This window comes from Lepisosteus platostomus, assembly GCF_059453375.1.
Source record: "Lepisosteus platostomus isolate fLepPlt1 chromosome 5 unlocalized genomic scaffold, fLepPlt1.hap1 SUPER_5_unloc_4, whole genome shotgun sequence".
Lineage (NCBI taxonomy): Eukaryota > Metazoa > Chordata > Actinopteri > Semionotiformes > Lepisosteidae > Lepisosteus > Lepisosteus platostomus.
Window position 1 is genome coordinate 321,832 of NW_028291474.1, and position 129,203 is coordinate 451,034.

The 129,203-nt window shown below is 45.2% G+C and overlaps 1 protein-coding gene, 17 non-coding genes and 5 pseudogenes across 18 annotated transcripts; 13 read left to right on the forward strand and 10 right to left on the reverse strand.

Moving 5' to 3' along the window:
- Window positions 1–1,088: 1,088 nt before the first annotated feature.
- Window positions 1,089–1,160, reverse strand: trnad-guc (transfer RNA aspartic acid (anticodon GUC)). Its single transcript has one exon. It is a non-coding gene; the product is annotated as a tRNA-Asp (tRNA).
- Window positions 1,161–5,442: 4,282 nt separating this feature from the next.
- trnav-cac (transfer RNA valine (anticodon CAC)) lies at window positions 5,443–5,515 on the reverse strand. Its single transcript has one exon. It is a non-coding gene; the product is annotated as a tRNA-Val (tRNA).
- Window positions 5,516–6,855: 1,340 nt separating this feature from the next.
- trnav-aac (transfer RNA valine (anticodon AAC)) lies at window positions 6,856–6,928 on the reverse strand. Its single transcript has one exon. It is a non-coding gene; the product is annotated as a tRNA-Val (tRNA).
- Window positions 6,929–7,037: 109 nt separating this feature from the next.
- Window positions 7,038–7,110, reverse strand: trnaf-gaa (transfer RNA phenylalanine (anticodon GAA)). The gene has a single exon. It is a non-coding gene; the product is annotated as a tRNA-Phe (tRNA).
- Window positions 7,111–19,803: 12,693 nt separating this feature from the next.
- trnaf-gaa (transfer RNA phenylalanine (anticodon GAA)) lies at window positions 19,804–19,876 on the forward strand. The gene has a single exon. It is a non-coding gene; the product is annotated as a tRNA-Phe (tRNA).
- A 1,522-nt stretch (window positions 19,877–21,398) lies between these two features.
- On the forward strand, window positions 21,399–21,471 carry trnav-cac (transfer RNA valine (anticodon CAC)). Its single transcript has one exon. It is a non-coding gene; the product is annotated as a tRNA-Val (tRNA).
- A 621-nt stretch (window positions 21,472–22,092) lies between these two features.
- trnad-guc (transfer RNA aspartic acid (anticodon GUC)) lies at window positions 22,093–22,164 on the reverse strand. The gene has a single exon. It is a non-coding gene; the product is annotated as a tRNA-Asp (tRNA).
- Window positions 22,165–23,257: 1,093 nt separating this feature from the next.
- On the forward strand, window positions 23,258–23,330 carry trnav-cac (transfer RNA valine (anticodon CAC)). Its single transcript has one exon. It is a non-coding gene; the product is annotated as a tRNA-Val (tRNA).
- Window positions 23,331–25,047: 1,717 nt separating this feature from the next.
- Window positions 25,048–25,120, forward strand: trnaf-gaa (transfer RNA phenylalanine (anticodon GAA)). The gene has a single exon. It is a non-coding gene; the product is annotated as a tRNA-Phe (tRNA).
- A 10,119-nt stretch (window positions 25,121–35,239) lies between these two features.
- On the reverse strand, window positions 35,240–36,230 carry LOC148638082 (histone H4-like). The gene has a single exon (XM_088623396.1). The coding sequence runs from the start codon at window positions 36,227–36,229 to the stop codon at window positions 35,918–35,920; it is 312 nt and encodes a 103-aa protein (XP_088479522.1). The 5' UTR covers window position 36,230; the 3' UTR covers window positions 35,240–35,917.
- On the forward strand, window positions 35,552–35,607 carry LOC148638083 (U7 small nuclear RNA). The gene has a single exon (XR_015931122.1). It is a non-coding gene; the product is annotated as a U7 small nuclear RNA (small nuclear RNA).
- Window positions 36,231–36,983: 753 nt separating the features above from the next.
- Window positions 36,984–37,071, forward strand: trnay-gua (transfer RNA tyrosine (anticodon GUA)). The gene is given in 2 exon segments: window positions 36,984–37,020; window positions 37,036–37,071. It is a non-coding gene; the product is annotated as a tRNA-Tyr (tRNA).
- Window positions 37,072–42,180: 5,109 nt separating this feature from the next.
- Window positions 42,181–42,262, forward strand: trnal-uag (transfer RNA leucine (anticodon UAG)). Its single transcript has one exon. It is a non-coding gene; the product is annotated as a tRNA-Leu (tRNA).
- Window positions 42,263–46,759: 4,497 nt separating this feature from the next.
- On the forward strand, window positions 46,760–46,831 carry trnaw-cca (transfer RNA tryptophan (anticodon CCA)). Its single transcript has one exon. It is a non-coding gene; the product is annotated as a tRNA-Trp (tRNA).
- A 1,559-nt stretch (window positions 46,832–48,390) lies between these two features.
- Window positions 48,391–48,464, forward strand: trnan-guu (transfer RNA asparagine (anticodon GUU)). Its single transcript has one exon. It is a non-coding gene; the product is annotated as a tRNA-Asn (tRNA).
- A 2,500-nt stretch (window positions 48,465–50,964) lies between these two features.
- On the reverse strand, window positions 50,965–51,037 carry trnaf-aaa (transfer RNA phenylalanine (anticodon AAA)). Its single transcript has one exon. It is a non-coding gene; the product is annotated as a tRNA-Phe (tRNA).
- Window positions 51,038–52,782: 1,745 nt separating this feature from the next.
- On the reverse strand, window positions 52,783–52,901 carry LOC148638089 (5S ribosomal RNA; annotated as a pseudogene).
- An 11,101-nt stretch (window positions 52,902–64,002) lies between these two features.
- Window positions 64,003–64,121, forward strand: LOC148638090 (5S ribosomal RNA; annotated as a pseudogene).
- Window positions 64,122–64,657: 536 nt separating this feature from the next.
- Window positions 64,658–64,776, forward strand: LOC148638091 (5S ribosomal RNA; annotated as a pseudogene).
- A 3,502-nt stretch (window positions 64,777–68,278) lies between these two features.
- On the forward strand, window positions 68,279–68,387 carry LOC148638092 (5S ribosomal RNA; annotated as a pseudogene).
- Window positions 68,388–91,066: 22,679 nt separating this feature from the next.
- On the forward strand, window positions 91,067–91,148 carry trnal-aag (transfer RNA leucine (anticodon AAG)). Its single transcript has one exon. It is a non-coding gene; the product is annotated as a tRNA-Leu (tRNA).
- Window positions 91,149–92,161: 1,013 nt separating this feature from the next.
- On the reverse strand, window positions 92,162–92,235 carry trnat-agu (transfer RNA threonine (anticodon AGU)). The gene has a single exon. It is a non-coding gene; the product is annotated as a tRNA-Thr (tRNA).
- A 4,925-nt stretch (window positions 92,236–97,160) lies between these two features.
- LOC148638095 (uncharacterized) lies at window positions 97,161–110,141 on the reverse strand (annotated as a pseudogene).
- Between the last annotated feature and the right edge of the window lie 19,062 nt (window positions 110,142–129,203).

The window sequence follows — 129,203 nt, forward strand, 5'->3', positions numbered from 1 at the left end:
CCCCGGCATCGTGAAAAGGTGCACGACCATAGTGCCTTTAGTGTAAATAATGTTCAATCTGAAATTAAAGAATTATTATTCAAATGATTGTTTAGGAATTGTATGCTAGAGCTTAAAAAGTATGTTCCAAGGTGCTAAATTTGTGAAGGTAACAGTTTAAATGCATTTTTCCACTGTTTACAAATCATCAGTATGGTAACCACAGCAACAGGCGCCACGTCACTGTCCACGGCTAGGTGTCTCGCCTTCGTCACAATGAGCGGTGTGACGTCACCGACAGCAACTAATACTAATATTAGTGTCTTCATGTTAATATTAGTGTGAGTGCAATCGGTAGTTTTAATATTAATGATAGTTTTCATGTGAGTATTAATGATGATAGTGCTATTGATTGTTTTAATGCTAGTATTCCTGTTAATATTAGTGATAATTACAGAGAAAAGGTTAGATTATTTACACTAGTAGTCATGTTAGTTTTAGTAATAGCATTACTGTTATTATTAGTATTATTAGTGTAGTAGTATTTTGTGTCAGTGTTAGGATGATAGTGTAAGTCTTAGTGATAGTGTTACTGTTGCAATATTAGTGGTATTTGTATTAGTGTTATTTATAGTGTATTTGTAGTTATGAGTGTATGTGTCTGTTTGTGTGTGGTGTTTGTGAGGAGTGTGTGGTGTCCGTCAGTGTGTGAGTGTGTGTTTGTGGATGTGTGTCTATAAGTATTCGTAGTGTCTATGTGTGTGTCTGTGAGTGTGTGTAGTGTCTGTGTGTGAATATTTGGATGTGGGTCTTTCAGTGTGTGATAATGTGTGAGTGTGTGTGCATATATCTGTCAGTGTGTGTGAGTATGTGTATAGGTGGGCTTGGGCTCCACTGCTGTGTCTGACAAAGGTGACCCATCAACAGGTGTTGAGGTCCAGAGTCACTTGTGAGGGTTTCCTGCTTTCACTTCAATGCGTGTCCTTATGTCGAGTCGTGTGGCGTGCAGAGGCTCTGAAAGCGAGAGCAATGAAAAGGTGCACGACGCTGTGAAAGAAAACAGAGAAGTGAAAGGCAGTCATTTCTCTAAGGAGGTGAAAGAAAAGCTACTCCCCGTCGGGGAATCGAACCCCGGTCTCCCGCGTGACAGGCGGGGATACTTGCCACTATACTAACGAGGAAGACATCGCTCTCTCCAACCCCCGGCATCGTGTCCCGACCCAGCATGCTGGAAGCCGACGCGTGCTGTGATCCCTTTACGGAGCAGAAATGACAACCGAGGAGCCGAGAGATCATGTCAGCATTTCGCGTCTGAACGGAAAACACAAACGACCAACTCGGAATGACTTGCTTTTGACGCTTTTCAAAGCGTTCTTTATGCACGACGACTGCGCCGCCTAGCAGATACAAATGGGTTGTACAACTTTGAAGTAGCAAATGGAAGAGGGCTAAGTCCCCTCTCTTTTAGCCCAGGTTCGATCTGTCTCCCAGAATCACCAGGGCACACACACACACTGTCTTGTTTCTCGTACACGTATAGTGTAAAAATTAAGAACCCAGGACGAAGATGTGACACTCGAACAAACTCTTTATTATTTAACCTGTAACTCCGAACCAGTTAGCTCCTAAATTCACTATGGCCTGTGACCCTGAGCAACCGTTATTCCCCGCTCAGCCCTCCATCAATCAACATGCAGTTTCACTGCTGACGCACACAAATATTACACCTTCTCCAGCTGTTATGAATCCCCTCTCTTCAAAGCCTGGTGTGTTTTTTTTTTGGAGATGTTATATATTTTAGAAAGAGCACTGTGACGTCAGAGACACCAGCCGGAGCGCCGGGATCAGAGAGCGAGACCGCGGGAGGCGCGCGGAGCGCACTGCGGAGAGTTATTGATCACTTATCTATCGACAACCTATTATTTCAACTGAAGAACTGTAGAATTAACGATTAACTTCACCGATTGGTGAGTACTGATTCTTTTCCCATTCTTGACCCTTTCCTATTATTTAGGAATTTAATCCTAGAGCTAGATAATTATATTCCAAGTTGATAAATGTGTTTGAGTAACAGTTGAAATGCATTTTCCATTTGTTTACAAATCATAAGTATGGTAACCACGGCAACACGCGCCACGTCACTATGCCCGGCTAGGCGTCTCGCCTTTGTCACAAAGAGCGGCGTGATGTCACGGACAGCTACTAATACAAGGGACATTTAGCCTCTGACTGTTCAATGCTGCCAAAGTGCAATTTATGTGGCTCGGAAGGACACGTTTTTAAGAACTGCCCTCACGCCTACGCCAATAAACTCAAAATGAGAAAGGATGAGGCAGTGCTTGTTTCAGCCAAACCGGCCCGAAAAGCCAAAGCAAACAACAAGTCAAACAAAGAACCCTTGTTGGACAAAGACTCTCAGCCTCCAGCCAGGATCAGTCCTGCTGTGGCTCCGGGGCCGGTGGAAGAGAAATCCACTACGCCCCCACAACTGCAGACTGCACCAGACAAGCACGAGGGTTTGAAAACCCCCGAGAACAGCGAGGACCCCTCCCCCACTCCTGCTCCTCAGAACAAGGGCCAGTGTGGGGCCCCCCGGTGGAGCGGGTCCAGCGAGGATACCCAGGATTCAGCGGAGCTGCTTTTCTCAGACTCTGCAAGTCCTACAGATGCCCTCCTCTCCTCCATCCAGTCCATCACGGAGGATCTGCAGCAGCTGGTGGGTGAGGGGGAAGAGGAGACTGGTGCATCGGCTGCACCCCTTTCCCCCAGGAGCTGGACTTGAGGAAAAGGAAAAATGACTCTGTTTTCTCCCCGAGCGAGGAGGAAGGAGAGCATGGCGATGGGGACAGCTGGAACCCCTCCACCCCTCCCTCTACCCCCTTCCTTGAAATGGACTCCGTGAACGCTTTTACTGCTGCCACCCTGATGAAGGCTCATTCAGAGGATGGCTGGCAGGAAATTGGTAAGAAGAAAAAGAAAAAGAAGAAGGTAACAGGTGAGACAGAAGAGAAATGTGTTTTGTAAAGACTGGTTCCACTTTCTTATGTAATATGGCTCTAAACATAATTTCTCTTAACACCAGAGGTATCAATGACAGAGTTAAATGCCAGTCTGTCTTTGATCACCTCCAGCAGAGAGAGGGAGATGTGTTGATGTTGCAGGAGTGTGCTTTGGCCTATCAAGAGAGGTATAAAAGCTTTGAAGATAGGTGGGATAAAGGGCCTTCTGATTGGTCAGGGGACAATAACAACAGAACCTCTGGCGTGGCAATTCTTTTCAAAGGATGGGCATTCAAATTGAAAAGTATTCAGAGGGTCATAGATGGCAGGTTGCTGTGTGTGGATGTCGAATGGGGGACCGTTAACCTGCGTCTAATCAATGTGTATTGTCCTACTGACGTGGGAGGAAGGGTGGAGCTACTCAAAGCACTCTCTTCCCTATTGTTATGTAGCACTGACGTGATAGTGGGAGGGGATTTTAATTGTATCTTAGAGCACACAGACAGGCAGTCTAGCTCTCCGATAAAATTGGATTCCAGCTCACTAGCCCTGCAAAACTTAGTTCAAGACTTTAAACTCTCAGACACATATAGATGTATATATCCCACAACAGCAGGATATACATGGTCAGGGAGGAATCAGAATTGACTATTGCTTTGTCTCAGAGAGAGTGAAAGTTGTAGGGGTCACTCTTCAGCCTGTCTTCTTCTCAGATCATCAGGCTTTAGGGTGTAGAGTGGAACTCCGGGGCGGGACTGTCTTTGTCCCAGGCCTCTGGAAACTCAACACAAAGCTGCTAGAGAACGAGGGGGTAGTATCCCCCTCTACAAGGAGAAACTATCACAGTGGCTGTCCTTGCAGTGTCTGTACGGGTCAGTAGGAGAGTGGTGGGAGGAGGTGAAGGTGAGGACAAAGGCCTTTTTCATGGCTGAGGGAAGGAAGGCTGCTGCCAGACGGAGAAGAGTGCTAGCCAGGAAACAGAGGCAGCTGCAGCGTCTCTACACGATGCTGCACAGTGGCTTCGATGTGCTTGAGGATATCACCCTTTTAAAAAAGGACATCCGGAGCATAGCCGAAGAAAGCAGTCGAGGAGTGCTGTTAAGAAGCAGAGTGCAGTTCTTGGAAGAAAATGAGAAGTGTACCTGCTTCTTTTTCAGGAAAGTGGTAGGCTCCAAGTCTGTCATGGAAAGTGTAGTTGATGAGGAGGCAAGAGAGAGAACAGAGCTGAGTGCTATCCTCTCCTGCATCGAGGCCTTCTTGTCACGGACGTCCAAAGGGACTAACTGTGGGGAGCAGGAGTGCGGAAAAAGACCCATATGCGTAGCGGCGAGACGGGAAAAAGGCCCGGGCTCATTAGTGCAAAGAGTTCAGGAATGCCGTATAGAAACCTGTGCCCTCAGGGAGCGGACGTGGGGCGCCCTGGTGCTAGGCGGGTCTCAGGACATCCGAACGTCAGTGCTGAGCGAGGACAGAGTGCAAGACCCGGAAATATATAGCCCAAGGGAAAGAGAGGGAAAGGAAGGACAGCAGACCAGGAACTAGGGACAGGACAGAGAAGGACCGCCCTCTGGCTGCAGAGCGCGTGACACTTCTACTCAAGACTGTACAGCTCTACAGAGGTAAAGGATGAAGAAATTCATTTTTTTACCTCAAAGCTAGAAAACGTTTTGAGTGAAGAAGATAGGGAAGTACTTGAGGGGGATTTGACAGTAGAAGAGCTGAGAGGCTATGGAGAGCTTACAGAAGGGGAAAACTCCGGGTGCTGACAGGCTCCCTAAAGGGGCGTCTGCTTTTACTACTTGCACGAATGAAGGCAAAAAAAAGCAAATTCCCCGACGGGGAGTAGCTTTTCTTTCACCTCCTTAGAGAAATGACTGCCTTTCACTTCTCTGTTTTCTTTCACAGCGTCGTGCACCTTTTCATTGCTCTCGCTTTCAGAGCCTCCGCACGGCACACGACTCGACATCAGGAAGCACATTGAAGTGAAAGCAGGAAGCGCTGCGACATGCACTGTGCAGATCCCGCCACACTAAGAGGTGAGTGGGTCTGTTCGATGCACAAAGAACGCTTTGAGAAGCGTCAAAGGCAAGTCATTCCGAGTTGGTCGTTTGTGTTTTCCGTTCAGACGCGAAATGCTGAAATGATCTCTCGGCTCCTCGGTTGTCATTTCTGCTCCGTAAAGGAATCACAGCACGCGTCGGCTTCCAGCATGCTGGGTCGGGACACGATGCCGGGGGTTGGCGAGAGCGATGTCTTCCTCGTTAGTATAGGACCTGTCACCTGTCCCCACCTGTCACGCGGGAGACTGGGGTGCATCAGGACGCGCCTTGAAGTGAAAGCAGGATGCGGTGTGACATGCACTGTGCAGATCCCGCCACACTAAGAGGTGGGTCCAGTGGGTCTGTTCGATCACAGCGCTAGGCGAATCCCCAATCCCCTTTTGTGCCTGGCGACAAAAGATGTCTGTTTCCGCCCGGTTTCGAACCGGGGACCTTTCGCGTGTGAGGCGAACGTGATAACCACTACACTACGGAAACGGTGGTAAGACGTGCCCAGCGGCCCAGCGCTGAGCTTCGCCAATGCGATTTAGCTGCTTCCAGTGCCTTTATTGGAGTGCGCTGATGGACCGTGCTCTCTCTCCAGAGACCAGCACGCCTGTCATGGACGGAGCAGGAAAGGCGGCGCCACATTCTACAGCCCTCTCCACGCAATCGACGAAATCGGGCTACTGAAGTGGAGAAAATCGCCTCTCCAGAAAGTGCAAATATCATCTTGGAGACTATAAATCCTATTGCCGAAGGTCAGCCCTGTCTACCAGAGTAACCCTCCCACAGCGATGATCAGCTCGTCTCACACGCGAGAAGTTTCGGTTGGAAACAAGCGCCCCCTCTTCTCGCACGTTTTGCACGTTCGAGTAGTTTTAATGCGGCTCTTTCGTACACGGTGCTGATCTTTTGGAAAGCAGGAGGCAAAACCGAGTCGAACCGCCTGGGTGAAAACCAGGAACCCTAACCGCTAGACTATATGGCAGCGAACAACCATGCTGTTCCCGGCATCATGCAAGCAAACTACATAAATATGAGAAAACACGCAAGAGAGTTGTCACTCAGAGTGTCGAAGGGTCGATGTATACTGGGGCTCAGTTGAAATGCAACGTCAGGACTTTTCCGAATTATGTCACACGAAGAGAGCACAGCCCTTTCCGCCCTGCCGCGTGTGTCTCAGTAACTCGCTGTGATCGTATAGTGGTCAGTACTTTGCGTTGTGGCCGCAACAACCCCGGTTCGAATCCGGGTCACGGCAGAATAGGGGCGTCTGCTTTTACTACTCGCACGAATGAAGGCAACAAAAAGCCAATCGACGTGAACGAACGGCGCTTTACAGAGGAGTACTGCCTGACTGGATCGTTGATGAACGACAGAGGCCACTCCGACCTCTTCTCGGTTTTCTTCAATGACTTACTAAGGATCTTCTTCACATTCGCCCATGCAGGGGAAGCCAGTTACACCAAAGCAAACGCAGGAAAGTGCATTTCAAGCAGAGACCAGGAGGGACTTGTTTACACCGAGAGTGGGCGGAGAATGGAACAATGCGCCCAGCCCTGTTGCTGGAGCCGATTCTTGATGAGCTCTTGGGCTCACTAAGAGGCCCCCGCTGGATGCTAATCTTTCTGTTGTTCTTGCAGGTCCTGCGCTGCTTTTGAGCCGACAGAGCTCGTCCTGGTCTGTCGGCACAGCCCAATTGCAAATGATCGGCTCCGCGTACAGAAGGAACGTGCGTTTGGTACAAGAGTGCACGAAGGCACCGGAAATACATTGGGAACAAATGAGCTGTCGCTCAAGACCTCTGTGAAGTACAGGAGCGTGCAAAACGAGGCTGTTTCCGCCCGGTCTCGAACCGGGGACCTTTCGCGTGTTAGGCGAACGTGATAGCCGCTACACTACGGAAACCTGCAGGGACCGCTGCTGGTGTCTCGCTTGCGTTTCGGGCTGAGAAAGGGACGCGTCACTTTAGGAAGGGGGCGCTGGAGAGAGGAACAAAGGGCGCGATGAAACAAAATGCCGAAACCCGAGATCGAACCAGGGACCTTTAGATCTTCAGTCTAACGCTCTCCCAACTGAGCTATTTCGGCGGTGCGCAAAGCCCACAGCCACCTGCTCCAGCCTTCCTGTGTTGTGGCATGAGCGCACCAAGAGTAGCGGGAGAGTGTTGCAAGAACGTCACTCAGAAGGAAAGCCACCCAGCTGCGCCCTCTGAGCTCTGTCCAGCGCATCTTCCTCGCATGGACTCCTGCCTGCGACGGGCAGGAAACAATTAGCAAGAACAGAACGACACCCCATGGGTGTCTCATGACCGCACCTTAGGTTGTGACACGTGCAGGTGTGAGGGGTTGCCGGGCTACTTTGGAGCAGAGCTTGGGCGGAGGGGGGGCGGGAAAGCAGACAAAGAGGTGACACCTCAAGGTCTGCACGATCACAGCTCTCCGCCGCCCCAGGCTTCCGCTCGATAAGCTACTGGACACACCCGCCCCTCCTCACACAGACCGTGGAAAAGCCCCCGAGTGGGAGGGCTCTCTCTTCCTCCCAGGAGCTCTTGGACACGACGCACAGACAGGGCGCGGGGAGCCGCCGCCTGCAAACACGGCTCCAGGCAGGACTCCGCTCCGCAGGAGCCGCAGAGCAGAGGAGATGGGGGCAGCTTAGCTCCTGTGCAGAGACCTGAGCTGTTGTTGCTGTGGATGCTGTCTTTTCTGCACTCGGGGTAGGACATCAGGAAGCACATTGAAGCGCTGCGACATGCACTGTACAGATCCCGCCACTACTGGGCCCGATTTCCCCGGATCGAAACCGGGCGGAAACAGGCCCGTTTCGTTTGTTGCCACCCACACTGTTTGGGGATTCGCCTAGCGCTGCGATCGAACAGACCCACTCACCTCTGAGTGTGGCGGGATCTGCACAGTGGATGTCGCAGCGGATCCTGCTTTCACTTCAATGCGCGTCCTGATGTACCCTGGTCTCCCGCGTGACAGGTGGGGATACTTGCCACTATACTAACGAGGAAGACATCGCTCTCTGCTTAGTGTGTAAAACACTTACTTGCAGCATTGTGGGTGCTGTGGTTTAAATGCTATTGGTTTGTGAACAGAATACCCCTATCCCAGTGCATTGTGCCACATTAAATAAAAGCACGAGAAAAAGAGATTCAGAACGCAAAGCTGTGTCAGTGTTCTATGTAAAAAATCGGTTTGAACATCATGGGAGCTGTTTTTAATAAGCTGCTGAGTAAAGAATATTTTAATCTTCCTGCTGTCAATAGTATTGTGCATATAGTTGACTCTTACCTGAATGAAAACAGGACGTAAAGGAAGGGTTTCAGAATTCAGACAAAGCTTTATTCCCGTGCTTACAGTCTGAGTAATTGGAGACTGCGCTGTTATGCTTCCTATGGTCATATATGGGTTTTTCGCATGAAGCCGTATTGAACAGTATTTCTCGCGTTGTGAACTTGTGTATACAGCGGTCCCCCGGGTTCCAGTTAGTGCGTAATTACGCATCGATGAAAAACCGGAGGTTTAAAAAAAGATAATTAGCTCACTGATACTTTGATGTAGAGGCTGTGGAAAGACCACGTCGTTTGGTTTGAAGGCGTTCTGTGCTTCCGTTGCGAAGATATGGACAAAAGAATATTCGTGCTTGGTCCAAAAAATGTAATATAAACGAAAAAGTAAAGGCTGAGAAAGCATTCACAATGTATTTTATGCACAAAGCAAGTATTCTCGCGATTCTAAGAGGTTTCGTGTAAACGCTACAGGCGTGGCAAAATCGTTTTCGAACTTCAAGCTAACTTTACCCAGGTCAGACAGCGAGAGCAATGAAAAGGTGCACGACGCTGTGAAAGAAAACAGAGAAGTGAAAGGCAGTCCTTTCTCTAAGGAGGTGAAAGAAAAGCTACTCTCCGTCGGGGAATCGAACCCCGGTCTCCCGCGTGACAGGCGGGGATACTTGCCACTATACTAACGAGGAAGACATCGCACGCGCCGACCCCCGGCATCGTGTCCCGACCCACCGTGCTGGAAGCCGACGCGTACTGTGATCCCTTTACGGAGCAGAAATGACAACCGAGGAGCCGAGAGATCATTTCAGCATTTCGCGTCTGAACGGAAAACTCAAACGACCAACTCGGAATGACTTGCCTTTGACGCTTTTCAAAGCATTCTTTGTGCACGACGACTGCGCCGCCTAGCAGATACAAATGGGTTGTACAACTTTGAATCACCAGGGAGCACACACACACACACCCGTGCCGTTGAAGTGCTCTGCTTCATTTCTAAGGGCAACTTAACATTCACTCCTACCCCGTGAAAAGAAAAGACAGCGTCCGCAGCAACAACAGCTCAAGTCTCTGCACAGGGGCTAAGCAGCCCCCATCTCCTCCGCTCTGCGGCTCCTGCGGAGCGGAGTCCTGCCTGGAGCCGTGTTTGCAGGCGGCGGCTCCCCGCGCTCTGTCTGTGCATCGTGTCCAAGAGGTCCTGGGAGGAAGAGAGAGCCCTCCCACTCGGGGGCTTTTCCACGGTCTGTGTGAGGAGGGGCAGGTGTGTCCAGTAGCTTATCGAGCGGAAGCCTGGGGCGGCGGAGAGCTGGAGGGTGGGTGTCAGGGACATATGACACTTCTTTACGCAGGGAGTGGCAGGGGTGGGATGTCAGGGCCTGACGATACTGCTTTACGCAGAGAGTGGAGGGTGGGTGTCAGCGCCATACGACACTGCTTTACACAGTGAGTGGCGAGGGTGGGATGTCAGGGCCATACGACACTTCTTTACGCAGAGAGTGGAGGGGTGGGATGTCAGGGCTTGATGACACTGCTTTATGCAGAGAATGGAGGGGTGGATGTCAGGGCCATACGACACTTCTTTACGCAGAGAGTGGCAGGGGTGGGATGTCAGGGCCTGACGATACTGCTTTACGCAGAGAGTGGCGGGGTGGGATGTCGGCGCCATACGATACTTCTTTACACAGAGAGTGGTGGGGGTAGGATGTCAGGGCCTGATGATACTGCTTTATGCAGAGAGTGGCAGGGGTGGGATGTCAGGGCCAGAAGATACTGCTTTTCGCAGAGAGTGGTGAGGGTGGGATGTCAGAGGCTGTTGACAGTGCTTTACGCAGAGAGCGTAGGAGGCGGGATGTCAGGGCCATACGACTGCTTTACACATAGAGTGGCGGGGCTGGGATGTCATGGCCTGAATGTACTGCATTACGTAGAGAGTGGCGGGGGTCGGATTTCAGGGCCTGACGATACTGCTTTACGCAGAGAGTGGCGGGGTTGGATGTCAGGGCCATACGACACTGTTTACGCAGAGAGCAGAGGAGGTGGGATGTCGGCGCCATACAACACTTCTTTACGCAGAGAGTGGTGGGGGTAGGATGTCAGGGCCTGATGATACTGCTTTACGCAAAGAGTGGCGGGGGGTGGGATGTCAGGGCCTGACGATACTGCTTTACGCAGAAATTAGCAGGGGTGGGATGTTAGGGCCTGACGATACTGCTTTACGCTGAGAGTGGCAGGGGTTGGATGTCAGGGCAGTAAGACACCGCTTTATGCAGAGAGTGGAGGGGGTGGGATGTCAGGGCCGTAAGACACTGCTTTTTGCAGAGAGTGGAGGGGGTGGGATGTCAGGGCCATACGACACTTCTTTACGCAGAGAGTGGCAGGGGTGGGATGTTAGGGCCTGACGATACTGCCTTACGCAGAGAGTGATAAGGGGGGGGTGTCAGGGCCTGACGAGACTGCATTATGCTGAGAGTGGAGGGGTGGGTCTCAGGGCTATACGACACTGCTTTACACAGTGAGTGGCGAGGGTGGGATGTCAGGGCCTGACAACACAGCTTAACGCAGAGAGTGGAGGGTGGGTGTCAGGGCCATACGACACTTCTTTACGTAGAGAGTGGCGGGGGTGGGATGTCAGGGCTTGACGACACTGCTTTATGCAGAGAGTGGAGGGGTGGGTGTCAGGGCCATACCACACTTCTTTACGCAGAGAGTGGCAGGGGTGGGATGTAAGGGCCTGACGATACTGCTTTACGCTGAGAGTGGCAGGGGTTGGATGTCAGGGCAGTAAGACACCGCTTTATGCAGAGAGTGGAGGGGGTGGGATGTCAGGGCCGTAAGACACTGCTTTACGCAGAGAGTGGCGGGGGTGGGATGTCAGGGCCTGACGACACTGCTTTATGCAGAGAGTGGAGGGGTGGGTGTCAGGGCCATACGACAATTCTTTACCCAGAGAGTGGCAAGGGTGGGATGTCAGGGTCTGACGACACTGCATTATGCAGAGAATGGAGGGGTGTGGATGTCAGGCCAGTAAGACACCGCTTTATTCAGAGAGTGGAGAGGGTGGGATTTCAGGGCAGTAAGACACCACTTTATGCAGAGAGTGGTGGGGGTGGGATGTCAGAGGCTGACGACAGTGGTTTACGCAGAGAGGAGGCAGGATTTCAGGGCCATACGACAGTGCTTTACGCAGAGAGTGGAGGGGAAGGGATGTCAGGGCCTGACAACACTGCTTAACGCTGAGAGTGGAGGGGTGGGTGTCAGGGCCATACGAAACTTCTTTACGCAGAGAGTGGCAGGGGTGGGATGTCAGCCTGACGATACTGCTTTACGCAGAGAGTGATAAGGGTGGGATGTCAGGGCCTGACGAGACTGCATTATGCTGAGAGTGGAGGGGTGGGTCTCAGGGTTATACGACAGTGCTTTACGCAGAGAGTGGTGGAGGTGTGATGTCAGGGCCATACGACAGTGCTTTACACAGAGAGTGGTGGGGGTGGGATGTCAGGGCTTGACGACACTGCTTTATGCAGAGTGTGGAGGGGTGGGTCTCAGGGTTATACGACAGTGCTTTACGCAGAGAGTGGTGGGGGTGTGATGTCAGGGCCATACGACAGCGCTTTACACAGAGAGTGGCGGGGGAGGGATGTCAGGGTTGTACGACACTGCTTTATGCAGAGAGCGGATGAGGTGGGATGTCAGGGCCATACGACACTTCTTTACGTAGAGAGTGGTGGGGGTGTGATGTCAGGGCCATACGGCACTTCTTTACGTAGAGAGTGGCAGGGGTGGGATGTCAGGGCTAGACAACACTGCTTTCCGCAGAGAGTGGTGGGGGTGTGATGTCAGGGCCATACGACATTTCTTTACACAGAGAGTGGTGGGGGTGTGATGTCAGGGCCATACAACAGTGCTTTACACAGAGAGTGGCGGGGGTGGGATGTCAGGGCCTGACAACAGAGCTTAACGCAGAGTGTGGAGGGGTGGGTGTCAGGGCCATACGACACTTCTTTACGTAGAGAGTGGCGGGGGTGGGATGTCAGGGCTTAACGACACTGCTTTAAGCAGAGAGTGGAGGGGTGGGTGTCAGGGGTATATGACAGTGCTTTACGCAGAGAGTGGTGGGGGTGTGATGTCAGGGCCATACGACAGTGCTTTACACAGAGAGTGGCGGGGAAGGGATGTTAGGGCTTGAAGACACTTCTTTATGTAGAGAGTGGAGGGGAGGGTTTCAGGGCCATAAGACACTGGTTTTTACAGAGAGTGGAGGGATTGGTGTCAGGGCCATATGACACTGCTTTACACAGAGAGTTGCGGGTGTGGGATGTCAGGGCCTGACAACACAGCTTAACGCAGAGAGTGGAGGGGTGGGTGTCAGGGCCATACGACACTTCTTTACGGAGACAGTGGCGGGAGTGTGATGTCAGGGCCTGACGATACTACTTTACCCAGTTAGTGGTGGGGGTGGGATGTCAGGGCCATACGACACTTCTTTACGTAGAGAGTGGCGGGGGTGGGATGTCAGGGCTAGACGACACTGCTTTATTCAAAGAGTGGAGGGGTGGGTGTCAGGGCTATATGACTGTGCTTTCCGCAGAGACTGGTGGGGGTGTGATGTCAGGTCCTTATGACAGTGTTTTACACAGAGAGTGGTGGGGGTGGGATGTCAGGGCCATATGACACTGCTTTACACAGAGAGTGGCGGGATTGGGATGTCAGGGCCATATGACACTGCTTTACACAGAAAGTGGCGGGGGTGGGATGTCAGGGCCTGACAACACAGCTTAACACAGAGAGTGAAGGGGTGGGTGTCAGTGCCATACGACACTTCTTTACGTAGAGAGTGGCGGGGGTGGGATGTCAGGGCCTGACGATTCTTCTTTACGCAGAGAGTGGCGGGGATGGGATGTCAGGGCCTGAAGATACTGCTTTTCGCAGAGAGCGGAGGAGGTGGGTTACGACAGTGCTTTCCACTGAGAGTGGTGGGGGTGGGATTTCATGGCCATAAGACACTGCTTTATGCAGAGAGTTGAGGGATTGATGTCAGGGCCATACGACAGTGCTCCAGTCAGGCTTCTGCTTGAATTTGTACTCCTCCTCTCTCTCCCTACCTCTACCTCTCCCTCTCTCTACCTCTCTCCCTACCTCTCCCTTTTCCCCTCCCTACCTCTCTCCCTACCTCTATTTCAATTCAACGTGCTTTATTAGCATGACCGATGGGTACAATCAGTGTTGCCAAAGCAAATAAAAATAATAAAATTAACGAGGAACAAAACAAGAAATAGAAGTAAAATAAAATCTACAGACATGTTACAGACATTTACAACAAAGACATATTATAAAATATTGACATATACTGTAGGCGGCTGGAGCATTATTGGGAGACAGACTCACTGTTCCTCAGGCTGTGACAGGAGATCACACACTGGGCTGCCAGATCAACTGAGTTCCCTCCTCCCTCTCCCAGTAGGATTGGGACCTGTTGTGGTTTTGGCAGGTGTGGGAACTCTGGGATTAGATTTCTGAATTTCGGGAAGAATGTTTCTCTAATCCCAGAGTATCTGTCACAGTGCAGTAGGAAGTGCACCTCTGTCTCTATTTCTTCCCGCTGGCAGTGGGAGCACAGCCTGTGCTCTCTGGGCAGCCAGGTCTGCCTGTGTCGCCCAGTTTCTATGGCCAGGTTGTGGTCACTGAGCCTGTACTTCGTCAGGGTCTGTTTCTGTTTGTTATTTTTTATTTTGGTCAAATATTCAGCTAGTGTGTATTGTCTGTTTAAGGTTCTGTAGCATTCCAGTTTATGTTGTGTTTGTGTGTGTCCCAGTGTGTGAGATATTGCTGTTTGATCTGTGCTGTGATGTGGTTGAGTCTGGGTTGTGGTGCTCTACCTCTCCCTCTCTGTGGGGCCAGCAGGGGGTGCTCACCCTGTGGTCTGTGTGGGTCCTAATGCACCAGTATAGTGACGGGGGACACGATCTGGCCCACCAGCGACGAGCAGGTTACCAGATCTTGACAAAGGGGGCAACTCTTAGTCGTATGAGCTTAGTCACACATCGCAGCGATTAAAAAAACAAAACAAACATATTATGTCTGTTACTAACGACTTTTTTTTCCTACATTGAAAGTCTCTTTCCCAGGTGATTTTCTAGGGCTCTTCATTTCTCCTCAGTGTCTCATCGCGGGCGGATTTGAAACAGACCACAGAACCTGCCGCTGCAGTGCTCTCGGTTAGGGGCTCTCATCCTACATCACCAATCTTCCACAGGAGGGACGGAGCTGGATTTCTGTCTGGAAAATAAACTCCAGAGTGAGAGAGAGAGAGAGCAGAGAGGGGTAGGGAGAGGTAGAGAGAGGTAGAGCGGTAGAGAGAGGGAGAGAGGTGGAGGGCGAGGGAGAGGGAGAGAGGTGGAGAGAGAGGGGGTTAGGGAGAGAGGGAGAAGTAGAGAGAGGGAGAGATAGAGGTAGGGAGAGAGGTAGGGAGGGGAAAAGGGAGAGGTAGAGAGCGGGAGAGGTAGAGGTAGGTAGAGAGAGGGAGGAGGAGTACTAATTCAAGAAGGAGAAAATCCACAACACAACACAGGCGTCGGCATGCATAGGCTACAAAAGGAACAAGTAAAATGTTTCTTCCGGGCTGAAAAGAGAAGGAAGGAAAACACACCGTTGCGGCGCTATGCCACAAAGATGCCGAGCCAGTTGAGCACAGCAAACCCAACCTGTTCTCACAAGTTGCTTGTGCTTCAGGCGAAATAAAAGCTGCTGAGCTAAATCAGGAAAGCGGTAACTATTAGGACTGCTCACTGTCCCTCAGGCTGGGACAGGAGATCACACTGTATTATTATTATTGAGAGTCTGGCTCACTGTTCCCGAGGCTGGGACAGGAGATCCCACACTGTATTATTATTATTGAGAGACAGACTCACTGTCTTTTCCTCAGTCTGGGACAGGAAGTCACACACTGTATTATAATTATTGAGAGACAGACTCACTGTCTTTTCCTCAGTCTGGGACAGGTGGTCACACACTATATTATTATTGAGAGACAGGCTCACTGTCTGTACCTCAGGCTGGGACAGTAGATCACACTGTATTATTATTATTATTAATATTATTGAGAGTCTGGCTCACTGTTCCCCAGGCTGTGACAGGATATCCCAAACTGTATTATTATTATTTCAAGACAGGCTCACTGTTTGTTCCTCAGGCTGGGACAGGAGATCCCACACTGAATTATTATTATTGAGAGACAGGCTTACTCTCTGTTCCTCAAGCTGAGACAGGACATCACATACTGTATTATTATTGATTGACAGGCTCACTGTTCCTCAGGCTGGGACAGGAGATCACAAACTGTATTATTATTATTGAGAGACAGGCTCACTGTCTGTTCCTCAGAGTTGGACAGGAGATCCCACACTGAATTATTATTATAGAGAGACAGGCTCACTGTATGTTCCCCAGGCTGGGTCAGGAGCTCACACACTGTATTATTATTATTGAGAGACAGGCTCACTGTCTGTTCCCCAGGCTGGGACAGGAGATAACACTGTATTATTATTGAGAGACAAACTCACTGTCTGTTCCTCAGGCTGGGACAGTAGATCACACTGTATTATTATTATTATTATTATTGAGAGTCTGGTTCACTGTTCCCCAGGCTGAGACAGGAGATCCCACACTGTAATATTATTATTTAGAGACAAACTCACTGTCTTTTCCTCAGTCTGGGACAGGTGGTCACACACTGTATTATTATTGAGACAGGCTCACTGTCTGTTCCTCAGGCTGGAAGAGTAGATCACAGTATATTAGTATTATTATTGAGAGTCTGGCTCACTGTTCCCCAGGCTGGGACAGGAGATCCCACACTATATTATTATTATTGAGAGACATGCTCACTGTTTGTTCCTCAGGCTGGGACAGTAGATCACACTGTATTATTATTATTATTATTGAGAGTCTGGCTCACTGTTCCCCAGGCTGGGACAGGAGATCCCACACTGTATTATTATTATTTAGAGACAACTCACTGTCTTTTCCTCAGTCTGGGACAGGTGGTCACACACTGTATTATTATTGAGACAGGCTCAATGTCTGTTCCTCAGGCTGGGACAGGAGATCACACACTGTATTATTATTATTGTGAGATAGGCTCACGGTCTTTTCCCCAGGCTGGGAGAGAAGATCACACTGTATTATTATTATTATTGAGAGTCTGGCTCACTGTTCCCCAGGCTGGGACAGGAGATCCAACACTGTATTATTATTATTGAGAGACAGGCTCACTGTCTGTTCCTAAGGCTGGAAGAGTAGATCACAGTATATTAGTATTATTATTGAGAGTCTGGCTCACTGTTCCCCAGGCTGGGACAGGAGATCCCACACTATATTATTATTATTGAGAGACATGCTCACTGTTTGTTCCTCAGACTGGGACAGGACATCCCACACTGGATTGTTATTATTGAGAGACAGGATCACTGTCTGTTCCTCAGGCTAAGACAGGAGATCACATACTGTATTATTATTATTGAGAAAGGCTTACTGTCTGTTCCCCAGGCTGGAACAGGTGATCACACACTGTATTATTATTATTTAGAGACAGGCTCACTGTTCCTCAGGCTGGGACAGGAGATCAGACTGTATTATTAATATTGAGAGACAAGCTCACTGTTCCTCAGGCTGGGACAGGAGATGACACACTGTATTATTATTATTGAGAGACAGGCTCACTGTCTGTTCCTCAGGTTAGGGTAGGATATCACACACTGTATTATTAGTATTGAGAGACAGCCTCAGTGTTCCCCAGGCTGGGATAGGAGATCACACTCTGTATTATTATTATTGAGAGACATGCTCACTGTCTGTTCCTCAGGCTGGGACAGGAGATCACAAACTGTATTATTATTATAGAAAGACCTTCTCTTTCCTGACTGTTACTTAGGCTGGGACAGCAGATCATAATCTGCTTTATTATTATTGAGAAACTGGCTCACTCCTGTCTGTTCCTCAAGTTGGGAAAGGAGATCACACACTGTATTATTATTATTGAGAGAGGCTTACTGTCTGTTCCCCAGGCTGGAACAGGTGATCATACACTGTATTATTATTATTTAGAGACAGGCTCACTGTTCCTCAGGCTGGGACAGGAGATCAGACTGTATTATTAATATTGAGAGACAAGCTCACTGTTCCTCAGGCACGGGACAGGAGATGACACACTGTATTATTATTGAGAGACAGGTTCACTGTCTGTTCCTCAGGCTGGGACAGGAGATCATACTGTATTATTATTATTGAGAAACAAGCTCACTGTTCCTCATGCTGGGACAGGAGATCACTTTATTATTATTATTGACAAATAAACTCACTGTTCCTCAGGCTGAGACAGTAGATCACACTGTATTATTATTATTGAGAGTCTGGTTCACTGTCCCCCAAGCTGGGACAGGAGGTCACACACTGTATTATTATTATTGAGAGACAGGCTCACTGTGTGTTCCTCAGACTGGGACAGTAGATCACACTGTATTATAATTATTGAGAGGCTGACTCACTGTTTCCCAGGCTGGGAAAGGAGATCACACACTGTATTATTATTATTGAGAGACAGGCTCACTGTCTGTTCCTCTGGCTGGGGCAGGGAATCACACACTGTATTATTAGTATTATTGAGAGACAGGCTCGCTGTCTGCTCCTCAGGCTGGGAGAGGAGATCACACACTGTTGTAGTGTGCTCTCACGAGGCACCAGTTCTGTAGGGGTTTGGGCATTTACTGGGACAATTATTAATTGTAGCAATAAATCACAAAATTGATTCTTTTAATGGTATTAGAATCCAACCATGCGATATAACTCAAACAAAGCACACACAGGTACTAATACACGAGGATACATTTATTAAGATATAAAATATGCATGCAAACCTAACAGATCTTATCGTAAGGGTTATCAGAATACAAAAGATATAAATTCATTCAGTTACAAAGAGTTACACATATCAAGAGGACATAAGTTCGGTATATCATTCATTTAGACCGTTTCGTAATTGAACTTGTTTACAACTTCTACATTAGATACTCAAAACGAGTACATAACCCTTAAGAATTAAATTGATATCAACTGGTTGGGAGCAGTAATGCCTTCATGCACTCTTGTACCAAAGATACAAATGGGTTGTACAACTTTGAACTAGCAAATGGAAGAGGGCTAAGCCCCCTCTCTTTTAGCCCAGGTTCGATCTGTCTCCCGGAATCACCAGGGCGCACGCACAAACACACACCTGTGCCGTTGAAGTGCTCTGCTTCATTTCTAAGGGCAACTCAACATTCAGTCCTACCCCGAGTGCAGAAAAGACAGCATCCACAGCAACAACAGCTCAGGTCTCTGCACAGGAGCTAAGCTGCCCTCATCTCCTCTGCTTTGTGGCTCCTGCGGAGTGGAGTCCTGCCTGGAGCCGTGTTTGCAGGCAGCGGCTCCCCGCGCCCTGTCTGTGCGCCGTGTCCAAGAGCTCCTGGGAGGAAGAGAGATACTTGCCACTATTCTAACGAGGAAGACGTCGCTCTCTCCAACCCCCGGCATCGTGTCCCGACCCAGCATGCTGGAAGCCGACGCGTGCTGTGATCCCTTTACGGAGCAGAAATGACAACCGAGGAGCCGAGAGATCATTTCAGCATTTCGCGTCTGAACGGAAAACGCAAACGACCAACTCGGAATGACTTGCCTTTGACGCTTTTCAAAGCATTCTTTGTGCACGACGACTGCGCCGCCTAGCAGATACAAATGGGTTGTACAACTTTGAATCACCAGGGAGCACACACACACACACCCGTGCCGTTGAAGTGCTCTGCTTCATTTCTAAGGGCAACTCAACATTCACTCCTACCCCGAGTGCAGAAAAGACAGCATCCACAGCAACAACAGCTCAGGTCTCTGCACAGGAGCTAAGCTGCCCTCATCTCCTCTGCGGCTCCTGCGGAGTGGAGTCCTGCCTGCAGCCGTGTTTGCAGGCGGCGGCTCCCCGCGCCCTGTCTGTGCGTCGTGTCCAAGAGCTCCTGGGAAGAAGAGAGAGCCCTCCCACTCGGGGGCTTTTCCACCGTCTGTGTGAGGAGGGGCGGGTGTGTCCAGTAGCTTATCGAGCGGAAGCCTGGGGCGACGGAGAGCTGTGATCGTGCAGACCTTGAGGTGTCACCTCTTTGTCTGCTTTCCCGCCCCCCCTCCGCCCAAGCTCTGCTCCAAAGTAGCCCGGCAACCCCTCACACCTGTACGTGTCACAACCTAAGGTGCGGTCATGAGACACCCATGGGGTGTCGTTCTGTTCTTGCTAATTGTTTCCTGCCCGTCGCAGGCAGGAGTCCATGCGAGGAAGATGCGCTGGACAGAGCTCAGAGGGCGCAGCTGGGTGGCTTTCCTTCTGAGTGACGTTCCTGCAACACTCTCCCGCTACTCTTGGTGCGCTCATGCCACAACACAGGAAGGCTGGAGCAGGTGGCTGTGGGCTTTGCGCACCGCCGAAATAGCTCAGTTGGGAGAGCGTTAGACTGAAGATCTAAAGGTCCCTGGTTCGATCCCGGGTTTCGGCATTTTGTTTCATCGCGCCCTTTGTTCCTTTCTCCAGCGCCACCTGCCTAAAGTGACGCGTCCCTTTCTCAGCCCGAAACGCAAGCGAGACACCAGCAGCGGTCCCTGTAGGTTTCCGTAGTGTAGCGGCTATCACGTTCGCCTAACACGCGAAAGGTCCCCGGTTCGAGACCTGGCGGAAACAGCCTTGTTTTGCACGCTCCTGTACTTCACAGAGGTCTTGAGCGACCGGTCATTTGTTGCCAATGTATTTCCGGTGCCTTCATGCACTCTTGTACCAAACGCACGTTCCTTCTGTACACGGAGCAGATCATTCGCAATTGGGCTGTGCCGACAGACCAGGACGAGCTCTGTTGGCTCAAATGCAGTGCAGGACCTGCAAGAACAACAGAAAGATTAGCATCCAGCGGGGGCTTCTTAGTGAGCCCAAGATCTCATCAAGAATCGGCTCCAGCAACAGGGCTGGGCGCATTGTTCCATTCTCCGCCCACTCTCGGTGTAAACAAGTCTCTCCTGGTCTCTGCTTGAAGTGCACTTTCCTGCGTTTGCTTTGGTGTAACTGGCTTCCCCTGCATGGGCGAATGTGAAGAAGATCCTTAGTAAGTCATTGAAGAAAACCGAGAAGAGGTCGGAGTGGCCTCTGTCGTTCATCAAAGATCCAGTCAGGCAGTACTCCTCTGTAGAGCGCCGTTCGTTCACATCGATTGGCTTTTTTTTGCCTTCATTCGTGCGAGTAGTAAAAGCAGAAGCCCCTATTCTGCCGTGACCCGGATTCGAACCGGGGTTGTTGCGGCCACAACGCAAAGTACTGACCACTATACGATCACAGCGAGTTACCGAGACACACGCGGCAGGGCGGAAAGGGCTGTGCTCTCTTCGTGTGACATAATTCGGAAAAGTCCTGACGTTGCATTTCAACTGAGCCCCAGTATACATCGACCCTTCGACACTCTGAGTGACAACTCTCTTGCGTGTTTTCTCATATTTATGTAGTTTGCTTGCATGATGCCGGGAACAGCATGGTTGTTCGCTGCCATATAGTCTAGCGGTTAGGGTTCCTGGTTTTCACCCAGGCGGTTCGACTCGGTTTTGCCTCCTGCTTTCCAAAAGATCAGCACCGTGTACGAAAGAGCCGCATTAAAACTACTCGAACGTGCAAAACGTGCGAGAAGAGGGAGCGCTTGTTTCCAACCGAAACTTCTCGCGTGTGAGACGAGCTGATCATCGCTGTGGGAGGGTTACTCTGGTAGACAGGGCTGACCTTCGGCAATAGGACTTATAGTCTCCAAGATGATATTTGCACTTTCTGGAGAGGCGATTTTCTCCACTTCAGTAGCCCGATTTCGTCGATTGCGTGGAGAGGGCTGTAGAATGTGGCGCCGCCTTTCCTGCTCCGTCCATGACAGGCGTGCTGGTCTCTGGAGAGAGAGCACGGTCCATCAGCGCACTCCAATAAAGGCACTGGAAGCAGCTAAATCGCATTGGCGAAGCTCAGCGCTGGGCCGCTGGGCACGTCTTACCACCGTTTCCGTAGTGTAGTGGTTATCACGTTCGCCTCACACGCGAAAGGTCCCCGGTTCGAAACCGGGCGGAAACAGACATCTTTTGTCGCCAGGCACAAAAGGGGATTGGGGATTCGCCTAGCGCTGTGATCGAACAGACCCACTGGACCCACCTCTTAGTGTGGCGGGATCTGCACAGTGCATGTCACAGCGCATCCTGCTTTCACTTCAAGGCGCGTCCTGATGCACCCCAGTCTCCCGCGTGACAGGTGGGGACAGGTGACAGGTCCTATACTAACGAGGAAGACATCGCTCTCTCCGACCCCCGGCATCGTGTCCCGACCCACCGTGCTGGAAGCCGACGCGTGCTGTGATTCCTTTACGGAGCAGAAATGACAACCGAGGAGCCGAGAGATCATTTCAGCATTTCGCGTCTGAACGGAAAACACAAACGACCAACTCGGAATGACTTGCCTTTGACGCTTCTCAAAGCGTTCTTTGTGCATCGAACAGACCCACTCACCTCTTAGTGTGGCGGGATCTGCACAGTGCATGTCGCAGCGCTTCCTGCTTTCCCTTCAATGTGCTTCCTGATGTCGAGTCGACTGCCGTGCGGAGGCTCTGAAAGCGAGAGCAATGAAAAGGTGCACGACGCTGTGAAAGAAAACAGAGAAGTGAAAGGCAGTCATTTCTCTAAGGAGGTGAAAGAAAAGCTACTCCCCGTCGGGGAATCGAACCCCGGTCTCCCGCGTGACAGGCGGGGATACTTGCCACTATACTAACGAGGAAGACATCGCTTTCGCCAACCCCCGGCATCGTGTCCCGACCCAGCATGCTGGAAGCCGACGCGTGCTGTGATCCCTTTACGGAGCAGAAATGACAACCGAGGAGCCGTGAGATCATGTCAGCATTTCGCGTCTGAACGGAAAACACAAACGACCAACTCGGAATGACTTGCCTTTGACGCTTTTCAAAGTGTTCTTTGTGCACGACGACTGCGCCGCCTAGCAGATACAAAGGGGTTGTACAACTTTGAACTAGCAAATGGAAGAGGGCTAAGCCCCCTCTCTTTTAGCCCAGGTTCGATCTGTCTCCCAGAATCACCAGGGCGCGCACACACACACACACCCGTGCCGTTGAAGTGCTCTGCTTCATTTCTAAGGGCAACTCAACATTCACTCCTACCCCGAGTGCAGAAAAGACAGCATCCACAGCAACAACAGCTCAGGTCTCTGCACAGGAGCTAAGCTGCCCTCATCTCCTCTGCTCTTTCAACTGAACCCCAGTATACATCGACCCTTCGACACTCTGAGTGACAACTCTCTTGCGTGTTTTCTCATATTTATGTAGTTTGCTTGCATGATGCCGGGAACAGCATGGTTGTTCGCTGCCATATAGTCTAGCGGTTAGGGTTCCTGGTTTTCACCCAGGCGGTTCGACTCGGTTTTGCCTCCTGCTTTCCAAAAGATCAGCACCGTGTACGAAAGAGCCGCATTAAAACTACTCGAACGTGCAAAACGTGCGAGAAGAAGGAGCGCTTGTTTCCAACCGAAACTTCTCGCGTGTGAGACGAGCTGATCATCGCTGTGGGAGGGTTACTCTGGTAGACAGGGCTGACCTTCGGCAATAGGACTTATAGTCTCCAAGATGATATTTGCACTTTCTGGAGAGGCGATTTTCTCCACTTCAGTAGCCCGATTTCGTCGATTGCGTGGAGAGGGCTGTAGAATGTGGCGCCGCCTTTCCTGCTCCGTCCATGACAGGCGTGCTGGTCTCTGGAGAGAGAGCACGGTCCATCAGCGCACTCCAATAAAGGCACTGGAAGCAGCTAAATCGCATTGGCGAAGCTCAGCGCTGGGCCGCTGGGCACGTCTTACCACCGTTTCCGTAGTGTAGTGGTTATCACGTTCGCCTCACACGCGAAAGGTCCCCGGTTCGAAACCGGGCGGAAACAGACATCTTTTGTCGCCAGGCACAAAAGGGGATTGGGGATTCGCCTAGCGCTGTGATCGAACAGACCCACTGGACCCACCTCTTAGTGTGGCGGGATCTGCACAGTGCATGTCACAGCGCATCCTGCTTTCACTTCAAGGCGCGTCCTGATGCACCCCAGTCTCCCGCGTGACAGGTGGGGACAGGTGACAGGTCCTATACTAACGAGGAAGACATCGCTCTCTCCGACCCCCGGCATCGTGTCCCGACCCACCGTGCTGGAAGCCGACGCGTGCTGTGATTCCTTTACGGAGCAGAAATGACACCCGAGGAGCCGAGAGATCATTTCAGCATTTCGCGTCTGAACGGAAAACACAAACGACCAACTCGGAATGACTTGCCTTTGACGCTTCTCAAAGCGTTCTTTGTGCATCGAACAGACCCACTCACCTCTTAGTGTGGCGGGATCTGCACAGTGCATGTCGCAGCGCTTCCTGCTTTCCCTTCAATGTGCTTCCTGATGTCGAGTCGACTGCCGTGCGGAGGCTCTGAAAGCGAGAGCAATGAAAAGGTGCACGACGCTGTGAAAGAAAACAGAGAAGTGAAAGGCAGTCATTTCTCTAAGGAGGTGAAAGAAAAGCTACTCCCCGTCGGGGATTCGAACCCCGGTCTCCCACGTGACAGGCGGGGACACTGGCCACTATACTAACGAGGAAGACATCGCTCTCTCCAACCCCCGGCATCGTGTCCCGACCCAGCATGCTGGAAGCCGACGCGTGCTGTGATCCCTTTACGGAGCAGAAATGACAACCGAGGAGCCGAGAGATCATGTCAGCATTTCGCGTCTGAACGGAAAACACAAACGACCAACTCGGAATGACTTGCCTTTGACGCTTTTCAAAGTGTTCTTTGTGCACGACGACTGCGCCGCCTAGCAGATACAAAGGGGTTGTACAACTTTGAACTAGCAAATGGAAGAGGGCTAAGCCCCCTCTCTTTTAGCCCAAGTTCGATCTGTCTCCCAGAATCACCAGGGCGCGCACACACACACACCCGTGCCGTTGAAGTGCTCTGCTTCATTTCTAAGGGCAACTCAACATTCACTCCTACCCCGAGTGCAGAAAAGACAGCATCCACAGCAACAACAGCTCAGGTCTCTGCACAGGAGCTAAGCTGCCCTCATCTCCTCTGCTCTGCGGCTCCTGCGGAGTGGAGTCCTGCCTGGAGCCGTGTTTGCAGGCGGCGGCTCCCCGCGCCCTGTCTGGGCGTCGTGTCCAAGAGCTCCTGGGAGGAAGAGCGAGCCCTCCCACTCGGGGGCTTTTCCACGGTCTGTGTGAGGAGGGGCGGGTGTGTCCAGTAGCTTATCGAGCGGAAGCCTGGGGCGGCGGAGAGCTGTGATCGTGCAGACCTTGAGGTGTCACCTCTTTGTCTGCTTTCCTGCCCCCCCTCCGCCCAAGCTCTGCTCCAAAGTAGCCCGGCAACCCCTCACACCTGCACGTGTCACAACCTAAGGTGCGGTCATGAGACACCCATGGGGTGTCGTTCTGTTCTTGCTAATTGTTTCCTGCCCGTCGCAGGCAGGAGTCCATGCGAGGAAGATGCGCTGGACAGAGCTCAGAGGGCGCAGCTGGGTGGCTTTCCTTCTGAGTGACGTTCCTGCAACACTCTCCCGCTACTCTTGGTGCGCTCATGCCACAACACAGGAAGGCTGGAGCAGGTGGCTGTGGGCTTTGCGCACTGCCGAAATAGCTCAGTTGGGAGAGCGTTAGACTGAAGATCTAAAGGTCCCTGGTTCGATCCCGGGTTTCGGCATTTTGTTTCATCGCGCCCTTTGTTCCTCTCTCCAGCGCCACCTGCCTAAAGTGACGCGTCCCTTTCTCAGCCCGAAACGCAAGCGAGACACCAGCAGCAGTCCCTACAGGTTTCCGTAGTGTAGCGGCTATCACGTTCGCCTAACACGCGAAAGGTCCCCGGTTCGAGACCGGGCGAAAACAGCATCGTTTTGCACGCTCCTGTACTTCACAGAGGTCTTGAGCGACCGGTCATTTGTTCCCAATGTATTTCCGGTGCCTTCGTGCACTCTTGTACCAAACGCACGTTCCTTCTGTACGTGGAGCCGATCATTTGCAATTGGGCTGTGCCGACAGACCAGGTCGAGCTCTGTCGGCTCAAAAGCAGCGCAGGACCTGCAAGAACAACAGAAAGATTAGCATCCAGCGGGGGCCTCTTAGTGAGCCCAAGAGCTCATCAAGAATCGGCTCCAGCAACAGGGCTGGGCGCATTGTTCCATTCTCCGCCCACTCTCGGTGTAAACAAGTCCCTCCTGGTCTCTGCTTGAAATGCACTTTCCTGCGTTTGCTTTGGTGTAACTGGCTTCCCCTGCATGGGCGAATGTGAAGAAGATCCTTAGTAAGTCATTGAAGAAAACCGAGAAGAGGTCGGAGTGGCCTCTGTCGTTCATCAACGATCCAGTCAGGCAGTACTCCTCTGTAAAGCGCCGTTCGTTCACGTCGATTGGCTTTTTTTTGCCTTCATTCGTGCGAGTAGTAAAAGCAGACGCCCCTATTCTGCCGTGACCCGGATTCGAACCGGGGTTGTTGCGGCCACAACGCAAAGTACTGACCACTATACGATCACAGCGAGTTACCGAGACACACGCGGCAGGGCGGAAAGGGCTGTGCTCTCTTCGTGTGACATAATTCGGAAAAGTCCTGACGTTGCATTTCAACTGAGCCCCAGTATACATCGACCCTTCGACACTCTGAGTGACAACTCTCTTGCGTGTTTTCTCATATTTATGTAGTTTGCTTGCATGATGCCGGGAACAGCATGGTTGTTCGCTGCCATATAGTCTAGCGGTTAGGGTTCCTGGTTTTCACCCAGGCGGTTCGACTCGGTTTTGCCTCCTGCTTTCCAAAAGATCAGCACCGTGTACGAAAGAGCCGCATTAAAACTACTCGAACGTGCAAAACGTGCGAGAAGATGGGGCGCTTGTTTCCAACCGAAACTTCTCGCGTGTGAGACGAGCTGATCATCGCTGTGGGAGGGTTACTCTGGTAGACAGGGCTGACCTTCGGCAATAGGATTTATAGTCTCCAAGATGATATTTGCACTTTCTGGAGAGGCGATTTTCTCCACTTCAGTAGCCCGATTTCGTCGATTGCGTGGAGAGGGCTGTAGAATGTGGCGCCGCCTTTCCTGCTCCGTCCATGACAGGCGTGCTGGTCTCTGGAGAGAGAGCACGGTCCATCAGCGCACTCCAATAAAGGCACTGGAAGCAGCTGAATCGCATTAGCGAAGCTCAGCGCTGGGCCGCTGGGCACGTCTTACCACCGTTTCCGTAGTGTAGTGCTTATCACGTTCGCCTCACACGCGAAAGGTCCACCGGAGTAAAGTTAGCTTGAAGTTCGAAAACGATTTTGGCACGCCTGTAGCGTTTACACGAAACCTCTTAGAATCGCGAGAATACTTGCTTTGTGTATAAAATACATTGTGAATGCTTTCTCAGCCTTTACTTTTTCGTTTATATGACATTTTTTTGACCAATCACGAATATTATTTTGTCCATATCTTCGCAACGGAAGCACAGAACGCCTTCAAACCAAATACATTTTAAAGACCACGACATGTGGATATTTCCACAGCCTCTACATCAAAGTATCAGTGAGCTAATTATCTTTTTTTAAACCTCCGGTTTTTCATCGATGAGTAATTACGCACTAACTGGAACCTGGGGGACCGCTGTATACACAAGATCACAACGCGAGAAATACTGTTCAATACGGCTTCATGCGAAAAACCCGTATATGACTATAGGCAACAGAATAGTGCAGTCTCCAATTACTCAGACTGTAAGCACGCGAATAAAGCTTTGTCTGAATTCTGAAACCCTTTCTTTACGTCCTGTTTTCATTCAGGTAAGAGTCAACTATATGCACAATACTACTGACAGCAGGAAGATTAAAATATTCTTTACTCAGAAGCTTATTAAAAACAGCTCCCATGATGTTCAAACCGATTTTTTACACAGAACACTGACACAGCTTTGCGTTCTGAATCTCTTTTTCTCGTGCGTTTATTTAATGTGGCACAATGCACTGGGATAGGCGTATTCTGTTCACAAACCAATAGCATTTAAACCACAGCACCCACAATGCTGCAAGTAAGTGTTTTGCACACTAAGCAGAGAGCGATGTCTTCCTCGTTAGTATAGTGGCGAGTATCCCCACCTGTCACGCGGGAGACCGGGTTACATCAGGACGTGCATTGAAGTGAAAGCAGGATGCGCTGCGACATCCACTGTGCAGATCCCGCCACACTAAGAGGTGAGTGGGTCTTTTCGATCACAGCGCTAGGCGAATCCCCAAACAGTGTGCGTGGCAACAAACGAAACAGGCCTGTTTCAGCCCGGTTTCGATCCGGGGAAATCGGGCCCAGTAGTGGCGGGATCTGTACAGTGCATGTCGCAGCGCTTCAATGTGCTTCCTGATGTCCTACCCCGAGAACAGAAAAGAAAGCATCCACAGCAACAACAGCTCAGGTCTCTGCACAGGAGCTAAGCTGCCCCCATCTCCTCTGCTCTGCGGCTCCTGCGGAGTGGAGTCCTGCCTGGAGCCGTGTTTGCAGGCGGCAGCTCCCCCCGCCCTGTCTGTGGGTCGTGTCCAAGAGCTCCTGGGAGGAAGAGAGAGCCCTCCCACTCGGGGGCTTTTCCACGGTCTGTGTGAGGAGGGGCGGGTGTGTCCAGTAGCTTATCGAGCGGAAGCCTGGGGCGTCGGAGAGCTGTGATCGTGCAGACCTTGAGGTGTCACCTCTTTGTCTGCTTTCCCGCCCCCCCTCCGCCCAAGCTCTGCTCCAAAGTAGCCCGGCAACCCCTCACACCTGCACGTGTCACAACCTAAGGTGCGGTCATGAGACACCCATGGGGTGTCGTTCTGTTCTTGCTAATTGTTTCCTGCCCGTCGCAGGCAGGAGTCCATGCGAGGAAGATGCGCTGGACAGAGCTCAGAGGGCGCACCTGGGTGGCTTTCCTTTTGAGTGACGTTCCTGCAACACTCTCCCGCTCCTCTTGGTGCGCTCATGCCGCAACACAGGAAGGCTGGAGCAGGTGGGTGTGGAGAGTGTTAGACTGAAGATTTAAAGGTCCCTGGTTCGATCCCGGGTTTCAGCGTTTTGTTTCATGGAGCCCTCTGTTCCTCTCTGCAGCACCCCCTTCCTAAAGTGACGCTTCCCTTTCTCGTTTCAGCGTTTTGTTTCATGGAGCCCTCTGTTCCTCTCTGCAGCACCCCCTTCCTAAAGTGACGCTGAAACCTGAAAAGTCCCCGGTTCGAGACTGGGCGGAAACAGCATCGTTTTGCACGCTCCTGTACTTCACAGAGGTCTTGAGCGACCGGTCATTTGTTGCCAATGTATTTCCGGTGCCTTCATGCACTCTTGTACCAAACGCACGTTCCTTCTGTACACGGAGCAGATCATTCGCAATTGGGCTGTGCCGACAGACCAGGACGAGCTCTGTTGGCTCAAATGCAGTGCAGGACCTGCAAGAACAACAGAAAGATTAGCATCCAGCGGGGGCTTCTTAGTGAGCCCAAGATCTCATCAAGAATCGGCTCCAGCAACAGGGCTGGGCGCATTGTTCCATTCTCCGCCCACTCTCGGTGTAAACAAGTCTCTCCTGGTCTCTGCTTGAATTGCACTTTCCTGCGTTTGCTTTGGTGTAACTGGCTTCCCCTGCATGGGCGAATGTGAAGAAGATCCTTAGTAAGTCATTGAAGAAAACCGAGAAGAGGTCGGAGTGACCTCTGTCGTTCATCAACGATCCAGTCAGGCAGTACTCCTCTGTAAAGCGCCGTTCGTTCACATGGATTGGCTTTTTTTTGCCTTCATTCATGCAAGTAGTAAAAGCAGACGCCCCTTTAGGGAGCCTGTCAGCACCCGGAGTTTTCCCCTTCTGTAAGCTCTCCATAGCCTCTCAGCTCTTCTACTGTCAAATCCCCCTCAAGTACTTCCCTATCTTCTTCACTCAAAACGTTTTCTAGCTTTGAGGTAAAAAAATGAATTTCTTCATCCTTTACCTCTGTAGAGCTGTACAGTCTTGAGTAGAAGTGTCACGCGCTCTGCAGCCAGAGGGCGGTCCTTCTCTGTCCTGTCCCTAGTTCCTGGTCTGCTGTCCTTCCTTTCCCTCTCTTTCCCTTGGGCTATATATTTCCGGGTCTTGCACTCTGTCCTCGCTCAGCACTGACGTTCGGATGTCCTGAGACCCGCCTAGCACCAGGGCGCCCCACATCCGCTCCCTGAGGGCACAGGTTTCTATACGGCATTCCTGAACTCTTTGCACTAATGAGCCCGGGCCTTTTTCCCGTCTCGCCGCTACGCATATGGGTCTTTTTCCGCACTCCTGCTCCCCACAGTTAGTCCCTTTGGACGTCCGTGACAAGAAGGCCTCGATGCAGGAGAGGATAGCACTCAGCTCTGTTCTCTCTCTTCCCTCCTCATCAACTACACTTTCCATGACAGACTTGGAGCCTACCACTTTCCTGAAAAAGAAGCAGGTACACTTCTCATTTTCTTCCAAGAACTGCACTCTGCTTCTTAACAGCACTCCTCGACTGCTTTCTTCGGCTATGCTCCGGATGTCCTTTTTTAAAAGGGTGATATCCTCAAGCACATCGAAGCCACTGTGCAGCATCGTGTAGAGACGCTGCAGCTGCCTCTGTTTCCTGGCTAGCACTCCTCTCCGTCTGGCAGCAGCCTTCCTTCCCTCAGCCATGAAAAAGGCCTTTGTCCTCACCTTCACCTCCTCCCACCACTCTCTTACTGACCCGTACAGACACTGCAAGGACAGCCACTGTGATAGTTTCTCCTTGTAGCGGGATACTACCCCCTCGTTCTCTAGCAGCTTTGTGTTGAGTTTCCAGAGGCCTGGGCCAAAGACAGTCCCGCCCTGGAGTTCCACTCTACACCCTAAAGCCTGATGATCTGAGAAGAAGACAGGCTGAAGAGTGACCCCAACAACTTTCACTCTCTCTGAGACAAAGCAATAGTCAATTCTGGAGCTGCTATTCCTCCCTGACCATGTATATCCTGCTGTTGTGGGATATATACATCTATATGTGTCTGAGAGTTTAAAGTCTTGAACTAAGTTTTGCAGGGCCAGTGAGCTGGAATCCAATTTTATCGAAGATCAAGTTCAAGTGGCATGCCCGCAGTTCTTGTCTTTCCAAAGTTCTAGAAGGCAATCGAAGATCCTGAAGAGTGCTTGAGCTGGTATCGCCCTAGGTTGAGCCTAGGGGGTTAAGGCCAATCAGCAGCTGAGCTGGTTGGGATCCGGCAGCAACGTTCTCTCTCTCTGCTCTCTCCTCTCCCCTCCCCCTTTCTCTTGCTCCACCTCCTTGGCCTCTTGGCTGGGAGTAGGTACTCGTGGCCTGCCCGCGGTGCTTGCTTTCTTCCTCGAGACTCAGAAGCGCTATCCGCTCCCTCTCTCTCTCTCCTCCTGCGCTTGCACCTAGCTGGGCTTTGCCCACAAGGACAAAGTCCAGGGCTCACTCGCTGCTCCTTTAGCAGCTAAACCGTCCTCTCCACAGGACCTTGCTCTCTCTCTTTCTCTCCTTTTTTCTTTTTTCTCCTTTCCAGATGGCAGACAAGAAGACACTGATCCGGTTCCACTGGACCAAGAAAACAGAGACGATGCCAACTGCGAAATCCTTTTTCATTACCTTCCTGAGAGGGATCCTGCAGTTGGTGGCCGGAGATCTCTACTGCCTGCAAGACAACAAGGCAGAGAGATACATGGAGGCCTACATAGCCACGGACGCCTCATATGAAAAGGCAACGAAAATGATCAGAGAAAAAGGTAAGCACCCCCGTTTCTCTGATTTCAGGCCGGAGCCTATGAGGAAGACAAACCAGAGGACCATCACAATCCTCACGTACAACCCCTACGTACCAATGGCACTGGTAACAGCGTACCTAGGGAGGTATGTAACTGTGGTGGGCAAACCGACGGAGATCAGGGACAGTTGCGGCGTCTGGTACGGCAAAGGCCAGTACCGAGTCCTCCTGAAAGAGGACCTAGAGGGCGTCGACGGTTTCCAGCACCCCCTGGCCCGCTTCAACATCGGAGCCGACAGGGGGTACCTTTACTACCCCAGGATGCCGGATTTCTGCAAGAAGTGCAGACAGTCCGGCCACAAGGAGAACACGTGTGACATCGTCAGATGTCACAACTGTAACAAAGAGGGGCACCTGGCAAAAACCTGCCGGGCAGCCAAAAAGTGCGATGGATGCGGCGCCGAGGGACACCTCCTTCACTAATGCAAGGTAAGCAAACCTTCGTTTGCGCAGGTGGTGGAAGCCGACCAGCAGAAACCGGTCTCAAGACAAAGGGAGAGAGGTGAGAACAAAGAACCCGCACCTCCCCCGCAGAGAACCGAAACTGCCGAGGCCACACCCCAGCCGCACCAGTGCCTCAAGATGATCGCCAGGACGACGGACAAAATGGCTGACCGGAGGAAGGGCCCTGGATAACTCCCAGCAAGAAGGGAAAGAGGATCCACCTTCGGAAGGACAAAAGAAAAGAGTGGTGTAGCGGCGAGGCTTAATAATAAGGCAGAATTAAGGCCCCATTTCTCTGTTCATCTCTGTGGTGCAGCCACAGAGAAACTATTCATGCAGGCTGATTTAAGATGTTTTCTTTTGATAAGGACAGCTCCCAAAGGGGGATGCACTTAGCTAAGCCTGGCTATCATGATCAATGGTCACCCATTGGCGCCTATCTGTCTAGGGAGTGCCAGTTGGACATCTGGACTGCATTCCTAAGTGTCGGGAGTAAGTGACTCATATCTCACCTTGATCAACCAATCAGGGACTGGTAGGGCCGAGTAACCCACGTGGGACTCTGGTGCCCATGGAACTTTCAGCCAATCAATGAGCTGAAGTTCCTCCAGGTAAAAACAGGCAACACGAGATTCAGTAAGATTCAGTAAGATTCAGTAAGATTCTGGAAAGGATTCTGTGGACTGTTCTAAAGGGAATTCAAAGGAGAATTCCAGGGCAGGATGGCCCAGGAGCAGAAGGCTCCCAAGGGCAGGACATTCTCGCAGAGCGCCTCCTGACCATCCTGAGACTCAGCCCGGACAACCACGGAACGGCCAGAGTTTCCGAGTGCCAGAACCTTCCTTTGTTCTAAGAGTCTAGAGTGGAGGTTGCCAGAGAGAAACCAGCAGCAGGCCTCGTGAACAGGTCGGAACTGTGGACAGCTGAATCACTATTCAGAACTAGCTCTTCATCAGGAACGAACCAGTCCTCTTCCTGACTTGCTGGGACCCACAGTCATCTTTTCTCCTGTGCACAAACTTTGCTAGTTAAAGCCAACACTAACTAGCCGGTCAGTGAGCATCTGCAGCGCACCATCGCAAGCCGCACAGCACAGCCTGGCACCGAGCCAGAGAGCGCAGATTGGACAGCAACAGCCTGCAACTGTTTCTTTGTGCCCGCAGGAGATCTGAATCCCCAGAGATTGGATGAGTATTCAACTTCACTGCATTACTGCTCGAGAATTCAATTGTAATCCCAACCAGTTGATATCAATTTAATTCCTAAGAGTTATGTTCTTGTTTTGAGTATCTAATGTAGAAGTTGTAACCAAGTTCACTTTACGAAACGGTCTTAATGAATGATATACTGAATGTATGTCCTCTTGATATGTGTAACACTTCGTAACTGACTGAATATATATCTTTTGTATTCTGATAACCCTCTCGATAAGATCTGTTAGGTTTACATGCATATTTTATGTATTAATAAATGTATCCTCGTGTATTAGTACCTGTGTGTGTGCGTTGTTTGAGTTATGTCGCATGGTTGGATTCTAAAGCCATCAAAAGAATCAACTTTGTGATTTACTGCTACAATTAATAATTGTCTCAGTAAATGCCCAAACCCTACAGAACTGGTGCCTTCAGAGAGCCACTATGATTACATATTTGGCGTCCCTGAGCCGGTTTTCTTACATATTTGGCGTCCCTGAGCCGGTTTTCCTACAGTGGTAAGGGAGAACCGTTTCCTCGTCCTAGAGGAAACGGAACTTTCTTCCCCCGAGGCCCAGGAACAACCGGAGGAGGCAGCCCAGGAAATGGAAACCCCCCCCCCCGAGGCCCAAAGATGACAGGAAGTGACAGCCCAGGAAACGGAACCCCCCTCCTCCGAGTCCCACGGACAACAGGAGGAGGCAGCCCAGGAAGAGGTTACCCCCTCCCCCGAGGCCCAGGGACAACAGGAAGAGGCAGCCCAGGAAGTCGGAACCCCCTCCCCTGAGGCCCAGGAACAACAGGAAGAGGCAGCCCAGGAAGTGGAGCCCACCTCCCCCAAGGCCCAGGAGCAACTGGAGGTCCCCGAAACTCCTGGAGAAAGGGAAGAAAAAAGCCTTCCCGAAGCGGTGGCGGAGAGTATCCTCGAGGAAGACAAGATTACTTTGAAGCCGCCCTGGAGCTGGGACTGATGGTAGGGCTGGACCTGTCCAGCATGTTTACCTTTCAGTCCCCAGCGAGACCTGGAGGGAGCCCAGCATATTCCCCCCAGGACCCGAACGAGAGGAGTTACATCTAGGCTAAACAGTGCCCAGATGTAGACTCCCAAGTTTTCCACTGTAAGCACAAAGAGAGGAGGTTCAACTTTCACTTGTTTAATCATGATTGTGAAACTTACCTTTCTAACAACTAACGTGAGAGGGCTAAGAGACCCGGTGAAAAGATGGGGAGTCTTTCATGATCTGGTCTCAAAGTCTTTCTCAGTTTGTTTCTTACAGGAGGTCCACCTGAAAGATGAAAGGGACAAGCTGACATTCACCAGGGAATGGACGAAGGGAGAATCAGGCTGTGGCTCTCCGTCCCGATGAGGCACTTGGTCCAGTGGTCAAACACTGGGCCCAAGGCAGAGAGGCGACCGAAGTTCTACACCCACGCTGTCAAGTGGAGCAGGAGGTACGAGGCCACGAGACAGCCAGAGCTCTGCACCAACCACAGAGCCCTGTACAAAGAGGTGAGGGGGCATTTGGTCGCTGACGAAAGGCTGCAGGTTCCCAGACAAGTCTGGGAAAGGACACAGCCCAAAGAACTTGACAACCAACTGAAGGACCTCAACTGGATGGCTGTACACAAGAGACTGGCTACCAGAGAGGTTCTCTACAGACACTCGCTAACCAGGAATCCGCATTGCCCCCGGGACACGTGTTTTGTCGAGGAGACTCAGGAGCACGTGTTCTGGAGCTGCCTCTTCGCCAAGGCGGTGTGGGGCAGAATGGACAACATTATGCAACTCCTGGGAAAGGATGCGGTGCTCAGTTACCAGTACATTCTGCTGGGGGCTGGCACCCACCGGACTGGACAAGGGGACACAGGACCTGTGGGGGCTGCTATTGTCCCTCACAAAACAATGACTGTGGAAGGCGAGGAACACTCTCATCCGGCACAACATAAAGTGGGGGGCGAGGGAGCTGGAGGAGAGGATCCTGGCGGACCTCAGGAGGAGGACGAAGCACCACGTCGCCAAATGGGGTTTCCCCACGGCGAGGGAGTGCTGGAATGGACTTTGGGCCCTATACAGGGATTAAAGGACAATAGCAAGTGGTAGGTTTGGAGGGACTCTCTTAATTGCGCAAATCCACCCCCACTTGCAAAGATTGATAACGGACAATCAATCTCCGTTCCGCCGTTGTTTTTTATTCCATGGAGTGCTAATATGAGTGAGATGTTCCTTTTGAGATGTTTTTTTTTTTTGCGGAATAAAGTATATTTTGTAGCACAAAAAAAATCTTATGACAAGGTTTACAAGTTATCTGTTGAACTACATTCTAATAGGTGTGGTCACATTCCAGGTCATTTGTTTACGTTTTTGTTTCTGCAGCAACTGTTAGATGAAATGTGCTAATATGTAACCTAACTCCAGTGTGAATAACTAGAAGAGGGGAGCAGCTCCACTCCAGACCAAGGGAGCTTTGAGATTGGCTGGGCCAGATCTCTCATTTGCATATCTGATTTGGAAATATAACACTACACCCCCTTCTTGCATGGATTTAACTTGCACCCAAGAGTCCCCTACTGTGTATTGCTACTTATTTTTTTATGATAAGTGGTGATTACCAGTTGACAGGTTTTATTTGTTGAATTATAAATGGTTTTGTATTATCATCCTGAATGGCCTGTACTCAAGGTTTGGTAGGGAATGTGTTTTCATTTCATTTACCAAATTGAATTTTTGCTCTTTTAGTATTTGTCTAGAAGGCTTTCTGAAGTCAGGAAGCCCATTTATTTGGTGAAAAAAGATTCTGTATTAATATTAATATTGCTCATACAACATAAATAGGGTCTTTTATGAATAAAAAGATCTTGCACTTGGAAATCTTGATAAAGCTGTGTGCTTCCATACACTCGAGCAGTTTTGATTCCTAATATTTGACCTTAGGTGTGGGAACGGGTCTTTTTTGCATTTGATTTCCAATTGATCAGCACAGATCAGCATAGAAAATAGACCCATAAAGCAACCTCAGCAGTGACAAATGTCACTGGGTCACTTGGGTTTATACGTCGGGGTCCGGTAGTGAAGCTCCGCTCCTGTTTAGCCTCCGAAGCCGTACAGGGTGCGGCCCTGGCGCTTCAGCACGTACACCACGTCCATGGCGGTGACAGTCTTCCTCTTGGCATGCTCGGTGTAGGTGACGGCGTCGCGGATGACGTTCTCCAGGAACACCTTCAGCACCCCGCGGGTCTCCTCGTAGATCAGCCCGGAGATCCGCTTCACTCCCCCACGGCGAGCCAGGCGGCGGATGGCGGGCTTGGTGATTCCCTGGATGTTGTCACAGAGAACCTTATGGTGACGCTTAGCGCCTCCTTTCCCGAGTCCCTTTCCGCCTTTGCCTCTTCCAGACATCTTCTAGTTATCAGCTGTGAACACGACACACACTGCTCATCTTTGATGTATAATAGACATCTTTCTTTGATGTCTATTAGACATCAAAGAAAGATTTTTATAGGTGTAGAAACTAGTAAATAAAGCCAATGATTTGTTTTAGAAATGTATTCTTAAAATATACAATTATTCACACCTTAACAATATGTAGTTCAAATTATACATTATATACAATATTGTATTCAAATGTCTAATCATTATAAAAAACACAACTAGTAAACTTCAGTTAAAAATTCTAGTAACATGGCAATATATATATATATTAATGACAAACACAAACTAATTACATGAACACGCTAATATTTAACTCAAAACCACATTTCGATTCAGATATAAATTTTTAAAATTTACAACTTCTTTATTTTCACGAAAATATTATTAATGTAGAACAAACGCTACTTTCTAATAAAGACAGAAAGAAACTGTTTGTTTTGTGTCTCATGGTGATCCTCCTCTCGAGACTAATGAAATGTTTAATATGATCCCTCGAGAAAAAAAAGGAATCAATTTCCGCCTGTAATGATTGATGCCCCATCAAACATTTTGTAATATCCCTGGAAGTTTATACAGTAGAATTCTGGTTCGTGGCTTAAATTCAAGGTAAATGAGACTAAGGAAACGAGTTGGAAACTTGATGTCGAAGTGGGATTTAAATCACCCATTTCACATTTTACTTCATTGGGCAGTATGTGCCTGAAAGCAATGCCACAGCATCCCTTCGATAGCTCAGTTGGTAGAGCGGAGGACTGTAGTGGAGTCAACAAGGAATCCTTAGGTCGCTGGTTTGATTCTGGCTCGAAGGAAGGTGATTTTTGTGTAATTTAATCAAAGAGTTAAAAACGTTTTATTCAGACATTGATCAAAAGCTCAATAATCGACTAAGCAAAGGCTCCTGTTCCGAATTCAGCCCACGTCTGATTGTCTTGTTTTGGCCAAGATCTGATCTTTGAATTAAGGGACTAGACTGTCTGCTTTGTAATTCAAAAATACATACAAATGTCAAGTTTTTTGTAGATATAAAGGTGTTCTCTGTTTTCAAAGGATAGTTACTTAATTGGCATAATGATTTGGTATTGATTTTGTATCGTTGTATTATAAAGTTTGTGCTTTCTGTGTTTTTATCGTATTGTGAACTTATTTTTTAAACAAATGCTTACAAAGGCAAACACGGCACACATCTGTTTATACCAGCGGTGAATTGTACATTTTTATTAAGTACAAGCTACTGTGCACTTCTGGGAGTATAACAGGTTCGATATAAAGTGGCAAAAATATAAAAGGGGAAAATACCCCAGACTGCATGTAAAGCCCTTGTTGTGACTGTTTTAGATAAGATGGCGTACTATGCACGAAATGTTGCAGAAACACAATCTGATATTTTGATACAGGTAGGCCAGCGCTTCCAAAGCATGCAGGTGTAGAACAGGACTTAATGCATTTTTAGAATGCAGATTGCAGATTAGAATGGCATATGTTTAGCAATAATATTATTTATGGTACCTGAAAGTTTCAGGTTGTTGCACAAAGCTAAGGTATGCGTATACGTGATCTGACAACTGGAATCAATTTCCTGTCGTTAAACTCTGTTTATTTTTAAGTTGATAATAATAATAATAATAATAATAAACTTTATTTTATATAGCGCCTTTAAAGGTGGCTTCTCAAAGCGCTTTACAGGATGACAATAACAATAAATAAGAAGACTACAACAATAAATAAGAAAATTTCACAAGACAGGACACAATTATAATTACAACAATACAACAATAAAAATAGAGGAGACCGTGGAAGATGGTATTAAGAAGAGCAGAGGGGTGAAGAATGGAACCAGTTAAGTAAAGGCTTTTCTGAAGAAGAAGGTTTTGAGTCTGGATTTGAAGGAGTTTAGAGAAGGTGTCTCTCTAATATCCTTGGGCAAAGAGTTCCAGAGCTTGGGGGCATAGCAGGAGAAGGCCCTGTCGCCCATACAATGTAGACGGGCTTGGGGGACAGTAAGGAGGGCAGAATTTGAAGAGCGGAGGTTGCGAGGTGGGGAGTAGGGCGATAAAAGTTCAGACAGGTATTGAGGTGCCAAGCCATGTAAAGCCTTGTAGGTGAGCATGAGGATTTTAAAGTCTACGCGGAATTTGACCGGAAGCCAGTGCAAGGACTCCAGGATAGGAGTAATGTGAACACTTGTACTAGACCTGGTCAGGATTCTGGCTGCTGAATTTTGGACATACTGCAGCTTGTTCAGAGTAGATTTAGATACACCAGGGAGCAGAGCATTGCAGTAGTCAATTCGGGAGAATACAAATATGTTGATCAGCTTTTCAGCCACAGTTAATGATAGCATAGGGCGTAGTCTTGCGATATTTCTAAGGTGAAAAAAAGATGTTTTGACAGTATGCTGTACATGTGGGTCGAATGTTAAGCCAGAATCGAATATAACCCCAAGGTTTTTCAATTTTGATTGAAGCTCTAGTACAGAGCCATCTACAGACAGGGTTACAGGACTGGCTTTACGAAGTTGATGGGGGGTACCAATAAGCATGACTTCAGTCTTGTCACAGTTAAGATGAAGGAAGTTTTGAGTCATCCAAATTTTTATGTCAGAGATGAATTTAGATAGAATAGAGACAGCCACGTCAGTGTCGGGTTTGGTATGGATGTATATTTGAGTATCGTCAGCGTAAAAATGAAAGCTGAGGCCATGTGATCTTAAAAGCTGACCAAGTGGGAACATGTAAATGCTGAAGAGCAAGGGGCCCAGTATTGAGCCCTGGGGGACACCAGACTTGACAAGACCGATTTCAGACCTGTACCCATTGAGAGAGACAAAGTGACAGCGATCAGTGAGGTAAGACTTAAACCATTTGAGGGCAGTGTCAGAGACTCCAAACACAGTCTCAAGACGAGAAAGCAAGGTGTTATGGTCAACAGTGTCAAAGGCAGCACTGAGATCAAGAAGGATGAGTATGGAAAGAGAACCAGAATCAGAAGCTATTAGGAGATCGTTGGTGACTTTGACTAGGGCGGTTTCTGTGCTGTGAAGTTGACGGAAGCCAGATTGGAGGGGTTCGAAGTTGAGGCCCAGGATCCAAATCTTCAGTTCTGATTTTTTAAAGTGATATCTTTCCTTCCTGTCGTGGAAGTCACACGATGTGAGCAATTGTTTTTTTTACGTTGCGATCCAAAGAGCCTCAGACGCACAGTCTAACAGCAACCAAACCAGAATGCATTCTGCTGGGAGCCGGGCTGAGCTCATTCTCACTCCCTGTGCTGAAAACAGAATTATTTCTTCCCCGAACATCGTCTACAGATCACTTGTGCGCTTTTAACCTTCTCGCAGCTACGGGCGAGACTGACGCTCATGATATGAAGGCACCCGCTGGAACACATTCTCTAACTCTCACAATCGCGACAGACTTCGCTTTTTAAAAAAAAAGTAGATATAGCCCTGAAAAAAGCATTAGCTTTATCAGTTTTTACATTAATCTATTTTGAATCAAAGTTTGATTTTTTTATTGCATTTTACATTATAATAATAATAATTATCATCATCATCATTATTGCTTACACTTATATAGCGCTGTTCTGGATACTCCACTCAATGCGCTTTACAGGTAATGGGGACTCCCCTCCACCACCACCATTCTCCTGAATGAGCACAGAGATTCAGGACCTCGGTTTTACGTCTCAGCTGAAGGACGGCACCTGATTACAGTTTAGTGTCCCCGTCATTGTACTGGGGTATCAGGACCCGCATGGACTGCAGGGTGAGCGCCCAGCGACAGAAACCAGACGTGTGTCGGGCTCGGCTGTGAGCAGGACAGTGACGTCACGGGGACAAAGTAGAGGAAATCAAAACGGTTCTATAAAAGACCTGTGTCAGCTGTTGGTTTGCAGTCTGGACTCTAAATCCTCCGATCCGATTTTAAATCTCTCTAATACCTGAGCGGCTTCTTCCGAGTATTTATTCGTATACTTATCAGTAGTATGAAGGATGTGACAAATTTATGATTTCTTGGAACAAAATGGTTTTTATTTGCATTCGAAATGAAGCGGAATTTTAGCGCGACACACAAACCCTTTGTCTTTTTTAGATAGTAATTTTTAAACAGACATAAATGTAGAAAACGTGTTTTATTTTAGCACTACAATAGCAGGGTCAGTGGCGTAATGAATAACGTGTCAGGACTTCCATCAGAAAATTATACTGTAGGTTGGACTGCCGTCTGGCTTGTTTCGTTTATACCACTTACATTCTTTTATATAAATGAACTCCACCTGAAAGCTATAGAACACACTTTAGGTAAGTTGTCTGCAGCCTCATGCGAATTTCGACAACTTACCCAAAACACTGTACTGTCTGGAGTTCAGCTCCAGCTCTGAACTCAATTGCAATGAAAAACCATGCGTAACAAAACTGGAGAACAGCTGAACTTGTGCTCAGTTCGGTGATGAGGGTTCAGAACTGTCCTTGTTGTAATTAGCACGAACTGCACAGGCTCTGAATCAGACCATGTCAATTAGTCTGATCAGTGTAGGACACGTTAATGTAGAATTATTAATAGGCTTATTAGTTAGTTAGTTCAGGTTTACCCACCTGAACTAATGTAGAATTATTACTTGGTCTCTCTCTTGTTTGTATATAAATGAATGTCTCTGACAACTTAATGTTAGTTTTACGATGTAGGTCAGGTGTTGACATATGCACGAGTATACGAAATGTCTCACTCCTGATTCAACTTATGTTCTATAGGAGATTGGCGATTCCTCCTGTTCTCGTACAACCATATCAGAACAGAAGACCGTGTCACCCAGCTGTGATTCAAGATCGACTCGCATCTTTATCCCTTTTTTGTTCGTGATCATTATTTTCTTTAGTTATGATCAATATTGAACTTTTTCTAAATGAAATGACAATAATCAAACATGCAGGCAGATTTTTTAAAAGTATTCAGAATTGACAGGGTGCCCCTTTGGAACAGTCGTCAGAAAATGTGAGAAAATGAAAGTTATGTAAGCTCTGACACAAAGCATTGAAGATTGGAATCTGAGTGTAAAAAAGCTACCCGTCTCCCAATGATAGGCAGGGATACACACCATGACTCGAATAGACTCAGTAAACTTTAACACCTATGATATTACAAGTGCTTTGCACGTGTCGAATTTCAAGAAGGAACTACTACAACAGTTGTGGACATAATTCATTACCACCGGCAAAGTCCAATACCGGCAGCTTCTGAGAAAATAATGTTCACTCATGGAATTTGGTCTTTGAACGGCTGGCGGGAAAATTCATTTATACTCCTGTTGCACCCTCAGCTGAAACATGTTAAAATAACAACGCAGATTTGTTGGAGAACCTGACAAGAATTATTGGGTTAGCACTGTATGTATTCTGGTATATTTACTTTAATTTTAATATAAATGTAAACATGCATGCTGTATAATCTATTGTAATTTTAAAATATGTTAGCTGAGGATGCGAGGGGGGCTATTATACCTTGTGAAACACGCAAGGAACTGTAAAAAAGGCTGGTATTTGAAAAAAATTGGCGATCACAAGAAAACCACAATTTATGTGGTATTATCAGCAATATCCTTCAAAATCTATGTTCAAATGAAGGATTTAAAGAAACTATGAAAAAAGCAACAGTAATAGCAGAGGATTTTGATTTTTGCTCTTCAAGTCAGTAGATCGATGTAGAGTTGCACCCCTACAAACAGCACAAAGGATGAAACCCACCTCTTTCGTTATTGCTATGTTTGTGCCGGTGAAAGTAGCATTTGTGCTATTGAAAGCATCTCGGAAGATGAAGGTGCAGTCACTTCCACATGTCATGATATCATTAAATCCGACGACAAGAGCTGAAGCCCCCGGCATTTTCCAAGCCAGGAATGTGAGGAAGATGGGCATGGAGGAAGGTAGCATGGCCGAGCAGTCTAAGGCGCTGGATTTAGGCTCCAGTCTCTCTGGGGGCGTGGGTTCGAATCCCACCGCTGCCAAATGTTAGTGTTTTAAGACCTGCAATACGATCAGTAAAACCACTTTTTGTTAGGCTGCGGGAGGTGTTTAGAGATAGACTTTCTAAAAGACAGGCTTAACATCAAGGCAGAAAAAATATTTTGTTTTCTCAACAAAAATTATTTTTGGCACGTTCAGCTTTATGTAGGGAACAACATCTGCCGAGATCACTTTTGAGGCAGTGCACATGATAGTGTACCAGCAAGTAAATTTAATATTGGCTGTGGTGGTGAGCTGCTTTTGTCTGTGAAACTTTTAATTCTTCACGCCGAATCGTTGGCAGGGGTAAAGCTTATTAAATCTTTGAACAGAGCGCTCCATCAGAAATACTTTGTTCGTGCTCAAAAGAGATCAGAGGATTAACTTCATGAATTCACATAGCATACCTTACAGGAAAGATTTAAAAGGGGAATTGATTGTGCTACCTGATGTTGTTCCTGTGGTTTCTTTGGATACAAAGGTGAATGTTTTTTGACGTTCTGCTAGAGTATCCACTGGGTGGGTTTTATCGATAAGCTCGGATAGGTCATCAGTGCTCCGTCTCCGGAAAATAATCAGCACTGTTTTTTCCTGTGCTGTCTTTTAAAACATATAAGATCACGAGTTTACAGATTTCTCCAAATAACAACTATACATTTCAACCCAGCGGTTAGCATTCCTTCAATCCAATAGTTTTACTCTAGGTTAAAAGCAGCGCAATATACAGAGAGATGATATTCAAATATTTCAATGTTCTGTTGGATTACCTGTATGGAGATATCACTCAGAATTCCTAATATCATTTTGAGTTCAGTTTTGCTTTACTACTTTCAGAGTCTTATATTGACCTTGCTGAAGCAGAGAAGTGACATAATCACAAATAGTCTTATTAATATTTCAGTTAAATCTTTTTTTCTGTAGTAACATCAGTTGATATTAATATTAGTCCTGATTTATAATTTTTTGTCATGGTTGATCTTAAATAATTTTGTAATTAGTTTCAGTTTTGAAAAATCATGCAGAGAAGCTACCAAAACGGGTATAGTTCATATAATGATTAATGCAATAGCAGCATTTTGGGTTGAAAACAAAAAGTATATCTTGGTATGAATCCTAACACTTCATAGACAGCGTTCTAGGACTTCTCGCTTCAGATAAAGTTGTCAATACATCATAGATTTCTACTCAATCAATATCAGCAGTGTTATCACTACCGAACGCTAAATAAAGATCCTGGCAATACTTCGTGAGATCTTCGTAAGAAAATCCAAAATACTACGGAAGGAATCAAATTTATATGTTTCTTTGGATCGAGAAGATGATCATTATGAGACTCAAAACATGCCTGTCTTTTCTTTTTTCGAGGACAAATGGATTATTGAGGTGTAAAGATGGGTTCAAAACCAAAATCACCTGCTATCGCTGCTGTTTCTTCAAATCCTTCAACTGATCATCGATATCGAGGAATAATATATAGTTTCTTCAAATCCTTCAACTGATCATCGACATAGAGAAATAATATTATACAATTGTGGTTTTCTGTTAATTGCCAATTTGACTAATTACATCTTCGTTTACAGATGTCTTGCATGTATCACAAGGTATAATAGTCGTCGTGCGTCCTCAGTTAAAATGTACGACAAAAGTACAACATTTATGGTTACATCCATATTAAAATGAAGGTTAATATACCAAGATATTAAAATACAATTGTACAGTCCTAACTTAATAATGCCTGTGAAGTTTTCCAACAAATCCAAACTGTAATTTTGAAATATTATAGCTGAGAATGAAAAGAGAGTACAAAGATCAAATTCAATGAGTGAAAATGCACCAGTAGTTCTCTAAGCTGAGTTTCTTCCCTGAACATGACTTGCTTGCGAAGCACCAAGCAGCCTTGAACGGATCGGGAAATCAAATATAGAGTACAGATGGATTCAGAGTGTCCTTTCCAACTTTTGTGCAACATTTTCCTTTGATAGGGTGGAGTTGTCTTCACAATCTGGGTTAAATAAAAAGGAGTGACGTCAGTGTTAAACAGCTTTCCTTCTTGGAGAACAATGGTTGTGTTCCATATTTCTAATTATTTTGGTTTCAAGATCGCAATTTAGTGTGAAACATAAAAGCCAGCTGGATAAGCTTTATTAATTTCCCTCATGGGATCAATAAAGTATCTACAGCAGTGGTTCTCAAACTTTTTGGACCAAGTACCATCCCTAATCCAACCAAAGCATCCAAGTACCACCTACAAGTCATCATCTCATAGGAACCCCAGAAATTCTCAATGACCAACATGAGTGTACGTGCACATACTCACACATACATATAATAAATATTATAATAATGAACTTTATTTGATATAGCGCCTTTAAAGGTGGCTTCTCAAAGTATTTTACAGAAAAAAAAACATTAACAACAACTAATAAAAAAGCACCATTTCAGTGAGAGGAGTGAGCCTATTTAGTTGAGCAAAGGAGATGTGAATTAATTTTTCGAGCCTTGATACAATTCACAACAGAGTCTAACAGATATTAAATCGTCAGGCATTTTCTTGACGGCAAAGGTCTCGCGGTGGATGTTGTAATGCGTACATTAATTTCTGGAGCAACCTCTCTAATTCTTGCAACTGCACCGTTATGTCGGCTTGTCATTGCTCTAGCACCGTCTGTACAAACTCAGACGCATTTTATCAAGTCGAGGTCATTCTCTTCGATAAATTCATTCAGAAGCTGAAATATGTGCTCTCCTGTAGTTCCTGTTGGTAGCGGTTTACAGAACAGAAAGTCTTCATGGGACATACCCTCAAACTCGTATCTAACGTAAACGAGCAAATTGGCCAAATCAACTACAGACTCATCTAATTGCAGTGAAAAACATCTGCTCATCTTAACGCGCTCTATCAGTGTACGTTTGATATAATCCTTCATTTCAATAATTCTATGAATGACTGTGTCTTTCAGGGGGAGGGGGGCAGCAGGTCGAGCTGTTTAGCAGCTTTTTTTCCACACATAATACGTGTCAGCTCTTTTGCCAACGGTAAATAAGGTTCTTCAAAAATAGTGTAGCTTACCTGCTTTAGCAATCCGCAAGCTTTTTCCGCGTTTCCGTTTTTATTTCCGTATTTATTTAAAGTTTTTATTTCATGTGCATGGGAGCGAAACACAGAGACGTTCGGTGTATTTTTCTCAAATTCGAACAGTTCTTAAATATTTTTCTATCACGCTTTCGTGTGCTCACAAGATTGCCTGCGTTCGTAGCACGTATTTCTATGCATTCCTGTGTTTACAATGTTGGCATTGTTCCAAAATCACGCACATTCTCCTTTCTCCCTATTTGCTGGAGATACAATAGCTTTTTTTAAATACAATTGGTCACTTGCATCCGTAGCACGCATTCCTATAGAGTGGTATAGAATTACAGAGTATCTCTTGTGTCCACTGAAGTATTAGCACGCACTGTATCGTAGTATGTAGGCTGCGTATTCGACAAGTATTAAAATACAAAATATGAAAACCCGTCCCGATTTTTCATTGCACACTACACAGTTCCAGGGTCATTTGGCGTACCACCTGGTGGCACTCCACGTACCACTGCCGGTACGCGTACCACAGTTTGAGAACCACTGATCTACAGTATCTATAAATCTCTTACACGTCATTTACAATGGCTTTTCAACTAATAGCCCGTGCAGGGATCAAACCCTAGCTGTTGGTACAGTACGAGTTGCGTAAGGCTCTGTAACGCGCAGATGAGAAACTAACCTCTGCTTCTTCATTATATACACAGTGAGCTATATATGCGAGCTTACTGCCTCCTACGGGCTCTGTATTTGATTGCGGTACAAGACCGGCCGTGGAGATAAAGTGAGACGGGTGTGTACATTAAAAGGCTCATAGTGTCCCTGGGAGGGCTCAAACCACCACCCTTTTGGTTAACAACCAAACCACAAAGACTCATGTACAGCTTAACACTTCTCGGTCTCAGTGAAAGTGATACACTCCGTAAAATTTCCAGAGATTCATTTATTTTTAAAGGAAAATCACCAACAGCGGCCGAGATCTACTGGAGCTTTTTCATTCTATACTGCGATTTCTGAAGGGTACTCTGTGAAAATACGAGTTTTGACGAGAAGGGATGGACATATAAGGTCAAAAGGCTTGAGGAATTGAACCTTAAGGTGAAGACTGCGGGTTCAGTAGCAGCAGAACCTGATCAGTATCAGTTGACTCCGATATACTTGGAAAATGAACTTGGGGATTTAGAGTCAGACGTGCTACCGTTGCACCATGGGGTACTTAATTAAAAAAAAAATAGAAAAAAAATCAGTGTTCCTGGATCTGTAATTGAGAACAACACCTGCACAAGAGCTGCGCAGGAAGAATAAAATGTGGTCTGGGAAGAAGAGACTCTCTTCGGAGAGCTGCGCTCTTCACAGGAGATTTTTTTTTTTGTGAAGCTGATTTGTCTCCTTTGGGAAATTCAACAGCACTGACAACCGTGACTTCGTGGCGCAATGGTAGCGTGCCTGACTCCAGATCAGAAGGCTGCGTGTTCAAATCATGTCGAGGTCAGCTGTTACTTTTTCAGGTTCTGCTGGTCCTGAACACGGAATTCACCCCATGCAGTTGAATTCTATCTGTACACCACATAGATAATCAAAACAAAATAGAGCAGTACAGGACACGCAGTGTGGAGCTCACACAGGCTTACAGTCTCCAGCATTGGAGTGGAGGGGAAAAAATAACTTTTTTTTTTTTAAGAGAAAAGGCACAGTTCACATCTGCTTAACATCACGCCCAACTTTAGAGACAGCTACATCAGATAATGGAATCCCCGAAGTTTCAGATAACTTTTTTTAATACAGGTTCAAGCAAACCTGAAAGTTAATGAGTTTCCGGACACTTTTGTTTTATTAAAAAGTGCCTGAAGCCTGAAACTGTAATTTGAAAACAAAACCCGCTATTGGACATTAGCAGGTGCTTTTTGTAACGATTTGCTATTTCATGCTGGAAAACAAAGGAAACAGACCCAACGTTTGCTTTCAGGTGCGGTTCATTACATAATATACATCTATTACTGAGGAGCTTGAATAAAATTTACACGAGCCAGGTCGAAGTCGAACCTACAATCTTATGATCTGAAATCAGACGCGTTGTTTATTAAACTGCTGGCATTTCACATGACCCGAATTCCCCCATAGTGTGCTCAGCGCCGCTACTAGTAATGCACCGCTCCGTCTAAAATTTCAAAGTGAGAAACATGTGTTTTCTGAATTTTTATGAGTTTTAAAATATAATCTCTTTAAATCAGACAAGGGGTTTATGTTTCGCACTGAAATTCCGATTGACTGAGAATTCAAAGAAAGACTGTTTTCTTCCACAACACCGTATAATTATCACATCCACCAGACTCTCCAACCTCTCCAGATCTTGCTGGTCGAGCAATTGCTCCGATAAATTAGGTCACGTATCATGTTAAATCATTTCTTCTCAACACAACATTTCCTGGTGCACGTTTTCTCTATGAAAAAAAAGACATTTTTCCGTTGCACGATTTCTCGTTTTTTATCAAAGCGTACAGAAATAAAAAAGAAGAAGAAATAGTGTCGCAAAAGAACTCTGTCGCCCTTGGGAGATGTCAAACGCATTGGACATGAAAATGGCAGATAAAAGCCAGTTCTCTTCGTTTCTCAGTGTCGGGGCTGCTATGTAAAAGAGGCAATTTGCTCTGAGAGCAGGTTCAGCGCTTACTGAACGCAGATGTCTCAGAGCGGTGTGTCCAAGCGGCTGTAAAAGGTGAAGGTTGTCCTGTCACCGTAGCCTAGTTGGTTAAAGCGCTTCTCTATTAAACAAAAGAACCGAGATTCAAATCCCAGCCGTGTCTTTCTTCCTATCTTGTAGTACAGAACGTTTCATTTCAGGCAATCATAAAGGGCTTGATTTCGTTAAATGCATGTGTTCATTTCCTTTCTGGAAAACTTGTTTTTGATGAAATTCACACAGCTTGCGAAAAATGAAATTCAATTCTTGGTTATCAGTGCAGAAGAAATATTACAGGCTGGCAAAATAAACGGGAAGAGTTTTTTGTTTTAACCGAAAACTTGTGATTCGAGAAATGACCTTACCAGTCAGTCTCTGTGGCGCAATCGGTTAGCGCGTTCGGCTGTTAACCGAAAGGTTGGTGGTTCGAGTCCACCCAGGGACGGGGTTCTTTTGCAATATAAACATTGTCTTCAGTCGATTGGATTTCTCAGCGAAACCTTAACCATTTTAATATTTGCAGGAAATGCGAGTGTTTAACACGTGTCAGGGTCACCGGGAAATGTCCAATAATGCCCAACATTGCAACTCCCCAGAAAACCATATTCAGTCAAAAAAATTATCGTCGAATCTTCATTTATACTCCAGTTGAATCCTCTGCTGAAATATTTTAAAAATACAATGCAGGTTTGTTTGAGAACTTGACAAGCATTCTTACAATAGCACTGTGCAGTTGGATTTTGATATATTTACCTTAATTTTAAACATAAATACTATACAGTCTATTGTAATTTTAAAATATGTTAGCTGAGGATGCAAAGGGGTGAAAGGGAAAGGTCAGAGGGTATATGTATCGAAGGCTGGGTTGTGATGAAAGGGATCCAATGCAGATGCAGGATACCTGGGGCGGTGAGTAGGCGGACAGAGCTATCCAGGAGCTGGGTCGTAATCCGGAGGCGAAAGGTAGGTCGAGATCAGTAAACAGCACTGGTGGCGAACAATCCAAAACGGGAGGCAGATACGTGGTCGGGACAAGAGCAACAGGGTCGATACCAAAAATAATCACAGGTAGTAAACAATCCACGGGGCAAGGCAAGAAACGTAGTCCGAAGGCAAAACGATGAGGTCAGAAAATCCAGAAGGCAAAGTGCAAGAAACGCTAGGTAGAGCCACAAGTAGGGAACTCAATACCGAGCATAGATATGCGAGTAAGAGCGGCTTAAATAATGCAGCCTGCCGCACGGTAAGACGTCTGAAGAGAATTAACACGTGCGGCGGCGTTTGTAATTATCACCCACCTGCTGGGACTGATTAGACCTCTTCGGAGCTGGTCTGGGCTGGTTAGTGGTCGTTACAGTATAGTAAAAACAAGGTTAGGATTGGTGGAGGTGGTAGGGGTGTTGATGGTTTTTCTCTTGTCATGGAAATATAACTATTAATTTTAAAGGATCACTTACTGACGTCAGACAGCTGCCAATTCTCCAGACGCGTCTCTGGAAGGATAAACAGTTTATCCTCCGAGGTTCGTCCAATTTGCTAAAATTGTCCGGGTCCGGATAGAGTTTCAGCAGCCGTTCGCGCTCACGTTTGTGATCCCGGACGAGCCCTCAAATTGTCATGGAAATATAACTATCAAGGAAGCCACAAGAGAGAGTTCTCACCTGAGTAAGGTCTTTATTTCAATATTGCAATATTGGGAGCCCTGCAAAGTGCAACCAGAGACTCAATTTGTTACAAGCAGTACAGGGTTTTTATAAGACGTTGCGCTGTAAAAAAGTTCAGCACTTGGTCCCTTCTAAAACTTCCCCGTTCTCTGCACGCACTGTAGCACAGCAGTTACATCCTTGAAATATATTATCTAAAAGCACCAATATATTTTTTCAAAGCTCTCTACATTTTTAAGAATCAATTTACTTATTAGATTTCCACTTCACCGGCATCATGCAAGCAAACTACATAAATATGAGAAAACACGCAAGAGAGTTGTCACTCAGAGTGTCGAAGGGTCGATGTATACTGGGGCTCAGTTGAAATGCAACGTCAGGACTTTTCCGAATTATGTCACACGAAGAGAGCACAGCCCTTTCCGCCCTGCCGCGTGTGTCTCGGTAACTCGCTGTGATCGTATAGTGGTCAGTACTTTGCGTTGTGGCCGCAACAACCCCGGTTTGAGTCCGGGTCACGGCAGAATAGGGGCGTCTGCTTTTACTACTCGCACGAATGAAGGCAAAAAAAAAAGCCAATCGATGTGAACGAACGGCGCTCTACAGAGGAGTACTGCCTGACTGGATCGTTGATGAACGACAGAGGCCACTCCGACCTCTTCTCGGTTTTCTTCAATGACTTACTAAGGATCTTCTTCACATTCGCCCATGCAGGGGAAGCCAGTTACACCAAAGCAAACGCAGGAAAGTGCATTTCAAGCAGAGACCAGGAGGGACTTGTTTACACCGAGAGTGGTCGGAGAATGGAACAATGCGCCCAGCCCTGTTGCTGGAGCCGATTCTTGATGAGCTCTTGGGCTCACTAAGAGGCCCCCGCTGGATGCTAATCTTTCTGTTGTTCTTGCAGGTCCTGCGCTGCTTTTGAGCCGACAGAGCTCGTCCTGGTCTGTCGGCACAGCCCAATTGCAAATGATCGGCTCCGCGTACAGAAGGAACGTGCGTTTGGTACAAGAGTGCACGAAGGCACCGGAAATACATTGGGAACAAATGACCGGTCGCTCAAGACCTCTGTGAAGTACAGGAGCGTGCAAAACGAGGCTGTTTCCTCCCGGTCTCGAACCGGGGACCTTTCGCGTGTTAGGCGAACGTGATAGCCGCTACACTACGGAAACCTGCAGGGACCGCTGCTGGTGTCTCGCTTGCGTTTCGGGCTGAGAAAGGGTTGCGTCACTTTAGGCAGGGGGCGCTGGAGAGAGGAACAAAGGGCGCGATGAAACAAAATGCCGAAACCCGGGATCGAACCAGGGACCTTTAGATCTTTAGTCTAACGCTCTCCCAACTGAACTATTTCGGCGGTGCGCGAAGCCCACAGCCACCTGCTCCAGCCTTCCTGTGTTGTGGCATGAGCGCACCAAGAGTAGCGGGAGAGTGTTGCAGGAACGTCACTCAGAAGGAAAGCCACCCAGCTGCGCCCTCTGAGCTCTGTCCAGCGCATCTTCCTCGCATGGACTCCTGCCTGCGACGGGCAGGAAACAATTAGCAAGAACAGAACGACACCCCATGGGTGTCTCATGACCGCACCTTAGGTTGTGACACGTGCAGGTGTGAGGGGTTGCCGGGCTACTTTGGAGCAGAGCTTGGGCGGAGGGGGGGCGGGAAAGCAGACAAAGAGGTGACACCTCAAGGTCTGCACGATCACAGCTCTCCGCCGCCCCAGGCTTCCGCTCGATAAGCTACTGGACACACCCGCCCCTCCTCACACAGACCGTGGAAAAGCCCCCGAGTGGGAGGGCTCTCTCTTCCTCCCAGGAGCTCTTGGACACGACGCCCAGACAGGGCGCGGGGAGCCGCCGCCTGCAAACACGGCTCCAGGCAGGACTCCGCTCCGCAGGAGCCGCAGAGCAGAGGAGATGGGGGCAGCTTAGCTCCTGTGCAGAGACCTGAGCTGTTGTTGCTGTGGATGCTGTCTTTTCTGCACTCGGGGTAGGACATCAGGAAGCACATTGAAGCGCTGCGACATGCACTGTACAGATCCCGCCACTACTGGGCCCGATTTCCCCGGATCGAAACCGGGCGGAAACAGGCCCGTTTCGTTTGTTGCCACGCACACTGTTTGGGGATTCGCCTAGCGCTGTGATCGAACAGACCCACTCACCTCTTAGTGTGGCGGGATCTGCACAGTGGATGTCGCAGCGGATCCTGCTTTCACTTCAATGCGCGTCCTGATGTACCCTGGTCTCCCGCGTGACAGGTGGGGATACTTGCCACTATACTAACGAGGAAGACATCGCTCTCTGCTTAGTGTGCAAAACACTTACTTGCAGCATTGTGGGTGCTGTGGTTTAAATGCTATTGGTTTGTGAACAGAATACCCCTATCCCAGTACATTGTGCCACATTAAATAAACACACGAGAAAAAGAGATTCAGAACGCAAAGCTGTGTCAGTGTTCTGTGTAAAAAATCGGTTTGAACATCATGGGAGCTGTGTTTAATAAGCTGCTGAGTAAAGAATATTTTAATCTTCTTGCTGTCAGTAGTATTTTGCATATAGTTGACTCTTACCTGAATGAAAACAGGACGTAAAGGAAGGGTTTCAGAATTCAGACAAAGCTTTATTCCCGTGCTTACAGTCTGGGTAATTGGAGACTGCACAGTTATGCTTCCTATGGTCATATACGGGTTTTTCGCATGAAGCCGTATTGAACAGTATTTCTCGCGTTGTGAACTTGTGTATACAGCGGTCCCCCGGGTTCCAGTTAGTGCGTAATTACGCATCGATGAAAAACCGGAGGTTTAAAAAAAGATAATTAGCTCACTGATACTTTGATGTAGAGGCTGTGGAAATATCCACGTCGTGGTCTTTAAAATGCATTTGGTTTGAAGGCGTTCTGTGCTTCCGTTGCGAAGATATGGACAAAAGAATATTCGTGCTTGGTCCAAAAAATGTAATATAAACGAAAAAGTAAAGGCTGAGAAAGCATTCACAATGTATTTTATGCACAAAGCAAGTATTCTCGCGATTCTAAGAGGTTTCGTGTAAACGCTACAGGCGTGGCAAAATCGTTTTCGAACTTCAAGCTAACTTTACCCCGATTAAAAGCTTACAGCACCTGGTATTCCGAGGCGGTCTCCCATCCAAGTACTAACCAGGCCCATCCCTGTTTAGCTTCCGAGAACAAACAAGATCAGGCGTGCTCAAGGGGGTGTGGCCGTAAGCGAGAGCAAGGCTCGCTGGCACCCTTCTTATAGAGAGGACAGCTCCGTCACCTCTTTTACGACGCTGCTTTTTTCCCTTGCGTTTTTCTCTTCTTCCCACGTTCTCTCTCTTCACTGCCTTCGTCCCCGCTCTATTTCACTTCAGCCTTTCACTCTTGCTTCCTTCCAATGAGGACGGAGCTGCGGGAGAAAGGGCGCTATAGAGGATCGCTGTGGAGAGCTGCTGCTGTGCTTCGACATCTGAGCTCTGTGGGAAACGATCTCAATACAATTCTGAAAAACGCGACTCCCCGAACGCCAGCCGAACAAGTCTCCACAGCCGAAGCGCTGTGTCTCTTTTCAGCTGGCGATAAACCTTTCCTCGATCCTTTGCGGACTTGTAAAACTGTTCATGATCAGAATAAAAAACGCTCACGCTAATACACAAGCACCCGTGTCTCGCCAGAGCTGACAAATAAACAGACGGACAAGCCTCACTGCACTTGTGAACAGGGGAATGAGCGAGCGAGCGGGGATAGGGCGCCTCCTGCGCTTAAAAGCACCTGGTATTCCCAGGCTGTTTCCCATCCAAGTACTAACCAGGCCCATCCCTGTTCAGCTTCCAAGATCAGGCATGCTCAAGGGGGTGTGGCCGTAAGCTAGAGCAAAGCTCGCTGGCACCCCACTTATAGAGAGGACAGCTCTGTCACCTCTTTTACGACGCTGCTTTTTTTCCCCTGCGTTTTTCTCTTCTTCCCACGTTCTCTCTCTTCACTGCCTTCGTCCCCGCTCTATTTCACTTCAGCCTTTCACTCTTGCTTCCTTCCAATGAGGACGGAGCTGCGGGAGAAAGGGCGCTATAGAGGATCGCTGTGGAGAGCTGCTGCTGTGCTTTGACATCTGAGCTCTGTGGGAAACGATTTCAATACAATTCTGATAAACGCGACTCCCAGAACGCCAGCCGAACAAGTCTTGAAGTGGAAATCTAATAAGTAAATTGATTCTTAAAATGTAGAGAGCTTTGCAAGAAATATATTGGTGCTTTAAGATGTAGCGGTGAGGCTTAAATAATAAGGCAGAATTAAGTGTTTCTGAGCTTCCCAAATGAGGCCCCATTTCTCTGTTCATCTCTGTGGTGCAGCCACAGAGAAACTATTCATGCAAGATGTTTTCTTTTGATAAGGACAGCTCCCACAGGGGGATGCACTTAGCTAAGCCTGGCTATCATGATCAATGGTCATCCATTGGCGCCTATCTGTTTAGGGAGTGCCAGTTGGACATCTGGACTGCATTACTAAGTGTCAGGACTAAGTGACTCATATCTCACCTTGATCAACCAATCAGGGACTGGTAGGGCCGAGTAACCCACGTGGGACTCTGATGCCCATGGAACTTTCAGCCAATCAATGAGCTGAAGTTCCTCCAGGTAAAACAGGCAACACAGAGAGCCTGGGAGATTGAGATTCAGATTCAGATTCAGACAAGATTCAGATTCAGATTCAACAATTCTAAAGGGAATTCAAAAGAGAATCCCAAGGGCAGGACATTCTCACAGCGCGCCTCCTGACCATCCTGAGACTCAGCCCGGACAACCACGGAACGGCCAGTGTGTCCGAGTGCCAGAACTTTCCTTTGTTCTAAGAGTCTAGAGTGGAGGTTGCCAGAGAGTAACCAGCAGCAGGCCTCGTGAACAGGTCGGAACTGTGGACAGCTGAATCACTATTCAGAACTAGCTCTTCATCAGGAACGAACCAGTCCTCTTCCTGACTTGCTGGGACCCACAGTCATCTTTTCTCCTGTGCACAAACTTTGCTAGTTAAGCCAACAGTGAGCATCAGCAGCGCACCGTCGCAAGCCGCACAGCACAGCCTGGCACGGAGCCAGAGAGCGCGGATTGGACAGCAACAGCCTGCAACTGTTTCTTTGTGCCCGCAGGAGATCTGAATCCCCAAAGATTGGATGAGTATTCAACTTCAATGCATTACAGCTCGAGAATTCAATTGTTATCCAAACCAGTTGATATCAATTTAATTCCTAAGAGTTATGTACTTGTCTGAGTATCTAATGTAGAAGTTGTAACCAAGTTCACTTTACGAAACGGTCTTAATGAATGATATACTGAATGTATGTCCTCTGTATATGTGTAACACTTTGTAACTGATTGAATATATACCTTTTGTATTCTGATAACCCTCTCGATAAGATCTGTTAGGTTTACATGCATATTCTATGTATTAATAAATGTATCCTCGTGTGTTAGTACCTGTGTGTGTGCGTTGTTTGAGTTATGTCGCATGGTTGGATTCTAAAGCCATCAAAAGAATCAACTTTGTGATTTACTGCTACAATTAATAATTGTCTCAGTAAATGCCCAAACCCTACAGAACTGGTGCCTTCAGAGAGCCACTATCATTACATATTTGGCGTCCCTGGACCGGTTTTCCCTACATTATTTGGCGTCCCTGGGTCAGCTTAATCTACAAAGATAATATATTTCAAGGATGTAAATGCTGTGCTACAGTACGTGCAGAATTTTAGAAAACAGTTGTAGCGGCGAGGCTTAATAATAAGGCAGAATTAAGTGTTTCTGAGCTTTCCCAAATTAGGCCTCATTTCTCTGTTCATCTCTGTGGTGCAGCCACAGAGAAACCATTCATGCAAGGTGATTTAAGGTCCAAGGACAGCTCCCAAAGGGGGATGCACTTAGCTAAGCCTGGCTATCATGATCAATGGTCACCCATTGGCGCCTATCTGTCTAGGGAGTGCGAGTTGGACATCTGGACTGCATTACTAAGTGTCAGGCTTAAGTGACTCATATCTCTCCTTGATCAACCAATCAGGGACTGGTAGGGCCGAGTAACCCACGTGGGACTCTGATGCCCATGGAACTTTCAGCCAATCAATGAGCTGAAGTTCCTCCAGGTAAAAACAGGCAACACAGAGAGCCTGAGAGATTCAGATTCAGATTCAGACAAGATTCAGAAGGAATTCAAAGGAGAATTCCAGGGCAGGACGGCCCAGGAGCAGAAGGCTCCCAAGGGCAGGACATTCTCGCAGCGCGCCTCCTGACCATCCTGAGACTCAGCCCGGACAACCACGGAATGGCCAGTGTGTCCGAGTGCCAGAACTTTCCTTTGTTCTAAGAGTCTAGAGTGGAGGTTACCAGAGAGTAACCAGCAGCAGGCCTCGTGAACAGGTCGGAACTGTGGACAGCTGAATTACTATTCAGAACAATCTCTTCATCAGGAACGAACCGGTCCTCTTCCTGACTTGCTGGGACCCACAGTCATCTTTTCTCCTGTGCACAAACTTTGCTAGTTAAAGCCAACAGTGAGTATCAGCAGCACACCGTCGCAAGCCGCACACCACAGCCTGGCACCGAGCCAGAGAGCGCGGATTGGACAGCAACAGCCTGCAACTGTTTCTTTGTGCCCGCAGGAGATCTGAATCCCCAAAGATTGGATGAGTATTCAACTTCAATGCATTACAGCTCGAGAATTCAATTGTTATCCCAACCAGTTGATATCAATTTAATTCCTAAGAGTTATGTACTTGTTTGAGTATCTAATGTAGAAGTTGTAACCAAGTTCACTTTACGAAACGGTCTTAATGAATGATATACTGAACGTATGTCCTCTTGATATGTATAACTCTTTGTAACTGATTGAATATATATCTTTTGTATTCTGATAACCCTCTCGATAAGATCTGTTAGGTTTATATGCATATTCTATGTATTAATAAATGTATCCTCGTGTATTAGTACCTGTGTGTGCGCGTTGTTTGAGTTATATCGCATGGTTGGATTCTAAAGCCACCAAAAGAATCAACTTTGTGATTTACTGCTACAATTAATAATTGTCTCAGTAAATGCCCAAACCCTACAGAACTGGTGCCTTCAGAGAGCCACTATGATTACATATTTGGCGTCCCTGAACCGGTTTTCTCTACACAGTGTATCAACAAAGGAAACTGTTTAGGTTACTTTAGAAGACAATGTACCAAAACAATATATGCTTTCTGGGTCGTTAGAATTAGCTGAAAGTAACTGATTAGCTTTGAATAACAAATCTAGTGCTTCTTCTCTCGCTTTTTGATGTAATCTGTTTTCTCTTAGGGAAAGGGGAACTTTTAGAAAGGACAAAGCGCTGAGCTTTTTTACAGCGCAACATCTTTTAAAAACCCTGTACTGCTTGTAACAAATTGAGTCTCTGGTTGCACTTTGCGAAGTGGCAGCAGGGCTTGCAATATTGAAATAAAGACCTTACTCAGGTGAGAACTCTCTCTTGTGGCTTCCTTGATAGTTCCATAACAATTTGGGGGCCCGTCCGGGATCAGAAACCTGAACGCGAACGGCTGCTGAAACTCCATCTGGACCCTGACAATTTTAGCAAAATTGGACGAACCTCAGAGGATAAATTGTTTATCCTTCCAGAGACGCGTCTGGAGAATTGGCAGCTGTCTGACGCCAGTAAGTGATCCTTAAAAATTAATAGTTTGAGAAGCGAGCCACAGGGGTGTTCTCACGTGGGTTTGATGAGTCTGGGACTCATATAAAGAACTGATCTTAACACAGACGTGTGGTTTTTGCTCTGCGGAGTAGTTGATGTGATAAGGTTCTAAGTAAGGCACCGATTGGTAAAAATGGGAAATTGAAATTCAAAGATGAAAATGGGACCGAGCAGTCCAGCAAAAGTACATGTACGACAAATTCAGAGAAACAATTATAGCCTGGGTTTGAGTAAAAAAAATGTTTTATGTTCATGAACTGTAAAGCTAGGGTAATAGGTGTAAGGGAACTTGCACATAATTTATATATGATAATTAGGGGCCCATAACTATGAAGGATCTTTGTAAGTGAATCAGAATGGACAGAGGAAAGTTGAATTAGGAAAAATAAGTTTTCTGAAGAAGGGGAAACTAAGAAGAGAAGGAAAAGAACGGAAAGAAAGCGAATTGGAAAGCTTATGTAATGGAAAGAGAAATCACAGAAATAATGGGAAGCTTCAAAAAAGACTAGTCTTGAAACTAAAGAACAGCAAGCTGCAGCTAAAGTCATGACCATGCCTTCTAAAAAGAAAAAGTCTCCACCAAAACTAGAAAGCGGTCCGGAGCCAAAGCCTTTTCACTTGTTCGTGAAATGCCAATGTGCACTTTAACAGGTCCAGAAGGAACTCCAGCATATGTACATTGACATTGGTCTCCTAGTGAATTATTTGCATTAGTTAAGTCTTTTCCTAAATTGCCTGATGACCGTAAAGAATTTCGAAGAAAGGCAAGCCTTGTTCTTGATTGTCTTAAGCCTAATTACAGTGACATAACCTTGTTGCTAGATTATATTGTTCCTAAAGGTTTACAACGTCCTCTAAAAAGGAGGAGGCAGATTGGCGGATATGTAACCCAAATGATGAAGAAGTATCCATCTAAATTAAACCACACGGACATGGAGAGGAAAAGTTAGGCGACCGCTTCTAAAAAGAGGTAAGGACTCCTCTTTTCTAAAAAGTCCCTTGTCCTCTCCATGTTGCTGTGGTGCTGAAGCAAGTACAACAGAAAAATGAGTTAATGGTGTATGTGTTTTTAGATGCCTGTTTTGTGAAGGTGGGGTAGAAAAAAAGGGATTGCTGAAGGAATAGCGTCTCGCCCTGCCCGTGCGAAACAATCCAGGTGTTGCATCCTGGTACACAACTGCAGTATGGCTGAAGGTAGTAACTAGAACTGTACTCGCAGAAGAGCCGAAAATGGTAACTCGATTCAACTGTGTGTTTAAAGCCAGGATTTGGAACCTGGTCCGTGTTCCTGAATTGTGATAGTTCGTCAGTTTGTCTCGACTGGGGGGTTCCGCGGGGCGCGTGGGAGACGTGAAAATGATTTGGTGTGAAGAAAAAAAAAAGTTTGATTAATCCAAAGTGAAACAAAGAAATATGTCGGACGGAATTTAGGCTGAACAGGAATGTAGAAAAGTGTATGAACATTTGGATAAAAATAAACAATATTTAGAGGAATATTTGAGAATTCAACAGAATATCATAAATGAGACACAAAAATCTCTGATGGAAAAGCTAAAAGCAATGGCTGAACGAAACGAAGTTATATATGCAGAAAAAGAAACAGCAAAAGAAGAAATAGAACGCCTTAAGAGAGAATCTAGGAGAAGGGTGGGAATTAGTGTGGAGATTTTTGAAAGAGCATTACCCACCGAAAACTGATTAGACAGCATGTCAGCAGAAGGAAGTGAGGATGTTTCAGATTTTACAGAAAGGTTTATAGCTTTATGGATATTATACTCGGGGTTAGCCGATGAGAAGGAAGTGAATGAAGATACTTCCACAGTAATAAAACAAATTTACTTGAGTGGGTTGATGTTGCTGATGATAAAACCTGATGTTGCCAAGAATGTACAACTATGCTTTCCTGATATTACGGACAGCGGAGACAGATTTGATTTAATAACTCGTGAAGCATGCATGCAGAAGTGCGAGCGCTGCAAATGGGGTAAAAAGACTCCCAAGGAGGAGAAAAGGGAGCCGCCAGTTTGTTGAAATTATTGTGCGACTTTAATGTTATACCGAGATATAAAACCCCAAAGACAAAACTACTAATAAGCTGGTGTACAGTTACTAAAAAAAAGGTGTTTTTTGGAGAAATTGTAAGAAAGAGGCTTGATTTCACAATTAAAGAACATGTCAGAAGCTGAAACGAGAGCCGTGCGTGAACTAACAGTTTTAATCTAGTAAACCCCTCTGTAGCCTTCCTAAATTTATCTCAGGATTTAAATAAAAGTGAAATAATCTTACAGTGTGCAGTAACTGGGGGACACAGGAGCACAGCTGTCCTGTTTTTAGACTAAAACAGCATAAAGATGTGATATAAAGTTTTCTAACGGGTAACAGGAGGCTACAGGAGAAGGGGTGCAAGGGTTGTGTTTAAAGCAAATATAAGCTGTCACAGTCTGCTTGGGAAAAGATGTACAGTTTCAACTACTGATGTGGGTGGGGGACACCCCAGACCTATTTTAGGCCCAGACCGCAGCATTTTATAAGGAATTACTGCATGAAATAGCATTTATGTAAACTAACTCAATAGAGTTATGTGATATTGTGATTGTTTTACCTAATTACGGAATCCATAAGGCCGGGCTACTCCAAGTATTGGATCTAAAGAGGAAAAAAAGGAGTATAAAACCAACTACATGATAAAGCCAGGGTGAATGCCTTCTCAGAACGAGCTTGTCCAGTGACGTATTGGTTTAAGGGGGGTAGTGCAGTCTAAAGACAAAATTGCCTTGACCCCTGCAGCAGAAACCGTTTTTGATGTTTTGAAACAAGCTTTCTTGCAGACACTGGCCCTGGACTGTATTCCCTCAGACTGATCATCTGCATGTAATCTGTCTGTAAGTGAAAGAAATGGGTTGTGAGCCGTTGTGCTGGTGCAGGAGCATGGAGATAGGCATCGTCTGGTGGGTTATTATTATTCAGGACCCCTTGATGCGGTGGCCAAGGGGCCGTGTTTATGTGTTGTGCAGGCTACCTGCCTGGCTGTATAAACTGTGAATAATCTGGTGTAGAGCTAGCAGACCGAATGAAAATATTTAATTGAAACTTGTAAATATGCTAAATGGAAAATTGTAGCAATTTATATAGACTGTATATATACATTTGGTGTATGCCACAATTTTGGATGGCAGTGAAGGAATAGGGATTTCCCTAACATGGAAGGGACTCCAATCAAGAATGCTGGGTTTGTCTCTGAACTGTTAGAAGCTTTGCAGCTACTGACTGAAGTAGCTGTGGTAAAGTGTAAATCGCATAATAAAGAAATGTTTCCAGTAACTCGAGGGAACAACTTTGCAGATGTAGCTGTCAGGTGCACAGTCCTGGTAGAACAGGAGTCTGAGACCCCTGTGAGACCTCTGTTGGTGAAAAGGGGACAGCTACAGGATATTCAGGCTGAGGCCTCTAAAGCAGAGAAAAGGACATGGTTAGAAAAGAGTGTGGTGCTGCCAGCACACTGGACGCTCTGCATGCCCTCACAGCCTAATGCCCTTTGTAGCTCGACTAATGCACTGTGTCGGACACCTGGGTGTGAGTCAAATGGTGTGCTGGTTACCCAAACCTGGGTGGGGACCGTGTTTGAAGCAGTAGCCACTTATGTGGCATCTCAATGTGATGCTTATCAAAGGAACTCAACTACAGTTCAGGTGCAGGTGCTACAGCTCAAAAGGCCTGCTCCTGAGAAACCTTTCATGCAGTACCAAATGTTTACAACCTTGGCTCTTATAATCTGTTTTCCCAGTGGGTTGCTGTCACTGCCTCTGTGTCTACCAAACACTTGATGATGGAGATAAGCCCTTGGTGGGCACTGCCCTACCGCATGTATTATGATCAAGGGACAGGCTGTGGCTGGATTATTCGGGGTGAGATGGACTGAGATCACCCTCAGTCTGCTAGAACAGTGGAATGAAGGAACAGAAAAGATTGACTAGACATCAGACTGAAGGAACACCATGGGATGCGGGCTGGATCAAACAGAACTGTGTAATAGAGCCTGTTTGATATCATCACAGGCCAATCAACGAAACTTCCTAGAGGGATGAATTTGGCTAATGGATTGTTGAATTTGCTAATTCTCTATTGTAGTATTGTAGGTTGTTAATTGAAGTGGTGCACGGGGCTGGTGAACAGGTGCTGGACACTTGGAGACCTCCAGTAGAGGGAAGACACGACCTGATACCTGGCGAGTGGGTGTGGGTGAGGAAGATATACCCTGCCAGATGTTGCAACCCTGCTGGGAAGGACCATATCAAGTGCAACTGACTACCGACTCTGCCATCTGAGTGACAGGATGAGATCGCTGGATCTACGCATTGCGCTGACACCGAACCACTGCACCAGAGACTGAGTGAACATTATTATATTGTCACTGTTTCTGTGTTTGTTGAGCTTCCTGAGGGGGGGTGACAGTGTACCTGTTAAGTGTAAGGAGTTTTACTTTAATAAATGGGGATATGGAATCAATACTTTATCAGTCAGCCACAAATAATAATCAGAGCTCCTGTTGGGATTGTATTGCTATAAAAGATGCTCATGGGAGTAATCCCCTTTGGTAGAGGTGATTATTTAGGTTAATTGGCATGGGTAAATAGCCCTGCTTTTAGTCTGAGTGTAACTCAGATATATTAGAATGGAAATAACTGTATGCTCCTCGCTATAATCACAGTTTTAGGCCATTCTCTATTAGGGTGATAGACAGCTGTTTAGGTGAGCAAAGACTAAACAGTACTTGTATTCTAGACAATTATTAGCAAATGAATGACTTAGCAAAGCACATCTATGATGAAGAAAAATATATATCATAATTAGAATCCAGATGATTGAGGCACTGGTGCATGGCTACAGTCTGTGCTAGGAACCTGGAGAGGGTCTCTGGTTCAATACATATTTGTGTGTCTGGTATTATTCGTTATGATCATACTGTTAATATCCTGCTTGAAAAACATGTGGACTAAAGCTGCTGCTTCTGTGCTAATTGTACGCCCTGAAGGGATCATGAAGGTCAAAAAATGATTTCATGGGAAAGGTTCTCTTATTTAGTGGCAGAACCTGATGGGTAGAACAATATAGTTTTAAGGGGGGTTACCCTTGGGAGTGATTCCCATAGATGCACATTATTATTATGGTTTGTTTGTTCATAATAAGATGTTTTGCAGGAACGGACCAAAGAGAAATTTTACAACTTCAGCTAGAATTGTTCTGCAAAACGGCACAGCTGAGTCAGTGGAACAATGTGTAGATTTTTCTAAGAGTTATTACCCAGCTGTTGACCAATCTTGTAAAAAAAAAACCCTAAGAAAAATGCTGGGCTCCAGCCCACAGGGATTTACCTGTGCTGTAAGAATTAATGCATGAATAAGGAGACTGGATTCTGGTGAAAGACTTCAGGAAAAAGAAATGGTGTTCACTCAAGTGGAGGGGGCCGTGCCAGGTGCCCTGAATTCATGCTTCCCACTGTAAAAAGGTCACAAACGAACTGAGCAAAGCGCAGGAGTGATGTCTCCACAGGGATAGATGGGGATCACATGCTTGGGACTGATCTGCACAGCCTTTTTCCTTTTTATGTCGAAGCCTGTCACCACCCAGAAAGAGGAAGAATCTAAATGTGAAGCCTCTTTGTATACAAACTGGCTGAATGAAACTGATAATGAGGGGGATATGAGTAATTTGTGGTATAAACTTAAAATTCATACTGTAAAGTTAAAGAAATGTAATGCATCTTGTTATGTATGTGCTTTAATGCCTCATTCTACAGCCTCACCCATTTCTCTCCTGGTTAGAATCACTGTTTGGGCCAGGGGGAATGTTTTTCTTTAAGTTACTAACACCGATTATAGTAGCTGTGATACTTGTCTTCCTGCTTTTGTGTTGCTGTACGAAATATATTATTCCAATGCTTTGAAATATGGTAATGAATATTTTTGCGCATCAGTATGTTCTGATAAGAACGCAAGAATCCGAAGTATGGGAGACTCCTGGGAGTCCATATGAAGAATCTAACTTTTAATCATTTTCAAGAATAAAAAGGAGGGAACTGAAGTGGAAATCTAATAAGTAAATTGATTCTTAAAAATGTAGAGAGCTTTGAAAAAAATATATTGGTGCTTTTAGATAATATATTTCAAGGATGTAACTGCTGTGCTACAGTACATGCAGAATTTTAGAAAACAGTTCGTCAACAAAGTACACTGTTTAGGTTACTTTAGAAGACAATGTACCAAAACAATATATGCTGTCTGGGTCATTAGAATTAGCTGAAAGTAACTGATAAGCTTTGAATAACAAATCTAGTTTTTCTTCTCTCGCTCTATGATGTAATCTGTTTTCTCTTAGAGAAAGGGGAAGTTTTAGAAGGGACCAAGTGCTGAACTTTTTTACAGCGCAACGTCTTATAAAAACCCTGTACTGCTTGTAAAAAATTGAGTCTCTGGTTGCACTTTGCAGGGCTCCCAATATTGGAATATTGAAATAAAGACCTTACTCAGGTGAGAACTCTCTCTTGTGGCTTCCTTGATAGTTATATTTCCATGACAATTCTCTATAAGAAGGGTGCCAGCGAGCCTTGCTCTTGCTTACGGCCACACCCCCTTGAGCACGCCTGATCTCTTCCGATCTCGGAAGCTAAACAGGGATGAGCCTGGTTAGAACTTGGATGGGAGACCGCCTGGGAATACCAGGTGCTGTAAGCTTTTAAGCGCAGGAGGCGCCCTATCCCCACTCGCTCGCTCATTACCCTGTTCACACGTGCAGTGCGGCTTGTCCGTCTGTTTATTTGTCAGCTTTGGCGAGACACGGGTGCTTGTGTATTAGCGTGAGCGTTTTTTATTCTGATCATGAACAGTTTTACAAGTCCGCAAAGGATCGAGGAAAGGTTTATCGCCAGCTGAAAAGAGACACAGCGCTTCGGCTGTGGAGACTTGTTCGGCTGGCGTTCGGGGAGTCGCGTTTTTCAGAATTGTATTGAGATCGTTTCCCACAGAGCTCAGATGTCGAAGCACAGCAGCAGCTCTCCACAGCGATCCTCTATAGCGCCCTTTCTCCCGCAGCTCCGTCCTCATTGGAAGGAAGCAAGAGTGAAAGGCTGAAGTGAAATAGAGCGGGGACGAAGGCAGTGAAGAGAGAGAACGTGGGAAGAAGAGAAAAACGCAAGGGAAAAAAGCAGCGTCGTAAAAGAGGTGACGGAGCTGTCCTCTCTATAAGAAGGGTGCCAGCGAGCCTTGCTCTCGCTTACGGCCACACCCCCTTGAGCACGCCTGATCTTGTTTGTTCTCGGAAGCTAAACAGGGATGGGCCTGGTTAGTACTTGGATGGGAGACCGCCTCGGAATACCAGGTGCTGTAAGCTTTTAATCGGGGTAAAGTTAGCTTGAAGTTCGAAAACGATTTTGCCACGCCTGTAGCGTTTACACGAAACCTCTTAGAATCGCGAGAATACTTGCTTTGTGCATAAAATACATTGTGAATGCTTTCTCAGCCTTTACTTTTTCGTTTATATTACATTTTTTGGACCAAGCACGAATATTCTTTTGTCCATATCTTCGCAACGGAAGCACAGAACGCCTTCAAACCAAATGCATTTTAAAGACCACGACGTGGATATTTCCACAGCCTCTACATCAAAGTATCAGTGAGCTAATTATCTTTTTTTAAACCTCCGGTTTTTCATCGATGCGTAATTACGCACTAACTGGAACCCGGGGGACCGCTGTATACACAAGTTCACAAAGGAACAAAGGAAAGTTCTGGCACTCGGACACACTGGCCGTTCCGTGGTTGTCCGGGCTGAGTCTCAGGATGGTCAGGAGGCGCGCTGCGAGAATGTCCTGCCCTTGGGAGCCTTCTGCTCCTGGGCCGTCCTGCCCTGGAATTCTCCTTTGAATTCCTTCTGAATCTTGTCTGAATCTGAATCTGAATCTCTCAGGCTCTCTGTGTTGCCTGTTTTTACCTGGAGGAACTTCAGCTCATTGATTGGCTGAAAGTTCCATGGGCATCAGAGTCCCACGTGGGTTACTCGGCCCTACCAGTCCCTGATTGGTTGATCAAGGAGAGATATGAGTCACTTAAGCCTGACACTTAGTAATGCAGTCCAGATGTCCAACTCGCACTCCCTAGACAGATAGGCGCCAATGGGTGACCATTGATCATGATAGCCAGGCTTAGCTAAGTGCATCCCCCTTTGGGAGCTGTCCTTGGACCTTAAATCACCTTGCATGAATGGTTTCTCTGTGGCTGCACCACAGAGATGAACAGAGAAATGAGGCCTAATTTGGGAAAGCTCAGAAACACTTAATTCTGCCTTATTATTAAGCCTCGCCGCTACAACTGTTTTCTAAAATTCTGCACGTACTGTAGCACAGCATTTACATCCTTGAAATATATTATCTTTGTAGATTAAGCTGACCCAGGGACGCCAAATAATGTAGGGAAAACCGGTCCAGGGACGCCAAATATGTAATGATAGTGGCTCTCTGAAGGCACCAGTTCTGTAGGGTTTGGGCATTTACTGAGACAATTATTAATTGTAGCAGTAAATCACAAAGTTGATTCTTTTGATGGCTTTAGAATCCAACCATGCGACATAACTCAAACAACGCACACACACAGGTACTAACACACGAGGATACATTTATTAATACATAGAATATGCATGTAAACCTAACAGATCTTATCGAGAGGGTTATCAGAATACAAAAGGTATATATTCAATCAGTTACAAAGTGTTACACATATACAGAGGACATACATTCAGTATATCATTCATTAAGACCGTTTCGTAAAGTGAACTTGGTTACAACTTCTACATTAGATACTCAGACAAGTACATAACTCTTAGGAATTAAATTGATATCAACTGGTTTGGATAACAATTGAATTCTCGAGCTGTAATGCATTGAAGTTGAATACTCATCCAATCTTTGGGGATTCAGATCTCCTGCGGGCACAAAGAAACAGTTGCAGGCTGTTGCTGTCCAATCCGCGCTCTCTGGCTCCATGCCAGGCTGTGCTGTGCGGCTTGCGACGGTGCGCTGCTGATGCTCACTGTTGGCTTAACTAGCAAAGTTTGTGCACAGGAGAAAAGATGACTGTGGGTCCCAGCAAGTCAGGAAGAGGACTGGTTCGTTCCTGATGAAGAGCTAGTTCTGAATAGTGATTCAGCTGTCCACAGTTCCGACCTGTTCACGAGGCCTGCTGCTGGTTACTCTCTGGCAACCTCCACTCTAGACTCTTAGAACAAAGGAAAGTTCTGGCACTCGGACACACTGGCCGTTCCGTGGTTGTCCGGGCTGAGTCTCAGGATGGTCAGGAGGCGCGCTGTGAGAATGTCCTGCCCTTGGGATTCTCTTTTGAATTCCCTTTAGAATTGTTGAATCTGAATCTGAATCTTGTCTGAATCTGAATCTGAATCTCAATCTCCCAGGCTCTCTGTGTTGCCTGTTTTACCTGGAGGAACTTCAGCTCATTGATTGGCTGAAAGTTCCATGGGCATCAGAGTCCCACGTGGGTTACTCGGCCCTACCAGTCCCTGATTGGTTGATCAAGGTGAGATATGAGTCACTTAGTCCTGACACTTAGTAATGCAGTCCAGATGTCCAACTGGCACTCCCTAAACAGATAGGCGCCAATGGATGACCATTGATCATGATAGCCAGGCTTAGCTAAGTGCATCCCCCTGTGGGAGCTGTCCTTATCAAAAGAAAACATCTTGCATGAATAGTTTCTCTGTGGCTGCACCACAGAGATGAACAGAGAAATGGGGCCTCATTTGGGAAGCTCAGAAACACTTAATTCTGCCTTATTATTTAAGCCTCACCGCTACATCTTAAAGCACCAATATATTTCTTGCAAAGCTCTCTACATTTTAAGAATCAATTTACTTATTAGATTTCCACTTCAAGACTTGTTCGGCTGGCGTTCTGGGAGTCGCGTTTATCAGAATTGTATTGAAATCGTTTCCCACAGAGCTCAGATGTCAAAGCACAGCAGCAGCTCTCCACAGCGATCCTCTATAGCGCCCTTTCTCCCGCAGCTCCGTCCTCATTGGAAGGAAGCAAGAGTGAAAGGCTGAAGTGAAATAGAGCGGGGACGAAGGCAGTGAAGAGAGAGAACGTGGGAAGAAGAGAAAAACGCAGGGGAAAAAAAGCAGCGTCGTAAAAGAGGTGACAGAGCTGTCCTCTCTATAAGTGGGGTGCCAGCGAGCTTTGCTCTAGCTTACGGCCACACCCCCTTGAGCATGCCTGATCTTGGAAGCTGAACAGGGATGGGCCTGGTTAGTACTTGGATGGGAAACAGCCTGGGAATACCAGGTGCTTTTAAGCGCAGGAGGCGCCCTATCCCCGCTCGCTCGCTCATTCCCCTGTTCACAAGTGCAGTGAGGCTTGTCCGTCTGTTTATTTGTCAGCTCTGGCGAGACACGGGTGCTTGTGTATTAGTGTGAGCGTTTTTTTTATTCTGATCATGAACAGTTTTACAAGTCCGCAAAGGATCGAGGAACGGTTTATCGCCAGCTGAAAAGAGACACAGCGCTTCGGCTGTGGAGACTTGCTCGGCTGGCGTTCGGGGAGTCGCGTTTTTCAGAATTGTATTGAGATCGTTTTCCACAGAGCTCAGATGTCAAAGCACCGCAGCAGCTCTCCACAGCGATCCTCTATAGCGCCCTTTCTCCCGCAGCTCCGTCCTCATTGGAAGGAAGCAAGAGTGAAAGGTTGAAGTGAAATAGAGCGGGGACGAAGGCAGTGAAGAGAGAGAACGTGGGAAGAAGAGAAAAACGCAAGGGAAAAAAGCAGCGTTGTAAAAGAGGTGATGGAGCTGTCCTCTCTATAAGAAGGGTGCCAGCGATCCTTGCTCTTGCTTACGGCCACACCCCCTTGAGCACGCCTGATCTCGGAAGATAAACAGAGATGGGCCTGGTTAGTACTTGGATGGGAGACCACCTGGGAATACCAGGTGCTGTAAGCTTTTAAGCGCAGGAGCTTGTAAAACTGATCATGAACAGTTTTACAAGTCCGCAAAGGATCGAGGAAAGGTTTATCGCCAGCTGAAAAGAGACACAGCGCTTCCGCTGTGGAGACTTGTTCGGCTGGCGTTCGGGGAGTCGCGTTTTTCAGAATTGTATTGAGATCGTTTTCCACAGAGCTCAGATGTCAAAGCACAGCAGCAGCTCTCAAAAAAGCAGCGTCGTAAAAGAGGTGACGGAGCTGTTCTCTCTATAAGAAGGAGAAGAAGAAGAGGAACAGAGGATTTGTTTGTCTTAAGTTAGACTTTGTTTTTTTGTGTTTTTTTGGTGTTTTTGGTTGATTTTTAAGCCCTCCCCTTCAGCCTAGCTCTGTTTGGGGAGGGGAGAGACTTTTGGGGTTTTTTTGTTGCTTTTTTGTTGCTTTCTGAGTCCTGTATGTGTTTTAATGGAAGGAAAAAACATGGAGGCAGAGAATGTTATTGTAGTGTAGGTAAGAGAAGGATGAGGAATTTGGACCGACCCCCCTGGCGGGTTTTTGCAAGGGCGCATACTGTTGTGGTGGATGTGAGCGGCGTGGAGAAACCGTCTGCGGGTGCTATTATCGCAGCTGTGTACGGCGTCTGTGGGGAGGGCTCTCTTTTTGCCTGCCGCCCCCAGACGCCAAAAGAGTTTGAACTGACTCTGGACTCAAAAGAACATGCGGACGCATGTTCTTTTGTTCACACCCTGTTCACACCCTGCTACTGCCGCTGGCTGGAGCGGAAGGAGGTAGTGGTGTCCTTCCTCCACCTCCCGGCATATATCTCAGATTAGACTATCAAGGAGAAGCTGAGTAGCTGGGGGGTGAGAGTCATTTCGGACATCAGGATGCGCCACTACCCCGGGACCACCATTGCTGATGGCACGAGGTTTGTTCGGATTCGCTTTCCCGATCATGTAGCCTCGTTGCCATACAGCACCCGCTTCGCCACGGCAGAGGGGGGGCAGTACTTCAGGGTCCTCCACGACCAGCAACAAAGGGTGTGTCATGTCTGCCTGGACTTGGGGCACATCGCCAAGGACTGCCCTGAGTTCCTCTTCTATGAGTGCAGACAGCCCGGCCATCGCGCCAGGAAATGCACCGCTGCCAAGTGCCCGGACTGCCTCCATGCGCTCATGAGCTGCAACTGCGAGCCGGAGCCGGAAGATCCAGCCGGAGCAGGAGCAGCTGCCCGCAACGCTGAAGGGGTTGAAGATGGACTACGAGTGGCCGCTGCAGCTGAGCATGGAGAGTTGCCAGCAGCAGTGCCCCAGGACCCCAGTGAGCCAGCAACGCCCCAGCCGGTGATGGGGGAGAGGCAGAGGGAGGCCCCTCCAATCCTGGGTACAGCGCAGCAGAAAGGAGCCGGGGACCAGCCAGCATCTCCACCAGCAGGGGCGCCCCGTTGCCCTAACAGACCTGCTGCGTCCCACTCTGTGCCGCAAGAGAAGCGGAGGAAGGTTGCTCCACAACAGGCGGCAGTGCAGCGTGGTGCAGCTGAGATCCTACGGACACCACCACCACCAGAGGCGGCCCCTCAGCGTACCAGTGGGCTTATGACACCCCAGCCTGTGCAGGGAGAGAGGCAGAGGGAGGAGGCGACGGCACCAGCACCACCACCACCATCACCGTCAGCAGTTCCCCAGCTTACCGGTGAGCCAGCAGGGCCCTCTTCTGGGTCCAGGGATGAGAAACCTGCTGGGGTCAGCAAAGGCGCTGCTGCGAGGCGTGTGACCAAGCGGCAGCAGCAATGGCGACAAGAGCCTGGCAAGGTGTACATAGGCCCAAACGAAGAGACGCCCGAGGACCCAGAGGAGCCTGAGGGGAAGCGCCCGGTTGCCCTGCAGCGGCCACAAGACACCGGCCTGCCTGGTGAGGGAGCCTCTTCAATACTCGGTCAGGCACCGTTGGCAGAGACTGAAGAAGGGGAGTTGGATATGGTCGTGGGAGGAGAGGTAGGGGAAGTGGTGGAAGTAGGAATGGAGGATGGGTGTCTGGAGATGGATGGGGCAGGGACAGAGGAGGGGGAATTACAGGGCATGAAGATGGAGGGGGAAGGAGAGGTGGTGGAGATGGATGGGGTGGAGAGGGAGGACAGGGAGGAGGGGGAGAGGAGTGGGCGAGCCGGGGTACAACCGCCTGGGCCCTCGAAGGCCGGGATCCAGTGGCACCACGTCAGGCCTCAGCCCAACCTCAATCCCAGTTCAAGAGTTGTCCGCAGACCCATCCCTGATGTCTCTGCGGTGGCGGAGACAGGAGGTGGGGAGGAAGCAGCAAGTGTTGGCAATGAGAATGTGGCAGAAAGGGCGGGGAAACTGTTGTGCGGGCCGGAGAATTAACTTCACTCTTTCCTGGCCATATACGTGATGGCATCTTTCGCCTCTTTAAATGCCAACGGGCTGAGGGACAGAGCGAAGCTGGGGGCAGTGTTAGCTCTTCTGGGGCGGATGGATGTTGTCTGCCTCCAGGAGACCTTCTGGGACGAGGAGTGTGTCCGAAAGGTGCGAGCACAGTGGGACTGGGAGCTGTTTTACAGCAACGCCTCCGGCCTGTGCAGGAGGGGGGGTGGCCGTGCTGGTGAGGAGGGGAGTGTACGAGAGCGTAAGGCTCCTGCATCGCGACACGGAGGGCCGGCTCCTGCAGGTCTGTCTTGGGTTTCCTGGACAGTCCGTGCTGCTGAGCAACATCTACGCCCACAATGGGGAAGCTGAGCGGCTCGCCTTCTTCAAGCAGCTGGAGGCGAGCTGCTTTCAGTAGCCAGGGCTGGTCGTCGGAGATTTTAACTGTGCACTGAGTGCGCTCGATGTCGCGGTTGGGATGACCTTTAAGAGCAGCGCTGCTCGCAGCTTCCTGGAGCGCAGTGCGGAAGCTCACTGGTTCGTGGATGCGTGGCGTCAGGCTTATGGTGCGCGGAGGGACTTTTCTCGGCGGCAGGTCGTCGAAGGTGTCTTGAGACAGAGCCGGATCGACCTGTTGCAGGGGGACATGAGTCTCTTCCCGTGCCTGAGCCGGATGCACTATGTGTTCACGACCCTGAGCGACCATGCTGTGCTTCACTTCTCTCTAGCAGGGGCACAGGAGGACCGGGGCCCTGGCCTCTGGTGCTTTAATAAGGTCAGAAAAGCTGGTCTGGTGGGATAATCTCAAGTACGCCATCAAAGAGTTCAGTATCTCGTATGGCCTGTCCCGGGGGCGGGAGAAGGCCAGGCGGGAGAGAGAGCTTCGGGCTCGGATCACCTCAGAGCTCGGGCTCCTGGCAGATCACGGCGGGGGCTGCGAGCTCTTGCTGGAGCTGAGGGGTGAGCTGCAAGCCCTGGAGGAGGAGAAGTGGAGAGGAGCCAGGGTGCGCAGCAGAGCCCAGTATCTGGCCAAGGGCGAGAAGAGCACAAGGTTCTTCTTCGTCCTGGAGGAGGAGAGGCAGCGCAGCTCCTTCATCAAGGAGCTGGTGGGAGAGGACGGTGTGCGGCTCTCTGCCCCTGAGGCCGTTAGGAATGAGGTGTTTTCTTTTTATAGCGCCTTGTTCCGGTCCGAATGGGTGGATGAGCAGCAGACCCAGGCCATGCTGGCCAGGGTGAGTACCTGCCTGTCACAGAGCGATCGTGAGCTCTGTGACAGTGCGCTGAACTTGGAGGAAGTGCTTGAGGCACTTCGGGGCTCGTCTCCTAACAAGAGCCCAGGGTGGGACGGGCTCTCCTCCGAGCTCTACAGACACTTTCAGCAGTCCCAGGGGCCCCTCCTTCTGGAGGTGTTCCAGGAGATTGCCAGGACCGGCGCTCTGACCCCATCTATGAGAAGGGGGGTGATCTCTCGTCTACAAAAAGCAGGGGGATCCCTCCCTTTTGAAAAACTTTCGCCCGATCAGTCTGTTGAACACAGACTATAAGATCCTAACTCGTGTTCTCTCCCTCAGGCTCGGGAAGGTTCTGCCCCGGATCCTGTCGCCTTCGCAGACCTACTGCGTCAAGGGGAGAGACATCGCGGACACGGTGTGCTCCATCAGAGATGTCGTGGACCTTATGCGGGAGCAGCCGAAGGGCGGATACGTCCTGAAACTGGACCTGGAGATGGCCTTCGACAGTGTGGAGCATTCCTTCCTGTTTGAGGTCTTGAAGAGCTTCGGCTTCGGCGAGGCCTTCATCTCCTGGGTGAGGCTCGTGTACAAGGGGATCATGAGCTGTGTCAAGGTGAACGGTTCCCTCACAAGCTTCTTTCCAGTGACCAGGTCAGTGCAGCAGGGCTGCCCTCTGTCAGCTCTGCTCTACTCCTTAGTGGCTGAGCCCCTGGGTCTGGCGATCCCCAGTAAGGAGGGGGTGTGCGGTGTCACCTTGCCTGGGGGCACCGCCACCTCGTTGATATACCAATATGCTGACGACACCACACTGACGTTGGCAGAGGTGGCGGAGATCTCGGCCATTTTGGAGGTGGTGCAGGCCTCCTGCGCTGCCTCGGGCGCCAAGGTAAACTTGGAGAAGTCTGAGGTCATGCCAGTGGGGAGGGCAGACCTTGCACCGCTCCTCGGCTACCCTGTCAGGGTGGAGACGGGTCACCTGAAGGTCCTTGGCGTCTACATTAGCGCTGATGAGCAGGCCACTGGGCTTCTCCTGTGGAAGGAGAAGCTCATTAAGATGAGGGCCAGGCTAAATCAGTGGAGACACAGGTCCCTGACCCTAAAGGGAAGGGTCCTGCTCGTTAACACACTGTGCCTGTGCCTCTTGTGGTACCCGGTGTCTGTGATGCCTCTTCCTGAATGGGTAGAGAATGAGATTAGGCAACTTGTGGTGGGATTCGTGTGGGAGGGGAAGCCTCCACGGGTTGCTCATGACACCCTCATTGGGGAAATCTCCAGGGGTGGGCTGAAGCTGTGTGATGTAGGCCTGAAGCTGAAAAGCTTTAGGCTGAAAGTAGTGAAGAAATTCCTTGACCTGGATAATGTCGGCATTTGGAAGATTTTTAATGGTACGCTACCTCGATGACTTGTGGGGGCTTGGGGCAGGAGACTCTCCTGGTGAGGCTGACTCCGGGGTTGATAAAACATCTGCCCTCCTTTTACAGGGAGGTCCTGCTGGCAAGGGGGTAGTTCATGTCCCAGCATGTCTCCTACACGCCGGAGACCCGGGCCCAGCTTCTGGAGCAGCCTCTGTTCCTCAACCCCCTGCTGGGGTCTCGATGGAACAGGCGGCTCTACGAGGCTGGCATATCCAAGGTCAAGGATCTTCTTTATGAAGTAAAGGACAGTTTTCTGCCCACCCAGGCTATTGTCGACGCTGTGCGAGAGGTCGACAACAAGCTGCCTGTCAGTAAGATCCATCAGGATTACGAGCAGCTCAAACTCGGTCTCCCGGACAGTTGGCTGGAGAAGCTCCGTCCACAAGACGGGGCAGCAGGCCCAGCCTGGCTGGAGCTGAGGGTGAAGTGGGGGGACCGTGGGGTGGACCTCCTAGAGTGCACCACCAGCATGTTCTACAGGCTGATGGTGGCGAAATGGTTCAGTGTGCCAATCTCTGAGGAGTTCTGTGGTAAGATCTTCCGCCACCTCGAGCCAACATGGATCTGGGCATGTCTGAGGCTGCCTTTCCTGCCCTAGAGATGCAAGCAGCTGGACTTCATCCGTCACAACTGCGTTTTCACCAAGATCGTACTGCAGCGCTTCCATGCTGAGGAGGACTCCCTCTGCCCTGTGTGCAGGAAGTGGACGGAGGGGCTGCTGCACCTCTTTTTTTTCAGTTGTGATGGATTGAAGGATTTGAGGACGTGCTTGACGGATCTGCTGGATGGCTTGTTTCGCGCTGTCCGAGGAGCTGTTCTTGACTTTCTCATTAAAAATAAGCTTACGTATTTTAATTCAACGTGATTACTTTTCGCTCTCGATAAAACACGTGTGATTTTGGGGCAGGGGGATATGGTGGGGCATTCTAAAACATCACAACCATTTGAAAACTGTCTTGAGATATGTAGGCATGGTTACGGATTTGGAGTTTATGCTTAAATGAGCCGACTTGCCGGTTTTGAAGTGTGACACCTTAGCTGTCAGGCCCCGATATTGACTGCTGCGAAGATGGCTTCTTTAAGTAGTGAATCATCGGATTCCTCTGCTATGCAAACTGAAAAGGTAAGTTGCTAAAATATTTTTTCTGATAATGGAATTGTTGTTTCAATCTGCGCTTAGCGTATATCATTTTCAACACTTCGTCTTCTTTTTAGCAAAAGCTGACCCCGCACTCAGTGGTGTGTGACAGTGGCTGTCATGTGAGCACGTACGGGGAATCTGGTGTTGGTGAACCGTCAACGACTGATGATAAAGAGTCGCTACAAATAGTCAATATTAAACCGCGAAGAGTGTGGAGGAAACGAAAAACTCTAACACAAAAGAGGCATTAAAATGGTAAATAGTTTAGGTAAAAAGCATGCCTATTTATTTTGTTAAGCCTTCCTTTTCTTTTTTCCTTTAATAGAATAACGAAGAGGTCGACGCATCAATCTTCTAATTACCATCGAGCTTGAATGTTTCGTGTCTGTGCATATGTATTCGCCAAAATGTTAATAATGATGATGTTCAACTTAGTTTAGCTAATGATGGCTCTAATGAGCCTGATGCTATGGATCAGATTGTAAAGTCGGTGGAATGTTGCATCTTCAGCCATTGTTTAAAGGGGGTTCTGATTGATGAATGCGAGGCCTGTTTGATTAATCATCCAGGTCAACGGGGTCACACATGCCTGGTTGACGGGTGCGCGGATGGGTACGAAGATGTGTCGTTTGCTGCGTTAGAAATTTATACGTCTCTCAGTTTAGCCCAAATTTTATCGGCTGTTCTGTACATCGCCAGGGGCCTGGGTGCCTATACCATTACAAATCATACTGAGCGGAGTATAAAACACTTGCTGAGAAACATAATTGACAACCGATCGCCATATGAGTGTGTACGCTCCTTACTTGAAAAGGTAGATGGAAAAATACTAGACGTGACTTTTGGTGCATTGCAAAAGAAACATTATACTTATTTTTACACAAGAGAAAAAAAGATCTATGTAAAACCATGGCTGTGTTTTAGAGACGGGTGAGCCATCGTCCAAAGAATGAAGAATTCCGAATATATACGTTAGAATTCTTACAAAGAGTTCTTTACACCCTTCTTTCTGCAAAGCTTGAAATTAAAATCAATAAACAGAATGCTCATGTCCTTGAATTTGTTAAAGAGATAGATGTGTATGTAAAGAACATGAGTGAAATTACTGTGATTCTGATGTTTTCAGATTAGAAACTGAAGCCTGGCGGATTCAGCGGTGTGTATTCCAAAATACAACGTATTTTACATAGAACCTGTGGTTACACCGTCCCTCTGATCACTCAGGCAAATTTATTTGATCTGTTAGACAGAGTTGCCCAGTTTGGTGTTCATGGCTATAGAAATGGCGAGGGAAAGGGCCCTATGAACGCTTTTTCAGATGCTGCTGAGTTTCTGAACAATGTTGGGGTGATAGCTACAACTGATTTTCTGCACCAACATTTAATTGGTGATTGCAAGCAGTAGTCTGTAACGTGTGTGAAAAGTTCAAAAGTGTATACTGGGATGTTTCCTTTGATGTTTCTGTATTTGAAAACCTACTAATGAAGTAAAGTGGTTCACATTTCACATGTTATTTGTCCTGCGAGTTCTTTCCGTGAGACTTTGTGTGTGTGTGTGTGCTGCAACAGCCCACACCCCGGGATCTCACGGCCCACTTTACTCAGTGAGTGAGTGTGTGTGTGTGTGTGTGTGTGTGTGTGTGTGTGTGTGTGTGTGTGTGTGTGTGTGTGTGTGTGTGTGTGTGTGTGTGTGTGTGCGCTTGTTGTTTTTTGAGACATGCTATCAGGGTCAACCAGTCTGACACCTGGCTGCGGCTGGTGCCGCTTACACCCCGGGAACTCACGGCCCTCACCAGACTCCCCACAAACCGCCGTAACGCCCCGATTCCCTAGGGTTATAATAGAGCGCACTCAAACCTACGGCAGACTTGATCACCTTCCAACCCTCATCGCTAATACGTGCTTTCATACACTTATTTATAAATTGAGGGGGATGCGATGGTGGGTATTTGGACCCTGAGGCCCAGGGAGTGGAAGGCGGGACAACAACACTCATAATGAAACACCATTGGCTCTGGAGGGGGCGGGACATCCCCTCGTAATGATGCACCATTAGCCAAAAAGGGGGCAGGACATCTGCCCATGGCGGCCTCCCATTGCCTGAAAAAGGGGGCGTGGTACCTGTCAAAACGTTTGACGAAAGGTGTCACTTTATTCTACTCCCGGGCCAAAAACAGCCCTCGGCTCATCAACTCAATCCAGAACTCCTGGTCTCACAACCGCATTCCCTCGGTGCTTTCCTACCACCCTAACCCAATTTCTATCCCCAGGACCATCATTAACAATGACTACATTTTACAGGACGATCCCTCCATCGGTACTCTTTTTTCTCGACCGCCCAATCATCTCTTATCGCTGACCACCACATAAGCTTCTTGTTCACAGCTCCCTCGCACTCAGCACCTTCCCCTGCAATAGCACTCGCTGCATCACTTGCAAATACATATCTAACGACATTCAGGGCATCACAGGACAATTCCGGATAACCCTGACCTTTGTGCAGGTTCATCTGAAAAGAAAAGACATCTCATGTCTCCCTCTGTCATCTGTGAGCTTCAGCAGTTGTCTTTGTGATGACCTTGCCGTTGTAATCACACACCACCTCTCCCTTCTGGAAACACCTGGAAGTCACAAACTTCTTCCCCTTCACAGGATCGTCAGTGATGCTCAGGGCTTCCCAGATTTGATACTTTATCAACTTTTTAATTTGCATGTCATTTGGTGGCAGTCCTGTGTTGGGCTTCCACTTCTCAAGCACTTCAGACACTGTTGATACATTGGCTGACCAGTCCATCTTCTCCATCTCCTTTCACAGCTGCTGACCTGGGCATTACAGCGCAGTTTAGTGAAGTAAAGATGAAACGGCTGATAAAACACACATAAAATGCAATTAAGGTACATTCTAGATTTTCTTAAATACTGTACATGATTGGAGCTATGCAGGTGGAGGTCTTTTGTTCGGTATTAACATGGATTTTAATTGGCTTCTATGAAAATTGGCCATGGTGTGAGTGAGTCCTGTGATGGACTGGTGTCACATTATGGGTGATACAGTACTTTGCATCCACTGCTTGCCAGGATGGTTCCAGTTCTACCACAACCCTGAATTGAGTGGATGGGTATATCAATGTAGCCATCAACTTGCATGTTCCTCTTCTTCACGCAATGCAAAGGAAGCCAGCTGTTGTTTGAGGTTTTGTGCTCTTTAACAGGAATTATGACCATTTTTGTGCCCACTTGTTGAAACAACACTTTCTTTGCACCCATTCCTCAACCTGTAATAGCGAGAAAATAAAAATGAACACACCAAACTGTAAAAATCCCATATATGTAATTTCTTACTTTTGTTGTATGAAAGTATTCTTACTGTCATGTTCTTTACCACCCCTGGGTGCTACAGGTGCTTCAGCTGGAGAAAGGCCTGCAGGTAATACAGTACAAGAAGCTGCTCAGGCAAGGTGATGTCTTGCCCAGTCTATGCAACACATCTCTCTTTGCAACCATCAACACCTTCCAGCAATCCTTCGTACTTGGTTCTGGACTCTGCAACTGTCTAGATCTGTGGGAGAAATTAATACTCATCAACTTTTTTGTATTCAGATTAAAAGTACAACTGAAAGAAGTTTTAAAATGAAAATGACCTATTTTTAGTAATCTCTTGGCAACATTCTTACTGTTCTTCTTCTGAATATCCTTTAGGATACTTTGGAAGTTGATGATGAGGTTAGCCAGGCTGGGATCCTCTACTTTCACACTGATATCATTTAGGATGTAGCCCAGAAAATGGTTTATGTTCTTAATATAATTAGCAATGATTTGGTGAGACAGTCCAGTGGTCTTCATTTGGTTACAATAATTGTTGTTTTGGATAGGCCCTTTACAAAGTTTAAGGAAGATGCAAATGGATCCATAAAAACAGGAATCAGGAAACATTTTCTACCTGACAAATGTAGAGTCACTATGTTTATGGCGAAGATTTCACATGGGTGAATTTTAAGCTAAGGAGTAAAAGCATGTGCTATGGAAATATCACTGCTCAATTTTAAATGCCTTTAAAAAATAAATACCTCCTGAGAGCAATCTGCCACTCCAAGATCCTTGGTAAGGTCCTGTTTAAACCCAGCCAGGTGAGGAGCATCCAGGGAGTGCGTTCTGTCCAGTCCAGCCTGGGTCACTGTCTTCCTGAGAGCCTGCTGATGGCTTTTAAGAACTGGGGGGACAGTAGGAATACAAAATACACATTTAAACATTTTTACTTCTAAGACAAACTAGAATACAAGTATAAAACAAAAGATACATTTGGAAAAAATAGAAAGTTCTCCAGAACTCACATCTTCCCCTTCCTCTTCCACTTCAGTCTCTGGCATCTCTTCCTCCTGGACAGCAGCCTCTTGCTCAGGGCATCTGGACCACCGGTATATCATTTTAACATACCCTTACATAAAGGTAAAGGTTAGAAATGAAACAGAAGAACCCTTATAAATTATAAATATCTTACCTTGCTGATGTGTCTTCAGGATTCCACATAAAACAGTCCATGGACTCCGCCAGTCTAACATTCTCACCACACATGAGCCCTATGCTCTTGCAATCCCCGACCTGCCGATTCCTCAAGTGATTCAACAAGTCCTTCCTGGCCTGGAGAAGGACCTTGCTGATCTCCTCTGCTGAGGCTCATTTCATACACACCCTCTTTAGGTGAAGAGGAAACTGGTCAAATGTCTTCAGGCAGGTCTTGCACACCAGAGGAATCCTCATGGGTCTCTTTTGAAAATAAATAACTTTTGTGTAAAGGAACAAGTCAAGACTGTTTCAGTTTCTTAACCGAGCCTTAATTTTCTCTCCAATAGCTTCACCATATTGTTTATTGTATTTTTATCAGAATTATACCTTGCTCTAAAATAATGACTTTATAAAACAACTTAACTCTTACTTGGTCTTGTTCGCAGTCTTTCCAGTAGAAGTCGTTGTAGAATTTAAAAACTGCTGTGATAATTTGATCTGCCCGAGTGTCCTTCCCTAACCCAGTATTGATAGATTGTGTACTGTAGGGTCCAAAGGTGGTGTTCTGCAATTTCCTCCCATAATGTTTCTTTGATCAGTTGGAAGCAAGTGTGAAAGCTTCCTCCCAGTGGGGAAGCTCAAGATCCTCTAGTTGTATGACAGATTTTCCTCGTAGTGCTCTTCGAGGATCTGCAGTGTGGTGTGAAGCCAATTTTTGGCATTGCTTACCAGCTTCAAATATGTGAGTTTGGGTGGCTTGGCAGGTTTTATGAGTTCCTCGGTCTTCCGTCGTAGGCTGGTGGGTGCTCGGTTCTCCCGTCCAATAAAACTGCTGTGTTTTGTAAATGGTGGACTGTTTGAATCATTTTGTAGATGATCCTGGTTCCTTGTTGGAAGGTATCCTGTCTGTTTGACATTTGTTTGTTGTGTAGGCAGTGTGGTGGGTGACCGTACGGTTGCGTGCATTGTCAACTCTGGATTGATCCTTACTTACCATTTAAATGCCTAAAGCTTCGTTGACACCGTTTGGTTTCCACTGTTAGGCAGCTTTAACTCTGTAGAATCTGTGGCTCCATAGGAAGACAATCTTGCCTTTCTGTGTGTCGCTATGTTTCTGCCTGGGTCTTCTTCAGGCATTGTTCTGGAACACTGTGTCCATGCTGGCCTGTTTTTATCCTGTTTTGTAAGGGGCAGTGTGTTGTAGTTCCTCCTAGGGGGCTAGTTTGTATCCTATGGTCTGTGTTCCTTCTGTACGTTTCTGTATGAGTAGGTGCAGTTTCAGTTGGTGAATGGGTTTCTGCTTTCCCTGGTGGGGATTATGCAAGGACCATTAACATCTCAATAGGCAATCAGGGTCTTTTGTTTTTTCTCCCTAGTAGGACTGTGCAAGCTGTGCGAGTTTCCATAGCTGATTGGTTTCAGTTATTCTTCTGTTTGTTGCGTGTTAGTATGGTGAAGAGTTCCAGTCCCTGTAGGATCTGGCTAGTTAGGAGAGGGGAACAAAGCTCCTTCTCCCAGATTTTATCCGAGAGGGGACCATCTGGGACAAGGAGAGGACTCTCCTTCCAACGACTAAAACCCTCCCAGTTTTTCTGATGTACAGGTCTTGTGTAAAGATAGTATTAAGTCTTTTGATCCACGCCCTTTCCTTTTTCTTTCTTTCTGTCTCTGTCCAGTTGGGGTTGCTTTCCAGTCCCGTGGTTCCTGATGTACCTGTGTTGTGTCAGCTGGGTTCGGATGGAGTTACCCGTTCCCCCCACATAGGTCACCCAGCACTTTTTGCACTGGATGCTGTACATGGCGTTATTGATGTTTTCTGAGAGTGCCCTTTGCAACTGGAAGATTTCTTTAGTTTCTTTGTTTTGGATCGTTGTTTTCTGTTATGAAATGTTTGGCTCTTGGTGTATATGATCTGTTGTGTACAGGTTTTAGCTTGCTTTGGTCTAATTAATGCTAAAGGTTTTTGTTTTTTTCTGTGTGCAGATATGATTTTGTGCTCCCCCAGTATGTTTGTGTTTTCTAATATCATGGTTTTTGGTTGGTTTTTATGCTGAGTTGAAAATATGATGTGTTGAGGGGTATTTTTCTGTCATCTGGAGTTTTTCTATTTAGAAATGTTTGTGCCACATTTTTGAGGAAACTTTGTGTGTATCTTCTCTGGCATAAAGCTTGGAAGAGTGTGTATTTGGCTTCCTCAAAGTCTTGTTGTTGTGTACAGATTTTGTGGAAGTGTAGGAGTTGTGATTTTACCAGTCCTTTGAAAGTATGTTTTGGGTGGAAGCTATCCTTGTGCAGTAAGCCGTGTGAATGTGTCTTTGAAAAATACCTTGATGTCCAGTTTGTCTGTGTTGTTGAAGGAAGAAACTTTGTATGTGGTGGTGTCTAGGAAGTCTATCAGGCTACCATGCTTGGTGTATTTGAGTTTAATGGACCTGTGGTGTGTGTTGAGGGTGTTAATGATTTCTTGTAAGGCTTGATATGTGCTGCCTATATGTTTATTTTTTATATCTTAGCCCTGTGATGAACTGGTGTCCTTTCCAGGGTGTAGCCTGCCATGTGTCTATTTCTTGCCACATTTTAAAGTGGAGTTATAATCTTACTATTTTTACAGTTTTAAATTGACATTTACAAATGTATATTAAAGCAGCTACCCACCTGAACTAAACTATGTCAGCATGTGTAGTCTGCAAAGGAACAAGTAATAGGTTTATTCCATACTGAAAAGAGAAGAGAGAAAACTCAACGTTTCGTCTGTGAAGCCTTCTTCAGGTGTGAGAAAGACAGGGCAGGTTACAAAGATTAAATACCACAGAAGAACAAAAGCTGGGAGAGGGGAGGAGGCAGGAGCGGCAGAGAGGCCACTCAGGAAGTGCAAAGTGGAGAGAGGTGAAGAAAGGTGTGAAGTCAAAACCTGCAAGAGAATAGAGAAGATTATATTAAAATAAGTCAGTCATTGAGAGATCCTGGCCATTTGAGGTGAAAAGAAAAACTAACTGATGTTTTTTTTTTGTTGTTGTTGTTGATTTGTGTGTGACAATTCAAAAGGGATGCACATGACAGTATTTTTTGATACATTTGTGATAAATGCTTTTTCTTTGTGAATAGTCTTATTTTAGTGTACATAATGTCAATGAGTTAGTACCTTAAAGAACAAGCAGTAAAAGAAATGACATTTCAGGTTTATTAGCTAAAGTTTTTATAAGTGAACTGAGATTCCTTTACAGTGCAGAGACCCATCTTTAATATGCTGTGTGTGCTCATAATGGACTTGAAATTTGTTTTTGTCACAATGTAAAGGTATAATAAATAGATAATATACTCCATTTATCAAGACTTGACTATTTTCATAATCATTGTCTCACAGTGTAGACCTGGGTGACATAACAGGGGTCAGGGCTGTGTTGACTGGAGGTTTGTGTAGACTGGCCATTGTCTATGTGAGACTGTGGGATCACTAGGGGTCCCCCCCCAACACCTGTAACATTGTCAAATGGTATAATTACCTACAAAAGCTAAAGTTTCCTCCATTAAGGGGTCACTATTTGTTACATTCTGGTGGAGCAAGAGACAAGATAAACCTCTCACTGTCACTGACGGAGCAGTCCGGGACACTCTATGCTAGATTGGACTGTTGTCTTTGGAAGATGGGGTCACAGGTGATGAAATAGACCACAGTGGCAGTCCTGCCTAGCTGTTATATCACTGACAGACTCACCCACACATTGAGAAGAGAACACTGGTTTCTGTGCAGAAAGCAGAGCAACTCACTTTAACTGGTCAATTAGGTCTAATGAGTTTTATTGCCCTTGACATCTAACTTACTCCAGCCCCCCTTGTGGAAACAACCCCTAATTACTGTTCATGAGCTCCTGGACACATTGTTTCCCGTTGGAACCAACCTGGAGCAGCAGAACAGAGGTTTTTGTTTCTTTAAATTGTCTGCTGTTGTAAAACAAGTCATCCCTTAGGAATAAAAACTCTCCCTCTAGTCTGGTTGCTATCTCCTTTATTTGCCCCATATTCCCAGGGCAAAGCAGCTGAGTGATCAAAAGCTGAACTGCAAGGAGCTGAATTTCACACTGGGTTACAACAGACCCTGGTGGGAGAATGGGCAGGAGAGGGCCGGTTGTGCTCCTGAACTAGTCCCCTCCTTTCCTACTCTCGTATTTGCATCACAGTCTATAAACTCCAGCCCTATTGCTTTTCTTCCAGTTCATTTTTTTTAATACAGCTAGTGAATTATGTATACTCTTGTGAAGTATCAAGAAGCACTCTTATCTTTATTTCACGTACAGTATACAGCAGACTGCTTGATAAAAATAAATAAATAAAAGCGCTATTCCCGACGGTCTAGCATAGTAACCACAACTCCAATAACTTTAACTAGAGGAAGAAATCCATCTTCTGCTCAAAAGGAAAAAAAAAACATTGAAATCATAAATCTCCAGCACTGGCTGGAGACTCTGTGTGTCCGTGCTCAGCGGTTATATAGGACAGGTGCGGCTCATTGCTCTTCGCTCCCCGTGCGGAATGCGCGTCTCCTCCTTCCAGACTAGTAACACCGCTGCATACATCCCTCTTAAATCCCAGAAACACAGAAACTCCGGGGTGTTTCTGTGAGTCAGTACTGGGTTTCTCTGTTCGAGGTTACAAGCAAAAACAAAAAAAGCGCTGAAAGCAGGAAGTTATTTCTGCTCGTAGGCATAAACGTGTAAAAATACATTTTCTGATTCCTAAAACCCTAATAAAATCCATCTAAGTCTCCATTTCGTTCCCAATGCACATAACTGAATATAAACCAGTCAAGTTCAGGTACTTTTCTGATGTACAATATCTGAATAGTTCTGGCGCTGCTGTTGTAACAAAGATACTTACGAACTTTTTTTTCATACGAGCTCTTGCCGTTTTTAAAATGAATATTTTTTTGAATAAATCACACGAAACACCAGCGTCACTTATTGTAAGCATCTGACCAATTACATTCCTGAATGTTAAACCCATTTAGCATTTATTTTTAACTTGTTTTATTTTTTTTTAAATTACACACCTGTTAACTTAGTCCGGATCGCGGTCACCGAGGACCACTCCTGTCTCCCCAGATGACACTTTTTATTTTTAAGATAAACGCGAGATAAACAACGTTTGTTTGAAACCGCTCCACAAATTTTCTCACATGCACGTATTCTCAAATATCACCACAACAAAACCATAAAGTTTGTTTCCACAGACATGACACCATTATGCAATAAACCAATAAATTAATGAACTAGCAGAATCCCAATAAAAACACACGGCAACCCAGCAAGCACAGCATGTCAATATCATACATCTTTACCAACAAAACCGCAAAAGCAAAACCCAGCAAATATATATATATATCCCATGTTTTTACCTTATTCTGGAGCATGATATATATATATAGATATATATAAAATAACCCAGACTAGTTTATCTCAAGAGCTAGAGACTAGTAAACGTTACTGATTACGTATAAAATGTTTGAAGAATGAGCGCCAGAAATAAGGCGATTTGATTGGTAAAAACCGCTGTCATTCTTTGTATTTTCAGCCATTCAGAGCCCTTAGGGGGCGAGACTTCCTCTAGAAGCTTCAGGCTGCATTTTTAGCTGTCAATCATTGACTCAGAAGGGATAATCAATCAGTTTTTTATCAGTTTCTTATCAGTGCTCCTTTTTTTCACACCAGAAGGCAACTCTGAGGTTTTTTTTCATTGCATAACAGCAGATAAAGGTTCTCTAGCAGTGTCTTAAGGTTTTTATAGCAATTGCAATGGTTTTTATTCTTATTATTTTCAATATTGTTATGATATTTTATTATAGGCGTGCAATTTCATTCCAGGTCCAGTCTTCACAAAACATGATGTCGAATTTTTTCTAATTGATCAATTTGTCCCAAATTTTTATCCAAGCTAGTAGCCACCTAGAACAAGATTTTGAAATCATTCCCAGGCCCTTGACATGCAAATAGTTGAAAAATCTGACCTCTGAAGACCAAAAAAAATGTTCGCCAGCTGTTTTGTTTTGTTTTTTGTCATATGTTTGTCTGCTGAGTGGACACATTAAGAAATATAAGAAATTTGACTATTCACACTCAAAGCCAAGGGGGTTAGCTTCAATTTAAGACCTGAACCAGGCTCCTGCTATGTTCTGCTGCAGAGATATAACAAATGTTTAAGGGGGAGGAAATTCCAGGCAGACATTGGCTAAATATGTCACTGGTAGTAAAAGGTTAAGTATTCTTGCCATTTTTGTAGCATATTGTAAGTGGATTTTTTGCAAACATTTTATTTTTTAAATCACATGAAACACAATCAACCCATTATAACTTCACATTGATAATTCCTGAGCTTTATAACTGTGTATTATTTCTTTTTACCTTATTTTAATTTTTTTTTTGCATTTTACAGAGCTTTTTAATACAGTGCCTTGCGAAAGTATTCGGCCCCCTTGAACTTTTCAACCTTTTGCCACATTTCAGGCTTCAAACATAAAGATATAAATTTTTTATTTTATTTGAAGAATCACCAACAAGTGGGACACAATTGTGAAGTGGAACGAAATCTATTGGATTTTTGAAACTTTTTTAACTAATAAAAAAATGAAAAGTGGGGCGTGCAAAATTATTCGGCCCCCTTGCGTTAATACTTTGTAGAGCCACCTTTTGCTGCGATTACAGCTGCAAGTCGCTTGGGGTATGTCTCTATCAGTTTTGCACATCGAGAGACTGAAATTCTTGCCCATTCTTCCTTGCAAAACAGCTCGAGCTCAGTGAGGTTGGATGGAGAGCGTTTGTGAACAGCAGTTTTCAGCTCTTTCCACAGATTCTCGATTGGATTCAGGTCTGGACTTTGACTTGGCCATTCAAACACCTGGATATGTTTATTTGTGAACCATTCCTTTGTAGATTTTGCTGTATGTTTGGGATCATTGTCTTGTTGGAAGATAAATCTCCGTCCCAGTTTCAGGTCTTTTGCAGACTCCAACAGGTTTTCATCCAGAATGGTCCTGTATTTGGCTGCATCCATCTTCCCCTCAATTTTAACCATCTTCCCTGTCCCTGCTGAAGAAAAGCAGGCCCAAACCATGATGCTGCCACCACCATGTTTGACAGTGGGGATGGTGTGTTGAGGGTGATGAGCTGTGTTGCTTTTACGCCAAACATATCGTTTTGCATTGTGGCCAAAAAGTTCGATTTTGGTTTCATCTGACCAGAGCACCTTCTTCCACATGTTTGGGGTGTCTCCCAGGTGGCTTGTGGCAAACTTTAGACGAGACTTTTTATGGATATCTTTGAGAAATTGCTTTTTTTCTTGCCACTCTTCCATAAAGGCCAGATTTGTGCAGTGTAAGACTGATTGTTGTCCTATGGACAGACTCTCCCACCTCAGCTGTAGTTCTCTGCAGTTCATCCAGAGTGATCATGGGCCTCTTGGCTGCATCTCTGATCAGTCTTCTCCTTGTCTGAGCTGAAAGTTTAGAGGGACGGCCAGGTCTTGGTAGATTTGCAGTGGTCTGATACTCCTTCCATTTCAAGATGATCGCTTGCACAGTGCTCCTTGGGATGTTTGAAGCTTGGGAAATCTTTTTGTATCCAAATCCAGCTTTAAACTTCTCCACAACAGTATTACGGACCTGCCTGGTGTGTTCCTTGGTCTTCATGATGCTCTCTGCGCTTTCAACAGAACCTTGAGACTATCACAGAGCAGGTGCATTTATACAGAGACTTGATTACACACAGGTGGATTCTATTTATCACCATCAGTCATTTAGGACAACATTGGATCATTCAGAGATCCTCGCTGAACTTCTGGAGTGAGTTTGCTGCACTGAAAGTAAAGGGGCCGAATAATTTTGCACGCCCCACTTTTCATTTTTTTATTAGTTAAAAAAGTTTCAAAAATCCAAGTTCCACTTCACAATTGTGTCCCACTTGTTGGTGATTCTTCACATAAAATAAAAAATTTATATCTTTATGTTTGAAGCCTGAAATGTGGCAAAAGGTTGAAAAGTTCAAGGGGGCCGAATACTTTCGCAAGGCACTGTATATTGTGAGCATTTTAGTGTAATTTTAAAATAGGACTATCAATGCTCCTGACTTTTAAACCTGTATTTATTCTGACATTATTCTCTCCACCTGCAGATGAGGGAGGTATTTGATTTTAAATTTGTTGATTTGAGGGGAAAATATACATGAATTTCCTTGTATGTATCACCAGTGGGAAACTTGGCATTTTTGGATGAATTGCAGTCTTTACTGCAAGGCCTTCAGACTGATATAGAAATGACTGGAGATTTAAATGACACATTTTGATAAATCAGACAGGAACAGCATAACATCTAAAATGACAGAACCCTGTACTGAAGTAATGAAAAATTTCTGGCACATTCATAATAAATACAATTTATTTAATTTAAAGCATAAAATTTGCTTTAAAAAGAAAACCACAATTTGTACGATATCATATTTCAATATCAACGTTCAGATGAAGAATTTGAGGATTTGAATATCAATGGAGAGTACATTGAGTTTGGGACAATGTTTGCATCTGAATAATCCTTCCTTCTGGAAAGAAGGAAAAAAAAGTTTTGAGTCTCAGTCTTCAGGATCCCCCCCAAAAAACGTGCAAATTTGTTCCCGATTTATTTTGGATAAAGATATAACTCTCATAGAAGATACATTTTATCAGTTGAATGCAGTCGATACTTTTGACTTTTTATATGATGATAGGACCTACACTTAGGGCTCAGTACTGATAACACTGCTGCTATTGATGGAGTAAAAATAAGTGATGTACTGGCAGTTTTTTTTTTCTGAGGCAAGAAGTCCTAGAACACCTCCTATAAAAATGTTAAGATTCAGAGCAAGAAAAATTTTTCCACGTCACCTAATGCTATTGCATTAACGAGGCTGAAGTTGGCTTCTTATTCGCCAGCTGCTGCTTTGCGTTTTTCGTTCCATCTTAAATGCTGCTGCTGTGATGTTATGTCGTCTTTCGCCTGTAGATGGCTCTCTACAGTCATTTTTAAAAAGACTTATCCGGATGTATTACTGTACATTTCCTCAGTAAAGGGGAATATGTAAGTAGAGACTGTCCAAATTGCATTTTTGTATGAAACACATTTCAGAAACACAACTCACAATAAAACAAACTGGCATGTTATACCACGAGTAAATAAGACAAAGGCAAAACGTAGATTCACTGGCACTTTCTGCATATTTTTCACGACCTTGCCTTCTGATCATAAAAAGTCTCAAACTCATGCATTTTACAAGAAATTTTAATATAGCAGTTTTAAATGGAACATTTAGAACATGGCATATGAGACTATATGGTTAACTGAGGATGAGCAGAGGGTGATCGAACCTACCTCCTGGTTATAAAAATGTCTAAAAATTCTGACACAGATGTGTGAGAGACAATGGAAAAGACTATCAAAATCCTGAACTTCAGGACATTGTACTGTACCGTTTTTTAAATACGACCCTCTGAACATGGCATGAGAGAATACATTGTCAAATGGTAAATGCAATGTTTGCTATATTTCTAGGGCCCTCCCTCCTGATTTTAAAATAATCTCATATTTCTGACATCAAGGGGTGAGACACAATATAACAGACTGTCAAAATCCTGAACTTCAGGACATTTTATGATACTATTTTAAAAATATGACCCTCTGAGCATGGCATGTGAGAAAATGTCATGTGAGAATGCATTGGGAAAAGGTGAATGCAATTTCTGCTGAATTGCTATGGCCCTCCCTCCTGATTACAAACTTGTCTCACAATTCTGAGACTGAGGTGTGAGACACAATGTAACATACACTATTAAATTGTGAAGTACAAGAGATTATACTGTTACGTTTTTTTTTAATATTGACCCTCTGGCATGTGAGGACTTGTAGTCAACAAAATAGCACACATTCTGCCAATTTGCTTTGTCCCTCCTTCCTCGTTACCAAAACATCTTAGTATACCGACACTAAGGTAAAATATAGCTCACTGTGTATATAATGAAGAAGCGGATGTTAGTTTCTCATCTGCATGTTGCAGAGCCTTATGCAACTCGTACCAACAGTTGGGGTTTGATCCCTGCACGGGCTATTAGTTGAAAGACCATTGTAAATGACGTGTAACAGATTTATCCAGCTGGCTTTTATGTTTCATACTAAATTGCTATCTTGAAACCAAAATAATTAGAAATATGGAACACAACTGTTGTTCCCCATGAAGGAAAGCTGTTTTACACTGACGTCACTCCTTTTTATTTAATCCAGATTTTAAAAACAACTCCGCCCTATCAAAGGAAAATGTTACACAAAACATGGAAAGCACACTCTGAATCCATCTGTATATTTGATTTCCGCCATCCGTTCAAGGCTGCCTATGTTAATCGTAAGTGTATAGATGAAACATTTAATATATTGTTCAATTTAAATCAAAATGCTTTACTACTACAAGAGAGAAGTATAGTATGGAGGATGCGACAAATGTGTGATTTCTTGGAAGAAAACTACTTTTCTTTGCGTTCGAAATTAATTCGAAACAATTGACACACAAACCCTTTGTCTTTTTTAAAGAGATTATATCTTTAAACAGACAAATGTATAAAATGTGTTTTTTTTACCTAGAGATTTTGGACAGGGGCGATGTATTACTAGTAGAGGCTGCCGACTAACAATGTACTGTCTGGAGATCAGCTCCATTTGCAGTAAAAAAACGTGCGTAACAAAGCTGGAGAGCAGCTGTACTTGTGCTCAGTAGTCAGTATGGTGCTGAGGGTTCAATACTGGCGTTGTTGTATTAGCACGAGCTGCACAGGCTCTGAATCAGACCATTTCAATTAGTCTGATCAGTGCAGGACAAGTTAATGTAGAATTATTGCTTTGTCTGTCTCTTGTTTGTATATAAATGGATGTCTCTGATAACTTAATGTTAGTTTTTATTTTAGTTTTAGTTTTACGATGTAGGTCATGCATTGATATATGACATGTCTCATTCCTGATTCAGCTCATGCTCCATAGGAGAGAAGAGATTCCTCCTGTTTCTCGTACAACCCTATCAGAACAGAAGCCCATGTCACCCAGCTCTGATTCAAGATCGAGTTGCATCTTCAACATTTTGTTTTTGTTTCTGATCATAATTTTCTTTAGTTATGATCAATATTGAACTTTTTCTAAGTAAAACAAAACTAATCAAACATGCAGGCAGATTTTTGAAAAGTATTAGGAGTTGACAGGGCGCTCCTTCGGAATAGTCGTCAGAAAATGTGAGAAAAGGAAAGTTACGTAAACTCTCACACACAGCATTAAAGACTGGAATCTGATCATAAAAAAACTAGCTGTCTCCCCGTCGGTAATCAAAACCCGGTTTCCCGTGTGACAGGCAGGGACACAAACAACTTTACTAACTAGGAACGCTTGCTAGCTATTAGGAGGCATTTACTCTTAAATATGTTACTGTTTTGGGTTTCGAATTTAATTTTCCCGATACCAGTTTTTTACAAAAGTAAAGGCACACAGCACATGTGTGGCACATCACGTCCAAGTTTAGTGACAACTAACTCAGAGATTGTAAGCTGGGTAGTTTAAGATCACTTTTTTTAAAGGTTCAAGCAGACCCAAATACCTTTGTGTAATCGTTTTTCATAAAGTGTAATTGTATTATAGCATGTGCCCTTGATGATTTTCTTGATACGTTATATGTGCTCTTGTTTGTATTGTATGTAGTTTTGTTGTTCAAATAAAACGTAAAAGACACAACGTTCCGTATGCGGCTGCTGTAAAAATAAAATGACATCAAGGGTGCTGTACACAGAGGTCTGAAACCTGCTCCACAGAAGATCTTTATCCAAAGGTGTTAAGGAAGTCGAGATCTCGCCATGAGAGGGGAAGCATCTCAGAAAAAGCAGGTGCAGTCGGTTCCACAGTCATAACGCCACTGAGTCGGGCAACAAGAGCAAAACCCACCTGGCTTCCTCCGGGCAAGTAATGAGACAAAGAGACAGCGCACATAGGGTAGTGTGGCCGAGTGGTCTAAAGCGCTGGATTAAGGCTCTAGTCTCTTCGGGGGCGTGGGTTTGAATCCCACCGCTGCCAGGTGCTTCTGTCGAGACCCCCTTTCAGCTGGCTTCAGACGAAAGGGAGGGTACTGCTTTTTGGCAGTCTCTCGAGAAACTAAGCAAAGTGTTTAAAGATACTTTTTCAGCTTGACATCAAGGCACAAAACAAAAACCTTCTTGCGTCCTCTCAACCCAAAAGCGCTTTGCCACTTTTTGCGTTAAGCAGGGAACGACGTCTGCCCAGATCACTTTTGTGTCAATGCAAATCGTAGTGTGCCCTCCGTTTTAATGTTGGCTGTGCTGGCGTGCTGCTTCTGTCTGTGAAACTTGAATGTTCTGCTTCTTCACACCAAATCGTCGGCGGGGGTTGAGCTTGTTAAATCTTTGCGCATAGCGCTCCTTTGGAAGTACTTTGTCCAAGTTCAAAAGCGATCGTGGGATTTACTTCATGCGTGCAAAAACCATGCCTCGCACGGCAGATTTAAATGGGGAATGGAGCCTGCTTCTTGCTGTTTTTCCTGTGGTTGCAGTTACAAAGTTGATCGTGCTTTCACATTCTGTTAACAGTATTCACTGGCTGAGCTTTATCAGTTGGTTCGTAAAGGAATCTCTGCTTCGGTTCCAGAAAAGTCATCTGTAGTGTGTTTTTTTCCGTGCCCATGGCAGTCTTTTAAAGCTGGTAGTAATGGCGGCGAAGTTAATTTTTTATCCTCTTTAAAAGAATAAGGACGGGCTGGGGCGAGCTCCATTTACCACTCTTTCAGCTAACCGCCGAACTCGCGAACTGATTACACTGCAGAGCCACAGGCGCCTCGCTTTTCTCCATTCTCTGGGTTAGGGTGAAAAAAAAACTTTGCTGGTATTAGCTGGCCTGCTGGGAGTACCTCTTCTTCACTGATAAGCAAGATTTGTGTTTCATCTTTCGCAAGCTGTATAGATTTCTTTCAAAACAAGTTGTTCCAGAAAGGAAACGAACACTTGCATTCACCTGAATTAAAAGGCATGGGATTTGACCATAAGGATAAATTCTGTACAGTAAGACAGGAAGAAAGGCACCGCTGGGAATCGGACCCAGGATCTCCTGTTTACTAGACAGGCGCTTTAGCCAACTAAGCCACGGCGCCGGCAAAGTGCTGTCCTTTGACAGCCACTTGGACACGTCTCAACTGCTCTGAGACATCTGCGTTCGGTGTGCACCGAGCCTGCTCGCCTTGCAAGTTGCCTCATTTACATGCGATAGCTCCACCACTAAGAGAAAGGATGAGAAATGGCTTTTATCTGGCACTTTTCATGTCAGAGGATCTCAATCTGCTTTCCGTGTGCAAGAGGATGTCCAACTCATGTAGCTAAAGACGTAGACGACAGTGTTCCACTGAAATCTTGATCTCACAACCCTCGGCATGACTCCGCTGTGTTCTGCTTTAGACAAAGGGGGGAAAAGACTTCTTTCATCACACGTTTTGCACTGTTTGCAGTGCTCTTTCTTAAATGAAAACCAGGAATCGGCACCATATGAGGTGAGACTAGATAATATTGTAACAAGTAGCCTCGCCATTTCATGCGTGACGTGAGCAAAGTGTAATTCCTGTCTTTATAGTGTGCTTGTTAGAGACATAGCTGGCACCCAGAGCGCTTTAAATCCGGGAGTCAGCAGCCCAAGACAAGAGAGCTTCCTTCGTCTATGTTTTTTGCGTGAAGGGGGGAAACCATGCGTGTGCTGCAAACGATCTTAGTATCGAAGTGCCGTCCCACATAACCGATCCGAACAATCTGCTTTACAGAGGAGCACTGCCGGAGCTTATCGTTGGCAAACTGAAGACCAGGCCGACCTGTTCTGTGACTCTTGAACACTGAATCTCAAGGTTGTGAATTCAAGCTCCACGCTGGCGGGAAATTCCATAGGTAATGATTACATTTTCTTGCATGCTAATCAAAAGAAATATTAAGAAACTTTCCCCGATACCAGTTTTTTACAAAAGTAAAGGCACACGGCACATGTGTGCCACATCACGTCCGAGTTTAGTGACAACTACCTCAGAGATTGTAAGCTGGGTAGTTTCAGATCAGATCCCTTTTTTTATCAAAGGTTCAAGTAAACCCGAATACTTTTGCAAGAGACATTTCAGAATCCCAGTCAAATCCAGTACGATTGCTGGATCCCTCGAATTCGACTGAACTATAGCACAGATCTGCAGTCCACCATTGGAATACTGTGGGTGTGTTGTATAAGCCATACCGCCCAAAATAGTTCTAAAACAGGAGATGCATCCTCGTTTAGGAATGTGATATAAAGTGAAATGGTCTGGGAAGAGTCCTACGTTTGAACAGTTCAAAATAGACGTAAAGGGGTATTTACCGACTCTTTCGAAATGTAAGAACAAGCTGTGTGGACCTTATTTTTATTTACCTCGTGTAATCGTTTTTCATAAAGTGTAATTGTATTATAGCATGTGCCCCTGATGATTTTCTTGATACGTTATATGTGCTCTTGTTTGTATTGTATGTAGTTTTGTTGTTCAAATAAAACATAAAAGACACAACTTTCCGGATGCGGCTGCTGTAAAAATAAAATGACATCAAGGGTGCTGTACGCAGAGGTCTGAAACCTGCTACGCAGACAGATCACTTTTGTGTCAATGCAAATCGTAGTGTGCCCTCCGTTTTAATGTTGGCTGTGCTAGCGTGCTGCTTCTGTCTGTGAAACTTGAATGTTCTGCTTCTTCACACCGAATCGTTGGCGGGGGTTGAGCTTGTTAAATCTTTGCGCATAGCGCCCCTTTTGGAAGTACTTTGTCCAAGTTCAAAAGCGATCGTGGGATTTACTTCATGCATTCAAAAAGCATGCCTCGCACGACAGATTTAAATGGGGAATGGAGCCTGCTTCTTGCTGTTTTTCCTATGGTTGCAGTTACAAAGTTGATCGTGCTTTCACATTCTGTTAACAGTATTCACTGGCTGAGCTTTATCAGTTGGTTCGTAAAGGAATCTCTGCTTCGGTTCCAGAAAAGTCATCTGTAGTGTGTTTTTTTCCGTGCCCATGGCAGTCTTTTAAAGCTGGTAGTAATGGCGGCGAAGTTAATTTTTTATCCTCTTTAAAAGAATAAGGACGGGCTGGGGCGAGCTCCATTTACCACTCTTTCAGCTAACCGCCGAACTCGCGAACTGATTACACTGCAGAGCCACAGGCGCCTCGCTTTTCTCCATTCTCTGGGTTAGGGTGAAAAAAAAACTTTGCTGGTATTAGCTGGAGTGCTGGGAGTACCTCTTCTTCACTGATAAGCAAGATTTGTGTTTCATCTTTCGCAAGCTGTATAGATTTCTTTCAAAACAAGTTGTTCCAGAAAGGAAACGAACACTTGCATTCACCTGAATTAAAAGGCATGGGATTTGCCCGTAAGGATAAATTCTGTACAGTAAGACAGGAAGAAAGGCACCACTGGGAATCGGACCCAGGATCTCCTGTTTACTAGGCAGGCGCTTTAGCCAACTAAGCCACGGCGCTGGCGAAGTGCTGTCCTTTGACAGCCACTTGGACACGTCTCAACTGCTCTGAGACATCTGCGTTCGGTGTGCACCGAGCCTGCTCGCCTTGCAAGTTGCCTCATTTACATGCGATAGCTCCACCACTAAGAGAAAGGATGAGAAATGGCTTTTATCTGGCACTTTTCATGTCAGAGGATCTCAATCTGCTTTCCGTGTACAAGAGGATGTCCAACTCATGTAGCTAAAGACATAGACGACAGAGCTCCACTGAAGTCTTGATCTCACAACCCTCGGCATGACTCCGCTGTGTTCTGCTTTAGACAAAGGGGGGAAAAGACTTCTTTCATCACACGTTTTGCACTGTTTACGGTGTTTGCAGTGCTCTTTCTTAAATGAAAACCAGGAATCGGCACCATATGAGGTGAGACTAGATAATATTGGAACAAGTAGCCTCGCCATTTCATGCGTGACGTGAGCAAAGTGTAATTCCTGTCTTTATAGTGTGCTTGTTAGAGACTTAGCTGGCACCCAGAGCGCTTTAAATCTGGGAGTCAGCAGCCCAAGACAAGAGAGCTTCCTTCGTCTATGTTTTTTGCGTGAAGGGGGAAACCATGCGTGTGCTGCAAACGATCTTAGTATCGAAGTGCCGTCCCACATAACCGATCCGAACAATCTGCTTTACAGAGGAGCACTGCCGGAGCTTATCGTTGGCAAACTGAAGACTAGGCCGACCTCTTCTGTGACTCTTGAACACTGAGTCTCAAGGTTGTGAATTCAAGCTCCACGCTGGCGGGAAATTCCATAGGTTATGATCAAATTTTCTTGCATGCTAATCAAAAGAAATATTAAGAAACTTTTCCCAAAACAAGTTTCACAGTGACTTTGTAGGTGACATTTTCCTGATGAGAATAAGGTTTCGTATGCGATCAATAACAGCACCAGAATAAAATACCGGAAAGAAATGACCTGTCACTAAGAGAATTCATTAAATGACGCCGAGACATAATCAGAAAATCGACATCAAGAAAATGTTAATCACTTTACATATTCTTTAGCATTTTTATATATACACATTCTTATAGACGTTCAAGGTTGTCTAGTCGCTGTACTCTTCGTAGATAATCTAAACGAAATTACAGTACAGTACAGGACACGCAGTGAGGAGCTCACACAACGAATACTCTTGAACACAAAAAAGTAAAGGCACACGGCACATCACGTCTGAGTTTAGTGACAACTACCTCAGAGATTGTAAGCTGGGTAGTTTCAGATCACTTTTTTATTAAAGGTTCAAGCAAACCTGAATAACTTTGCAAGAGACATTTCAGAATCCTAGTCAAATCCAGTATGATTGCTGTATTGATTGTACTGATTGCGGATGCTGTAAAAATAAAATGACATCAAGGGTACTGTACGCAGAGGTCTGAAGCGTGCTCCACAGAAGAACCTTATCCAGAGGTGTTAAAGTCGAGATCTCGCCATGAGAGGGGAAGTGTTGCGCCCCTGAAGAGGGAAATGATTAAATAATCAGTCACTCAACTTGTTTCCTCATCAGTGGCTTTTAGTGTGATTCTATATAGGATAAACAATTTACAGTAATACAATATAACAAAGAATATAAGCTGAAAGTTACAAAAATGCTTCTTAATATTTTTCTAACTATACATTAAGAAAATATTCTGCATTATGTCTTATTCAGTCTTCTCCTTAGTATATTCTACATTTCAGTAAAACACAATCTAAATCGACAATATCACGAGACCACATTAGTATTTCTTTAAAAACATAATGTTCACTAGCAATATAAAAATGTGGAGCACTTTGGTTATTATAAAAAAACACCAATAAATATAGAAAACCAGGAACAGTTTCTGTTCCTAAGGCTAAATAATCTAAGGCTATTACCGAACATGAACTAAATTGCTAATTTCAAATTTCATTTCATTTAACATTCAAATTTCATTTCATTTAAAATTAAATTCAAATTTCATTTAACATACCAAATACATGGCCTTTATGCTAACTATGAGGATTGGCGCTACCAACTTTGTTCTAATAACTCGATATAATTTAACAAATACACTCAAATCTGACCAGAAAATACTTTTGACATAATAACAAATCATTGACAACTTTTCTCCAAATCACAATCGTGTTTTATACACTTTTTACCTGAAGTGGGAAATGATTTATAGTTACTCAACTCTTTCTTTCCTCATCAGTAGCTTTGATTAGTTTGAATGAGGAACGGGAGCTCCCTCTCACTGTGTTTCACAGACATAAGTAGTAAATTATCGATTAAAACTGTAGACTCTACGGGTAGATAACAGATAAAAAGATTGAACAAAATAACATCCCAGTGAAAACTATACGAAATGACAGCGTCCATTTTACTTTTACATGTATCTATTTTAACGGCTGTGTAACTTTTAATAAACACAGTATCACGTATTCCATTCAGTTTTTTTCAACAAGCAATGTTTGTTACTTCCAATCAGATTGCAATCCAATTTTTTTTTTGCTTATCGTACTTTTGAGCACACGTTCTGTGCTATTGTGTGCTGTATTATTCTTTTTTGCCTCACCAGGGTTATGAGGTGGAAGGCAGAAGGTTATTCTTTACATTTATACTCCAGTTCTTTCTTCTATCACCCATCCAGGCTTATACTTCTGTCCTCTCCACACCTCACATTCTTCTCCGTCATCGCCACCTCTCGCAGCCCATCACTACCTGTTTTTTACCCTTTTTGCTTGTCGCACAACCCTTCTTTTAACTTTTTTTAAAAGTTGTTTGTCTTCTTTTCTTGACTTAGCATTGCTAAACAACATTTGTATTAATTCCCTCCCCATATTCTCATAACTTAACAACAATACTATCGCCATTCATTTAGCAGCAGCTGCAACTCACAACTGGCAACCCACTGAAGCACAGCAGGTGTGAGCCTGGTCAGTACCTGGATGGGAGACCTCCTGGGAAGGTTGCTGCTGGAAGAGGTGTTAGTGGGGCCTGCAGGGGGCGCTCACCCTGCGGTCCATGTGGGTCCTAGTACCCCATTATAGTGACGGGGACATTACACTTTAAACAGGCGCCGTCCTTCAGATGAGATGTAAAACCGAGGTCCTGAATCTCTGTGGTCATTAAAAATCCCAGGGTGTTTCTTGAAAAAGAGTAGGGGTGTAACCCTGGTGTCCTGGCCAAATTTCCCATTAGCCCTTACCAATCATGGCCTCCTAATAATCCCCATCTCTGCACTGGCTTCATTACTCTGCTCTCCTCCCCACTGAGAGCTGATGTGTGGTGAGCGTTCTGGCGCACTATGGCTGCTGTTGCATCATCCAGGTGGGGCTGCACATTGGTGGCGGTGGAGGAGAGTCCTCATTACCTGTAAAGCGCTTTGAGTGGAGTGTCCAGAAAAGCACTATAAAAGTGTAAGCAATTAATATTATTAGGTTTTATTTCAATCTTAATACATAACTTTTGTTTCCATGTTCCCTTTACCTTTAGCCCTTATAATACTCCTCCTTAAGTGGTCTAGAACCGACCCTGTTTTATCTGGACTAGATAGCATCTCCAGATCTATCAGTGCTGCCAGCGGAGCTGCCATCACACTTACAAGTACCCTTGAGGTCAGTGAATATGAGTCTGGTGTTAGCATACAGGGCCAACTCCTCGCTTAACACTCAGCTCAGCAGTCACTGGTGATTAAACTGCTAGCACAACTGGTCTATACTCATATTATTAATAATATTATTAACCTTAGCTTCCTTAGCAGGACACAGTCTTGTGTGGATTCAGTTTTATTGAGCTCAATAAGTCCAACAATGCGCGCTGGGTCTGCCCCACAGAACAGACAAACTGCAAGGGTTTCCCAGCTCTTATATATACAGTCAGAAGAAAGTTTGTTTCACAATCTGAGTGCTTGTCCTGTTCTTTGATATATAATTACTTCTTGTCCTACTCTGTCTTGCTCTAGGTTCTGCCCTTTGATATGCAGCAGACATTGGTCTGGTTTGTCCTGTCTGTGGGTGTTGTTCCTGTCTGTTATTATGTAACGTTAAGTCACTGGGGCTGATAAAGCAAATCAGCTTTATGGCATCTTAGTTTAACTTTTGTTTGAGGCTAAATTAACAGACCCCATCAACACCTTTCACAATGTGCTTAAGTTGAAAGGGTCAGTAACTTTAAATTCCTTAGCGTCCATATCACCGAGGCCCTCACATGGTCTCTCAACACCACCTGTCTGATCAAGAAAGCGCAACAGCGCCTGTACTTCCTAAGACGGTTGAAGAAGGCTAAGATATATCCCCAGATCCTCACTAACTTTTACAGATGCACTACAGAAAGCACACTGACAGGCTGCATCACAGTGTGGTATGGCAGCTGCAGTGCTTCTGACTGCAAAGCCCTACAGTGGGTGGTGAAAACTGCCCAGTCTATCACTGGGGTTGCCCTCCCATCTATACAGGACATTAATGACAGACGGTGCTTGAGGAAAGCTCTAGGCATCATCAAAGACCCCAAACACCTCAGCTACAGACTTTATGATCTGCTACCATCTGGAAAACCGTACCGGAGCATTCGGGCCTGGACTACCAGACTCAGACAGTTTTTACCCCCGCACTATCAAACTATTAAACTCCCAGCCTCTCTCACTCTCACCTATGATCTGAAACTCACAGCGCCTTCTTTCTTTCTTACCAAAAACCCAAAAACACATTGAAAATCTACCTCTACCATACATGTCAATGTATGGTAGAGGTAGATCGCCATAATTTCATTCCCTTTATTTCATTCTGCTGTTGCATGTTTTTGCACATAACCTGTTATCTTTTTGCTGTTTTGAACATTGCCTGTTGTTGGTGGTTTTTTTGACAGTCAGTGATATTTATTGTGCAATTTATCAAGCAATTGAACACCAGTGAATTTGAAATTAACACAGGTGTACCTTGTTAATGTATTAAGTGTGATCTCTCAAGATAATTGACCCAAATTAGGTTGTTTAAACAAAGGGAGTGAATACTTATCAATTAAGTAATTTTCAATTATAAATACTTAATTTAATTTTAACATTACAGAGAATTGCTTCTACAAGAGTGGAAAAAATCCCATTCAAATATGATTTAATTTGACTTTGCAACACAGCAGAATGAGAAATAAACAATGGGATGTGAATACTTTCTGAAGGCACTGTATATATTGCTTGTCCTGTAGTGTTTAAAAAAAATAGCTGCAGTGAAAAAAAACATTAAAATATGGAATTATTACTAATGGTGCCAAAATAGATTTTCTTATTAAAAGAGATTCATACAATATCTTATTCTTTATTTTTTACCCTTTATTGCATAAATATTTCTTGTATTTGATATATATCCTCCCTGGGGATAAATACACTTTAGATTGTGCAACAAAGACTTTGAGCTCTTTCTGTAGAATTTAATCAGATGTGTGACTTTTTTTTCCCTTAAGAGTGTTCTTTGCTTAACATGGTAAGTTAAAAGCTGTTAAACAATTACAAGCCTATCCAATGAGACAGTCTTAATTGTAAATTAAACATGACTATAATTAACATTCCAAGGGTATAAGGAATTCAATTCAATTTAGAAATTAATTAAATGTAGACTTAATTCATTTTAAAATTGAATTAAACTAAAAACATTTTACTATACACAAATTAAACTCTGTGACAAGAGCTATTTCTATTTCAGTCAACTGTAAATAAGAGTATAGTCAAAATTTAATGGACCAGACAAACTCAAAAGTGGGTGACTATGACTAATAGATATTTTGGGAACAAGTAAAGGTTTGCTGAAAAGAGAAGAAAATAAATGTTTCGACAGTGGAGCCTTCTTCGGATGTCACATGCTGATAATTCTACCTACTTGCACTAAAAGACATTTTAGTTGACTTGACTGGTGACTGACCTGGTGACTAGATTGGTGTTTTTAAGTCACCTGACTGGAAAAAAACTATTCCCACACTAACTGCAGCTGAATGATCTCTCTCCTGGGTGAATACGCTGGTGGGTTATTAAGTTACCTAACTGACTAAAACTCTTCCCACACTGACTGCAGCTGAATGGTCTCTCTCCTGTGTGAAAGCACTGGTGGGTTTTTAAGACATCTGACCGACTAAAACTCTTCCCACACTGACTGCAGCTGAACGGCCTCTCTCCTGTGTGAAGGCGCTGGTGGGCTATTAAGCTACTTGACTGACTAAAACTCTTCCCACACTGACTGCAGCTGAACGGCCTCTCTCCTGTGTGAATGCGCTGGTGGGTTATTAAGGTACTTGACCGAATAAAACTCTTCCCACACTGACTGCAGCTGAATGGTCTCTCTCCTGTGTGAATGCGCTGGTGCGTTTTTAAGTCATCTGACCGACTAAAACTCTTCCTACACTGACTGCAGCTGAACGGCCTCTCTCTTGTGTGAATACGCTGGTGGGTTATTAAGTTACCTAACTGACTAAAACTCTTCCCACACTGACTGCAGCTGAATGGTCTCTCTCCTGTGTGAAAGCGCTGGTGGGTTTTTAAGACATCTGACCGACTAAAACTCTTCCCACACTGACTGCAGCTGAACGGTCTCTCTCCTGTATGAATGCGCTGGTGGGTTTTTAAGACATCTGACCGACTAAAACTCTTCCCACACTGACTGCAGCTGAACGGTCTCTCTCCTGTATGAATGCGCTGGTGGGTTTTTAAGTCACCTGACCGACTAAAACTCTTCCCACACTGACTGCAGCTGAACGGCCTCTCTCCTGTGTGAAAGCGCTGGTGGGTTTTTAAGACATCTGACCGACTAAAACTCTTCCCACACTGACTGCAGCTGAACGGTCTCTCCCCTGTGTGAATGCGCTGGTGTGATTGTAAGTGATTTATTTTACTAAAACTCTTCCCACACTGACTGCAGCTGAACGGCCTCTCTCCTGTGTGAAGGTGCCGGTAGGGTTTTGAAATGCTAGACTGACAGAAACGCTCCTCCTCCCTGTGCCATAATAGCAGTTTGTGCACTCCATCGGAGCAAGGCCTTGAGTGATTCTTCCTCATCCTCTGATCATGCTGGGGTCTCTTATTCTGCAAATGCTCCATGGAATGGTCTTGCTCTGTGTGATGAAAGTGAGATTTGTTTTCTTCATTATGTCCCTCAGTGTTCTGCTCAGCAGTGTGAATCATCTGGGGCTCCTTCTCCAGCTCTCTGAAACTAAAACCGCCCAGTTCATTCAGTTGTTCCTCTCTTTGCCCAAGAACAGACACACTCTCCAGTTCATTAAAACTTTCAGCAATTTTCTCAGTAACCAGGTTATTAAACCTGTGTGTAAAGTCATCAGATGCTAAGGGATTACATGATTGTTTGAGACTGTGCAATGACAGTCTCTCCACTTGAACAGAACAAGGCCTAATTATCAAGCCCTGTAGGAGCTGCTGTTGCTCCTCCCTGTACTGACTCTCCTCTCGGTGCTGTATCTCAACAATGTTCTCTTCACCAGGTACATCAGTCTGCTGCTCTGCACAGTCAATCAACTGGGGCTCCATGTCCTGCTCTGTAAGATTAAAGACATCCAGTTCTTCACTGTGCTCTTGTACAGAGACACAGCCCAGTTCATTACAGCCTTGTGTAATATTGTTCGAGTCCAGATTATTCATCTTCTTTGTAAAATCATCACATACTAAGAGCCCAGGTGTCTCACTCTCAGACTCCATCTTCATCATGGGCACAGAGTCCAGAACCTCAACAATCTGTCTGCTCTCTGTGTGCTGCTCACTGAGAGTCTTTTTCCCTTCTGGAGCAGTGAGCTCTGTCTCTTGCATCAGACTGGAGCCCCACTCCTCCTCACTGTGCTTTTGTTCAAGAGGAGCCCTTTCCCCAGCCTCAGAGAGAGCACTGGCCTCTGCACCTGTAAACAGAACAAGACAAAATCTTTATAATAATAATAAAAAACTTTATTTTATATAGCACCTTTAAAAGTGGCTTCTCAAAGCATTTTACAGAATGCCAACAACAAAAAATACACAAAATAAGCATGATGAGAACACACAGTTAGAGGAGACAGTAGATGGTGGTACTAAATACAGTAGGAGCAGAGGGGTAAAGAATAGTTCAATGAAGGGTCTTCTAAAGAAGAAGGTTTTGAATCTGGATTTGAAGGAGTTTAGAGAATGTGACTCTCTGATATCCTTGGGGAGAGAGTTCCAGAGCTTGGGGGCACAACAGGAGAAGGCCATGTCACCCATTGATTGTAGACGGACTTGGGGACAGATAGGAGAACACAATTAGAAGAGTGAAGGTTGTGAGGTGGGGAGTAGGATGATAACCCAGACAGGTACTGAGGTGCCAAGCCATGGAGAGCCTTATAGGTGAGCAGGAGGATTGTTAAGTCGACATGCAACTTGACAGGAAGCCAGTGCAAGGACTCCAGGATAGGAGTAATGTGACTAGACCTAGTCAGGATTCTGGCTACTGAATTTTGGACATACTGAAGTTTGTTCAATGTGGATTTAGAGTCCCCAGAGAGTAGAGCGTTACAGTAGTCTATTCAAGATTAGACAACTCTTTTCAGCCACAGTTAGTGATAACACAGGGCGTAGTGGAGCAATATTTTTGAAGTGAATGAAAGATGTTTTGACAACATGCTGCACATATGGGTCAAACGTCAAATATCATCCCCAAGTTTTTCAATTTACACTGAAGCTCAAGTACAAGACCATCTACAGATAGGGTTACACATTGGTTTTACAAAGTTGATGGGTGGTGCCAATAAGCATGACTTCAGTCTTGTCACAGTTAAGATGAAGGACATTTTGAGTCATCCAAGATTTTATATGGGAGATGCAACTAAAAAGAATAGAGACAGACACATCAGCGTTAGGTTTGGTATGGATGTATATTTGAGTATCATCAGCATAGTAGTGATAGCTGAGGCCATGTGATCTAAAAAGCTTTAAACTACACACACGCGTACAAGTACACTCACAATCAATTTGGGTTGTTTAAACATAGCGGAATAAGTGGGTATAAGGGGGTGTTCTGATTTAGCTTTGTCAGAAACCTAACTACTATGTAAAAAGTAAGTCTACTGTAATAATATCACAATCACATTACATTTACATTAACAGTGCACTGAGAGAAAGGGATCAATACAGACTGACTGGACCCCACAGAACATTAACACTGCAATCAGAGAAAGGGGTTAATACAGACACACTGACTAACTGGATACTACAGAGCATTAACACTATACTGAGAGAGAGGGATCAATACAGACTGACTGGACACCACAGAACATTAACACTGCAATCAGAGAAAGGGGTTAATACAGACACACTGACTAACTGGACACTACAGAGCATTAACACTATACTGAGAGAGAGGGGTTAATACAGACACTGACTGGACACTTCAGCACATTAACAATGCACTGAGAGAGAGAGGTGGGTTAACAGACAAGCTGACTGCACACTACAGTACATTAACACTACACTGAGACAGAGGGGTAAATACAGACACTGATTGGACATAACAGCACATTAACACTGCACTGAGAGAGAGGGCACATGAACACTGCACTAAGAGAGAGGGGTGAACACAGACAGACTGACTGGACACTACCGTGCATTAACACTATACTGAAAGAGAGGGGTTAATACAGACACTGACTGTACACTACAGCACATAAACAATGCATTGAGAGAGAGAGGTGGTTAACAGACAAACTGCTTGCAAACTACAGTACATTAACACTACACTAAGACAGAGGGGTAAATACAGACAGTGATTGGGCATAACATTACATTAAAACTGCACTGAAAGAGAGGTGTTAATAGAGACATGCTGACTGAACACTACAGTACATTAACACAGTACTGAGAGAGGGGTTAATACAGACACACTGACTGGACACTCCGGTATATTAACACTGCACTGAGAGAGAGAGGGGTTGATTCACACACACTTACTGCACAGTACAGTATATAAACAATGCACTTAGAGTACGCTGTTCAAACGTTCCGAGGTCAAATTCTTCCAGCACGGGGGTACCTTTAAAGCGGAGACGACGGCACCGAATTTTTTTGGCGCGCCTTCTCTTTAAAGCCCTGGCCAAATATGAAGACAGTACGTACAGTTATAATTCAAACGGAATTAAAAACTACACATCCCAGTAACTATGGTGGTACTTGTGATCATTGCGTTTAACCAACGAAACAGGGCGAAAAATCAGTCACATGACTTTGGGGCAGAGTTTCGAAAGCTTAACCTATCAGCAACAAAGCGAAATTTACACGATAGGCTACCTCAAACTGTCAGTTACACGACTGTGTATGTCGCTTAAGCCACTCCTATTTGGCATTTTAGTTATGGAGGCAAGAAGACGCCCCCCCCCCCCCCTCTGGGTGCCTGATTTGCCGCCATCTTTAACCGCTTCGTGTCCAAATCGCAGTAGCTACGCGTACGAAATAAAGTTCATCCCAGCTACAAAACATATGTATTTTTGTGGTAAGAGGGAGCAAAACATCAGTATTTACTGCTATTAATTAGTGTACGATTTATAGTTGAAATCTGAGCCTAAATATAAAGTTAAAATCTCGACAAAGCAATGTAGGAAATACAGAGAAAATAAATCCTTTCTGACATCTAAAATCAGTTTCGATCAAGGTCTCTAAAACGAACAAGAAAAAGAGGATTTTCGGAGGGCAATTACGCTGTATTTATATAGCATAAGTGATTTATGAGCAATCTAATTTCTTGTTCGTTTAAAACAGTGAAATGTCAGCTGCAAAAGATCGCACCAGAAACAGCACTCTCTCTGCCCGTCATAGACGTTCAGGAAAGGCTGAATGAAGTCATGTCAAGTACAATAATTCGGTGATCAATAATAACAGTTGTAGGACAAGAAACAAAAGATAGTGAAAACTTAAGATTTTTAAGGCTAAAACTCAAATTAATTCTACAAATTAAGGACGTTAAAGTGCTAGAGGTGTAAAAAATACAAAAATGCACATGAGCAAAAAGTTTTAGAAATGGAGCAAACAGAATAAAAGCCATGCCTATAGTGCAGAAGAGGGATGCAGGAACACTTGCTTAGATATACAAAAAAAATCACAAAAAGGTGTATGTTACAAAAGAACATGCAAACATGTACATCAATTTCCCTTCGCGATCAATAGTCTTATCTATAAACATGAAACAGAGTGAGGAATCAGAAATTAGCATGCATAAAAAACAGCAATTCTGTCAGTGAACCCTAAATGAATTAATAGCAACTATGGTTTCATGGAGGGCTTCTCAGATAGTTGGGCATTTAGGTAAACAGCCAGGTGAAAGGACTTGTAAACATATTTTGTTAAAGCAAGTCAGTTTTTTCAGCAACACATAAAATACATTTTTCCAAGAAAGTTTAGCCTTTGTCACTAATGAAACCACTAAATAAAGATATAAATATAGAAATCATAAGATTTTTTTAATTCAATGTTGGTAGCAGGATGAACTGTGCTAAGTGTATATTTTGTTGCAGAGTTGCTGCAGGATGTTAACAGTGAAAAAGGTATTTAGAAATGAGTTATTTCAAGATGAAAATTTTCAGAATAATTGCAAATCTAGCAGGATAGAGAAAGCACAGAAAACTGGCAGTTAGATTGATCAGATTAGTATGAAAAGTCATTTAGCAAAGGGAATGAGAAGAGTGACAAACTAGTATACTTTAGATCTTTTTTTCTGAACCAGGGAAAATCTGATCATGTTTCCCTATAACAATAATAATAAACTTTATTTGATATATCACCATTAAAGGTGGCAACTCAAAGCAATCCAATAGATGTAAAAACAGATAAAAGGACCACAGATTACAAAGTAAATGCATATAAGAAAGACAAGCAGTTAGAGGTGCTACCAAAATTAGAAAATGAAGCAGATACAGACACTAAGTCTTCTGAAAAGAAAGGTTCTGAGGTTAGATTTAAATGCACTCAGGGTACGTGACTGATATCACTGGGAATACAAATTGAGAGCTCTGGGGTGCAGCTAGAGAAGACCCTGTCACCCACAGAATGTAGATGTTCTTGAGGACAGCTAGAAGACCAGAGTCAGACGGACAAAGGTGGGGGAGTAGACAGATAATAAGCCATATACTGTAGGTACTGAATGAGGATGAGGAATTTGAAGTTGACTCGAAACCTGATAGGTAACCAGTGCAAGGACTTGAAAACAGGTGTAATGCATCCCTGATAGGATTCTCGCTGTCATATTCTGAACATATTGAAGATTGCTCAGTGTGGATTTAATTTCCCCAGTGAACAGGATGTGCATTTATTAATTCTAGAAAAAAAAAGCCTTTCTTAATTTCTCTAGTTCTTAGTTTCTCTAGTTCCCTTTAAAATAAATTATTATCCCACAATGCAGAGTATTAAATGGCCAGTATTTACACATGATATTTGTGATTTAAAGAAATTAACACAAGCAGCTTTTGGGGATTTAAGTGTTGGCTGAGTTATTGCAGGATAAAAGACTAGAGATGTTGGTAAGAAGAAGATAATTTTGGGAAAGCTAAGGAATACACTGATAACAAGAACACTTTCTAATGGGGTTAGGCATACTTTTGATGAAGATGATGAAGTTAACAGACTGTATGTTTAGATAGATACTGAAATGAGGATTGTATTTTAGATTTTGTGCAGTTACTAGCATTGAACTGTGTGTTGGATGCACATGAATTGAAGGAATGGGCAAACATAGCTGATGCGGATCCACAGAGCCAGCATATTAAGATGTTTATAATTAGAGGCAATTTGTTTAAATAACTAGGTATGGATACTGATGTGCAAGAGAGGTGGAAAGGCCAGCACTATAAAATATTTTATTCTCAGTGAGATGCTGCCATTTCATAGTGGGTTTCTAACACTGTGTATAGTTCCATCTATTTCTAATCTCTTTATCCAGTACAGAGGATTTGGAGCCTATTCCAGTAAGCAATGGACACAAGGCAGAATACACCTGGACATAGCGCCAGTCCATCACAGGACAGACACAAACACACACACACCAGGGCCAGTTTTCCCATAAACCAATTAACTGACCAGTATGTTTTGGAGTGCGAGAGGGAGTCATATCACACATATGGAGAAAAACCATGTAACCCAGAGAGAACATGCAAACCCCACACACACAGGATGGCAGGAATTGAATCTAGGACCCCAGTGCTCCAAGATAGCAATGCTAACCACTTTGCCACCATTATAAATGGATGGATATCTTAGTTATCTTTCTAGTTCACAGGTTTGCATGCATAATTTAATTTTGAAAGCCACTGAGACATCAGGTACTACTGTTGTATTTATGAAAAAGAAACAAAACAAAAAGCAAACTAACAACTGTGCCATCCTACTCTTTAGTTAATACAATTTATTTATAAACAGTTAACATTGTTAGCAAAATATTTTGAATTATATTTAAACCTATTTCTTCTTTAGTTTTGTATTTAACTTATTATATGATAGTCAGATTTAATGTATATTTGAACAATGAAAATATATTTTTACAAGATGCGGGGGAAAGTGCAACAACTTATTACAGTGCTAAATTTAATATTGATTGGTAATAGTTTATGCTAACACCTAACTTTCTTAATTAGGCGTAATTAAAACAGTGAACTAAGTGTAACATACCATTCAGAAATACAATCGAGAATAGTTTTGTGGTGTTTATATGGATGAAACGTTTCTAAACTGTATAACGTAACAAAATTAAAGACGATTAAATTCTGTAATCTTTTCACTTGTAATGTCATTAGACAGAACAAGACGTTTCTGCTTTGTCTAAGGATGGTATCAAAAAGTAGTCTAAGTGGTGAGAAAATTGTGCTTAATGATAATTAAGTGACTTAAAAGTAAAAAGAGATGCTTCATATTGCTTGATTAATTTTAAAAACTAAGTTATAAATGCAGACGCGATCGCTGCCATAAGCGCTCCAGGCAGCAGAATGTTCGTTCTGTACTGCTGAGCTCCGCACCTCCTCCCTCTCTCGGTGCCGCGCCCCTCTCTGACGGCGCGCAGTGGGCGGTACGCTATTTTCAGAGCCTCTGATTGGGGAAAAAAGACCTGCTGATCAGTTTCACACACCAGGAAGAGAAAAGAATGGGATTTTTTCTCTTCGAAACGTGTGTTGTCTTTATGAAATTCGTGTATTTTAAACGTTTAATTAAGAAGTAAAAACCTTACAGCGTACACAAAGATTCTGAGCTGATCACGAGGAAGAAAAATCACCCATTTTTCGCGCATAAAAAGTGGTTTTTAACTCTCGAAACCTATTTTTATAGGTTTTAAAGTCGTGCCATGTCTAAGTTAAGCAGGAACACATCATTATATCTCATTTTTTATTTCTTTTTTAAAAAAAATTAAAAATCGTTTGCCCAGCCTACTTAGAGAGGTTAATACAGACACACTGGATTAATATTCCAGAGGAGTTAATACAGACACAGACCGTGGAGGACGGTAATACTTAAACCAATTGAAATAATTTTTATGTACACAATCATTAGTATACATATAAAATCTAGACCAATACAACGTAAATACAATATTTATAAATGTTGTTTCATAATGACGTTGGATTACAAATTGATTCAGTGGAACAATTGTTGAATGCGAACGAGGTGTTTTCAGCACCGTAACCGGACAAAACAGTTCAGTTTCCAGTAAAGAATCCCGTTGCTACATCACACAAGTCTTTCCCACTTCACTCTGCATCTCTGCACTATATTCTCACCAGTGAGGAAAGTTTTTTGATGACAGTTTCGTAGTTTGTTAGATAACGAGAATGTTTACTCTTACGAGATGTTTTCTTAAAAATAAAGTTTGTTATTTAAAAAATCTCACCAGTGAGGAAGTTATAGACACTGGTTTTAAACACACATACTGACTTCATACAAGTCACCTCACTGACCTGAGAGCTGCAGTTCCGTATCCATTTCTTCTTTTATTTCTGCAGAGACTTCACAGGGAAGCGTGTGTCCAACACTGTTTGTCGGTTCCTGATCTCCTCCTGCTCCCGACTCCTTCTCCCTCAGCTGCAATCTCCACTTCAGGCTCTCGTTTTCCTTCTTCAGTTGCGCCATTTCACTCCCGACACTGTCCTCCACACACTGTGTGATTTTAAACACGGCCCGTCTCACCAGGATCTGGGAGACGCTGCGGAGTTTGTCTTGAAACTCGTCCTCCGAATCACACATCCTGTTTCCAAAAACTTCTGACACTTCATACACGATCGATTTGAGCAAAACGTGCATGAAAGAGTCAAGCTGGGTTAGCAGATTTAACAAGCACTCCGCCATCCTTCTTCAGAGTCGGTCAGAAACAAAGGCTGACTTCCGGAGTTTAAACAGAACAACTTATTTTTTATTCTTCACAGATCCTGTTGTCAGGGCTGTGCTCTGTTCAAGCATAAACACAGTCGACAAGACGTTACGTATTCAGAACCTGAAGTTATTTTAAAGAAAAACAACAACTTTCTTTAAAGAAAATTATTCAGTCATCCACACGTGGGTGAAATACATGCAGAGTCGCGCAGTATAATGACGTCATTCGTTAGCGCGGCCACAGCTTCAAAACAATAGAGAAGCGGAGCTGAGAAAGATGAGTTTCTTCAGCCGGATATAAACTTCTCTGCACCTCCTAGCGCGACCTAGTCAAGAGGAGTGAATCACCTGCGACCTTAGCCGTTCGTAACGGAACAGATTTATTTGTTTGCCCTTCCACAACCCTCCTCCCCAACGAAAAAATCTCAAGTGGATTTTTTCAAGTGGATTTTGATCTCCCTATGCAGGTTTTTGGTTAGAGAAAAACAATGCTGTCGTTTCTTGCCAACTGGCAGTATTTCTTCTGCACTGATAAGCAAGATTTCTATTTCATATTTCATAAATTGTTTGAATTTGTCCATATTCCATAATTGTTTTTTATGTTTGATTATCAGACAAAATATGACAACCCCTCTATTGAGCATATACTTTATTTTCCTGATGTACTGTAGCAGCCCTGACACTGAGAAACGAAGAGAAAATGACTTTTATCTAGCATTTTTCATGTTCAATGCGTTTGACATATCCCAACAGCGACAGAGTTCTTTTGCGACACTGTTTCTACTTCTATCTTCTTTCTGTACGCTTTGATAAAAAAACGAGAAATCGTGCAAGGGGAAAAATGTATTTTTTCATAGAGAAAACGTGCACCAGGAACTGTGGTGTTGAGAAGAAATGATTTAACACGATACGTGACCTTATTTAACGGAGCAAATGCTCACCCAGCAAGGTCTGGAGAACTTGGAGAGTCTGGTGGATGTGATAATTTCACGGTATTGTGGAAGAAAACAGTCTTTCTTTGAATTCTCAATCAATCGGAATTTCAGTGCGAAATATAAACCCTTTGTCTGATTTAAATATATTATATTTTAAAACTCATAATAAATCAGAAAACACACGTTTCTCACTTTGAAATTTTAGACGGGGCGGTGTATTACTAGTAGCGGCGCTGAGCACACTATGGGGGAATTTAGGTTATGTGATATACTAGAGTTTTAATAAATAACGCATCTGATTTCGGATCTTAAGATTGTAGGTTCGACTTCTAGCTGGTTCGTGTAAATTTTAATCAGGCTCTTCAGTAATAGATTATGTAATGAACCGCACCTGAAAGCGAACGTTGGGTCTGTTTCCTTTGTTTTCCAGCATGAAATAACAAATCGTTACAAAAGGCACCAGCTAATGTCTAATAGCGGTTTTTTTTTTCAAATTACATTTTCAGGTTTAAGACACTGTTCAATAAAACACAAGTGTCCTTAAAATCTTCAACTTTCAGGTTTGTTTTACTCTGTAATAAAGGAGATCTGAAACTGAGATCTGATGTAGCTGTCTCTAAAGACGGAGGTGATGATTCGCAGATGTGAACCGTGCCTTTTCTCCTGTATTCAAGGGTATTCGCTGCGTGAGCTACTAAATGCGTGATCTGTATTACCCTATTTTGTTCAGATTATCTATGTGGTGTACAGATAGAACTCAACTGCATGGTGTGAATTCCGTGTTAAGCATAAGCAGAACCTGAAAAACCTCGACGTAGCCTTTTGATGTGAAGTCAGACGCGCTTCCGTTGAGCCACGAGGTCACGCCAAAGAGTTACTTTTAAGCCCCCATCAGCGTCGCGATTTTTTTTTTCCTCCTGTGAGGAGCGCCGCTCTTCCAAACAGAGTCTCTTCTTCCCAGACCACATTTTATTCTTGCTGCGTAGCTCTTGAGCAGGTGTTGTTCTCGACAACAGATCCAGGAACACTGATTGTTTTTTTTTTCATTAAGGACCCCATGGTGCAACGGTAGCACGTCTGACTCTAAATCCGGAAATTGAGTGTTTTAAGTACATGGGAGTCAACTGATACTGAACAGGTTCTGCTGCTGAACCTGCAGCCTTCGCCATAAGGTCCAGTTCCCCAGCCTTCTGACCTTATATGTCCATCCCTTCTTGTCAAAACTCGTATTTTCACAGGGTACCCTTCAGAAATCGCAGTATAGAATGAAAAAACTCCAATAAATCTCGGCCGCTGTTGGTGATTTTCCTTTAAAAACAAATGAATCTCCGAAACGTTTATGGAGTGTATCACTTGCACTGAGACCGAGACGTGTTAAGCTGTACATGAGTCTTTGTGGCTCGGGTGTTAACCAAAAGGGTGGTGTTTTGAGCCCTCCCAGGGACGCTGAGCCTTTTAATGAACACACCCTCCTCACTTCATTTCTCCACGGGCGGTCTTGTACCGCAATCAAATACAGAGCCTGTACAGGGCAGTAAGCTTGCAAATATAGCTCGCTGTGTATATAATGAAGAAGCAGAGGTTAGTTTCTCATGTGCATGTTGCAGAGCCTTACGAAACTCGTACCAACAGCTGGGGTTTGATCCCTGCACGGGCTATTAGTTAAAAGGCCATTGTAAATGACGTGTAACAGATTTTCCAGCTGGCTTTTATGTTTCACACTAAATTGCGATCTTGAAACTAAAATAATAAGAAATATGGAACACAACCGTTGTTCCCCAAGAAGGAAAGCTGTTTTACACTGATGTCACTCCTTTTAATAAAATCCAGATTGTGAAGACAACTCTGCCTTATCAAAAGAAAATGTTACACAAAAGTTGGAAAGCACACTCTCAATCCATCTGTATATTTGATTTCCGCCATCCATTCAAGGGTGCTTGGTGCTTCGCAAACAAATCATTTCAGGGAAGAAACTTAGTTTAGTGAACTACTGTTGTATTTTCACTGATTGAATTTGATCTTTGTACTCTCTTTGAATTCTCAGATATAATATTTCAGAATTACAGTTCAAATTTGTTGGAAAACTTCACAGGCATTATTAGGTTAGCACTGTACAATTGTATTTTAACATCTTGGTATATTTACCTTCATTTTAATATAGAAGTAACCATAAATGTTATTTTGTACTTTTGTCGCACTTTTTAAAACATTTTAGCTGAGGATGCACGGCGACAATTGTATGATATTATTCCTTGATATCAATGATCAGTTGAAGGATTTGAAGAAACTATCAAAGAAACAGCAGCAATAGCAGATGATTTTGTTTTTTGAATCCATCTTTACACCTCAATAATCCATTTGTCCTTGAAAAAAAGAAAAGACAGGCATGTTTTGAGTTTTGAGAGGAATGATCCTCTTCTCGATCGAAAAGAAACGTATAAATTTGATTGCTTCAGTAGAATTTTGGATTTTCTTTCGAAGATCTCACAAAGTATTGCCAGGATCTATATTTAGCGTTCGGTAGTGATAACACTGCTGATATTGATGGAGTAGAAATCTATGATGTATTGACAGCTTTATTTGAAGCAAAAAGTCCTAGAACGCTGCCTATGAAGTTTTGGGATTCATACCAAGAAGTACTCTTTGTTTTCCACCCCAAATGCTACTATTACATTACACATTATGCAAACATTACCAGTTTTAGTAGCTTCTGGGCGCGATTTTCCAAAACTGAAACTAATTACAAATTATTTAAGATGAACCATGTCCAAAAATTGTAAATCAGGATTAATATAATATCAACTGAAATTACTACAGAAGAAAAGATTTAACTGAAATATGAATAAGACTATGCAAGCCTAGAAAGTAGAACAATTCAGTTTATATAACTTATTTTTTTATTTTTTGAGAAATGGGCTCACACACCGGAAGACACTAACGTTTCTCTTCGTTAGAGTATGTGAATTACAGTTTAACCCAAATGTTTGTAATTGTGAATCTGTTAAAATTCAATAAATCGTCTATCAACAGTAAGAAATTATTAAGAAAGTAAGAAATTGTTTTATTTCATAAACTATAAGACAATGAAGAGAGTTTACTTCGCTTTTGTTCTTTTAACTTAAGCGTTCAGGATCTGAACCCATCTGCAGACGATTGTGTTTCTTGAATCTCTTGTAATCATCGAAAGTCGTTGTTTTGTGCTTCAGTTTTTGCTCGAGTTGTACCATGGATGTTTTAAACGATCAATATTTTTCATGCTCTTTTGCATTTTCCTTCACATACAGAAAAAGTTCAAGGTGTTCATGTCACTGTGCTGCACATTTACGCTTGACCACCTGTAACAGTACAGGACACACAGTGAGGAATTCGTGCAGCTTTCAGCTCAGTGCGGAGTCCAGAGGGAGGACTCGCTCGCTGAATGATCTCTCAGGAAATCCTGGGTGAGATTCAAAAGATTAACCTGGCTTTCTATGAACACGAGCAAAGAGTTCTCACTCAACAGAAGATTGCGATGTGAGTACAGTAATATAAAACACCTGAAGATGCCAGGGATTGAACCCCGGGCCTGTGGAGCAGTAAGTGACTTGGAGCGCTAATGTAAGAGATACTCACATAAAGTGCTTTTACTGACCATATTACAAATCACAGGAAGTAAGGTCTTAAAACATTGGGCAGTAGTGGGATTTAAACCCACACGCCTGAGAAAGTGGAGCCTAAAATCCAGCATATTAGACCATTCAGCCACACTACCTCTGGCCCCCTCTCCTTTCCTCACATTGCTGAGTATAGGTGCCTTCATGCAATTGAGCCAGGTTTGAATCCCAGCCAATGCATCTCCAAATCTTTTCAAATAAATCTGTGATCTTGTAGCACATCCTCTGAAACCAGCAATCGAAATTGGAAACGTCTTCTTCAACACTGAAAAGCTCAATTAGGACGAAGCAGTAGTTCTCAGGACAGCAGTACCATATGTGTTCTTTATTGATTCAGACTCGTTCTCAGTGGTTCTTGCTCACCAAATAACTTAAAAGCTGAGGAAGAACGCTATGAAAAATACTAATCAAAATACAAAATAATAATCATTATTAACCAGAAACAGCAGAAAAACTGGTCACATTTGTGATTATGTCGCTTCTCTGCTTCAGCAAGGTCATAATAAATAAAGGACTCTCTGAAAGTAGTGTGGTGTCTCCGGGGGATAGTTTATGTAAACGAAGGTAGTACTTACACCACACTTTACTGTCCTCAGATCCGTGGCGTTTCTTCCAATAACTGTCTTCCTAATACAGTCCGTAATCCGTTCCCTTAGTCCTGATCCGTTCCGAGTTCCAAAAGTTCGTAATAAAGCCAATCTGCGATGTATCCTAAACCTGTGTCCGTAATCCAAAATCATAAACCTTTCTCCTTGCAGTAGTTCGTTGTTCTCTTCCAAGTCGGTCCATTTTATTTTCTCCGGACAGCTCATCTTCTTCAGATCGTGTAGAGGGGCGGCCACGGCTGCAAACCCTGGGATGAAACGTCGATAGTAATTTGCCAGTCCCAAAAACGTTCGAATTTGCTTCTTGGTAGCTGGTTTGGGCCAGTTCTTGATTAAGTGTACCTTCTGATCTTGGGGCATGATCAATCCTCTCCTGATCGTATAACCCAGGTAATTGGCTTCCCTAGCCCCCAGACAACATTTACTTGGGTTGGCCGTTAATCCTGCTGCTCGCAACGCTCCAGTTACTGCTTCCAGGTGTTGTAGATGTTGTTCCCAGGTTGTGCTGTGGATTACGACGTCATCCAAGTAGGCGGCTGCAAAATTCTGATACGGTCTCAGAATTCGGTCCATCAATCTTTGGAATGTTGCGGGAGCGCCATGCAAACCGAAGGGTAGGACCCTATACTGATATAGTCCCTCAGGTGTGGCAAAAGCGGTTTTGGCTTTATCTTCTTTGGCCAGCAGCACTTGCCAATATCCCTTCGTAAGATCAAGGGTGCTGATGTATCGAGCGTTACCTAATCGCCCGATTAGTTCATCTATACGGGGCATGGGGTATGCATCAAACCGCGAGATCTCATTTAACCTTTTGAAATTGTTGCAAAATCGAATAGTTCCATCCGGCTTTGGGATAAGAACTATCGGGCTAGCCCACTCACTATGGGATTCCTCGATTATTCCCATCTCCAGCATTTTTCCCACCTCTTCTTTAATCAATTTCCTTTTGGCTTCTGGTACTCGATACGGGGGTAGCCTTACCTTTTTCCCTGATTCCGTGACAATCTTATGTTGTATAAGGTGGGTTCGACCAGGTGTCCGGGAAAAAACATCTTTGTTTTGGGTTAGGAATTCTTGTAGTTCCTGTTTCTGTGCCGGAGCCAGGTCTCCCACGGCTACCGCACCCGTTTCTTCTTCCAGAGGGTCTGGGGAAAAGTTGGTGAGCAGAACTTCGGAGCCATGCCATTTTTTCAGCAAATTGACGTGGTAGATTTGATGCTGCCGTCTTCTGTCATGTTGCTTGACCTTATAGTTGACTGGCCCCACCTTTTCCACCACTTCATAAGGTCCCTGCCAGGATGCCAAGAATTTACACTCTGGGGTTGGAACTAGAACCAGTACTCTGTCCCCAATCTGAAATTCCCTCGCAACTGCTCCCCTGTTATAAATTTGTTGTTGTTGAGCCTGGGCTTTCTCCAGGTTTCCTTTCACTATGGGAACAATAACATTTATTCTTTCTCTCATCTGTTCCACATGCTCAATGATAGTTTGTAAAGGGGAAGGTTGATGTTCCCACGATTCTTTGACCACGTCCAATAGGCCCCGTGGTTTCCGAGAGTATAATAATTCAAAGGGGGAAAATCCAGTCGAAGCCTGCGGTACTTCTCGAACCGCAAACATGAGATACGGGAGCAGCTGATCCCAATTTTTCCCATCCTTTTGCATCGTCTTCCTAAGCATGCTTTTCAGGGTCTTATTAAAACGTTCTACTAGACCATCGGTTTGAGGGTGATAAACAGAGGTTCGGATCTGCTGTATACCCAGTAGCTTACATAAGTCTCGCATGACTTTAGACATAAAAGGTGTACCTTGATCAGTTAGGATCTCTTTAGGAATTCCGACTCGAGCGAACAGTTGTACTAGCTCCCTAGCTATGTTTTTGGCGGTGGCAGCTCTCAACGGAATGGCTTCGGGGTACCTGGTAGCATAGTCTACTATTACTAAAATATACTGGTGACCTTTGGTGGTTCTGATCAGGGGCCCCACCAAATCCATCCCAATCCGTTCGAAGGGGGTTTGAATAATTGGGAGGGGAATCAAAGGGTTCCTATAATAAGGTTGTGGCGCACTTTTCTGACACTCGGGGCATTCCCGACAGTACTTCTCGATGGCCTTATAGATCCCTGGACAAAAGAACCTAGAGAGGAGTCTCTCAGGAGGGGGGGAAGGGCTGTGGAACTATATGCATCCTTAGCATTGGCATATAATAAGTCCAGTGTTTTGTTTTCTCTGGTCGGGCACTTAACAAACTGGTGGAAAGTAGGCAGAGTGGTGGAAATAGATACGTGGTTAAAGTCCCCTGAAATAGCTATAAAAGCGCTAGGGTGCTTTGTTTTTAGCCTGGCTGTGACTGTGTTTATGACGTCACACGCTACCTCTGCATTTGCCGTAGGTGGAATGTAAACAACGACAAAGATGGCGCATGTAAACTCCTGCGGCAGATAGTAAGGACGCAGTCCTACGGCTAGCAGTTCGATGTCTGGGTTACAGACGCGCTCCTTAACATGAGTATGTCCAGGATTACACCATCTGTTGTTGACAAGCACCGCGAGCCCCCCTCCTTTCCTCTTGCCGCTCTCGGTGTTTCTGTCCGCCCGCACCGTCTGAAAGCTGCCGATGGTAACGTTTGAGTCCGGAATAAGTTCCTTCAGCCACGTCTCGGTGAAACACATGATACTGCATTCACGATACTCCCTCTGGCTCCTCACCAATGCTCCCAGTTCGTCCATCTTGTTCGCTAAGGACCTCACATTTCCCAGGATGATCGAAGGAAGGTAGGGTTTAAATCTCCTTCTCTTCGCCTTTCGCCTCGGCTTCTCCTCAGCTCCTCCGGCACCAATGGCTTCTCTCCAGTGAGTAGAGCCGGACGCGCTAGCGCGATCAGCTGGTCCCGCGTGTAGACAATGCCTCTGTAGCTATTGGCATTAGATAGAAAAAGAGGTACGAGTATCAGAAAAAACAAGAAAAAGTTTCTCAGCTTCCTAGTATCCATTATGTTGTGATCGCAAATCTAGCTGCCGGCAAAGGTATGAAGAAAAAACACTAACACACTAGCATTAACTAACTGAAAGAAACAAAAAGACACAGAGCTGCTGTGGCAGGCTGCCACTAACACGGCGCCATCTTGAATTTGTACCAGTCTGAGCTAGTATTGTCCTACTCCCCACCTCACAACCTTCGCTCTTCTAATTCTGGTCTCCTGTCTGTCCCCCAAGCCTGTCTATGGGTGACAGGGCCTTCTGGTGTGATGCTCCAAAGCTCTGGAATTCTATTCCTAAGGATGCCAGAGAGTCACCTTCCCTGAGCACAATGAAATCAAGACTTAAACCTTCATTCAATTGCTTTGCTCTTCCACTGTATTCCAAACCCTTATTGTAATGGTGTAATTCTGTTGTCTCCTCTCATTGTGTATTTTTTTACTGTAGAGTGCTTTATTATTTATGTACACAGCAAGCAAATGTTCTCTTTCACAGAGCACACCATTAGCATTAAGCCTTATTAGCTACTAGCCAGCAGCCACAGTAGCAACCCACTGAAGCTAATCAGGTGTGAGCCTGGTCAGTACCTGGATAAAAATAATAATAATAATTATTAATAATAATTGCTTACACTCATATAGCGCTTTTCTGGACACTCCACTCAAAGTGCTTTACAGGTAGTGGGGACTCCCCTCTACCACCACCAATGTGCAGCCCCACCTGGATGATGCGACGGCAGCCATAGTGCGCCAGAACACTCGGATTGGAGACTCCTGGGAAAAACTAAGGTTGCTGCTGGAAAAGGTGTTAGTGGGGCCAGTAGGGGGTGCTCATCTTGTGGTCTGTGTGGGTCCTAATGCCCCAGTATAGTGACGGGGACACTGTACTGTAAAAAGGCGCCGTCCTTTGGATGAGACGTAAACCAAGGTTCTGACTCTACATGATCATTAAAAATCCCAGGGCGCTTCTTGAAAAGAGTAGGGGTGTTACCCTGGTGTCCTGGCCAAATTTCCACCTGGTCTTTACCCATCATGGCCTCCTAATAACCCCCATCTCTGAACTGGCTTCATCACACTGCTCTCCTCCCCACTGAGAGCTGGTGTGTGCTGAATGTAGGGCTGGGCTATGTGGCCTACAATTTAAATCACGGTATAATTTTAATTTGTAATTTTGGACAGTAATGATATATACAGATGCAGCCATTCAAAATGTGCGGGCGATACCGCATTATTTTCCGGTACGCTGTACGCAGTCTACTGCAAGCTACCGGTAAATAACACAAGTTACCGGTAAATACCGCTAGTTACCGTAAATTCTCCTATAATACGACAAGCAAAATAATAGTATCTGGAATTTCCGCAAGGTGGAGCTAATAAAGCTCAACCTCTCATGTTTGAGCTGTGGCCATCAGTCTTTAACGAAGATATTACTAATAGTATTAATAATGAATGACCTTGGACAAGCTGTCAGTGTAAACTCAAAGTATTGCCCTTGTCAACATTCTTTTTTTCATTGACCGTCTTTGTAAAAGTAACACCACAGCATTTCGCAATCATGCATTTGTTTCCAATCATGCAAAGTACAGTAATTTTTGAGAATCAATTCACCATGCCTTTCACATGCTCATAAAAGAGATTGATTTAGGAACATAAACATATTACCGTATGCAAACTGTACTGTATACAGTATGTATATGTATATTTAATGTCTTAACTGTGCCCGTTTAAGTATTGAATATTCATATCTAATTTTACCACTGAAGGGAAATCTTAGTAGCTGAGCATAAAAAGAATAGGAGCATACTGCAACGCGTGTGAAGGCCATAAACGATATTAATTTTGGAACATAAACATACAGTGTATAGCTGGTCTTGGTACTTTAAAGAAAAAAAATACACACCAGCATTCCATTTCTCCCTAAACATTTTAAGCTTCGAAGTCTTTAACTAACGTGATACCGGAGTCAACAAGCATACTTTTAGAATTTAGATTAAAAGGGAATATAATATGGAATCGCGTATCTAAAGAATTTAATAACGGTATGATTATATTCGTGTACTGCGACAGGGCTGTGTAAGGCTGTTTTGCCTCCCTATTCATGCGAGTTCCCCTGTAGCCTACTGGTCTAGGTGCGTGACTAACAATGGACAGGTTGTGTGTTCTAATCCAGCTGGTGCTGGACTTTACTTTTAACAAACATTTCTTCGAAAAAATAGAATAGCGATATTATGGACAATCAATTGACTTTTATATTTCAAAATATCACAACATGATCGATTCTAAGTCATTTTTGATAACAATGAATAGTCACCTTCTTCCCTTCTGACAGCGGTTCCTGCTTCTATTGTGTGTGTGTGTGTGCAACAGAGTAAATTTTTATAGAGAAATGGAGGCTGGACAGTATGCGTTACAATATAAACATTTATATTGATTTAAATCGTGTTCTGATTTAAATCGCAAACGCATGTTTAATTATGTGTTTTTTAATCATAATCAGGCTAATGCATTTCTACATTTTCTGTATGAACCAGCTTAGAGGTTCATACAGAAAGACAGCTTGTGTTTAAATTGAGTGTAAGGTAATTTTACTTACGCTCAATTCCCTTACACAAAGCAGAAGGGAAATCTGCTGCCCCTTATGCAAAACCCTTATGCAAAACCAAACCCTCCTCCCATCCCAGTTTACCCTCTTTATCATCCTCAAAATCTACCTCGATTTTCAACTTAAAGCATTATTGCTTACTGGGTTTTTGAGGGGGAGGTGTCTTTCGCTGGAAATCTCGCCTGCTTCCACTACTGTACTCAACCCCCTCTCTCCCGGAGTGCTGGCTGTGACGAATTAAACCGGTTTCACAGGCATTCAAAGTAGGAAGTACAGTCTTAAGTGGTAGCTGGGCTACTCCCTCAATAGAATCGCTTTAACATGCTAATGCTTTGGTTTAACAGTACGCTGGGCAAACGTTCCGAGGTCAAATTCTTCCAGCACGGGGGTACCTTTAAAGCGGAGACGACGGCACCGAAATTTTTTGGCGCGCCTTCTCTTTAAAGCCCTGGCCAAATATGAAGACAGTACGTACAGTTATAATTCAAACGGAATTAAAAACTACACATCCCAGTTACCATGGTGGTGCTTGTGATCATTGCGTTTAACCAATGAAACAGGGCGAAAAATCAGTCACATGACTTTGGGGCAGAGTTTCGAAAGTCCCTTAAATACATTGAGCACAGCTTTCTCACCACCTAAGATTGCTTTTGATACCATCCTTACACAAAGCAGAAGGGAAATCTTAGTGCCTGAGCATAAAAAGAATAGGAGCATACTGCAACGCGTGTGAAGTCCATAAACGATATTAATTTTGGAACTTAAACATACAGTATATGGCTGGTCTCGGTACTTTAAAGAAAAAATACACACCAGTATTCCATTTCTCCCTAAACATTTTAAGCATCGAAGTCTTAAACTAACGCGATACCGGAGTCAACAAGCATACTTTTAGAATTTGATTAAAAGGGAATATAATATGGAATCGCGTATCTCAAGAAATTAATAACGATATAATTATATTCATATTGCAAAAGAACTGCAACGGACATAAAAACTCCCTTGCTTTTGTAGGGAAAACCGGTTCAGGGACGCCAAATATGTAATGTTAGTGGCTCTCTGAAGGCACCAGTTCTGTAGGGTTTGGGCATTTACTGAGACAATTATTAATTGTAACAGTAAATTACAAAGTTGATTCTTTTGATGGCTTTAGAATCCAACCATGCGACATAACTCAAACAACGCGCACACACAGGTACTAATACACGAGGATACATTTATTAATACATAAAATATGCATATAAACCTAACAGATCTTATTGAGAGGGTTATCAGAATACAAAAGATATATATTCAGTCAGTTACAAAGAGTTACACATATCAAGAGGACATACGTTCAGTATATCATTCATTAAGACCGTTTCGTAAATGAACTTGGTTATAACTTCTACATTAGATACTCAAACAAGTACATAACTCTTAGGAATTAAATTGATATAAACTGGTTTGGATAACAATTGAATTCTCGAGCTGTAATGCAGTGAAGTTGAATACTCATCCAATCTTTGGGGATTCAGATCTCCTGCGGGCACAAAGGAACAGTTGCAGGCTGTTGCTGTCCAATCCGCGCTCTCTGGCTCGGTGCCAGCTGTGCTGTGCGGCTTGCGACGGTGCGCTGCTGATGTTCACTGTTGGCTTTAACTAGCAAAGGTTGTGCACAGGAGAAAAGATGACTGTGGGTCCCAGCAAGTCAGGAAGAGGACCGGTTCATTCCTGGTGAAGAGCTAGTTCTGAATAGTGATTCAGCTGTCCACAGGTCCGACCTGTTCACGAGGCCTGCTGCTGGTTACTCTCTGGCAACCTCCACTCTAGACTCTTAGAACAAAGGAAAGTTCTGGCACTCAGACACACTGGCCGTTCCGTGGTTGTCCGGGCTGAGTCTCAGGATGGTCAGGAGGCGCACTGCGAGAATGTCCTGCCCTTGGGAGCCTTCTGCTCCTGGGTCGTCCTGCCCTGGAATTCTCCTTTGAATTCCCTTTAGAACAGTCCACAGAATCCTCTCCAGAATCTGAATCTTGTTGAATCTTCCCTTCTGAATCTATCAGGCTCTCTGTGTTGCCTGTTTTTACCTGGAGGAACTTCAGCTCATTGATTGGCTGAAAGTTCCATGGGCATCAGAGTCCCACGTGGGTTACTCTGCCCTACCAGTCTCTGATTGGTTGATCAAGGTGAGATATGAGTCACTTAGTCCTGACACTTAGTAATGCAGTCCAGATGTCCAACTGGCACTCCCTAGACAGATAGGCGCCAATGGATGACCATTGATCATGATAGCCAGGCTTAGCTAAGTGCATCCCCCTTTGGGAGCTGTCCTTATCAAAAGAAAACATCTTGCATGAATGGTTTCTCTGTGGCTGCACCACAGAGATGAACAGAGAAATGAGGCCTAATTTGGGAAAGCTCAGAAACGCTTAATTCTGCCTTATTAATAAGCCTCGCCACTACATATCCCCCCTTTTTGAAGGTCATGAGGTCCTGAGGCATTGTTGCCTTCAAAACAAAACAGAGTTAAGTGATGTCCCTTGCCATTAGAACATTAATCTTAAATGTCTACATTACTCCTCGAGAATTCATACCGGAACCAGCATTGAATACAAACAGGATGAATAACATCTGGAGTATGTATAAACACGGTAGGAGACATTATCTAAGTCTAGGAATTACACATCAGGAAGCTCACTGTCAATATCTGATACCTCTGTAGTAGATATTTGGGGAGAAGTCACTTCCTTTCTTTTGACATGCTACCTTTGACTCATTCGTGCTACCCAGAGTACATTGTCAGTCATGATCCAGCTTCCCGGCAGTAGTGTTACAATAACAACAGTTCCTGTTCCCAGCCCCCCTGATGAACCACAACACCTGTGTTGGGTATCTGCTAGGGTGGTTTGGAGGTTTGTTCCATTAAAGCAAACTAACTACCTGTACCTCTTCAGGGCTTACTGTTTCTTGGATTTCTATCCAATTCAATAGTGTGGCACCTGAAGACATCCACAACCTCAAGTTTGGTCTTATATTGTCTGGTTCCAGACCGTACAGTGTTAAGTTCAAGCTGTACTATGGCCTCCTCGGGAACTTACAGGAAAACTGTTTGATTAGGTAGCTGCATTGTGGTAGCTGTATCATACCTGTCACAAGTCACAGTGTCTGTTAAATGTGGTGTGCTGACCAGCCATTTACTTCCCACCTGCTCTTCGTGGGGTTCATTAACCTCCCTCTGCTCGTCAGTAGCTTTACACCCTTCATTGGTGAATCATTTAGACTCAGCCAATGGATAGCTTTGGTAGCCATACCCATCTCAAGATTTGGAACCGAATTCAATCTTGGATTGCCTTCTGGGTGAGCTATGAGCGATGGGGTTAATGTCACATACTCCTCTACTGAGAAGAGTGGAATCAAGTGGGTTGGGATTTGTGCCATGGTTAGACTGGCTACAGTGGCACTAAACTCCCTTAACAGGTCTTGTGTCAACATTCTGGCCTGTTGCACACAAGCATAAACCCACTGTATAACACCAACAATCATGTCCACTGGTTGGGGAATAAGGTTTAACCCTGTTGCATAGGAAGTTGCCTGTAGGGTTTTCCCTAAGCTTTCCAACTTTTGCTGCTGTCGATACAGTCTGTCACTACCCTCTGGCATCTCTGACACCTGCCTTCTTGGGGCAGTCAGGGTGAGAGTGCCAGTAGCACACAAACCTACCAGAAATAGCAAACGTGCAACAGTGGCGGCAGCAATCAGTCCTCCCAAAAGTCTTTTCGGGTGGCTGATCCCAGTCATCTCCTTCTGAGTGACTGTTGCCTTTCTAAGCTGGCGCAGCGTGTACATGGTGTCTTTCTCAGTATGCCATGTGGCATCTTGAGCACCAACATCCTGGAAATCTGGGGAGATCTGACGCAGCTGCTGATGCTGCTCCTCCTTTTCCCGGGCATCTGCTTTTTCGATTTCTTCATGCCTGTGCTCTAGGAACCCTGCAGGGGGCGGTGCAGCAGTGGAGCATGCCTGACCCTCGGCTGAGTGGTCATCTGGAGCACCTGAGTGATCTGGGATTGTTACCCTATTCTCACTGTTCAGGTCCACCCTGCACACTTCCTGATTGAGGAATTCCTCTATCGGCATGTTTACAATCGTTTGCTGGGGGTAGGTGTAGGACACCTGCTCGCTCCCCCCTTCCCTCGCTAGGGGTTCAGGGAGCTGCCCCAGCACTGGGATAGCTAGTTCACTGTCTTTGAACTCACTATCACTCACCAGGCCCATGTCAGTGCAGGCGGGGATTCTGACACCTCTCTTTGCGATGTCCTGCACTGGCAGGCGGGTGACTTGACCATCCAGCTCCAGTCTGGCTGAACCACTGTTGGTCAGACTCAGACTGACAGACTGAGCTGGTGGCTGTAAGAAAACCGGCTCGGCTTTCATTCCCTGTCCCTTCTGGGGGACTGGGTGTGTTGGCAACCCTGCCGTTGAGGCAGGAACAATCAGGTCAGTCTCACTCACTACCTGGTAGTTGTGAGAAATAATGTTACCTGACTGCAAGTTCCCTGGGTCACAGCAGAGGGAATCGGCATCTGGGATCAGGTGTGTCCACAGCGCAGTAGTCTCAGCGTCCAGCTGGACCTCCTGTCTAACCTGTGAATGTTGCACCAGAGGCACCTGGCGGTGGCCCTGTGACAGCTGCTCAAGCAGATCCTCAGTAATAGAGGACCTCTCAGGGCTAAGGGTGAGGACTACATCACCAACCTGCTCTCCTGCCATCTGGATCCCTTCCACCACTGCGGGGTGGTGGTCCTGACCCCTCTTGGGTGCCAGGGTGCACAGGGAAAGCTCCTTCTCATCGCCAGGTGGGGAGATCTGCTCCTCTTTAGGGATGTAAAAGGTGTGTGCTTTACCTGGTGGATCAGGCGGCTGCTCGGAGCACCGCTCCTGTGGCATGGAGGCTGTTGTGACCTCAGCCGGGACACGACTTCCCTGTATATTTGGGGAACAAGAAAATATTTTTATTTCTTGTCCAGAGGGAACAGAAGGAATCTCCACATAGGCTTCTGTGTTCGGTGGGCACTGTGTGAGCACAGTCTGCCTCTTGGCCCCCCTTTCCTTCTGTACAGAAGGCTTAGGAGCCTTCACCTGTTTCCACACCTTGCCTTTCTGGTGATCCACCAAAGGTTCCTCTCTGAGTCGCATGCCCTTTTCTTTTTCTACCCGTTTGAGCTTGCCGTGTGACATCAAACACCTTTCAACCTCAGTGTCAATCAGTGTCTCACTGTGTAAGACATCTCCCATGGCAGCCTTGAGGTAAAAGCTTCCTGCTTTTCCTCTGTGTTTTACTGCCTGCTCTGTGACTTCAGGGGTGGAGTCAGCACTCACTTGGGAGTGGCTGACCTCATCCAGGCAGGAACCCTTCCGCTCAATCAGATAGACTGAGGGAGGGAGAGGGGGCGGGTCTCCACCTCCTCCAGTGGAGAGTATCAGCTCATTCACGCTTCCGGCAGCCTTGGGGAGCGGTTGTCCCTGTCCTAATAAAGCTTGTTCAAGCCTGGCCAGGCGGGCGGCTACTGAATCCTTTTGTTCAGCTTTATCTAGCCCTTTCCCTCCCCCGGTGTTCTTATGGCACTTAGGACGCTGGGTGCGGTCCTGTGTGAGTGCTTTGGAACGGGGCTTAGCCAGCTCAGGAGCCTGTGCTCCTTCGAGCAGGGGGGAGTTAACCCTCCTGGCTCTGACGGCGAACACAGTCGCTTTAACAGCTTTTTGCTCAGAGCGACTTTGGACATCATACTCCCAGGCTTTCTGCACGAATCTCTTAATATCAGTCATTTTCCTGGTCTGTGCATCTGTATGCATTAAGATCATCTCTCTGACTGATGGGTGGAGATTCGCAATGAATAAACCCTTGAAATGTGTGTTCTCTTCGCAACGCTCATCATTTCGCCCTGCAAAATAAGTTCGTCTAAGTCTCTCGTAATATTCGCGAGGGGACTCTGCTCTCTCGTGCTTAATGTTAAGGGCGGTGGCTATCGCGGCAGTCGGGTCAATAAACGCACTGTATTCTTCGATAAGTGCATGACAAAGCTGCTCAAAGTCATTACAGACTTCTTTCATCTGCCTAGCCATCCACTCATGTACAGCTCTGCTGGTAGTTTTCCTGACCAGAAACACTTTCTCCTGTTCTGTGGCGTTTGGCAGGTACTGCAGGTTATACCTGAGGTCTTGAATATAACTCTGGATATTATTCTCTGACACTGCAGGGTCAAATCTCTCTATGTCCTTCGCTAGCTCTCTCAGAGAATGGAGATTTATTCTAGCTTCTCCGCTGACGGAGATATGACGGAGATCGTGGTCAGACCTGTCGCTGCTAGAGAGAGTGCTTAATAGCGACTCGAATTCAGAACTTTTAGCAACCATCGTTAAACTTAAAGAGTATTACTGTTAAGTACGAAATCACAGTTTTACCACAGAAAACCACAAGATCAAGTATGCAATCAACCCGGTAGATCGCAAAAGATCACAAAACAATCAAACACTGCTTAAAGAGCAAGGGGAACTTTTTTCTTTCGGCTTTCAGCACACTGTATTGTCGTGTATGAAACCCGCGGCGTTTTATATTGAATTATTCCGCTTGGTTGACTCATTTCAGTCTTGCCACGCCCGTGCCAGGGACGCCAAATAATGTAGGGAAAACCGGTTCAGGGACACCAAATATGTAATGTTAGTGGCTCTCTGAAGGCACCAGTTCTGTAGGGTTTGGGCATTTACTGAGACAATTATTAATTGTAGCAGTAAATCACAAAGTTGATTCTTTTGATGGCTTTAGAATCCAACCATGCGACATAACTCAAACAACGCGCACACACAGGTACTAATACACGAGGATACATTTATTAATACATAAAATATGCATATAAACCTAACAGATCTTATCGAGAGGGTTATCAGAATACAAAAGATATATATTCAGTCAGTTACAAAGAGTTACACATATCAAGAGGACATACGTTCAGTATATCATTCATTAAGACCGTTTCGTAAATGAACTTGGTTATAACTTCTACATTAGATACTCAAACAAGTACATAACTCTTAGGAATTAAATTGATATCAACTGGTTTGGATAACAATTGAATTCTCGAGCTGTAATGCAGTGAAGTTGAATACTCATCCAATCTTTGGGGATTCAGATCTCCTGCGGGCACAAAGGAACAGTTGCAGGCTGTTGCTGTCCAATCCGCGCTCTCTGGCTCGGTGCCAGCTGTGCTGTGCGGCTTGCGACGGTGCGCTGCTGATGTTCACTGTTGGCTTTAACTAGCAAAGGTTGTGCACAGGAGAAAAGATGACTGTGGGTCCCAGCAAGTCAGGAAGAGGACCGGTTCATTCCTGGTGAAGAGCTAGTTCTGAATAGTGATTCAGCTTTCCACAGGTCCGACCTGTTCACGAGGCCTGCTGCTGGTTACTCTCTGGCAACCTCCACTCTAGACTCTTAGAACAAAGGAAAGTTCTGGCACTCAGAAACACTGGCCATTCCGTGGTTGTCCGGGCTGAGTCTCAGGATGGTCAGGAGGCGCACTGCGAGAATGTCCTGCCCTTGGGAGCCTTCTGCTCCTGGGCCGTCCTGCCCTGGAATTCTCCTTTGAATTCCCTTTAGAACAGTCCACAGAATCCTCTCCAGAATCTGAATCTTGTTAAATCTTCCCTTCTGAATCTATCAGGCTCTCTGTGTTGCCTGTTTTTACCTAGAGGAACTTCAGCTCATTGATTGGCTGAAAGTTCCATGGGCATCAGAGTCCCACGTGGGTTACTCGGCCCTACCAGTCTCTGATTGGTTGATCAAGGTGAGATATGAGTCACTTAGTCCTGACACTTAGTAATGCAGTCCAGATGTCCAACTGGCACTCCCTAGACAGATAGGCGCCAATGGATGACCATTGATCATGATAGCCAGGCTTAGCTAAGTGCATCCCCCTTTGGGAGCTGTCCTTATCAAAAGAAAACATCTTGCATGAATGGTTTCTCTGTGGCTGCACCACAGAGATGAACAGAGAAATGAGGCCTAATTTGGGAAAGCTCAGAAACACTTAATTCTGCCTTATTAATAAGCCTCGCCACTACACTTTTAACAGAGCGTTCCATAATTTCTAACTACGAAAATGCCAGGTGAAAGGATTTGTAAACATATTTTGTTAAAGCAAGTCAGTTTTTTCAGCAACACATAAAATACATTTTTCCAAGAAAGTTTAGCCTTTGTCACTAATGAAACCACTAAATAAAAATATTTATTCTAAATAAATATAGAAATCTTAAGATTTGTTTTATTTAATGTTGGTAGCAGGATGAACTGTCAGGTTGAGCTGAGTGTATATTTTGTTGCAGAGTTGCTGCAAGATGTTAACAGTGAAAAAGGTATTTAGAAATGAGTTATTTCAAGATGAAAATTTTCAGAATAATTGCAAATCTAGCAGGATAGAGAAAGCACAGAACACTGGCAGTTAGATTGATCAGATT

Excerpts from the sequence above, each read along its gene's own strand:
- LOC148638082 (XM_088623396.1), bottom strand. The coding sequence starts at position 36,229 with ATGTCTGGAAGAGGCAAAGGCGGAAAGGGACTCGGGAAAGGAGGCGCT.